The 144,179-nt window shown below is 39.2% G+C and overlaps 2 protein-coding genes, 1 non-coding gene and 1 pseudogene across 5 annotated transcripts; 2 read left to right on the forward strand and 2 right to left on the reverse strand.

Annotated features, from left to right (window-relative positions):
* The first annotated feature begins 1,452 nt into the window (after positions 1–1,452).
* Positions 1,453–110,190, forward strand: LOC123820762 (N-acetyllactosaminide beta-1,6-N-acetylglucosaminyl-transferase). 3 transcript variants are annotated; one of them, XM_045841696.1, is made up of 3 exons: positions 1,453–2,785; positions 102,867–102,959; positions 107,988–110,190. In XM_045841696.1, the coding sequence occupies exons 1-3, from the start codon at positions 1,864–1,866 to the stop codon at positions 108,176–108,178; spliced, it is 1,206 nt and encodes a 401-aa protein (XP_045697652.1). In that variant the 5' UTR covers positions 1,453–1,863; the 3' UTR covers positions 108,179–110,190. The 3 variants fall into 3 exon arrangements, with proteins under 3 accessions (XP_045697652.1, XP_045697653.1, XP_045697654.1); XM_045841697.1 differs by lacking the exon at positions 1,453–2,785 and adding an exon at positions 62,252–63,605; XM_045841698.1 differs by lacking the exons at positions 1,453–2,785; positions 102,867–102,959; positions 107,988–110,190 and adding exons at positions 62,252–63,605; positions 64,999–65,245.
* On the forward strand, positions 35,689–102,954 carry LOC123820763 (N-acetyllactosaminide beta-1,6-N-acetylglucosaminyl-transferase-like). The gene is made up of 4 exons (XM_045841699.1): positions 35,689–36,663; positions 92,290–92,396; positions 99,211–99,328; positions 102,867–102,954. Exons 1-2 carry the CDS (start codon positions 35,745–35,747, stop codon positions 92,325–92,327), a joined length of 957 nt encoding a protein of 318 aa, XP_045697655.1. The 5' UTR covers positions 35,689–35,744; the 3' UTR covers positions 92,328–92,396; positions 99,211–99,328; positions 102,867–102,954.
* Positions 87,687–89,351, reverse strand: LOC123820711 (annotated as a pseudogene).
* A 21,262-nt stretch (positions 110,191–131,452) lies between the features above and the next one.
* On the reverse strand, positions 131,453–131,615 carry LOC123820822. Its single transcript, XR_006786026.1, has one exon. It is a non-coding gene; the product is annotated as a U1 spliceosomal RNA (small nuclear RNA).
* Positions 131,616–144,179: the final 12,564 nt, after the last annotated feature.

The following is a 144,179-nucleotide window of genomic DNA, read 5'->3' on the forward strand; positions in this document are numbered from 1 at the left end:
ACCATTTCATCAATGCATTAGCTTATAGCTGGGGTGGGGAAAAGCAACAAATAATAGTCATATGTTCCAAAGTATTGATTGTGAAGACAATGCCCAGTGAAGATTAAGTAACACTATGAAAAATTTATACTGGGATATGACTTGCAAAATGAATGATGGAAACTTGCATGTCCTCTGTCTTCTCAGTAAAACAAAATGTGTATATATCTGGGCAGGATGTAAATGAGAGTACAGGACATGAAAACATTGTGTTTAAAACTCTAATATTATGTTGTCTTCATAATTAATATGTACTGGGGAAAATAGGTAGTTGAATGCACCCATATCTACATGTATAAATATAGGTTACAAATTGTTAATACTTGGAAACTCACACTAAATATGAGCAGGGAAACAGAAATGAAAACTTGAACCCTCAACCAATAAATATTTAATTGTCTAGTGTGTACAGTCAATTGTGGGAGCAAGAAATAGATCAAGAATAGTGAGTGCAAAGCTAACACACCCATTCTTCAGGCGTGCACAGCACACTTTCACTCCACTTCGCTGGTAACCACCAAATAAACACACTGATCCGTGCTGCTTTAGATGTAGGATCTCATCTGCAGGGGCTCACAGAGGAAGAAGTAAGGGATGATAAGAAGATTTCAAAGAAGTGGAAATTGTGTCATTTTCTTGACATGCAGGTGTGGGGAAAAGGCTCTTGTTTACTCTTCTCTGGCTTCCCCGTTGATTGCTGGGCATAGCTATGAACTCTTTATACATGTGATCACATTTGTATTGTCATGACTGACCTATGAAGGGGGTAAAATTGCATATTCTAATTTTTTTCTTAAATTAAGGAAACTTCTTTGAAGGGGTTTATAAATCTGAATCTAAGGACCTTCTCTCCTTAATTCTGGATGGTGCCAAACTAAGATGGATGCTCTCTCCTACCTCTGCAAGCATGAGGCTGCTTCCCTCATATCCTCTTTGGGCCAAGCTGAAATAAACTTGACATTCAGCTTTGACCTCTACACAATTTTTGGATGATAACAGACTGTTAATTTTTTGGCTTTTTTTAAAAAAATAGTCTTTATTCATCAGAGTGCCCCAGTCACTTTGTGGAGTATGTTAGGTGTGTGTTGTAAAAGACCTTATCTAACAGCAGAGAAAATTAAGTCCTGGAAAGAATTTGGCTCAACAGCCATTCATATGCTTTGCTTTATAGCATACCCAGCCAATATGGAGATGGGGGCAGGGCAGGGGCAGGGGTTGTGTGGAAAAAGACAGGGTTAAGCATTTTATTTTTAAGTACTAAATATTTATTGACAGAATATCTCTCCAGGCTGTGTTCACATGCTTAGAACTGACGCTTTTAACTTGGCAGTGCTGTTTAAGCAAACAAACTCAGTCAGCTGAGCACAATGATTAACAGGAAGTTGGGGAGCTGACAGAGTTGACAACCTTTGGCCAAGAGAAGAGGCTAGGTTTGAAATCTCTCAGTCATGATTTGCAGAATGGTCACCTCACCCCTTAACGATTTTACTGTGGGGATAGGTGGACACATTAGAATCACAACCTCCCTGATGGAACTTATTTTTGTGTAGTAACAGGTTGCAGTTTAGTGGGAGACTGAGCAAAGCAACTCCAAAGAAATTACTTCAGAAATGTGTCAAAGAAACTTGGAAATGCAACACAGCAGTAAATGAGGAGGGAAGGAAGAAAGAAAAAAGACAAAAATGGTCAACTGGAAGGGAATGAAAACAGCCTTTTGCATGTACCACAAGGATGATTGTGGATTCTGGAGAAAATGTAAGTTAACTATATCTCCACTCTGATCAGATCTCAAGAGACATTTTACTGATTTCCTGGTTTTGGATAATGGGCTCCTGGAAGCACTGTCTTTTTAGTGTGTCTCTTATCACTGCCCTGATTTTTGTAGTTGTTTACAATAACAAATTATGGGATAAGAAACATTTTCTGAGGGCATCTCTTTCCAATGCTTCACTCTTAACAGAAACCTGTCATCAGATTTTCAAGGGGAAGGTCTTTTACTCAACAGAGAATGCATTGAAAACTACCCTTGGTGAATCTGCCTGTTTTGAATACATGACTCAAAGTCACTATATAACAGAAACACTGTCCAAAGAAGAGTCTGGCTTTCCTTTGGCTTACACAGTCACCATCCACAAAGACTTTGGCACATTTGAGAGACTCTTCAGAGCTATTTACATGCCACAGAATGTCTACTGCGTTCATGTGGATGAAAAGGCGACAGTTGAATTTAAAGATGCAGTGGAGCAATTACTGAACTGCTTCCCAAATGCTTTTCTGGCTTCCAAGATGGAGCCAGTTGTCTATGGTGGGATTTCCAGGCTCCAGGCTGACCTGAACTGCATCAAAGATCTTGTGGCCTCGGAGATCCCATGGAAGTACGCCATCAACACCTGTGGGCAAGATTTCCCCCTGAAAACCAACAAGGAAATAGTTCAGTATCTGAAAGGATTTAAAGGGAAAAACATTACCCCTGGGGTGCTGCCTCCCAATCATGCTATTGGCCGGACTAAATATGTCCACCAAGAAATATTACACAAAAAAAATTCCTATGTGCTTAAAACAACAAAATTGAAAACTTCGCCTCCTCACAACATGACCATCTACTTTGGCACTGCCTATGTGGCCCTCACAAGGGAATTCGCTAACTTTGTCCTCCAAGACCAGCAAGCACTTGACTTACTGTCCTGGTCCAAGGACACGTATAGTCCTGATGAACATTTCTGGGTGACGCTCAATAGGATTCCTGGTAAGTATGTCTCTTAACTTTTGTTTTTATGAACACACATTGCATGTTCAATATTGAATAAAATGCTTAAAATACAGAAAATTTTAATATTTCAAAGACTTTTAAAGTTAAAAAAATTGATAGCAGCTCTGCTCACAGAGCATGTTGAGATAACTCATGCCCATTTTACAGATGAGGAAACAAGGCATACTGATTAGCAGGGCAGTGGCAGAGCTCTACTGTCTGGCTTCATTTTGCTGATATCCCAGGCTGCCTTTCTGTACCCAGATACCCACTTCAAATGTGTGCTGCCACCTTGAGAAATGGCAGGGGACTGAGGGAACACTGGCTATGCAAACGAGATGAAACCCAGTCCTCCTTTAAGTGTGATGGCACTCATAATCAGGAATAAATATTATAAATTAAGTTTGAATGGCAATTTGGACATTTTAATTATATTTTTGCCCCCATTGAAGCTCCTATGGCTAAATTCAGATCCTTTCAAAATAGAACAGGGTGCAACTTTAAATTGTTCATTTGCAAATTCTTTCCTGAAATTAAAACAGAATTCAGAGCACCTTAAAGATTTCTAGACCAGTACCATCATTTTATAGAAAAAGAACTTCAGTGTGGTTACATGATGTGCTCAAATTACCCAGCTAGTTAGTGAACATGCCAATTATAAACCAGGTTTCCTAAGCCTCATGTTCTTTTTAACTTGATTTTCAATTAGGTCTCAGTTGTTACTAAATTAACTCTTTTTTCCCCTTTGGCGCAAGTTTCAACTGATTTGAATGATCTCAAGTTGTTCACAGTGAACCAGTTCAGTTTGGCTAGTTCCATTTAAAATAAAAATTCAGTCACAATTCAAGGGAAAAGTAACTTGAATCAATATGAGGATCAGGTTTATGGTTTCTTGAGATTAATGATTTAACCCTGGATGCATGCTATAATCAACTGGAGCTTTTAAAAATACACGAGGCCAGGCCCCGTTTCCCAGGGGGCCTGACTTCCTAGGTGAATTAGCCTTCTGTATTTGATCAGTCTCTGGGAGACTCTCAGGAACAGCCAGGGCAATGAACCATTCATTATAGCTGTTAGTTTTAGATATTAGTATACAAAGCTTTAGTCTCACAATGCTTTCCTTCCCCAACCATTGGAAAACGAGAGTTTCTCTTCCTTTTTCCTTCCTTCCTTCCTTCCTTCCTTCCTTCCTTCCTTCCTTCCTTCCTTCCTTCCTTCCTTCCTTCCTTCCTTCTTTCCTCCTTCCTTCTTTCTTTCTTTCCTTTCTTTTCTTTCTTTTGACATAACATTATATTAATTTCAAGTGTACAACATAATGATTTGATATTTGTACACATTACAGAATGATCACCACAGTAAATCTAGTTAACATGCATCACCATACAGGTTTAGAATTTTTTTGTCTTGTGATAAGAACCTTTAAGAACTGCCTTGGCTGCCCTGACCTGTGTGGCTCAGTTGGTGGGTGTCGTCCTACAAATCGAAAGGTTGCTGGTTCAATTCCTGGTCAAGGTAAGTGCCTGGGTTGCTGTTTCTGTCCCTGGACAGGATACTGATTGATGTGTCTCTCTCACATTCATGTTTCTTTCCCTCTCTTTCTCCCTCCATTTATCTAAAATAAATAAAAACCTTAAAAAAAAAGAACTGCCCTGGCTAGGTAGCTCAGTTGGTTGGAGTGTCAGCCCCCATACACAAGGTTATGCAGAGATACAGAGAACATATTAGTGGTTGCCAGCGCGGGAGTGAAGAGGTGGGGTGTTATATAGCAAGGGTGGGTGGGAGAAATGGGTGATTCCTGGTTAGATTCCTGGTTAGGACACATACAAGAATCAATCAACCACTGCATGAATAAGTGGATGACAAATCGATGTTTGTCTCCCCATTCCTCTCTCTTTAAAATCAGTAAATTTAAAAATAAAACTTTTAAGAACGATTCTCTTAGCAAGTTTTAGATATACAAGATAGTCTTATTAACTAGTCACCAAGACTGTACCTTACATCCCCAGGATTTATTTATTTAAAACTGGAAGTTTGTATCTTTTGACCATCTTCACCCATTTCTCCCACCCACCCTTGCTATATAACACCCCACCTCTTCACCCCTGCACTGGCAACCACTAATATGTTCTCTGTATCTATGAGTTAAGTTTTGCTTCTTTTTATTCACTCCCAGATTCCACATATAAGTGTGATCATATGGTATTTGTTTTTCTCTAACTTACATCATGTAACATAATACCCTCAATGTCAATCCATGTTATTGTAAATGGCAATAATTCTTTTTTATGGCTGAATAATATTCCAGTATATATAGACACCACATCTTTTATCTATTCATCCAGCAATGGACATATAGGTAGTCTCCCTATATTGGCTGTTTTAAATAATGCTGCAGTGAACATGGGGTGCAGATATCATTTTGAGTTAATGTTTTCATTTTCTTTTAAATCTGGGAGGGGTAAAGCCACAGTGATAGAAGAAATCAGAGCTCAGGAAAGGAGGTGGGGAAGGTTTAACCATACAGCTGTTCATGTGGAATAGTAGCATACAGAATAAGGAAAGTAAAAGCCTCAGTTCTCTTTCCTGTGTTGCTTGGACCACATCTGATAGATACAGGTCTGGGAGCCATACTTTAAGGGGAGACATTTACAAAGCAGGTTCTAAAGAGAGCAGCCAGGAAGGACAAAAAGCCAAACTCTATTTTTTAAAATTATCAATAACAAACAAAAAGGATATTTAATCTGAAAAAGGTTTGAAGTGATATCACTGCTTTCACATAAAGATTTGCTGGTGAACAAGAAATTAAACCAACTCTAGTTTTGAAAGAAGAATAGTCTAGGGTCAGTGATAGGAGAAGAAAGAACCCATGCACCTAGAATTAGAAGGGATAGCTTGCTCAGTGCTGAACAAGCAAGCCCAAGGAATATGTGGAAGAAGAAACTGGAGAAAGGCTGTGAAAGAAACTCATTTCTCTAGTGTTGGACAAAATGGATTGTGAGTCTCTTTGACTCTGAGTATCCATGACCCTGAATGAAACTAGTTTACTGAACAAAACTTAAGAGTAACACCCAACTTATCAACATTATTTATCTATTGGAACTGGATTTTTATACCTCTCTTTAGCAGTTACAGTTCAGCAGAGCAATGGAAAATAAATGCACTGCTCTATTTCAAAACGTATATGAAGGGTACTTGCTGGAGGCTGTGGCCCATCACTAGTGCAGCTGACTCTTGCAGGACCTGGGGTGGCCAGAGTGTAGGTGGCCATCTTATTTAACTGTTATCCTGCTGTGTGGAAATCTGGGTCCTTTCTCTTTTGAGGGCCCTTCTAGTTGATGTTTGAGTTGTTTGCTTTTGGCCATTTTAAAGATTGTTCTAATCAACTGCAATGATTGGGGGCTAATTAGGATTCCCAAAGCAGCAACAGGTCAGGGGGGAAAAAGCACCTCATAATGAAATGGCCTCACGAGGACCTAGAACAGTACCACTCAATAGAAATATAATGTCAGCCACATAATGTAATTTTAGATGTTCTAGTAGCTACATTAAAAGAAACAAAGGTAAGTAGGCAAAATTAATTTAAATAATGTATTTTATTTAACTCAGTATAAAATCACATTTGTACTCATAGCTGGTGACTATTGTAATGGACAGGAAACAGGGCAGGTGGGCCATGAGTCCTCCCTGCTCTGGTCAGAAAGTTCAGGCAGCAGATGTGCTGTCCCAGCAGACTGAGAAGCCAGCCAGGCTCATGGCTCAGCATCTTCATCTCTGCTGATTTTTCCTTCTTTGAAATTTCTGCTCCTGCCTCAGGGCTTCCACGTACTTATTGGCCCACAGTTCTGTGGCTTCTACTTTTCTACATTTTCCCCTGTGTTGCCAGATTTTGTGCTACTCTGCTCACAGCCATTCCTTTCTGTACCCCCTTCAGACAGTCTTACTTTGGGTCATGTAGTCACTGTGCAATGAGTATTCCTGTCATTTCATAGGCTGCTGCTGACCTCTCTGTAGATAACTGTCTTTCATTTAGGCTCCATGTTGTTCCTGTAGCTGTGGCCAGGGTGGCAGAATCATGTGCTTTAAAGTGCAAATCAGCCAATGTAGCTCAGTTGGTTGGGCTTCATCCTGCAAAGTGAAAGGTCACTGGTTGGATTCCTGGTCAGGGCACATGCCTGGGTTGCAGTACTGGTCCCCTGTAGGGGTGCGGATGAGAGGCAACCAATTGATATTTTTCTCAGACATTGATGTTCTCTCCTTCTCTTTCTCCCTCCCTTCCCCTGTCTCTAAGAGTAAATAAGTAAAATCTTTAAAAAATAAAGTGCAAAACAAAATATGGCCACCTACACACAGTAAGTCTCTTAAAAAGTGGCAGGTCCTCAGGAAGCCTTTCAAAAGATAAGAATTCCTGTGTGGTCTACTCCAGCAAAGTTTCCCATGAGGACAAGCATGTTACAGAAAGGGACTTCATGTATGGCTTTAAAGAGGACAGCCAGTGAATTTTACTAGCTGTCCTCCTTTCTTCACCCCACCCATGTTTTCCCCCATTGCCTTCCCAACTTCTCCCACTTCCTTTCCCTAATCCAGTCTGAAGCAAAGTGGCAACCTTTTAGTTTATCCTCTGACACAGCCCCGGATGATGTCCAGTTAGAGAGAAGATTGACCTATAGGCCTAAGGTTCTACTGCTACTTTCCTCCTGAGTTATTGATCATGTGCTTTTCTGGTTTTTGCCTGTGATAGGGACTTTCAGTGGCTTTGTTTCATTTATCTGTATCTCTTGGATTTAAAGATTAAAAAACTGACCAATGGCCCTGGCCAGGTAGATCAACTGGTTGGAGAGTTGTCCCAATATGCCAAAGTATTGGGTTTGATCTCTAGTCAGGACACAGACAAGAAGCAACCAATGAGTATGTAAATTAAGTGGAACACCAAATTGATGTTTTTTTTTTCTCTCTCTCTCTTAAAATATGTTAAAAGTAAATAAATAAATAATAAAAACTGACCAATGGTCCTGGCGAGGTAGCTCAGTTGGTTGGAGCATTGTCCCAATACACCAATACTGCTGGTTCAATCCCTGGTCAGGGGACACACAAGATCAACCAAGGAATGCATAAATACATGGAACAGCAAATCAGTGTTTCTCTCTCCCGCCCCCTCCTTCTTTTCTCTCTAAAAATAAAATAAATAAAAAACAACCAATGATTTCTGCTTCACTTGCTACAATGGAATATTTTTAATATGATTCTGTAGGAGTTTCTTTCAAATTCTTATTAAAATGTGAATAATTATGAAAACAGCCTTCTTTCCTAAGAGCAGGTTTGGTTGCAGATAGGAGGAAAGAGGAATTTCAAGGTGCCTGAAGGGGAAGGATTAAAGAAAAGAACAGTAGTGGAGATCTTGGGTCTGGAACCAGACTCTACCTGCTTCTAATTTTCTCCCCTAGGAGCCAGCCTCTGGACAAGCTCTGCTGGTATTCTTGTGCCCTTGGTAGGAGAAACTTGTTGAATTTCCATTTGCTATAGAGTCCATACTGGCCTGACCTTTTGTTGTTATTTGAGACAGGCTGTAGTCCCTATATCTGTAAAAATACAAACTGAGGTGCCGAGTGCTGAAATCTTGAGAGAAGTGACTGCAGGAGGCAGGGAAGATAGATCTGAATCAATGTGGTGCTGAGAACTCATACTCAGGGCCCCAGTGATTTGACTGGGTTCTTAATATGAAGAGGGAATTTATGTTCCTCAAACACCTCCTCACAAAGCTTCCAAGATCACTAAGTATGTGGGTAGACTTTCAGGGGAGAAAAAATTAGAGGGTAAGATTTACTATTAGCTTGAACAATTTCCATTTTATATCTGCTAGAAATACTGATTTTTGTCAACTCAGGAAAAGTAATTGGTGAGTTGGGATACCTGTGAGTTCTTACCAAGGAAATATAGTCACTTGAGAAGGTGATAAATGGCATGACAAACATTACCTTTTATACTGGTACATTATCAAGGCAGCAGTTTTACAGCTTGTCCAGAAGAAATGGCTGGAGATTAACTCATGGATGATCTCATCTTTGCTATACTTTTGACAGCCCTTCTTCACTGGTCACTGGCTTTGTTCTTTGGGCATTCTAAGGCTCATACTATATCCATACTTTCCTCTTTTTCCTTCCTCAGCTAACTTAGACTATTTTTTTCCTGGTTTCTTTTCTCTCAAGAGGATAATTCCTACCCGTGTTGTCTTGGAAGTTAAACCCCTGATAGGACGCAGGGCACTTAGAAATTCAATATCTTGTAGGGAAGAATGAGCTTAATTTCTTAGTAATAAGGTGACTCAGCAGAAAAGAAGACCATTGGAGATTTCGATATTTTTTTGAGTTTTAAAAAAGATTACAATTTTTACAAATCAGAAATTGCCCTAAAATGTAGTTTAGTTGGTTTATATGCTTCTTTGATGTGGATGCCGGCTCGTGGGGTCCTTGACATTATGGATGAGATATGAGACAAATTCACACGGACTACTGAGTCCAGTGGAGGAAAAGGGACAGCGTGGCTTCTCTCTCAAGAGGAGAAAAAACCTTGGGGTGCCTTGGCCACTTTCTCAAGAGGAGAGCGCCCTGACCCTTGCCTTGACAGACTTTTATTGGGTTCAATTTGCACAGGAATAAAGCTCATCAATCATTGTCAGGCAGAAATGATTAAACAATAGATAACATTCAAAGAACTCTGAGGGCTTATTCTGAGTCAGGATTAGATAGCTAAAGGGCCATAAAACTTTGGGGAACAAACTCACTTCCTGATTGGTCCCTTATTATTTAAATTGAGGGTATTAGCAAAGTAGGCTTCATATGATTTTATGCATTCTTTCTTAGGCCTGATCACCCTAGGGAACCTACCCTTTCTAGAACAGGGCAGCACCACCTCCAGCATTGTTTCAGGCTTAAGGCATTGTTTCAAGCAGGAAAAGTAAGGCAGCCAAGAGATTAAGGGACTTCTTGCAGACAGAATCAGGACTCAGGCTATGTCAAAGCTGAGGGGTGAGGGTCCATCACCCCCTTTTTCTGTAGTCCCCCAAGTCCTTCCCTGGGGGCCCCCATAATCATGCCTGTCTTAGGTCATCCCTCCCTTGATGAATATTACCTGTCATTGGCTAACCAATCAAGCATTGGGAGCCAGGCAGGGTGAAGTAAAAGGAGCAGAGGCCCCTGCCAGGGAAATAAGCTTTGTCTCCTTAGTGGCTTATGGTCCCAAGGTCTCTCACTCAGCTTTAGCCATGGGAGGGTTACAGCTCCTGAAACCACTCAGGGCAATTCCCAATATTTCTTAAATATCGACATATATTATCATCAAAAATAGTTTGCATAGTAATGATGATGCACATGGACATGTTTGCTTTGTTAATTATACCATCTCCTGGAATTTCTGAGGAATAATCAGAGCAGTGACCCTGTTTTAATATTAATATGAAGATGAATAAATTAACATATAGTTAATCATTTAATTAATTTAATTAATTAAATTATTCCATTTAATTAATTGAATTAGTTGATGAAAGTATTATTAATGTTATTAAGAACAATATTTCTTGTTGGCAAGGATATGGAGAAAAGGGAACCCTCATGCACTGTTGGTGGGATTGCAAAATGGTGCAGCCACTGTAGAAAACAAGTTCCTCAAAAAATTAAAAATAGAACTAACTTATGACCCAGTAATTTGACTTCTAGGTATTTACCCCCAAAATTTCAAAGCTCTGATTTGAAAAGATATATGCATCCCTATGTTCATTGCAGTGATATTTACAATAGCCCAGATATGGAAGCAACCCAAGTACCCATCAACAGTTTATTGGCCAAACAAGAGGTGGTACATACATAGAATAGAATATTACTTGGCCATAAAAAGAATTAAATATTACCATTTGCAACAACATGGATGGACCTAGACAGTATTGTGCTGAGTGAAATATGTCAGACAGAGAAAGACAAATGCCATGGGATTTCATGTATGTGTGGAATCTAAAATAAAAAATAAATAAACAATCAAAACAGAAACAGAGTCTGGATACAGACAGCAGATTGGTGGTTGCTGGATGTGGGGAAGTGGGGCTGAGCGGGAGAGGTGGAGGGGTCAGGAGGTACAGTCTGGCAGTTGCAGAGTTGTCATGGGATATAAAAATAAGGGTTAGGTCCAACTGGACTGAAGTCAGTGGTCATCAAGCAGGGTGCATTTCAGACTTTTGCAGATTGTACAGTATGTTGAACAAATGATCTAAAGATGTGATTACACTGTAGAGTAGATGGGTGCTCTCAATTACTGATGGGATTTAACACCAGACAGCCCTGGCTCTGCTACATACATCTGTGTAACTTTGGGCAAGATGCCAAATGTCTCAGCCAGATTCTCCAATAATATCTTGAGGATAAACTATCTCCTTGTCAGACTGGTAGAAGGATTGGAGTATACAAATAGTACCTGGTACATTGAAGGAACTCCTTAAATGTTCAGAGGAGGAACTGACTAGCTTCTTAGATAAGTTTTGAGGTTTTAATGTTACTAATTTGAAACTTGTGTGTTAAACCAAAATACACACACACACACACACACACACACACACACACACGCACACACAAACCCTTGAACATGTGGCTTTGAAGTTGCAAAAATAGTTTGTTTGCTAGAATAAGGTACGTGACCCACACAGGATATCCCTGAGCTGTAGCTTTACTTAGCAATGTGACACATACAGAGTTTTAAGTAGTTGGTTTCTCTTTCCTCTTATTAAAAAGCAGTATTTTTGGACTAGCTGAAAGCCTCACTGTCACTTGTAGACTGGTCTGAAAACAAATGGTCTCCCATCCTTGCTCATGTTGTCCCCTTTTTGTGAAATGCTCTTTATTCTTGCTGCTCATTCTAGTAATTTCTCAAGATCCACTGGAAATGTCAATTCCTCAGAGAAGCCTTCCCTGCCCCTTTTCCTTCCCAGAGAAGCAGCCACTCTCGTCCACACTTTACTCCTACTTGGGTAACAGCATCTCTTCCATTGCATCTTTTTTTAAAATTGTTGTTCAAGTACAGTTGTCTCCAATTTCCTGCCACCACTTTCTGCCACCCTACCCACCCCACCTCCCACCTCCCACCTTCCCCCACCTCCTACCTCTAATCGTTCTTTCCTTTGACTTTGTCCATGTGTCCTTTATACATGTTCCTTGATGACTCTTTCCCTTCTTTCCGTTATTACCCTCCCCCTTCCCTTCTGGTTACTGTCAGTTTCTTCTTTATTTCAATATCTCTGGTTACATGTTGTTTGCTTGTTTGTTTTGTTGATTAGGTTCCACTTATAGGTGAGATCATGTGGTATTTGTCTTTCACCCCCCGGCTTATTCACTTAGCATTTGCAGTTCCATCCATGCTGTTGAGAAGGGTAGGAGCTCCTTCTTTCTTTCTGCTGCATAGTATTCCATTGTGTAAATGCACCAGTTTTTTGATTCACTCATTTACTGATGGGCACCTGTGCTGCTTCCAGCACTTGGCTATTGTAAATTGTGCTGCTGAACATTGAGGGTGCATAGGTTCTTTTGAATTGCTGTTTCAGGGTTCTTAGAGTATAGCCCCAGGAGTGAAATTGCTGGGTCAAAAGGCAGATTCATTTTTAGTTTTCTGAGGAAATTCCATATTGTTTTCTGCAGTGGCTGCACCAGTCTGCATTCCCACCAACAGTGTACTAGGGTTCTCTTTTCTCCAAAGCCTTGTCAGCACTCATTCTTTGCTGATTTGTTTATGATGGTCATTCTGACCAGTGTGAAGTGGTATCTCATTGTGGTTTTAATTTGCATCTCTGTGATAGCTAGTGATGCTGAGGAGCCTTTCATATGCCCCTGGGCCCTCTGTATGTCCTCCTTGGAGAAAAGGTCCTTTGCTCACTTTTTAATTGGACTTTTTGTCTTCCTGGAGTGGAGTCATGTGAGTTCTTTATATATCTTGGAGATTGATTGAACCCTTGTCCGAGGTATCATTGGCAAATATGTTTTCCCATGTGGTTGGTTCCCTTTTTATTTTGCTGATATTTTCTTTAGCCATGTAGAAGCATTTTATTCTGATGAAGTTCCATTCATTTATTCTTTCCTTTATGTCCTTTGTTCTAGGGGACATATCAGTGAAGATATTGCTGCGTGGGATGTCTGAGATTTTCCTGCTAATGTTTTCCTCTAGGACTGTTATAGTGTTATGACATATTTAAGTCTTTTATCCACCTTGAATTTATTTTTGTGTATGGTGTAAGTTGGTGATCGAGTTTCATTTTTTTTGCATGTAGCTGTTCAGATCTTCCAACACCATTTGTTGAAGAGGCTATTTTTACTTCATTTTATGTTTCTTCCCCCTTTGTCAAATATTAATTGACCGTAGAGGCTTGGGTTTATTTCTGGGCTCTTTGTTCTGTTCCATTGGTCTATGTGTCTGTTTTTATGCCAGTGCCAGGCTGTTTTGATTCCAGTGGCCTCGTGTTACAGTTTGATATCAGGTATTGTGATCCCTTCTGCTTTGTTCTTCTTTCTCAAAATTGCTGCAGTGATTCAGGGTCATTTATGGTTCCATATAAATTTGTGAAATGTTTGTTCTATATCTGTGAAATGTGTCATGGGTACTTTAATAGGGATTGCATTGAATCTATAACTTGCTTTGGGTAGTATGGCCATTTTGATGATGTTCATTCTTCCAATCCATGAACACAATACATGCTTCCATTTGTTTGTGTCTTCCCTAATTTCTTTCTTCAGAGTTACATAGTTTTCTGAGCACAGGTCTTTTATTTCCTTGGTTAGGTTTATTCCTAGGTATTTTATTTTTCTTGTTGCTACAGCAGATGGGATTTTTTTCCCCTGATTTCTGTTTCTGATATTTCATTGTTGGTATACAAAAGTGCCTTCAATTTCTGAATATTGACTTTGTATCCCACCATTTTGCCAAATTCACTTATTAGGTTGAGTAGTTTCTTGGTGGTGGCTATGGGGATTTTCTGTGAACACTATCATGTCATCTGAAAACAATGACAGTTTTGTTTCCTCCTTTCTAATTTGGATGCCTTTTATTTCTTTTTCTTGTCTGATCCCTCTGGCTAGGACTTCCAATACCATGTTGAAAAGAAGTGATGAAAGCAGACATCCTTGTCTTGTTCCTTATCGTAGTGGGAAAGATTTTAGTTTATGCCCATTGAGTGTGATGTTGGCTGTAGGTTTCTTGTATATGGCCTGTAATATGTTGAGGAATGCTCCCTCTACTCCCACTTTGCTGAGCTTTTTTATCAGAAATGGGTGCTGTACCTTATCAAATGCTTTTTCTGCATCTATTGATATGATCATGTGATCTTGGTCCTTCCTTTTGTTTATGTGATGTATTACGTTTATTGATTTGCAAATATTGTACTATCCTTGCATCCCTGGGATGAATTCCACTTGATCATGAGGTATGATCTTTTTAATGTACTTCTGGATGCAGTTTGTCAATATTTGGTTGAGGATTTTAACATATATGTTCATCAGTGATATTAGCCTATAGTTTTCTTTCTTTGTTATGTCTTTATCTGATTTTGGGATTGGGATGATGCTAGCCTTATGAAGAGTTTGGAAGTCTTTCCTCTTCTTGGAGTTTTTGAAGTAGTCTGTGAAGGATAAGGGTTAGCTCTTCCTTGAATGTTTTGTAATATTCTCCTGTGAAACCATCCCATCTAGGGCTTTTGTGTGCCAGGATTTTTTTTATTACTGCTTTGATGTCACCAGCTGTTATTGATGTGTCTAGGCTTTGTGATTCTTCTTCATTCAGTTCTGAAAGATTATATTTTTCTAGAAATTTGTCCATTTCACCCAGGTTTTCATACTTTTGGCATATAGTTGTTTGTAGGAATTTCTTACTGTCTTTTGTATTTCTGTGGTATCAGTTGTAATCTTTCCTCTTTCATTTCTGACTGTGTTTATTTGAGTCCTCTCCGATTTTTTTTTCTTGATGAGTCTGGTTAAAGGCTTGTTGATTTTGTTGATCTTTCCAAAGAACCAGCTCCTGAATTTATCAATCTTTTGAATTGTTCTTTTAGTTTCTATGTCATTTAATTCTGCTCTGATCTTGATTATTTCCTTCCTACTACTCGTTCTGGGCTGTTTGTTGTTGTTTCTCCAGGTCTTGTAAATGTAGGGTTAGGTTGTTTATTTGAAATGTTTCTGTCTTTTTTAGGTAGGCTTGTATTGCTATAAACTTCCCTTTCAGGACTACCTTTACTGTGTCCTACAGGTTTTGGACTATTGCATGTTAATTTTCACTTCTTCCCAGAAACTTTTTGATTACTTCTTTGATCTCATTATTAACCCATTCATTGTTTAATAGCATGCTATTCAATCTCCATGAGTTTGAATGTTTTGGGGTTTTTTCCTTGAGGTTGGTTTCTAGATTCAAGCCCTTGTGGTCCGAGGAAATGCTTGATATGATTTACATTTTCTTGAATTTTTTGAAGCTTATTTCGTGTCCTATCATGTGGTCTGTCTTTGAAAATGTTCTATGTTCATTTGAAAAGAATGTGTATTTTGCTTCTTTGGGATGAAAGGTTCTATATATACAGCTAAGTCCATTTCATCTAGGACATTGTTCAATGCCACAATATCCTTGTTGATATTTTGTTTGGAAGATCTATCCATTCTTGACAGGGGGTGTTAAAATCCCCTACTGTAATTGTGTTGCTGTCTATATCTTTTTTAAAGTCCTCCTAGAATTTCTTTATATATTTGGGTGCCCATATGTTGGGTCCATATATGTTTCTTGATGGATTTTTCCCTTGAGTATTATGAAGTGTCCTTTTGGGTCTCTTTTTATGGCCTTTCTTTGAAGTCTAGTTTGTCAGATATAAGTGTTGCTACCCCATCTTTTCTTTCCTGCCCATTTGCTTGGAATATTTGTTTCCAACCATTGCCTTTCAGTCTGCATAAGTCTTTTGTTCTGAGGTGGGTCTTTTGTAGGCAGCATATATGTGGGCCATGTTTTCTTATCCATTCAGCTACCCTGTGTCTTTTGATTGGAACATTTAATCCATTTACATTTAAGGTTATTATTGTTAGGTACTTATTCATTGCCATTTTATTCCCTTTGTGCCTGTGTCCCTCTCTCTCTCACTCTTTTTCTTTATCTTCTTAAAGCAGTCCTTTTAGCATATCTTGCAGTGCTGGTTTGGTGGAGGTATATTCTTTTAGCCTTCTTTTGTCTGGGAACCTTTATTTTGAATTCCATTTTAATTAAGAACCTTGCAGGGTAAAGTAGACTTGGTTGTAAGCCTTTGCTTTTCATTACTTGGAATACTTCTTGCCATTCCCTTCTGGCTGCAGTGTTTCTGTTGAGAAGTCAGCTGCTAGCCATATCAGGGCTCCTTGTATGTTTGTTCTTGTTTTTCCTTTGCTGTCTTTAGGATTCTTTGTCTTTGAATTTCGCCATGTTAATTATGATGTGTCTTGAAGTGGGCCTCTTTTGGGTTCCTCTTGATTGGGACCCTCTGTGCTTCCTGGATTTGTGTGACTTTTTCTCTCATCAAATTAGGGAAATTTTCCATCATTACTTTTTCAAACAGGTTTTTTATCCTTTGGTCCTCTTCTTCTCCTTCTGGTATCCTTATTATACAGATATTATTACATTTCATGATGTCCTTCAGTTCCCTTAGGACTCCTCATTCTTTTTTAATCTTTTTTCCTTTTCTTGCTTTTTTGGGGAACTTTTTTCTACCTTGTCCTCTACCTCACTAATTTGATCCTATGCTTCATCTAGTCTGCTTTGGATTTCTTCTACTGTGTTCTTCAATTCAGAAATTATATTTTCATTTCCTCTTGGCTGCTGTTGATAGTTTCTATGTCCTTTTTCATGCTAATATATTTTGCAGTGAGTTCATTATAGCTTCTGTATAGTTTTTGATAATTCTCACTGATATCATTGAGCTTCCTTATAACCATTGTTTTGACCTGAATATCTGATAGTTGTCTTGCTTCTATTTCATTTAGCACTCTTTCTAAGGACTCATCCTTTCCTTTTGATTAGGCATTATTTCTTTGTTTTTCCATTATTTGCAAGGCTCTTCTTCTTTGCTTCTGCTTTTTCAATTGGTCTATTTGGCTCCCTGAGTTTGTGGTGCTGAACTTCCATGGTAGGAGACCTGTGAAATTCAGTGGTGCAGTCCTCTTCATCTCCTGAACTTGATGCTCTTGGGATTCCCTTTATGCTGTTTATGTTGGCTCTCTGGATGTAGTTGGGTTTTGATTGCTGTTGGCTCATTCTTTGGTGGGTCCTTCCCTTTAGTTGGTTGATTGAAGGTCAATCTGCCCACCATGTCTTGTGTGCTGTTGTGCAGGTGCCCTGTTTTTTTCTTTCTGGATTTGCTTCTGGTAATGTCAGATGTTGACCCTGTTTGACCTTAGGCAGCCAGTTTGAGATTTCCAGGGATCTACTGTCTGTGACTGTCTCCTTCCATTTTTAATCTCTCCTCCATTGAATCTTAACTGTTTGTGTGGATCTTGGTCCCTGCATCTCTGCTTCTCCCCCACTGCATGTACTCTCTGATGGTGAGAATGTGAGCTAGACATTTGCCTAGCCTCATCATTCTGTGGGGTTCTAATATAATGTTGAATGAGGAGCACATGAATGGGAGAGAAAAGATCATTACTCTGCTTATCTAATACAATATTTTCTATAAATGAAGAAAATTCTGCTGCAACTTTGCTGAAAATTAATTTTCTTCCTTCTCAGTTCTGGTTCAGCTTTTACACTGTCTACAAGACCCCTACTTTTCTAAAGGGCAGACATCCTTTGCCACCTCTGCTGAATGCATTAGAAAATACTTTGGTGTTGGCCTGTGAGAGTTATTAGTTTTCTGGTTGCTATAAGGTCTGTATAACCTCTTTATTGAAATTATATGTTTTAGTTCAGGTCTAAAAAAGTAGTCAATGGTTATTGAAATTTGCCAGAGTCGCTTTAGCCATGGGAGGCTTTGATTGATGATATCCAAAAAATGTAGTTAAAGTGCTTTATTTACCTAAAACTTGAATTCCCTGCATAATTGCTAAGCTCCAAACAGACCTTTTTATGCTAGTTTTCCCCATAGGCCCTTCTTTGCCTGGAGAAATCCTGATTATATTTGAGAACCCCCTCACCATGTTGTTGGGTCAGCCCCCCTTGCCCAGGCAAAATTGACCTTTGTTCTCCATGCCCCAAGAGCTCTGTTTTTACCTCATAGATAGTCCTTATGTTCTTGTTAGGGTCTGCAATTTGGGCATCTGTGGGGACTGACAGAATGCGGAAGCCTGGGTGGTCTCATAAGCTTTATAACTTCTGAAACCTCAACCAACACTCTGCTTGGCTTCAGATTGAATTTGATACACCTTATGTTTGCTAGTATAAAAAAATAGGGTGTTGCTTTCATGCAAATCTGGATGTTTTCTACTGTCCAAGTCACTGATAACTTACAACAGACAATTACCAGCTGCTTTTTGAGGCCCTAGTGGTGTCATGTAAGCCATCATCATCATGAATCCTTAACAGTGTCCAACACTGGATGAATTACCTTTTTACCCCCCTAAGTTAATAGATTTATTATTTACATATCAAAAAACCCAAGGTATATAATTCAGATATATCATTCATACATTCTAAAATTCACCAAATTTTCCCATTTCAAGTGTACAATTCAATGATTTTTATTATATTTACAGTCATGGAACTAAGATCCCAATCTAGAATATTTTTATCACCTCCAAAGAAACCTCATGTTCATTTATAGCTACTTTACATTTCTATACCCAACCCTTGCTTTTCTGTATGGATTTGCCCTTTCTGGACATTTCATATAAACTGAATCATATATGTTTTTTCACATTTACTCCTTCCAATTAGTGTAATATTTTTGAGGTTCACCAGCATTGTAGCATGAATCAGTACATGACTCCTTTATGTGGATGACTACTATTCTATTATGTGGATAAACATTTTCTTTAGCCATCCATTCCTTGATAGATACTTGGGTTGTTTCCACTTTTTGGCCATTATGAATAATGCTGCAATGAACATTCCCAAACAAATCTTTGTAAGGACACATTTTCATTTCTTCTGGATAGATCCCAAGAGTAAAATTGCTGGTTCATATGATTTTTCTATGTTTAACATTTTAAGGAAGTGCCAAGCTGGTTTCCAAAGTGAATGCACCATGTTACATTTCCTCCAGCAGTCCATGGACTCCTTACCCTCACCAACACTTGATATTGCCTGTCTTTTTACTCAAGCCACTCTAGTGGGTGTGAAATAACATATCACTATGATTTTGATTTGCATTTCACTAAAGAACAATGATGTTGAATAACCTTTCATGTGCTTGTTGGTCTTTGGTATATCTTCTTAGGAGAAGATTAAGTACCTTTTAGAGGATTAAGACATGAAATCATCCAACATTGAATTAAGGACACACTGCATGGCCAAAATGTTAATTTAGGTTTCTATCTTCCAAATCTTCTAAACCATTAGCTAAGCCTCATTCAAAAAGATAAATAAAGCAACCCATGCTGGCTGCTGTAACTCAGTAGGTTGAGTGCTGGCCTGCCAACCAAAAGGTCACTGGTTCGATTCCCAGTAAGGGCACATGCCTAGGTTATGGGCCCTGGGAGCATGGGAGAGGCAACCAATGGATGTTTCTCCCACACATTGATGTTTTTCTTCCTCCCTTCCTCTCTTTCTCTCTCTAGAAATGAATATATAAAATCTTTTTTAAAATAAAGCAACCCTTTATTTTAGGTGAGATATTGCCCTAAAATGTTTACTATATTTTGACCCCTTTTCTGTCATTTTATGCAAACTGTAAGTCATCCTCATTTTAAGACTCAAATGGCTACAATTCCCTCTTTTTCAATAAAACCACATTGACTATCATTAACTTATATCCAGTCAACATAAGAAATGTTTAAACCTGTAGAGGATTTTTATGAGTTTATTTGAGCAAACTGATGACAATTGCTGGGAAGCAAGATATCAAATGCTCTGGAGAATGATGACCTGCAATTTCTTTTTCTTTTTTTCCTTTAAACTGACACTTGGAGTAGATTTCAAAATCTGAGCAGCAATGAGAATCATGTTTCTTGAAAAAAAAAGGGAAGAGAACAAACAGATAGCTGGCGTGCAATTTCTTTTATGCATCTGGATTTAAGGTAGGAACGGAAAGAAGATTACATGAAAGTGGGAGAAATCAAGGCAAGGACTGGATTACAGGATAATCAATAAGATTATATGATCTCTCAGGGTAGTTAAGGTGTCTAGCAAAGAGGAATTTTAAAGGTGTGTTAACCTAGAGGCACAGAAACAATGCACAGGACTTGCTTAAAGCAAAAATAAACTTTTACTAAAGAAATTATGTGCCTGGGGAGTGACTACCCCCACCAAGACCGGCCCAGTTAGGAATTTGTGATCAGATCACCCTGAGAAGTTACTTTTGGTGAATTTTATTGCAGAGCCCTGCCCCTCCTTTTTTGTCCACAGGTCTTATTCTCCCAGCTCTTTAGCAGTGAGATGAAGGGTTTGCGCTGGAGTCCTAGTTAGTATTTTTGTGGCTTTTACTTTTTGTTTCTTTCATTGCATGAGATTTGCTCCTTGGCCATGGTCACCATTTGGGTGTATGCATTGATTAGTCTGTGCTACCTACATGTGACCACCTAGAAACTTAGGAGAAGCTTGTTTAAATCCATATTAGTTGGTTGCTTCAAATACTATTTCCTGTGTTACTGAGCTTGACAGATTTAGGCAGTGTCTGACAGGGTTTCACAATCATTTGTTTTTCCTCAGAAGATTCATAAATGTGTCTATTTTTCTCCTTATTAGAAATGAAGTGGACAAATTTTTATCGTTTTTGCAATTCTAATTAACCTCTGTCTAGCTTTAGTGAAAAACCATAACATTTTTGTGGAAGTTAAATCAGCCACCCTTGTAGAATTTTTCATCTAAATTCTGAGGCATGTGCAGCTGTTTTTAGCTGCTTTTGAGACTTTGCAGACCTCAGTTCTGCTCTGAGCCTCCAGCATCTTCCATCTCACAGGCCAGGCAAAAGCTAGACAAGGGACAGTGTTTAAGGCTCTTCTTGCTTTCCAGATTCAAAGCCATAAAAGGGAAGGTTAAGATAGGAGGGCAAGTGAAATCAAGGACAAGTCAGGCCCTGACTGGTCTGGCTCAGTTAGTTGAGCATTGTCCTACAAAGCAAAAGGTTACTGGTTCAATTCTGGTCAGGGTACATGCCTGGGTTGTGCGCCAGTCCCTGCTTGGGGCACAAGCAAGAGGCAACCAATTGATGTTTCTTTCTAATATCAATGTTTCTCACCTTCTCTCTCCCTTCCTTCCCCTCGCTCTGAAAGTAAATAAATAAAATCTTTAAAAAAAAAAAAAGAACAAAGCAGGATCGAGAGTGAAGTTAATTGCAATGGTAAGTCACTGTTGATAAGATGTGGAGCCTGAGAATACAAACCTGAGCTTGTCTGGAAGGTCATACACCTCAGCACATTCTTATTCATAGTGCAACTAGAAATAGCTCTATCTTTTGCCAAAGTGTGTGATGTGCTTTAGCTTATTACCCATCTGTGTCCTGTAATGGCAGACTCTTTCTTTGTTACACTGTGTGCTCATTGCTGTCCTTCTGGCTGTGCATGCTATGTGCTGTGCTGGCAGTGTTTGTAGAATGGCTGCCTGTTGACCCCAGAAGTATGTGTGGCACAGAAGGCCCAGGGCAGTTGGAATCCCTTGCACAAGCACCTCTGATTGAAAGAACTTTGTCCTTTTTTTAAAAAAATAGGTATTTTCTTATATTGCTTAAAAGATTTTATATTTTTATTTTTAAAGAGAGGGGAAGGAAGGGACATAGAGAGGGAGAGAAACACCAGTGTGCAAGAGATACATCAATTGGTTGCCTCTTGAGTGCCCCCAATGGGGACCTGGCCCACAGCCCCAGCACCTGCCCTGACTGGGTATTGATCTGGCAACCTTTCAGCTCGCAGGCCAGCACTCAGTCCACTTAGCCCCACCAGCCAGCACTGTTCATTTTTTTTATAGGTGCCAGACAAATGATTGTATTCAATATGTGCCTTGGTGGGAAAATTGTTGAAGTTTTCTTTAATATACCTTCCCAAATTGAAACTAGATTTCAAAATCTCAGAGGGGCAGAGTTTCCATTTGGCCATAAAAGGTAGAGAAGAGCTGAATCTGGTAGTTAATGAAGCATCTGTCTTTAGGTAGAATCATATTTCAATGAATGGCCTATGTTAATTCTATAGAATGGGGCTATTTCCACATCCTAGAAGACTCCAATACTGGCACTGTTAAAGAAATCCTACAGCACAAGTGTTTTCTCAAGGAGAGAGCAGGAAAACTTAACATCATGCTTCATTTAAGTTATTTGAACTTCACAGAAATCCTTGAGAGAGGTAGATATTATCATCTCCAATTTACAGATAAGTAAACTGGAGTTCCAGAAAGATAAGTAAGTCTGGGGCTCCAGACTTAATCTATGTTTGCTTGACCCCTAGTTTATGATCAGGCATTATGCCTTTCAGAAGGTCCTGTGGCTGAAGCAATGTATTTAATAAAAATACTACTCTTCGAATATGTAGAAAATGTTTAAAGATCTTAATGAGTTTTCAGCCTTTTATTTTAAACTAATTTCAAATTTACTATGCTTATAAGAGTATAAAGAGCTCTTCTATAGCCTTCACCCACATTTCCCAACCCGTAACACTCTAACAATTTATCACATTTGCCTTATCTTATTCCTCTCTCTCTTCTCACTCTCTCTTATACATTTTTCCTAAGCCATTTGCCAGTTGCTCCTTACTATTTCACAGTATATTTCTAACACCAGCAGGAGAGATGCTTTGTTACATAACTATAGTACAATCATCAAGGGGTACAGCATTTCTCTTCAATCCACACACCCTATTCCAGAAACACTGGTTGTACTTACTAATAATGTCTTTCATAAAATTAGGATCTTATTAAGGATTTCAAGCTACATTTAGATATCATAACTTTTTAGTCTCCTCTAATTTGGAACAATTTCTTAGTCTATTGGTTCTTTTCAAGGTCTCATCATTTTTGAAGAATGGAAGTCTGATGTTTCTTCATGATCAGATTCAAGTTATGGTTTTTGGGCAAAGATACCAGAGAAGTAATGGTTGGGAGCATGCCATGTTGACTTGTTCTGATAGTGGCAATGTTAACTTTTGTTACTTGGTTAAGATCTACCTGACAGATTTGTATTTCATATTTACTACTAAGTATTTTATGGGGAGACAGTTTGAGACTATTTAGATATCCTGTTCTTCATCAAATGTTCACTCTCCAGTTCTGCAGTCCACTGATGGTTCTTCCCTGACCTAATGATTACTGTGTGGCTGCCAAACTGTGATTTTTTTTCTGAATCCATCCTTCTGTGTTCATTAGTTGACTTTCACCTATAAGGTAGAGCCTTCTCTTCTCCCATGTGCTCACTTGTTTTTTTGTTTGTTTGTTTACGGATGTGGGTTCCCATTTTACTCAATGGATTATAACCCATTACTATTTATACTTATTTGCTGTTCAAATGTTCCAGACTTAGCCAGTGGGTGCCCTTCAAGCTGATTCCTATGTCTTTTCAATATGTTCCCATATTTTTTGAGTATTTCCTTACTTTCTGGCATGAGACATTCCATTAATTTTGCATTATACTTAACCTACCCAGGTCTTGGAGTCAGCCATTTTCTTTAAGGAATTCTCATTGCATTTAGTAAAGAATAATATTTAGAAACCAGGATCTGAGCACTCAAAGGCATTATTACAACTATGACCTTTCAGGGATCAGAGCTAGAAAAAAATATGTATTGTACACATAATGTCTGTATACACAATGACACACACTCACATATGAACTCTCTCTTTTTTAATATTTATTTTATTTTATTTTTAAAGTATATTTTATTAATTATGTTATTACAGGTTTCCCAATTTTTCCCCCTTTATCTCCCCTCTGCCCTGTATATCCCAACCCTCCATCTTTCTGCGCCCTGCCACCTTAGTTCATATCTGTGGGTTGTACATATAAGTTCTTTGACTTCTCTGTTTGCTATACCATTCTTAACCCCTCCCCATTTATTTTATGCCTACCAATTATGCTTCTGATTCCTTGTACTTTTGACCCCATTCTCCTCTCCACCTCTCCACTGAAAACCCTCCATGTGATCTCCATATCTGTGATTCCGTTACTTTTCTAGTTGTTTGCTTAATTTTTGTTTTCATTTTTAGGTTCAGTTGTTGATAGTCATGGATTTGCTGTCATTTTACTATTCATAGTTTTTGATCTTCTATTTGTTAGATAAGTCCCTTTAACATTTCATATAATAAGGGCTTGGTGATGGTGGACTCCTTTAACTTGGCCTTATCTAGGAAGCACTTTATCTGCCCTTCCATTCTAAATGATAGCTTTGCTGCATAGAGTAATCTTGGATGTAGGTCCTTGCCTTTCATGACTTGGAATACGTCTTTCCAGCCCCTTCTTGCCTTTAAGATTTCTTTTGAGAGATCAGCTGATCGTCTTATGGGAACTCCTTTGTAGGTAACTGTCTCCTTTTCTCTTGCTGCTTTTAAGATTCTCTCCTCATCTTTAATCTTGAGTAGTTTAATGATGATGTGTCTTGGTGTGTTCTTCTTTGGGTCCAAATTTTTGGGGACTCTCTGGGCTTCCTGGACTTCCTGGCAGTCTATTTCCTTTGCCAGATTGGGGAAGTTTTCCTTCATTATTTGTTCAAATATGTTTTCAACTTCCTGCTCTTGTTCTTCTTTTCCTGGCACCCCTATAATCTTGATACTAGAACATTTAAAGTTGTCCCAGAGTTTCCTAAGCCTCTCCTCATTTTTTTAAAATTCTTATTCCTTCATTCTGTTCCAATTGGATGTTTATTCCTTCCTTTTGTTCCAAATTGTTGAGTTGAGTCCTGGTTTCCTTCCCTTGACTATTGGTTCCCTGTATATTTTCCTTTATTTCACTTTGGGTAGCCTTAATTTGTTCCTTCATTTTGCAACTGAGCTAATCAGTTCTATGAGTGTCCTGATAATCAGTGTTTTGAACTGTGCATTTGATAGGTTGGCTATCTCCTTGTCACTTAGCTCTTTTTCTGGTGTTTTGATTTGTTCTTTCATTTGGGCCATATTTCTTTGTCTTGGTGCACCTGATATGTTGTAAGGAGGCAGGGCCATAGGTATTCACCTGGGTAGGTCAACCCTCTTTGCTGCGTTGTGGTGCTGTCTGTAGGGGAGGGGTCAGAGATGGAACAATTCTTTTCACTTGCTCTGCTCTAGCCCCACTTTCTATCGAACTCTCCATCTCTCATGTGAGACTGGGAGTTTCTCCCACTGTGGCAACCCTTGCAATAGTTTACAGCTATCTTTGAGTCTTTAGTTTCCTGTTCAGCCAACCCTGCTTGGCCCAAATTGCCTCCCACATCCTTTCCACTCGGCTGCCCACCTACTGGTCTCGGTGAATGTTGTTTTTAGCTCCTTGGTTGTCAGAATTTCATGCAGTTTGATTTTCTGGCACTTCTGGTTGTTTATTGTTTTTAGATTGGTTGTTACCCTTCTTTGGGTTGTATGAGGAAATGAAGCATTTCTACCTACACCACTATCTTGGCTGAAACTTCCACAGGTGCATTCTCAAACACATACTCCAATTTATACATAGTTTCAGCTCACTCACACACTTATCTATATTTTAATTTTTTAAATATATATTAAAAATGCAATTTCACAGTATCTCTAATTCTAATCCAACAACACAGGGTTTATTCTCTCCACTTCTTTCTGTGGCGGTGAGAATCCTGGCTCCTGTTAACCTCAGTACATTCACTCATTGTCTCAGTCCCACTCTATAACCAACCTGTCTTCTCATGGTGCTTAGCTGAAGTCCTGGACCCAGGACATACACATCTACCCCTTACCAGCTGTAGCCTTGGTCCCTGGGAAGAAATAAGGAGCTCTGAATGGATTTTGATACCTTTATAAGTTTATTTGTATTAGGAAGCAGATAAGCATATAAATAATAAATTCAAAGTCCTGCTTTAATGCCACCTGAATTCATGACCTTGGGTAATGAAGTCTCACTTGCTTATCTGTAAAATGGGGATAACAAGGTGCTTATTACTTGTACAGGGTTGTTGTGAGCATTAAGTGGTAATCTACAAGAAATGTTGACTAAATATCTGGCACCTGATAAGTATTAACTCAATGTTATCCTTTATTATTGTATCAGTTAGGACCCTAGCAAGAAAACAGATTAAGCTAGTCAAGAAAGGCTTAGAAAAAGTACTGTGGATAGGGCCCCTTTGCAAATAACTTCAGTCACAGGAGACTGCTGTCCAGCTGTAAGTGGCAAGATAGGAGCTGGGGTGTAAATGCCTTGATCGTCTCCCTGTCACTGGAAAACCCACCAGAGACAGAGCCTATTGACACATTCTATACAGGTCAGCTCTCCTGCAGGGGGAGGGGTGGGGGAGGGACATAAAGGGCCAAGTGGAAACAATAAGCTTAATTATTCAACTTTTTTGGTGGTATATTTTTGTAAAACTGGTAACTTATTCTGATGGAATTCTTGTGGTAGTGTGTCAGACCCCCTGTCAATACAATCATTGGGGTAGTTTCAGACCTAGTCCTCTCAAAAAGAAAAGCTTAAAAACAAACTTGGCAAAAGTGATCTGGAGAGTGGGTGTTCTGAGAATTACAGAAGGCTGGGAGTCTAGGAAGCAGGAGAGCAGGATCTGAGTGCCTGGAGTCTAAGTCAGGACAGAGGAGGCACTTTGAATTTGGTGAATTGTTCTCTGCAGGCAGAAAGAGATATGTGTGATTCACAGGAGCTCTGTTCTGGAGATTATTACCACATCTGGTTAATTAGTTCCAAGGCCAGCTGTCTAAAACCCAGTTCTGCATGGGCCAGATATTCCCTGGATCATGTCTTCTACTTGAGACTAATCAAACCATGCAGAATGTGATCACCTGAAGAGTTGGCTAGAGAGATGGAACTTGGAAGTCAATCATGATATGAGCCAGAAGAAAAAGATTTGTCTAGATAGTTTTCTGAATTAAAAAAAAATGATGTTGGGAGAAAAGGAAAAGAAATGTCCCAGTGTTTCAGGCTTAGGTGTCTTCTCAGTACATGCTGATTGATTGAATGTGAGAGAAAGAAAAGGAGTGTTGGAAAAAAGAATGCGTGGGTCTTACTGGAAGTGAACACAGCTCCCCTTATTTCCTCATGATTTCTCCATGAAGCGGATCTGGGTGGGGAGGCTAAGACCTTTCTGGGCCTGCCTGAAAGGGGACAGATGGCAACTGCACTGGAGTAAAGCTGCTCACATTCAAGTCCCATGCCAGCCCCTCCCAGCCAAGTGACCCCCCAACTAGGAGGCTCCCTGGGAGAACAGTGAGCTTCTGAATCTCAGTTTCCATTGGACAAGTGGGGGTGATAGTCCCTAATGCCAGCTATCAGCTTTGTCATTCATATTTCCTTGTACCTTGTTATAACAGATGTTCTGTTTTCAGTGCAGGTGCCTCTTCCATCCTTATCTGATCTAGATGACAAGTCCCTTAAGGGCTGGAACTCGGTTCAGTGTTGGTGAACACAAGGGGTTTTTAAATTATATTTTAATGCTCTGTTCTGTTTTCTTTTGGCTCCTTTTCTTCTGGACATTACTTACTGGTAGGAAGCAGTGGTTGTTTGGTCGTGGCTAAGGGTGGCAAGTGTCAGGAACCAGAGTAGAAACACCCTTACCAGTCAGTCTGCTTAAAGAAGACATGATGTGGGCTGTCCAGGCCAGTGTGGCTCAGTTGGTTGGGTGTCATCCTGCAAAGCAAAAGGTAGCTGGTTCAATTCCTAGTCAGGGCACATGCCTGGGATGCGGTTCGGTCCCCAGTCAGGGTGCATATGAGAGACAGCTGATAGATGTTTGTCCCTCACATTGGTGTTTCTCTTCCTCTCTCTCACCCTTCTCCTCTCTCTAAAAATAAATAAATCAAATCTTTAAAAAAAGAGGTGATGTGGGTTCTAGTGTATGGTACAGCAGAGTATCTGGTCATAAGTAATACCCATAAATATCAGTTATTTAAGAATGATTCCTGATTTCCACTCACCTTGAAGAGTTCCCTGCAAAAGTTTTCCTAGGAGGCCTATGACTAAATCTTTCATTTATTTTTGGTAAAACACTGTATAACATAGAAAAGTGCACACATCTATCATTAGTATTCAGCTTGACACATTGTCATAAACAAACATACCCATGTAACTCACATCAAGACATAGAACACTACCAGCATCCCAGGCACAACACTGATGCCAAACTACATAGGTCACAGGTGGCAAACACAAGGCCTAGGGGTCGAATCCAGTCCTCTACCTTGTTTAATCCTGCCTGGTGCCTCGTTTCTACCTGGTGGCAGCGCTGAACTCTCACTTAACTGTTAAGGAGTAGTTACATTTATACAGTCCTAAAATTACATTTGGCCCTTTGAAGGCAACCACGAGGCTGATGTGGCCCCTGGTGAAAATGGGTTTGACACCCCTCGCTTAGGTTACTTTGATCTACTGTTGTCCTTTATATACATAGAAATATACAGCCTGTACTCTTTTTCTGCCTGGCACTTTTTGCTCCATGTTATGTTTGTGATATTTACTTTTTGTTATTATAGGCATTGATATTTATTCATTATCATTGCAGTTAGAAGAAGGTGGGTGAGGTGAGGAGGGATGAGTTTGCCCCCCAGGGAACATTGGCAATATCTGCAGATATTTTTGCTTGTCACAACTTGGGCTGGGCTGGCAATGGGTGCTACTGGCATTTAGCCAGGGCTTCCACTAAACCTTCTGAAATGCACCCAAAAAAGCACCCACAACAAGCTTATTTTGCCTCATATGCCAGTGGTGCCAAGGTTGAGATACCCTGATGTATAACTGTGAGTGTTTGGGTCTGTTATAAGTATGGCTGCAGTATACATTGAGCTATATGTCCTTTTATAAACATGTACACATTTCTGTTGAATAAACACCTAGGAATGGAATTTCTGGGTCACAGGATATGCCTATGCTCAGCCTCTGTAGAGATTGCCAGTTTTTTACAGTTGTACCAGTTCACACTCCCACCAGCAGTACATGAGCATTTAGGTTGTTCCCCATCTGCACCGATATTTGGTATTTTCTGCCCTTTTCTTATTTATTTATTTATTTATTTTTATTAATCTACATCTACCCCTCATTTAGCATATGGCACACTATATACTCGGAACATCAGTTTTGTCAGTAAATAATCCTATCTACATTTTGTGAAAGACTGGGATTATGCACAGATGTGCTTGCTGTGTATAGTAAATTAGAGACTGCATTTGGGTCAGGATGCCTTGCACCTAGGGTTTCTCTCATTTAAATAAAAGCACTAGCCCCTTTTCTGTATATTGATTTCCTTTCATTCTTTCTAGGAGTTACAATTACTTTCCATAGTAAATTTTACAAGGGATCAGATAATCCACTATTTGAGTTTATGTTTATTAAGTATTTCCAAATTGTACAATATTGTTTATCCTGAAACATTGGTTGTTTTGTTTTTAAGTATATTTTATTGATTATGCTATTACAGTTGTCCCATTTTTTTCTCCCCTTTATTCCCCTCTGCCCTGTGCAACCCCCACTAGCATTCCCCACTTAGTTCATGTCCAAGGGTCATACATGTAAGTTCTTTGGCTTCTCCATTTCCTCTACTATTCTTAACCTTCCACTATCTCTTTGTATCTACCATTTATGCTTCTTATTCCCTGTCCCTTTCCCCCCATTCTCTCCCTCCCTCTCCCCTTCCCCACTGATAGCTCTCCATGTGTTTTGTTGTATTTCAGAGTAAATTGCCTAGTCTTTGCCAAATAGATCAGATGTGGTCACTGAGGAAAAAAATTAAGAATTTTGGTATCTGATCCATTAGTTCTCAATCATCAGCCCCGATACCTTGTTAGGAACACAAATTATTAAGTTGCATCTGAAACTTACTGACCTCTTGGGGTCAGGGCCCTGTAACCCATATTTTTAATAACCCCTTCTGGTGATGAAACGTTAAAAAGAAGTTTGCAAACTGTGGATCTAAACTATCCTTATCCCCAAGCCATAGACACTGCTAGTTTGACTGAATGCTTTTGAAAACAAATGTTTCAGTAAAACAATTGAGTCAGTTATTCTGCTAGGGTTAAGTAATTAACTTCCACATGTAAATTTAGTGGTAAATTTCATCTTGAGATGTTAATTGGCTGTGACTTATTTTGGGTAATTTACTTTTCATTTTCTAAGCCTCTAAATTTCAGACTTTTCATATTTCTAATTGCTATATTTATGCTACCAGACGATTGCTGCCTATCAGTACATGCTTTGAATTTGCCTATTTGAATCTGTGTATACTGTCTTTTGCAAGTATTTGCTTAACATCTTTTAGCTTTCAGGAAGTGTTTCCATGATACCTTTGCTGCATCAAAATTGGATGCAGATCACTTCAATGCACACTACCATGATATCGGAGCATGACCTCCTTCTGGTCCTGCCACCTTAGCCTTTAAAATTCTGTACATTAAATTTCTTCTCCTTCTCTAAGATGAGAGTTTGAAATAATGCTTTTGGTTTCATGATTTAGGCAACAGCTTCTTCTGTTGCTAATTAGGTGAATGGTGTAGAAAGTAAAATGGTTGGATCCCAGGAGAAGGTGGATTTTCCCCAGAGAACTGCACTGGAGGACTCTCAGTTATGAGAGAATTGTTATTTTAGTTAAAGATGTGCTTGAAAGTGTCTCCTTTCTCCTTCTCTTTAGGATCATTATCATTATCATTAAAAAAATAAAGGCTCCATTTACAAGCCCTCTGGTCACCCAGAACAGAATTACTCATTTGGCTATCCAAAGTGAATTGGACTGTCACCACTCTCTTTCTTCTGGTGAATTATTCTTAGTTCAAGGGGAAAAAGAAATTAATCTTCATATTTTACAATTAAGATTGATTCCCTGAGTCACTTGACATGCTGTAACAACAAAGCAAACACACAGAAATGACCTTTCAGGGAATAGCTATCCATGAGCCCAAGCAATGATGAAATCTCACCTCATTTACCTAACCTTTCTGCAAATATAACCTACCCTCTCAATGCTACTTCAATAAACTTTATCAGCCCCAGTCCTTTAAGTGCCCTTTTTGCTATTATTTAACATTATAAAGCTAGTGTTTCTGCTCAAGCCTCTGTCCCCTCAAGTTCATTCCCAACTGAAGAATAGCAGTTAATTGAGAATGGAAAAACAAGTCCCAGAACAATTATGAAGGTATAATGAAGTTTGAATTAGTACATGCAATTAAACAAAGGTAGGATACATGAAATGTTGAGAATGGAGTTCACTGCTGATATGCGTTTATGGTTAGGTCTCTGCAGCCCTATGCTGAAAAAAGAGAGGAATAAGTACTACTTGTACAGTCAAACCATACCTCCAGGTAACTAGAAATCAGTTTAAAGAAAAAAATCATGGAGGGCTATCCTAGTCCATGTTATTCTAACACATAAATTAAAACATTGTGTAAACATAGGTTTCAACACTCCTTTGATTCGTAGTTGAAAATTACACTTTTCAGATGCCCAGATGGTTCTGGACACATTCAGCAGTACTGAATGCAGTGTGTGCCAGGCCCTCATCCAGTTGCTGGGCTACCAGAGGAACAGGAAGTGAAAGTCCGGACACTCCTGGAGTTCGCCTGCTCCCCTGATGGGTACTTTGAGATAATGCTTTACTGAGTTGAATGTTTATCTCTGCTGCCATTCCAGAGAAGTTCTAGATTCACAATTTTTCCTGGGAAAGTTCTCTACACTGGTTTTCCTGGTTTTGTGTTCTTGCCCTCTCTTACGATTTCTCCAACTAGAGTGTCTCCTCCATGCTCTGAGTGTCAAATCTAACCATTGGAAGCTTTTTCTAACCATTCAGACTCCAAGGGAAACTTTCATCCTCTGAACTTCCATGATATTTAGTAGAAAACCTCTTGTATGGAACTTAACCATAATCTTTTCTGTTTGGTTGGCTATATTTTTGGTTGTATATGTTTTGAATCCTAGAAAAGATATAATTTCCTGCAGTACAGGGGTCATAGTCACACTTGAATTTGGTCACTGCTTGGCAGATTCGCCTCATACATACTGTATTATAGCTCATTTAAGCTGGAAGGGATCATAGGGAACATCCTATTTAAAGAAAAAGCAAGTGGGGATCTAAGATCACATGCTCAGTAAAAGGTGGGAGAGCGGTGTGCACCACGCCCTATGAGTGATATTGTGGGACTTAGTGGATAGCCCTTCCTTGACACACAAGAAGAAACACATTTTTCATGGTTTCCCCCTAAAATGTGATTGAAAGTAGTTTTTTAATCATTTGATCTACCTGGTTAGTCTGGTCAGAGTTTTTGTTTGTCAAAATGAAAGTACCAGTTGCTCTGTTGCCAATTCTAATTAAGAGCTCATTTACCCATGGGCACCTGGAACCATGGGGGATGTAGACTGCATTTACTCATTCAACACATATATGTGGGTAAAAAAAATTAGTATAAATAAGGTAATGTACATACTTCTACATTACAAGATGGAAGGGATGGAAAAATAACTCTAGACTTTCCTCCAATTCCCAATTGTGAGTTCCTTAGTGACCCTGGACATTAAATCCTTCCCCTATCTTCATTTCTTTATTTAAGAAAAACCTCAAACAATATGTAGGATCTGAAGTTCTGTGAAAATCTACAAGCTTAAAGCCTCCTTAGAGTCTTGAAATTGTTTCCAGGACACATTATTAATTAAGGAGTAGTTAACACCTCTACCTCATAGTTTAAGAGGCTTTATTCACATCTAATATTTTCATTATCTTTAATGTGTGCAGTATGCACATGTGGGCTGATGTGTACTTTCACACCATGATTTATTTTGTCCCTGTTCTTCCTCCACAAGCTGCCTGGGATCACCACTCCACCTAAAGTCTTTGGTGGTGCTCCTTTGGCAGCAGGATGAAGTTCGAGTTTTTCAACACAACAGGCAAGGTCTTTTACAACCACCTGCCATGTCCCTCAGAGGTCTGTCTTACTTAGCCTGGCAAGCAGCAAACCCTTGTGGTGCAGCTCCCCTCAGATCCTTCTTCCTGGGCCGTGCAGCCTCAGCAAGTGCTCCCTGTACCCCTTCACATGCAAAGTCTGGAAGTGCAACGTTGTCAGAGGATATTCTTTCTCCCCTTTGATTGTCTCCTTATTTCACTGAATCTCCGAGTCTCCCCTCATTTCAAAGTAAGGATACCCTCTTCATTTTGGAGCTGTGTTCTAGGCAGTATCACAAATGGAAAAATTTTTTTAAATGTAAAAAAAGTAAAGACTTCTAAATGGAATGAAGAGTAAGCTTTTAAGGTGGCCCTAGGGGAGAATAAATATGTCTAGCCAGAAAAATTGCTTTGTTCAGGAATAATTGCTTACAAAGAAAAAGACAGGCATGGTTGCTAGGGCTACAAGAGTCAACCTTGTCCTTGCCTGAAGTCAAAGGCAGGTTGGGAAGGCTGAGCTGTTCAGTCTCAGTAGCAAAAAAAAGAAAGAGAAAAAAAAATGCATGGTGTCTGCTCTGAATAAGCAGGCCGGATGCCTATGAGGATGGAACAGTAAACAGCCTTTCACTATTACAATAAGAGGGCTGTTTTTCAAAAAAGTCTTCCCATAGGGATTTCTTAAAGACGAAACCTGAGGGTGGGAAAGTTTGTCCAAGGATGACCAAAAGGGGAGAGAGAGAGAAGAAACAGCTATATTTTCAGCACACAAGCAACACCACTTGAAACAATGGATTGAATACAGAAGTATCATGAAAGTTCTTAATTTGGCTAGTTGTCTGTATTTCTTAATATAAAGACATTATTAATGTCTGTCCCCTAAGCCTTGTATATTGAACCACTGTGTTATTAGCCAGTAGGAAATAATAATGTAAACAATAGCTGTATACTGACCAGTTGGCCAATCTCCAAATCTTTTAACATACATTCTAAGACAACAGGCTTTCCCAAACTAAATACTGAAATTACTCTCTGTTGTTTTGAAATAGAATATGCAACAACTTAATATTTAAAGGTATTATTTAGAAAATGATAAGCTTGGGATCGAATTTTCCATTATCACAAACTTTCAGTTACTTGCTTTACTCCAGAGAAACACTAAGAATGCGACTGATCTCTTCGCCCACGTGATGGCTGCGTTTTGTTTTTCTACTCTGCCTACAAATCCAAAGGGCGATTCTATGTGGAGTTTATTTATGATGGGTCTTCAACCATGAGGAGAATTTAGTAAGGCAGAGAGGAAAATAATGTCCAGGCTGGAAGAATGAGCAATGTGAACAACAAAAATGAGAAGAATAAAAAATTATAGTGTGCTCAGGAAGTCATGTGTCATTCACAGGGAGTGGAGTGCCTTGCATCCTGGAGGACAGCACTGCCTTTCCTGCCCATACTGAAAGCAAGTAATCAGCAGACCTGTATTGTTCTATTCTTTTAATAGCAGGGTAGAGACTTCTCAAAAGGAAGGAGAGAAAGTGTATTAAAGGACATTATTTCTTCATGGGGTGGGGTGGGGCTCAGTCTCCACTGTGAGACTGTAGGGTAGAGGGAGGTAATAAGTTCAGATAAATAGTGAGGAGAAATTAGGAAGGCATCCAGCCATTGAACTGGTGTTTCAGAGTCATTTTAAATAAAATATACTAATCCTTATTTAAAAATAACTGGTGGAAAAGTGAAAGGTTGGAGAAACTTTTGAGTGGAAGAGCTTGATATTCCTTAACCAAAACACTATTATTTATAAATAGGGAAAACAACTTTCATTTCCTAGGTGGTCAATAAACTTAACTGGGCAGGCATAAAGCACTTCCCTAGTATTAGATGATGTACTTTGGGTCGTTAAAACCTAAATATTCCCTAGGTCCCATAATCTGAACATCACTGTGGCCAGATTGAAGTTCTTCACAGTGAAGCTTTAAGGACTCATCTAAATCAGGGGATGTAGCTTGAAACTTGTTCCTTTGACCCCATCTTTCTATGACAGGCCCCACAGTGGGTGCTGGAATTGGGAGGAGAGGGGCTATCATCTAATCTCAAAGTCACAGGACCAGGATCCCTGCCATTTCAGATCCCCTAGGACTGGACCTCCTGCAATCTCTTGTTTTAGAACACAGTAGGGGAGGGCAGGAAAGCTTTATGAAAGAGCCAGGACAGATGAGGTTTATTTTACTTGTCACCTCAGTCATTTTTTTTCATTAAAGCAGCATTTTTAAGAGTGGGGACTATGTTCTATTCCATGGATCATACTGGGAGCATGGATCATTGCCATTGAACAAGAGGGGTTGAGTGCCGCGCAGCCTGTCGGATGACTAGCAGGAAATGCGTGCCTGCCAGAACACATCATTTCAATTTTGGCTTTCACTGTGCTAATTCCCTGAATGGCAATAACAAGGGGTGGGGGTGGGGCAGGAGGAATGGGAAATAAAAGAGATCTAAGGAACTGAATCTGCAGAGAGAGCAGTTACTAACCAGAGTTTTGTGAAACAGCTCACAGATGCAAGCTGGGAGGCAGAGGGAGGGAACAAGGCTGGGCTTAACAACCTGCTACTGGGATTTAGACAAAGGCGGTTTGAGAGAGGCAGAGAGAATGAGGAGGGATCAGTTGCTAATATCAGCATGGGGACAGAGCCAGCAGCTGGACTCCCGGCATGAAACCGAATAAATTCACAGCGTCTCCTTCAGGGTAGAAATTGCTGGAGTATGTACCAAAACAAGAACTCAGAGAAAAAAGTAAGTTTTGGAAAGGACTTACACATTTTCACCATCTTTGAAATCTCTCTCATCTTTGAGGCATGTCTTCTTCGATGCGGTACTTCTTTATAGTCTCTGTCTCTTGTGTGATCATTTTTATCGTGCTGTATGTGTTCAGTTTTGGGGGAGAGCAGAGTTTCCAGAGGCTGAATAATTCAGACACTCTACTGCTGACTCAAGTTTGCACATCCTTTTTCAAAGGCAAAACCCCTTTCCTGTGGAGAAACAAACTAATGATATATGAGAAGTCTTCTTGCAAAGAATACCTGACCCAGAGCCACTATATCACAGCCCCTTTATCCAAAGAAGAGGCTGAGTTTCCTTTGGCATATATAATGGTCATCCATCACAATTTTAATACCTTTGCAAGGCTCTTCAGAGCTATTTACATGCCACAGAATGTCTACTGTGTTCATGTGGATGAAAAGGCGACAGTTGAATTTAAAGATGCAGTGGAGCAATTACTGAACTGCTTCCCAAATGCTTTTCTGGCTTCCAAGATGGAGCCAGTTGTCTATGGTGGGATTTCCAGGCTCCAGGCTGACCTGAACTGCATCAAAGATCTTGTGGCCTCGGAGATCCCATGGAAGTACGCCATCAACACCTGTGGGCAAGATTTCCCCCTGAAAACCAACAAGGAAATAGTTCAGTATCTGAAAGGATTTAAAGGGAAAAACATTACCCCTGGGGTGTTGCCTCCAGCTCATGCAATTGGCCGGACTAAATATGTCCACCGAGAGCACCTGGGCAAAGAGCTGTCCTATGTGATAAGAACCACAGCTCTGAAACCACCTCCTCCCCATAATCTCACCGTTTACTTTGGCTCTGCCTATGTTGCTCTATCAAGAGAATTTTCCAACTTTGTTCTCCATGACCCACGGGCTGTTGATTTGCTCCAGTGGTCCAAAGACACTTTCAGTCCTGATGAACATTTCTGGGTGACGCTCAATAGGATTCCAGGTATGTGAGAGACCCTATTTCATATGATAGCAGTGTGCCACACTTGAAAGGGGTTTTCAAAGAGCCTGCTTCTTTTTACATGAGTAGAAGATGAAAACTGAAACATACAGTCCTCATCCTAACCTTTTCTAAATGCAGGGTGGTATTTTTTATTTGTTTGTTTATTTGTTTTAAAAGATTTTATTTATTTATTTTTACAGAAAAGGGGAGGAAGGGAGAAAGGGAGAGAAACATCAATCAGTTGCCTCCTGTACACATACCCTGACCTGGGACCAATCCTGCAACCCAGGCATGTGCTCTGATCTGGAATTGAACTAATGACCTGCTTTGCAGGATGATGCTCAACTGAGCCACACGGGTCAGGCCAGGATGGTTTTAATGTGCTAATACAATATTCTAGTGTGGCCAAGTAATACTTTTCAGTTGTTTGCTTTGCAGTTCATGCTCTTTTGCATTTATCATCTTACTGGATTTTTACCACAATAGATATTATTGTTCTCAGTCCTCATTGGAGTTCTTTCTTTCTCCCAAATTTGTCAAACTTGTTCTTACCCCAGGGCCTTTGCCTGGGCCATTCTCCTGCCTACCCCTCTGGTGGCACAGGCTCTTTCTTATCATCCAGATGTCATCTGAGCTGATCACCTCACCCTGTTTTCCTTCAAAGAGTTTATCACCACCTGGAATTATCACATTAACTTATTTGCATGGGTTTGTTCTTGGCCTCTCCTGCATTAACTCCATGAAGTCAGGCCATTTTCTATCTTGTTAACTGCTGTATCCTCAATGCTTAGAACATGTAGTAAATGTTCAATAAGTATGTATTAGATGAGAGAATGAATGAATTGCAAAGTATGCGGCTGTACTATGACACCACAGCTGCCTCCCTAAGACTCAATAAACTGTGAAATATGTGGACCCATGCATGTACCATATTATAGGTGTACCATATTTTAGGCTTAAAAAATAATATATATATATATATATATATATATATATATATATATATATATAATTTTTCTTGAGATAAATAATGTGATTCTAGGAGAAGCTCTTTTCATCAAAATATTTCTACCTTTACTAATGGAGCAGATCAACTATTTTAAAACTATATAAACACATGATAGGATTTCTTCTGAAGGAAACAGCATGCTTTGGACTCAATGAAAAATACAAAATGGATCTCTGATGAACTCGACAGCATTATTATAGCAAGAGAAAAGCAATCATTGTTCTTGTTCTTGGGGGGCTGCCAAGTTGGAAACTCTGGTAGGTGCTCTCAGGCTGCAGGGCAGGGCCTGCTGGGCGATAAACACACCAGCATTCTCTGGAAAATACTGTGTTTGGGCTCTGAATCCCAGGGTAACTGGCCTGGGGAGCAGGGCTGGCTCTCATCCTGTGCATTCCCTCTTTCCTGACCTCCCTCTCCCTATAGCCACCATCCCTTCAACTTTTATCTGTTATTTCCTTCGCTGACATATAATTTGAGACTGTTAGGTACTTAGAAGCTGATTTTCATGGTTAAATATTTATTCCCTTTCCATTTTCACTTTCCCATTAAGATTTACAGTGGTTTGGTTCTAACCATGTGGTTCCTTAGATATCATACTGAGATGAAGGCATTTCATAACTTAGAAAAAGCCTGAACTGTTGCCTTTTAAGAAAAGAAAAACATGGGCTTTGATTATTGTTTTCTGTTGGTTACTTTGACAGAAGGATGGTCAGTCTTATCAATGTCAAATCAGCATACAAAAATCAAGGAAAAAGGAAACTCCCCTCCTAGCCCCAGATTTTTCCTTTCCCAGCCATAATCAAATAAACAAGGTGGGAAACCAAGACTGATACCTAGAAAGATGCAGGAGAGAAAACTGTGTTTGCTATAGGTCTTTGGTGTGGCATGCTAGCTTCTGCCCTGTCACAGTGACAATATAAGCCCATGTAAATCACCTAATGTCTTGGAACTTCAAATCTCCCAGATACAAAATTAGGGCACAGGTAGGGAGACCCTTTTTTGTTTCTGCACCTATCCTTTTTTTCCCCCCAAAAGACACAATGCCCAGAACCACCTAAACACCCACCATACAACTATTGGGAATTTTTAAGAAAGTGAAAATTCTGGGGAGTCTGGACTCCAAATTGCCCATTAGCTCTGGCGAATGCAGTCCACTTCCATTGCAGGAAATTGGGGGTGAGAGCTCTGCCAAGAGAGCATCTCTTCCAGGAGGCAGGTGAGCACAGGCCAGCCAGTGGGCAGTCAGGTCTGATCCTGCAAGGCAAGCTGTTCAGGATAATGTGACATTTCCTGGGGCTTTGCCTCCTTCCTTTCTTAGAGTCTGGATGGCATCCTGGTTCAGGGACACAGCAAAAGAATATTCTGCTTGTAGGTGGAGCCTTCCCAAATTACAAGTGATTAAAGAAAAAAATTCTCAGACACTCTAGCCTCTGTGCTGCTTCTCTCTCATCTTCAAAGGCAATGTACAATTCAGTCTCATGCTCCAGTATTCCTGTCCATTTTCATGCTTGTGCATTCCTTGTGATTTAAGATTTCCTGTATGAATCTGCTTCTTTATTATTAGACAAGCTTTAACCATATCAGCTCTTCTTTCTATTTTCAATGTCATGTTTTAAAGGTAAAGTTCTTCAGTAAATACAGCATAAGCATCCCTTCTGCAAATGTACAAGTCAGAGAGTGCTGTTCCTCCCTACCTCAACATTTCCTTCTCTCTTTTTCCTAAATACCCTAAATTAAAGTGTTTGTGTTAGAAACACCCTGTATAGGCACATCAGATTCCCCCAAACACCCACTAGAGTACTATTCCTAAGAAAATGATTAGTACTCCACAGTGAGATATCAGAAAACAAAGTGAAAATAGTTTAAAATCAGTGGGCCTCAATAAAAAGGTGATTTATAGAGGTAGCACTAAATTGCATATCTTCACACTGCTCTTTTTTATGTTGTCCCTCTATTGAGAAAATGACTTCCTTCTTAGTTTTTAACCCTAGGCTTTTCCTGTAGTGCATTAGAAAAAGAAATGGTGGGGCCAGAGAGAGTCCTTGAGAGCCAAAGTCTCACATCCTTCTTCAGGGGAGGCCTGACAGAGTGGCTGTCATCCATCCTCTGTGGCTCATGGTCAGACACATGGTCCCTCCCTCTGGCCATGTTCTCATAGGAAACCTCCCAGGGGCACACATTTCTTTGACTCACACTAAAACATCCAGCTCTGCTAGCAGTACCTAACCCCAAATTCTGGTGCATGCTTATATTTTCTAACTTCTCAGATTTTTTTAATCATTGCTACTGTGTCACCTTAAGACAAGCCTCTTTTCTCTACCTTTTCTGGTTATTCCTCTAACCAGAGGTTAGACACAGGGGTGTCAAACTCATTTTCACCGGGGGCCACATCAGCCTTGCGGTTGCCTTCAAAGGGCTGAATGTAACTTTAGGATGTATAAATGTAACTACTCCTTACCCAGGGGCAAGGAGCTGCAGCCTGGTAGAAGCAAGGTGCCAGGCCAGATAAAACAAGGTAGAGGGCCAGACTCGGCTCGTGGGCCTTGTGTTTGCCATCTGTGCTCTAACATGTTTTTTTGCCTACCTGCCCCAGGGCAGAGTGTCAAAGCCATCTAGATTTTTTGTGTGTATCATTTTTTTTTATTATTGTTCAAGTACAATTGTCTCCACTTTCACCCCCTCCCCTGCCTCATCTCTATCTGGACTTTTGATCAAGTCTTGTCAAATTGTTCGGTATGGGCAGAAGCTTGTAGTAGTCTAGTTTTTTGTTGCCTTCCTATGGTTAAATTGTCCTCCTGTCCACTTCAGAGAGGGTCCATTTCTACCAAAAAGGCAAAGCTGCTACAGGATTTGGCTTCAGCCACTTTTTTCTCTCACTGCATAAGTTTGTTCTTGTGAAGTTTTGCTCATGCATTACTCTGACCTTTCTCATGCCATGATGTTTTTCTTCCATAAGAATGTTTTCATTTGCTTCTCTTCCTTTTTCTACTTTGTGTATATTTTTTTCAGAACTCCTTTGTCAAATAAATTATCTCAACCTCAGAAGTGGCCACATGATCACATTTCCTCATTTTTCAATTCTAAAAATAGCGTATTTCCTACTTTGATTCACTTTGCTTTTTAAACTTTGAGTTTTATTTATATGTGCACGTTCTTTGGGAATGTGGTATGACTTTTTGAGTTACAAGTGACAGAAATGCAACTCAACGTTGCTTAAACAGACATCAGAACTTACTGAGTCACAGAATTAAGATGTTCAAGGGTAAGGGCTCCAAATAAAACTGGATCCAAAGTTCAAACAATGTATTCAGGACTCTTTCTTGCCAGGTCACCTCTCTGTTTTCCCAGGTCTGAGGGTGGGTCCTGGGAATGGGTCTTTCAGTGCAAAAACCAGGAATGTCCCAGACAAACTGGGATGGGTTGGTCACCTTACCTCTCTGCCTCTGTCCCTTTAGGTCTCACTGAGGCAGGTCCTCCCCCCATGGTGTCAGATGGTCAGACATAGCTCCAGGTGTTTGGTTCTGACAGCTGGCACTTCTAGGGGAAAAGAAAGTTGTTTGCCTGCTAGTTCTAGCAACAGTCAGGGGAGTCCTCAGACTGGGTCTGCTTGTTCCAAATCCCTATCCCTAAATAAATCAGGGGCATGAGGAATGCTGCCAGCCTTTCTTGGGTTGTTCTCTCACACCAGAGCTAGGGGTTGGGGTGGGCTCTGGTGGAGGACAGTTACCTAGCATGACGCTGGGCAGGTGGAAGCACAGGCCACTGCAGGATGGTTCCTTGTCCTAGAGGCAGTGTTGTTGGACCATCTGCACACATCAGAGGGGCAAGATTTAATGCAGCGATTTTCAACCTTTTTCATCTCATGGCACACATAGAGTAATTACTAAAATTCTGCAGCACACTGAAAAATGTGTTATTATGTTTTTTGCCGATCTGACAAAAAATAGGTGTAATTTTGATTCATTCACTCTGGCGGCAATTGTTGTGTAGGCTGTTGTCGTTTTTTTATTTGACAATCTAAGGGAAAAGAGGTCAGTGCCTCTGACTAAATAGTCAGGTACAGTGTGTTTTAAAAATTCTTGTGGTACATTGGTTGAAAATCACTGATTTGATAAAATCTGTAAGCAGTTGAGCTATTTAACTTGGAGAATACTAATTTTATTACTTTTGTAGAAGGGGCATGAGCTCAGTAAGCATATTACTTTTCCTTCATAAACACATTTAAAAAAAATTTTTTTATTTACTTTTAGAGAGAGGGGAAGGAAGGGAGAAAGAGAGGGAGAGAAACATCAATGTGCAGTTGCTTGTTGTGTGCCCCCTACTGGGGATCTGGCTGGCAACCCAGGCATATGCCCGGACTGGGAATCAAACCAGCAACCCTTTGATTTGCAGGCCCACGATCAATCCACTGAGCTACACCAGCTGGAGTATAAACACATTTTTAATAATGTTCCTTTATTATATTTGAATAGTTTGCAAAAGTATTTCTTGTACATTAGCTCCTTTATTTTAATAAGAGCTTTGTAAGAGAACTACTGTTTCTATTTTGCAGCTGGGAAAATTTAAGATTAAAATATGTGACTTGGTCAAAGACAAATATTACATATACCTAGCAAGAAATGAGAATAAAAGGAAACATCTAGGGGAAGGAGAAGTAACACCAATGATATATGTTTACTTTAAATTAAACCTCATTTTATAAATTCTTCATTTAATTATTGCAGTACAAGCATTCAGAAGATGAAACTTAGCTAAATGTAAGTCTTATTAAGTTTATGGAATGATTATATAATTGGACCCACCCAAGAATACCTTCTTGTTCCTCATGTCTTCTTGGTGTTTAGCCCACTTCCCCAGAACTTTAGGTTTTTCATGACCAGAAGGTATAGAAAGATGAGGGAACTAATGTTTACTGAACATCTGCCTGTGTACCTGAATTACCTGTTTAATCTTCCCAAGAATTTTGTCTGGTTGGAGGTAATTACAGCCACATTTTACAAATGTGAAGATGGGCTCAGGGGGCTTGAGTATGTGCCCTGCTGCAAAAACAGGAAGCACACCTCAAATTCACCAGGCTCAGAACTCAGCTCTTACACTCACCCTTGTGTTCCCCTGAATTCAGCACCATCGCCCGTTAGCTCAGACCTACTAGCTGGCTTCTGTCTCTCTACATCTCATCACCCCGCTCCCTGTCAATTTGCCTTTCCCTGGAGCTTTGGTGCCAGAGACAGATAGAACGAGTTGGAATCCTAGCTCCTCCATCACCACTATGTGACCTGACATTTGGAAATCGGTCTGAGAGTAGCAGTATAGCGGAGATGTTGAAAGCACATACTCTGGAGCCAGTCTGCCTGAATCTGAATCCTGCTTAGCCATTTACAAGCTGTGGACCTTGGATAAGTTACCTACATTTGGGGGCCTCAGTTTCCCATCTATAAAATAGAGGAATTAATATTTATATCAAATATGTGAGGCATAAATGAGTTGGACCAGTGCCTGGCATGTGTTTTACGTGTTCATTTTTATAATTGTCATTGTTAATGAGCATTAGGCTGCACTAGGTACTGGGATATGGTCATGAATATGACAAATAAGTTCCCTACTTTCATGGAGTATATGTTTAGAAGTAGGAAGTGGATAATAAAAAGTAGACAGATAAGATAATTAGAAATTATGGTAAGTACTATAAAGAAAATGGAGGCTGATGATGCAGGAAGGGACTTACTTTAAATAAGGTAGGTCAGGAAAGGCTTCTTGGTGAAAATATCATATGAACTGCACTTCTATATGAGGATGAGCCAACCATGCACTTGGGAAAGAGGCTCCAGGCAGAGGGTGGAGGGGTTGCAAAGGTCCTGCGGGGAGCAAGAGCTCCTTGTGTTCAGCAGTGGAAAAGCAGCCCTGTGGCTGTGACTGAGGCTGAGTGAGCAAAGGTGAGGGCTGCACCAGGCGTGAGGTTGGCAAGACCACAGAGATGGCATGGCCCAGCAGTGCCCCATTCATAGGGTTATTGGCAGAAGCAGCTAGACAATGTGTGCAAGTGTTTGGCATGGTACCTGCTACAGAGTCAACAGCCAATAAACTGGACCTGCTATCGGCCTCCTCTCCATTTCTGGTGCCGCCATCCATCTCTCTCCATCTCTCTCGTACAGTGATCTAATTTCTTTCTAAGTACTTTCCCTGACTCCGTCCTCAGCCTGCTTAAACCCATTCTTCACAGGATGACCTTCATAAAAATGCACCTTGACCACGTGATCACACCTCTCTTCTTCTTAGAAGCTTTCTGTGGGTCCTTGTCACCTCCAGTGTGACATTGTAGCCCCTTCACTAGGCACATGATGCTCATTGCAATCTGACCCTTGGCCTTCCAGTGCCTTCTCTCACTAAGTGCCCCACCCCATACTGCACTCCAGCTCTACTAGATGGCTTGTGGGTCCCAAATGTGCCACCTCTATCTTCTGCCTTGACCCATGCTAGTCCTTTTGCCAGGATGCTCTGGAATGCTCTTCCACCCTCCTCCCTCATCTGATTGATGTGCTTTTCTTTTGCAGTTCAGCTTAGACTCATATTCTCTCAAAAGCCTTTCTTAATTCTTGCTCCTGTGGACTTGCTCCTCCTGTATCACACTGTACTAATTTTAGTCTCACAATGCTGTTCGTGTTCCTGTGGCCTTCCAGACTGGGCTTCAAGGGCGGCACCTACACAGTTCCTGGCACATGAGCAATGCTCAGTACAATGGAGTCTCACTTTGTAATCATTTACCTTGAACAAATTCAATTGTATTCTCACACACACACACACGCATGTGTGCATATGCACACACACTGTATGTAACACACACTGGGGTTTCAGCCACCCGACCCTGCCCTCCATTCCATCCAATGAGTCTGGGATCCAGAGTGAGCATGAAGCAATTTCTGCTCATTCACATGCTGAGTCTTGGCTCCCATGGCTGACTAATGTGAAGATTCAGTATACATCTCATAGCTCCTCAGCTTGAGCCAACTGCTTCATCTGGTGCTCATTGTAAGAAACCACTCTGAACCAAGATTAAGGAGAAAATTGGCCGTGTTGGAAACTGGGGACTCTGTGTCATTTTAATGTGACACATTCCCAAGGGATTCCTCCAAAGGAATTTTGACTGTATGTTGTTTTCCTTTACACATTGACTTTGCAATCTAGTCTCTAAATATGTGTTGAATTTCTAGAACACTTAGTAATTAGCAAAGTCAGAACACAAGGTCAGATAGTTTTACTTCTTATTTCTGTATTCTGTCCCCAATCCACAAGGTAATATTTAGAATTGCTGTTTTCTAAAAGTCATTTTCACTAGCCAGGCAGATGGGGCCCAAGTGCTATGAAGAGATAATTATAGAAGACCAAAGCCTTTGAACAAGTTATCAGAATTTTGATTTTCTCATGGAACTTCTGGCTAGACTTTCAGCATTTTTAGAAGGTTAATATGTTGCCAAATGCACTAAAGGGCATAGCTTTTATAATCCCTCTTTGAAAAACTTGTATTTAAATGGATAATTTTGTTCTCATACTCCCAGGCCACCCCCCCCCCACCCCCACCCCCCAGCCATTTCTCCCTGTATTTGGATCTCTCTCCCTGCGGCTCCCTTTGGAACCTGCCAATGGGTCCCTGGCTCCTCCTCCCTACTCTCCGGTAACACTCTTCTCCAGAATCCCCGTGACTGGCACCAGCATTCTCCAAGTCAGCCAGCCCTCCTCTTGCAGGCTCCCATATCTAATCAGCACATTCTGCACATTCTGTCTGTGATAGGTTTCTAATGAGTATCACCCTCCCTATTCCCATCACTACCACTCTAACCCCAGCCTGTGGTGCTTCTCAAGTGGGTTGTTCAACCCTTCCAAGTGTTCTCTCTGGCCCAGGTCTCCCTTTTCAGACCATCCTAACACTCTCAACATATTTTTCTTCTTAAGGCATAGCTCTAAGAACAAGTTCTCAATCCCAAAAGCTTCAGTGAGTTTCAACAGCTTCTTGAATTATTCAGTACAAACATCTCAACATGGCATGTTGAGTATCAGTATATCTGTATTGAATTTCACCTCAGTATCACAAACATTGCCCTACCATCAATTCCTACTGCTGTTTTCCCCAAAAGGGACACTCCAGCAAAACCACCATGCCTTTGGTGCTTTTCTGCATGTCATTCCCTTTACTGGGGCCAATGTCCTCTACCCTCCCATTTAAATAATGACCTTAATAGGCCTGCAATCAGTGGCTTGTCATTTAGGAAGCTCTCCCTGATTTTTTTTTAGTTGTAGACCCTTGTAAACCTTTGTAGTAACTCTTTTATGTCATTTTATAACCTTGGTATTATAATTATGAATGTAAATATATATCCTTGACTGGGCTATACTCTCTTTGGAGTCTTTTATTTTTAGCAGTCCAATAGCTAGCAGCCAGGGAGATAAAAAAAAATAAATATTTACTGAATATTGAATTAAGTCACATGAAAATAATTTAAAAACGTTTTTTATTGATAATGCTATCACAGTTGTTTCAGTATTTCCCCCTTTGCCTCCCTTTACACAACACCACCCACTCCATCAGGCTGTCCCCTTGCCCCTCCGCCTTAGTTCATTCCCGTGGGTCATGCATATAAGTTCTTTGGCTACTCCACTTCCTATACTTGCTCTTAACCTGCCTATCCACCTGCTTATTCTATAACTACCAATTTGTACTCCTTAATCCCTTCACCTTTTCCCCGATTCCCCCACCCTTGCCCCTTCCAACTGGCCACACTTCCAATGTTCTCCATGTCTATGATTCTGTTTCTGCCCTGCCTGTTTGCTTAGTTTGTTTTTTAGATTCAGTTGTTGATAGTTGTGCATTTGTTGCCCTTCCAATGTCCATAGTTTTGATCTTCTTTTTCTTAGATAAGTCCCTTTAACACTTCATATAATAGTGGCTTGGAGATGATGAACCCCTTTAGTTTTACCATGTCTGGGAAGCAGTTTATCTGCCCTTCCATTCTAAATGATAGCTTGCTGGATAGAGTAATCTTGGATGTAGGTCCTTGCCTTTCATGACTTGGAATACTTCTTTCTAGCCCCTTCTTGTCTGCAAGATTTCTTTTGAGAAGTCAGTTAACAGTCTTAGAGGAACTCTTTTGTAGGTAATTATCTACTTTTCTCTTGATGCTTTTAAGATTCTCTTTCTATCTTTAACCTTTGGCATTTTTTAAGGTTTTTATTTATTTGTTTTTAGAGAGAGGGGAAGGGAAGGAGAAAGAGAGGGAGAGAAACACGAATGTGTGATTGCCTCTCACCTGCTCTCTACTGGGGACCTGACCTGCAACCAAGGCATGTGCCTTGACTAGGAATCAAACTGGCGACCCTTTGGTTTGCAGGCATGCACTCAGTCCACTGAGTCACACCAGCCAGGGCTAACCTTTGACATTTTAATTATGATATGTCTTGGAGTAGGCCTGTTTGCATCCATCTTGTTTGGGACTCTGTGCTTTCTGAACTTGCATGTCTATTTCCTTCACCAAATTAGGGAAGTTTTCTTTCATTATTTTTTCAAATAGATTTGCAATTCCTTGCTCTTTCTCTTCTTCTGGCATCCCTATGATGCTTGAAGTTTTCCCAGAGGCTGCTTACACTACCCTCATCTTTTTGGATTCTTTTTTCTTCTTGTTGTTCTGATTGCTTGTTTTTTACTTCCTTATGTTCCATATAATTGATTTGATTCTTGGCTTCATTCACTCTACTGTTGTTTCCCTGTAAATTGTTCTTTATTTCAGCTAGTGTATCCTTCTGCCTGGATCTTTTTTTGTGCTTTTGAGGTCCTCACTGAGTTCCTTGAGCATCCTTATAAACAGTGCTTTGAACTCTGCATTGGATAGATTGTTTATCTCCTTTTGTGTAGTTCTTTTTCAGGAGTTTTGATCTGTTCCTTCATTTAGACCAGGTTTCTTTATCTCCTCATTTTGGCAAGCTCCCTGTGTTTGTTTCTATGTATTAGGTAGAGCTGCTGTGACTCCCTTTCTTGGTAGCATGGCCTAATATAGTAGGTGTCCTATAGGGTCCAGTGGCACAACCTCCCCTATCACCCAAGCTCGGTACTTGAGGTATGCCCTTTATGTGGGCTGAGTACACCCTCCTCTTGTAGTTGAGCCTTGGTTGCTGTTGGCAGGTCAATGGGAGGGATTTACCCAGGACAGTCAACTACAAGGATTTGCTGTGACCACTGACCACCAACATCTGCCCTCCATATAGGACCAGCTGTGCAGAGGCAGGATGGTGGTGCACCACTGTGGTCTGCAGCTGTCCACTGGATATGCAGGCCCTGGGGTTTTCTGTGTGGTGCAGACCAAGGTCAGCCCCCATCTGTGTTTTGCCCAGGGCCACCCTGCCTGGGCTATAAAGCAGTCTGAGATGGCTGCTACTTGTGCCGGGCTTGGAGATTCTCAGGCAAAGTCAAGCTGTGGATCTAGGCTGGCTGCTGCTAGTGCCAGGCTTAGGACCACTTAGCCACAGATAACGAGGGCTGGGGGCTCACTGAGGCTGGCTGTTGCTTGTTTGATAGGATTTAGGAAGTTGTAAAGCATGATCCAAGACCAGCCATTCACATAGAAAAGTCATGGTTAACAGTTTGGGTGAGTCCATAAGCTGGGTGGGACAGAGTTCAGGGTATCTCCAGGGTAAACAGTGTTAGCCAGGTTGATTGATTCTTAGGTATGGAATCCACCAACTAGCTCTGTGGCTCTTTGTGGGGAGGGTTCAAAAAAGGGACAATGGCCTCTGCCTGCCTTTCTGTCTAGGAGTCCCCTGGCTCTCACCTTGATGCCAGACACTTCAGTTCCTCCTTGTATGCCACTGGTGCCTTTCAAGCTGCTACCCCATTGCTGGAGATCAGAAAAAGTGAATCTGATTAAGTCTGTGTGTGGGTTCTTTAAGAGGAACCGCTTGGGACTGTAGAATTTTCTTCAACCCACTAAATCACTGCAGGTTTCTGCAGCCAGAAGTTGTGAGGAGTTACTTTCCTGGCACTGGAACCCTGGGCTGGGGAGCCTGGTTGGGGCTGGGACTCCTTACTCCCAAGATGTCCTTCCCAAATTTTTATCCACCACACATGGATGTAGAACCTGTTCCACGTTTCCATCCCTTCCACCAGTCTGGATGGATGTGGTTTCTTTAATTCCATAGTTGTCAGACTTCCATTCAATTTGATTTCTGATGGTTCTGAGTGATGGCTATTCTATAATTTAGCTGTAATTTTGATGTAGTTGTGTGAGGAGGTGAACCATGTTTACTTATGCCTCCATCTTGACCAGAAGTGAAAATAATTTTTAATATCTCCTTCAGCACTGCTACCCAGTCAGCTGCAAATCACCATCCACTCCGTACCACCCCCATCACCACAGAGAGAAAGAGAGAGAGAGAGAGAGACTAGATTACCCTGTCAAATCCTCAGGTGTCAGCATCAGATAGCGTCTGCTAGTCATGTTCAATTAATTTTTCTGGGACATTTCCTGAAGTCCTTTCTGCTTCTGTTCTCTCTCCCTCTGTTTTCCAGAGCATCTGGCTCATCTCGGGAATACTTCTCAAAGCCAAGTTTATTTTGGGGGCAGCACTGGCTCAAGCTGGACTGTGCTTCACTCTGAGGCCCACCCTCTGTGCATTTCTCGAACTGGGGTTTTACTCTGCACCAAAGACTAAAAAGAACAGTGCAACAGCGGAGGCCCTTGTTTTAAAGGCCAATCTGGGCTTTTTAAAGGCTGCTTCTTTGATACAATTAACCTATCATTTGGTGAAGCAAATGACCCTGCTTCATGATTTTTGGTGATATTTTTTTTTCTGAGTCTCAGAGTGGACCATTTGCAATCTTAGAGAGCTAAATCTAAAGTAGCAAGTAATATTAATTACTCTCCTCACTAACCATTTCTTAATATGATTTCTTAATGCTAGAGACACTTACAAGCCAATCTTTTTCTCATCTTCTGACCCACACAGTATGTGGTATTCTTTTTGGAGATGCTTTTGAACAAAACCATGAGTGGCAGATGGTTTTCCCCAAATATATTTACCCTGTATCCATTTTAGGTCCACATTTTCAGAAAATGGATAAATGATAGCCATTCCCCATAATCTTTCTCTTTGGCCAAATTTAAAACATCAAAACTTAACTGTGGACATATTCAAGGATAAATCTGTCATCTTTACAGCAAGCTCAAGATACTCAGATCATCCAAATGCAGCTAGCTTCCTGCCATGATCAGTTCCCTCTTCTAGTTATTTCTTCTTTAGCCCTAGTCCTTGAATAATTTCTCATCTATTGAAATTCCATAACTTTATCCTCAGTTCAAGTCAGAGCTCCTTCTTTGAGCTTCTTATGGTTCCACAGAATGAAGGCTGCCCTACCTAGGGCACCAAATGCCCTCCCATGTCCCATGGGAAAACTGCCTGCCCCAGCCCCTGAAGTCCTGGCTAGGTGTCGGGTGGTGGCTGGAGAGGTAGAACACCTCCTGTCTGGCTTCTGCTCTCCTAGGACTTCCATCTGTCCAAGCTAATTGCCCTCCACTTCACCTCCAAGCCTTCTTGATTGATCTCTGGGTCAATTATCCTGCCACATTTTGGACTTTCCCCTGCACTTACTCCATCTAAACATAACTCCCCAGGACAATTTTCCTGTAAAAATCAATCTCTTCTTTATTCTGTGCAGAAGCTATAGTGATCACAGCATTCAGAGCTGAAAGGAGCCCTGGGGAGCATCTAGTTCCAATCCTAAAGTTTTATAAATTTGGGAAATGGAGAGTCAAAGAGATCAAACAGCTGGTTGATTATGCTGTTCAGTGAAATCAGTTAACATTTTTCTGGCTTCATTGCCCATTTATTATAGATGTTAAAGCAAGCACTTCCATTCACAGGACCTCCTATTTTTCTATTAGACCCCAGTTTAAAGAAAGAAGATCTCTCAGGTCACATGCAATGTGAAGGGAGTAGATTTCAGATACGGTTAACATTGTAAAAACAGTTATTTTTCTTTTCGGTTTTCCCATCATTAGGTTGTTACTATGGCATTCTCGTATCCACTGCAGAACATCTGCGTAGTTAAAATGGTTTAAGTGCATTTGCTGTAGAGCTACCCACAAGTGTTAATCATTTTGTCCCCATGCCTCAGTGGCTTGCTCAGTGGTTTGCTCAGGGGAAGCATCATGAAGAGTTTCCATGCACTACAGTTTGCAGACTTTTGATGATCTGTATGTTCCTCCCACACAGATGAACAATTTAAACATTTCTTTTCCTTCCACATTGATTAGTTATTAAATCCCCTCTAGTGGGTACATCTCTCAGTAGGACTGATGGTATCTAGGGTGACCAATTCACCCTGGTTTGCCCAGGACTTTCCCAAGTTTAACACTGAAAATCCCATGGCCTGGGGAATCCCGCAGTCCAGGGTAAGCTGGAACAGTTGGTCACTCTGCGTCCTGCCGCCACCCATTGCTGCTCACCTTTCCAATGCCCTGGGCACCCCAGGATTGAGAATTAGTGCCCTAGATATTTATGTTCGACAGAATAGCACCAATCAATAAACTGGAATAATTATAATCAAAGCCATTCAGCTACATAGGTCAAAACACATTGAGGACACATAAAAGGGTAGTGAACCAAATTACACAATCAGCCATGAGGGCCCTAGCCAAACCAGGACTGAGCCTACTCTATTTATAACAATGTTTCCATTATTTTTGCAGAGAAAGGAAAGAGTTTAAGGATGTCATCTAAAAGGATGGATTGGTAAATATTAGAGTCTAAAGCCACTCTAAGCACTGGGGAATCAAATGTAAAGATTTTCTTCAACTAACTATAAACATAGGGTACATCTTGTTCTAGCTTTAATTTCTAGGAAAACAGAAGAAACATTTGTTCTGGGAGATTTATCCAGGCATTCTGCCCTAACAAACTGTGTAAACTCAAGTAAATGACAAGTTCTGTGGGAAAGAAGCTAGTAAGACAGTGGACTGAATAAACTGAAAATGAATCAAGAATGAAATAGAGCTATTAAAATTAGAAGTTTGAGGAAACCACTGCCTATCTCTATTTTAAGACTGTTTTGTTTTCATTTATTTGAAAATGTTCAGAAGATAGAGTATCTTCAAGATGAACATCTCTGGCAGCAGTTGAATTATAAAATACTATCTCCTTATAGAAATACTATACAATCCCCTTGCAACTTGAATTCAATATTCAAAGATATGGGGGTGGAGAGGTTTGGCGGCATTTGGTTTGAGAAGTATACCAGAAAAATATGGGGAGACCTTGAGCGTGCAAGGTGTTCTCATGACTTTGTGGTCTTTTTTTCTCAGCAGAGACATTTAGAAACAGAAAGTTGCACAGAAAGACAGAGTCACCTGTTCTTTTCCTGGAAATTTAGCAGGGTGTGGGCAAAAGTAAAATTTTTGTTTGTGGGGTTTTCTTGTATTGTTTTGGATAATTAGAGTTAAGTCTGGGCAATTAACCCCAGGAGGGAAAGAAACGTGCTACCCCAAGGAGGCTGCCAGGGAAGCAGAAAAAGCAGTGTGGCCCTGGAAGAATAAGATAAGCTGGTAGCATGTGGAATAGGAGCGGGAGAAGACTCAGAAAACTTCTTTGCTGGATTTACTTTCCTCCACTTGGGTAGGCTAAAAGCAACTACTGTGTGTGTGTGTGTGTGTGTGTATATGTGTATTTTTTAAATTTATAAATCATATTGATGAAACTACTCCTTTTTAAAAGTGGAGAATTCAGGCATAGTGATCCCAAGGAATGTTCTCAGGGTCAGATAGTGAACAGCAGAGCCAGATTTTATATCTTGCATCAAAGCCTTGGTTTTTGCCACCATGTTACAAACGTGTGTACCGCCAGCTTTCTACAGGGTGCACTGGCAGGCTGGTTTTCTGAACAGGGAACCAAACAGTGCAGTTTGAAAGAATAGGCTCCAGAGTCTGCAGATGGGAATGAAGGGCAGTTCCCTCCTGGCTGGGGGTGGGGGTGGGGGTGGGGGTGCACTGGAGGCAGAAGCAGACCTCAAGCACAGCTTTTCTTCACTAAATGTACTTCAGAGGGTGGACCAGCTGTTTGGAGTCTCAGGATAAGCTGAGTTGGGCAATAGAGAGAGATGCCTAAAGATTTGTTGAGTATTTTTTCATGTGCAAGACATTATTCTAAGCTCTTTTTATGTATTAACCTATAAGAAAACTGTGAGGTCACTGTTCTGAACATCTGCACTTTACAGAAGAAAAGAGACGCAGCCCTGGCTGGTGTGGCTCAGTGGTTTGAACCTGGCCTTCAAACCAAAAGGATCTCTGGTCCAATTCCCAGTTAGTGCACATGCCTGGGTTGTGGGTCAGGTCCCCAAATGGGGGCATGTGAGAGGCAACAAATTGATATATGTCTTGCACATTGATTTCTCTCCTTCTCTTTCTCCCTCCTTCCCCTCCTTCTAAAAATAAATAAATAAAATCTTTAAAAAAATAAGAGAAAAAGAAACCCAAGCTTACAGTCCAGTGCTCTGTACTACAAAACAGGCAGTTATATAGGGATATTTATTATTCCCTTTCATTTCTTCATTGGAAAAGATACAGAAATGATAGGTGATTGCAAGGTCTCTAATACTGCAAAATTTAGGCCTGGAAGAACGTGATTATAATCTAGAACAGAGATCAGCAAAAACCTTATAGCCCATTGGCTCAGTCTGGCCTGTTTTTATACCGCCCACAGCTAAGAATGATTTTACACTTTTAAATGGTTGGGAAAAATAAAAAGAAGACTATTTCATGGCATGAGAATGACAAGACATCGAGACACTGGTGTCCATAAACAGTTTCATATACTGTCATGGCTCCTTTCATGCTACAGGAGCAGACGAGTGGTTTCCTCAGAAAACAAATGGTCCACCAGCCTAAAGCTTTCACTACCTAGCCCTTTACAGCAGAAGTGCTGATGCCTGAGGGAATCATGTGGCACACATATTTGTCTAACATTTTTTAGGAAAAATTTTTGTCATAATTGTGAATTTCTATGTAAATGAAAGCCCACTATTTTGTGGGCAAAATGGTTAATTAAAGAAAAACTATTTTGAGTAAATACTTCAGAAATGCCTTTGAAAATGGAATGTGCAGAATATATGTAGAAGGTACCTATTTTGTTGTTGTTTAGAAATTCTTCCAAGATTTTAATTTTTGTTGTAGTGTTCAAATTTATATATGAATATATAATTTAATTATAAACATAATTCACACCTCCACTTTATTTTCTTGGTATTCACATTTTTAAGTATATTTTATTGATTATGATATTACAGTTGTCCCATTTTTTATTCCCCTCTGCCTTGAGTCACCCCCTCCCACCAGCATTCCCCGACCTTAGTTCATGTCCATGGGTCATACATATAAGTTCTTTGGCTTCTCCATTTCTTATATATTCTTAACTTTCCCGTCTATTTTGTGCCTACCAATTATGCTTCTTATTCTCTGTCCCTTTTCCCCCATTCTCCCCCCACTGCCTCCCTGCTTATAACCCTCCATATGATCTCCATTTCTGTGATTCTGTTCCTGTTCTAGTTGTTTGCTTAGTTTGTTTGGTTTTTGTTTGTTTTAGGTTCAGTTGTTGATAGTTGTAGGTTTGCTGTCATTTTACTGTTCATAGTTTTGATCTCCTTCTTTTTCTTAGATAAGTACTTTCAGTATTTTATATAACAAGGGCTTGGTAATGATGAACTCCATTAACTTGACCTCATCTGGGAAGCACTTTATCTGCCCTCCCATTCTAAATGATAGCTTTGCTGGATAGAGTAATCTTGGATGTAGGTCTTTGCCTTTCATGACTTTGAATACTTCTTTCCAGCCCCTTCTTGCCTGCAAGGTTTCTTTTCAGAAATCAGCTGAGAGTCTTATGGAAACTCCTTTGTAGGTAACTGTCTCCCTTTTTCTCTTGCTTCTTTTAAGATGCTCTCTTTATCTTTAATGTTGAGTAATGTAATTATGATGTGCCTTGGTGTATTCCTCCTTGGATCCAACTTGTTTGGAACTCTCTGAGCTTCCTGAGCTTATATGTCTATTTCCTTCACCAGATTGGGAAAGTTTCCTTTCATTATTTTTTTCAAATAAGTTTTCAATTTCTTGCTTTTCCTTTTCTCCTTCTGGCACCCATATGATTCGAATGCTGGAATGTTTAAGGTAGTCCTGGGTGTTCCTAAGCCTCTCCTCATTTTTTAAAATTCTTGTTTCTCCATTCTGTTCCTGTTGAATGTTTATTTCTTCCTTTTGTTCCAAATCATTGTTTTGAGTACCCGTTTTCTTCCCTTGACTGTTGGTTCCCTGTACATTTCCTTTATTTCTCTTTGTATAGCCTTCACTTCTTCCTTTATTTTTCAGCCATACTCAGTCATTTCTGTGAGCATCCTGATTATCAGTGTTTTGAACTCAGCATCTGATAGGTTAACTATCTCCTTTTCACTTAGTTCTTTCTCTGGAGTTTTGATCTGTTCTTTCATTTGGGCCATTTTTCTTTGTCTCAGGGTACCTGTTATGTTGTAAGGAGTAGAGACTTAGGTATTCTCCAGGATGGGGCAACCCACTTGGCTAGGTTGTGGTGCTGTATGTTGGGGAGGGGTCAGTGAGGGAAAAATGCCATTTTCTCAGCTCTCGCCCCATTTTCAGATACTTCCCTTGTTACCCACAAGCGAATTTTGCCCTTTTGGTGCTGATTTCTGGGTGGGTGGGCTTGTGTACATTCTAGGCTCCATGGGCCACTCCAATGGACTCTCGTGTGACACTGGCAGTTTCTCCTTCAGCTGCAACCACGTAGATTTTTATAGCCAGAGGTTTTGAGACTTTCTTTTCCTGGAGTTGGAAGCCTGGGTGCACATTCTATCTTGCTCCCCAGTTGTTCCTCCTTGTTTATCCACTAGTGAATGTGGGACTGCTCTGTATGCCAGCCTCCACCTTGCCACACATCCTCTTTGCCCCGGCTGCCCATCTTCACCTCTCCTACCAGTCTGGATGAATGTTTCTTCTTTAACTCATACAGTTTGATTTTCTGGCAGTTCTGGTTGCTTTCTGTTTTTAAATTGGTTGTTATCCTTCTTTGGTTGTGCAAGGAAGCCAACCATATCTGCCTATGCCTCCATCTTGGCCAGAAGAAGATATTGATTAATACATTTCTATTTCTATTTCACTAAATGTTAGGACTCTGTTTCTTGTCATAGAAGGTCTGGTTGGCCCAATGCTAGCACTGATTGTCAGAGTCTTCAAGCCCTTGCCCAGGTGTTAACTTATTTGATACTTATGAATCCTAGAGGTATTGATCAATACTAATAAAATGGTCAATTAGCTGTACAAATAATGTCCAGTCATCCTGTCTTTGAATGATCTTGCACTGATCTGCTCGTGGAGTTTTTCTTGAGCCTACTTCATTCTTACTTCATCACCTATTGTTGACATTAGGGTGCCCAAATCTGCCAGTTGTGCATCCCTCTTCTAATCTGTTACTTCTTACCTGCTTAGGTCTGAGAAATTTTAAGGTTGTGTCTAAACTAAGAATTAATAGACTAAACCTCAAAAAGGATTTAAGCCCTTGGTGCTTAAAGCAAAGATGATAAACTGGCATCCTGAGGATGAAATGGTGCATATGTATGCATGCACTTGTGTTTTGAAATTTTATTAATTACTTGATAACATTTAAATAATTTTTTATTTTTTAAAAAATAAAATTTAGATTTTTCACTTCACTTAAAATATCCAAAGAGCTGGCAGCTCTGGTGCCATGATCCAGCATGGATTAATTGCTAGCATTGAGAGGAACTGTTTGCTTTAGGTGGGACACATCTCATCGCCAATATCCCCACCTTCCCTCATGTCTATCACACCAGGGCCAAGTGTTAGCAGCCACTTGTGAACTCACTAGCTCTTTTTCCTTCCCTCCAACCAACTTCACTTTTTTAAGAATCTTACCTGCCTGTACACATTTGAATGTATGAATCCAGCCTACAACATGTGATCATTGTTTTGGTTGCTGGGAGGTCTTTTCTTATTTACTTTCTGTGTCTAGCTTATGGCCAGAATGTATGAGATTGCCAGATTGATGCAACTAGAGCCTTAGATGGGAAGCAGAATGGTGGTGTCAGGTCAATGGAAATGAGTGGACCAATCAAAAGCATTGCCTTTATTTAGTAGCCAATAATTATGCTGAGAGAAGCAACCTGAGGTAGAGAACTATGAGGACTTGGGAATAAGTCAAGCCCTAATACCAACCCTGCTCCCACAACACCAGCATTGGCATTTGCCTATGATAGCCCAGCAGGGGTAGATGCAAAGGTCATGTAAGGTTAATGAGAGCTAAGTGACTGTGAGGAGGAAAAAGATCCCACTAGGGTCCCAGAAAACCCCTGGACAGCCTAGCCTTTTGTTTTAATGTTGAGCTGAGCTGACTATGTGCTGTTACTGTCCTTGTCCTCGTTTGTGACAATAAAGGTTATCCTGGGTCAGAGCAAGGCGGAGAATGATACAAAATGTGCACTTGATGACAGTTTTAATATGTTAAGCAACTGAAGTGAAAGGGGCAGAAATAATGACCTGGCTAGAAGTTAATGGCTGAGCCCACCCAATTATTTGCTGGGAGACAATGCCTATTCAGTCACCACAGACACCAGGCAAAACAAACTTCCTGCCAGGCCAGCTGCTAGAAAGGCTTCACATTCTAACCTCAGGCTATTCACCTAAACCATTGTAAATAAGGCAGAACAAACTATACTTTTTTTTTTGGATACCACTGTTTTGAACTATAAGTTGTGTTACATTCCCACTAGCAATCTGCTTTGACTAAATCATGATTAAAGATTTGTTGAGTTTGCTTTGCATTGGCATTTCACCAGAGCTCCCTATTATAGGATCAAGGCTCAAAGCAAAGAGGGGAAAAAACAGATAGCTTGCATTGCAAGCTCTTTGCCTCACTTCCCCATTGCATGACTCCCTTCCCCTGCCACCTCATGCTCTCCACAAGTCCAGATGTATTTTGCAGAAAAGTATGTGGCTCTAGTAAGAATGAAGCAAGATGAAGACATCAAAATGGATTATTCAGTTCTTCCCTTTATCTAGCCACATTCCCATTATCTCCCTTGCTGGGGTGGGGGGTGGGGGGTGTGAAGGGGGATAGTGGAGAGGAAGAATGGCATTTAACCTTCATTCTTTTTGAGTGGGAGTACCTATTTCAACCCATTTGAAAGCCTTAAGAGGATAAGGTTTTCTTTTCCATTACTAAGAACAGAAATCAAAATATCCTTTCAAGCTTAAAGGGAAAGAGCCTTAAGAGAATAAGTGTTTTCCACTAGTAAGAACAGAACTCAAAATATCCTTTCAAGTTTAAAGGTTTCAAAAGTCACATTGAATTGAATCCAGTCCCATATGGAAAACCCTCCCATGTAGGTCACTTGTACATAACTGATTCCTTCCCCAAGAGCCCTTCGATGAGAGGCTGAGGGCCCACACTTGCAGTGTGGGATGTAGCACTTGGTGCCCAGCAGTCCTGGTGTGTCCCAGGAGGGAGCTGGGCACGAAAGCCATCGGGGCGGTATTCACTCTACAGAGCCCACAGCCTGACACTGTCCCTTAGGCAGGAACACCTTTCAAGGGAATGGCCTCTTCCAGAATGCCCCATGGTGGTGACTGCTGGACCCATGCTGAGTGCAACTACAAGAAAAATCAGTTCCTGGGAAATGCCTTGAACACATCCCTTCTTAAAAACCCAATCCTCCCAAGACTGGAACCTGCCACAACTGTCTTGGCCACAGCTGTCTCCAACCACCCTCCAAATGTGGGTTTGGTTCATTTTTGGTTTAGATAGCTTTACCAAAGAACTTTTTCTTGAAAAGATGATTAGAGAGGAGGAGGGGAAGTAAGAAGTTATGGTATATTATAAGGCTGTGAAAAATCTATCATGCAAACAAACCCTTTCTACATAGCACTAGATAAAGATTAAAGGCAATTGTAGTAGTATAAAAATAATTGTATATGTGTATGTCATTTAAGAAAAAAGAGCTACAGTATCTTTCTGTTAAATGTATCCAAGAGCCAACAGCAAGTAACTGTAGATGTCATGGTGCTGAGGTGCTCGTGGCTGTTTTCCAACACATCTTTAAATATCGCTATAGTTCCCTGGTCCCCCTACCCCATTTTCATGTGAGTATGTGAGGTACTGCAATGACACACCAGACACCACCTCTCCTGCAGAAGAAATGAAAGCAAAACCACCAACACCCCCACATGGTGCTCAGGTGACCTGTCAGACTAACAGATACATTTGCTACTTTGGAAGCTGAAAGAACACCTGACATTTGGGAAAGAATTCCCAGCCTAAGTGAATTACACTTGAGCAAAATATTCTCTCATAAATAGGCCTGTGCTTAAATGCTTCCCTACTCTTGGAGTAGGGAGTGAGACAGGGTGCCTCCTGCCCCTTGGCTTGGTGAGGACACAGAGGGCCTCATTCTGAAATTGACTCACTTGATTCAGGCTGGGAGTCTTCTTTCTGGTGGGTCCCAGTTGGTCAGATGTTGCAATTTGTTTTTATGTTTCTGCAGAGAAGTATTTTTTCTTTCATCTTCAGGATTTTTGCCACCAAAAGAGCACATTTAAACTCTGTGTCCCCTCTAGATTGTGACTTACCAATGTGGACAGTTAAGTCCTTAGTGTCATAGGCCCTGGCCCTCCAGTACTATCTCAAACACCGTTATGCACATAATGCAGCACTGTAATTTAATTTAAATAGTACCTGTTTATTATTTATACTTATAAAAAGTATACTTACACTTTTATTATTATAAAAATAATGTATTATTTATATATTTTATATATCATATACACCAACACTGTTGTCATGTAACCTAAGTGGATAACCCTCTCTTAGTTACCTGCCAAACTCAGGGCTTCAGTTTATACTGCAGTTAACACAGTTACAAAGTTGTATTGGAGTCCTTTTTCCCCTTTGTAATGGAGTGTGTAAATCAAAGACTGTGCATGGTGTGGTGTTCCTGTTTCTGGAGTTTCAGGAGGATTTAGGCATGGCATTCAGTGTTCTGTATAGACTTGCCTACCTTTGTGAATTCATCTGTTAACCCCTCTTCCTCTGAGAGAGCATTCCTGCTGGCAGGGAACTCCCTGTTTTCTCTCCCCCACTGGTCATTCTTGAGTTAAGCACAGACTCATCAGCTTGGTGGCTTTATGATGAAAAATGAGTGTGACCTTGCCATTCTTTCACAGTTCCCCAAAGAACTGTCAGCTTCACTGACCAAAATTTAAGGAAGGAAAATGTGGTTTTTAAAAAGAATCCATCTTTTAACATCCAAAAGCGATATGTCCATGGTGCTGTATCCTGCTGTATCTTGTACTTTTGAAATCTATCCAGGTGAAAGATCACTTCTGGCTTAACTGTGATGTGCTCACAAGTACCCTTTCTGTTTGTTTTGTTAGTACTGAAACCAAGACTATTTATCTGGGATACATACAATAGTTATTTCCACTGTGTTTCATTTGCAGACGTGGAGAACTATCTTCCCTGCTTTTTAATTAATATTCCATATTGGATTCTTGAAGACTTCAATATCTTGAATCTGTCAAACCTAGAAATTGTATTTCATCCTTTCATTACTGTGGCCTAAGACCACCCCCACACCCCCACATGCCCTTGTAGATGAAACTTAGCACCATTTCAGTTCTTAAACATCCAGCTTTTCCTTAGTATGTACGTTGAGGCCATGAAAGCTCATAGCTGATCCATACTTGCATTTTGCATTCTTCATATGTACTCATATTACCAAAGACAAATTTTTGTCATTTACTGTAAATAACACTTTTTCCCAGACTTACCATAAAGCTTCTGTGCTGTATTGTCTTCCAGCTGCAATAAAAATTACTGAGCTACATCGAAAAAAAGTCCTTTCATTAACAGGGCCAGAAATATTATATATTTTTCAAAATAAAAATGGCAACAACAAAAATTGCTAATGCTGACTGAACATATGTGACTGTATACATAAACCCTGAACAAGAGTTATCTCATTTAATATTCTAACCATGTGAAATAGCAACCGCTGTTATTTTCCATCTCACAGATGAAGAACATGGTGCTTAGAGAGGCTAAGTAACTTGACCCTGGTCACATAGCTAGCTGGTCAGTGACCAGCTGGGATCTGAAGCCAATTAGATGGGCTCTAGCATCTGGCCTAGGGATCTGCAGAATTAAGGTGCTGGCTTCTATCCAGTGGAATGACTTTAGAAAAAAAATATTTGTATTGGTCTTAGTTTTCTCATCTATAAAATAAAGGTTGGGTTAAGTGATTTTTAAGATCCTGTCAACACTTTGGGTTTATCTCCAAATCATTGTCTGTCACATCCGTGCTACTGTGGCCATTCATTCATTTGTCCAGGGCATTACAGGAAGTTAAGGGGTGGTGTTGGATAGGAGAGGGTAGGAAGATTGTTTCATTGTACACTAGCTGTTTTCTTAACAGGGGCAGCTGCTTCAGTTGTTACACCATGCCCAGACAGGTAGGATAGCTGGGTGACTGTGGGAGCGAGATGGGAGCAGACCCACTGTGACTGCCATGGCTAGTCTTTTAGTAGAACTTGTTACATTCCCCCAGAAGCATCCTTACAACCTGCATCAGTCTGCAGCTGCTCACTCCACATTTGCTGAGTGCTGGAAGCACCTGGCACACACATGAGCTTTGAGAACCCCTCTGTAATGTGACCAGACCTGTTGGGTTTCTCTTCCTGGCTTATCTGAATCTCACCAGCTGATACTTCCAGGAATTTTGCTATAGTCTGGGGAGTCTTAGTTCTTTCTTTAGAATAAGGAAGTGGGTGAGGGCATTGGGTGGGAGGTAAAATACTTTGATTTCTCTGAAATGCCCTCAAATCTCAGGATGTCAGGCTTATAAAGAGACCCAGTGGCTATTCTACATATTGTAGATAATACCATGTCAACAACATGAGTTATCTGAAGCTCTTTGTGAAATGAGAACCAGCTTTTGCTCTCTGGGAACAATGACTATCACCTTTCTCTCTGGCGGGCAAACTAAGGTGTGTTTATTTCATTCATGTCATCCACAGCAACACTTTAACGTTTCAAGTCACTCCTAGGTTCCTTCTGCCTTCATCCTATGCCCATGACATATATATATGCATGCTATGTAACACCATCAGAAACTGTCTCATTTAATCCAGCAAACACCTACCTCCCAATTTTTAGCTGCTGATAACTTGCTGTTGCAAGTGCATTTTTTCCTTATCTGTGTCGGTATGTGCTCAGAGGTAGAGATAACACCGAAATGAAAAGACAAGCCAGAAAGAGATAAAGCTTAGCAGAAAGAGATATAAAGCAGAGGAGTATTAGCCTGAAATGCAGTGGTTTTCAAGGCGTGCTAGCAGGCCACAGGGCTGACCCGAAAAAGGAGAACACTTATTCTAAAATGCCAGAGGAAAGTGTGAAAAGAGAAGGGAGATAAAATCGGAATAGATTAGATGGAAAGGGGTGGGGTGAAGCAAGAGAAGCTCAACCCCAGTGAAAAGGAGCGGTCAATCCTTTCCAGAACGTAATTTGCTGTGATCCACCACTTGCATTTCATATGCAAATGAGGAGGGCTTCCCGAAGGCTGGGCGGGCTGAGCCTCCGCTCTGCTCTCTCTGCTGTCTGCGCTCTGCTGTCTGCCCACTGCTGTTTGGTGTCTGCTCGCTCTCTCGTCCCAGCGCCTGGGGCCTGAGACCAGTGCCTGTTGGAGAAGCATGTCCTCTCCCACCACTGCCCAAGAAGATGGACGCGATACTAAAGTAGAGAATAAATGAGGATTAAAGGACTCCGGAAAGGAAGCCCGTTTGAGAAGCTGTTGACATTCAAGACTGGCAAAGGGAGTCCATTCAGCGTCTTCACACCTGTGATTTCAGGGACTGATTGATCATTTCCCAATCCCTGGAGAGAGATTCTTTCCTCAAACTATCGAAAATAATGAACTTTTGGAAGTATTACCTTTTTGCTTTCACTGTGCTCACTGTAGTTATTTTTGTGATAGTTTACAGTAGCCAATTAATCCTGCCAAAAAGGAGGTTGAATAGCTCCAGTGAAAGGTATTCTGTTATAAATGCCTGTAAGGATGCCTTAGAAGATAAGTCAACTTTTTTCTGGGAGAAGACGTTGACATCACCTTTGGGAAGTGTTCCTTGCAAGGACTACCTGATCCTGAATCACTACATCACTAGCCCCCTGTCAGAAGAAGAAGTGGCATTCCCTTTGGCATATGTCCTGGTCATCCATAAAGACTTTGATACTTTTGAAAGGCTTTTCAGGGCTATCTACATGCCCCAAAATGTTTACTGTGTTCACGTGGATGAGAAAGCCACAGCAGAGTTTAAGAAAACTGTGTGGCAGTTACTGAGCTGCTTTCAAAATGCTTTCATTGCTTCGAAGATTGAGCCTGTGGTCTATGCCGGCATTTCCAGGCTCCAGGCTGACCTGAACTGCCTTAAAGACCTGGTAGCCTCTGAGGTCCCATGGAAGTATGTCATCAACACCTGTGGACAAGATTTTCCCCTGAAAACCAACAAAGAAATAGTTCAGTATCTGAAAGGATTTAAAGGGAAAAACATTACCCCTGGGGTGCTGCCTCCAGCTCATGCAATTGGCCGGACTAAATATGTCCACCAAGAGCACATAGGCAAAGATGGCTCTTTTGTGAAAAATACTAACATTTTGAAAACCTCACCTCCACATCAGCTGACCATCTACTTTGGCACTGCCTACGTGGCCCTTACCAGAGACTTTGTCAACTTCATCTTCCATGACAAAAGGGCCATTGATCTACTGCACTGGTCAAAAGATACCTATAGTCCTGATGAACATTTCTGGGTGACACTTAATAGGATTCCAAGTAGGTACTAATTTCCATTACCGTTTTTTCTTTATTCATAGATTGAGTTTGCTACCACTATTCAGCTCCTCTAAAGATCTGACTCATTTGAAGTTATTTTTAAAAAATTGAAATGCTTAGGAAACTTAGCCTGGTTGCTTTTTAGTGACAGTTTAGTGCCAGATCTGTTGTCTTATAACTAACTATGTGTAATATAGTAATCTAAGAAATCTGTTGAGCTACAGCTCTGGCAAAGCCACCTTTGACCATGTATCATATAGTTAGTTGTCCATTTTAGCTCAGTTTTTGGAATGAATGCTTTTTGTAGTCCTCCATATGCACAGCTGTAGCATAATGAGATTGATGATTTCATAAGCATTCCAGAGCTTAGGAGCTGAAGTACATAGTATTTCTTTCAGGAGATGTTATAGAGCACTGCACGGATGCTCAAAGCCATTGCTCATAGTTCACGGGGCTCTTTTCAGAATCTTTGAATTCTCTTCGGACAATTCACAAGTTATCATTATGGTTTAAATGTCTCTAGTCTAAGACCTGGACAAATACCCAGGTCTCAACTGACTTGGTTCAATAAATCTAGTTTGATAGTTTATTGTATAGAAGAATGATATGAAACATACAGGGAAACATTCTAGCTGAAGTTGAGCCAAAGTAAATGCCTAATTTTTAAGGCACAGATTTTTATTAGAAATTCCAGTTTGCAACTTCTTGTGTTTATATGCTGTGAAGTCTTTTCTGTTGTTATTAATAATGTGGAAAGGAGTCTGATGTATGCCAGGCAACTGAATGCATAAGACAGCACCACACTCCCTCTTTGATTCAGGACTGTGTTTCTTTTCAAAATTCCGTTTCCCGTATATTACCAGAGATTACCTGTGGGTGTCAGCCCTGTATGAGGGTGGCTCTGTGCCCGCTGTGCTTGAAATAACTCCCTGTTCTTACAAGTACTATCATTATTGTTGAGGCATTTGAGTGCTGTTTGAAACTACCCTCATATCTGAAAGCACACTCACAGGAGTTATTAAGTGCCCAATAAATGCAGCATTCCTAAGAGCTAAACTGGAGTGGTGGTCACAGAAATCTTCCTAGAGAAAGTGCCAGAAAGAGGTTCAGCAAGGTAACTGGACACAGAGACATATGCTATTCTCTGAGCAATTTATTTCCAGATATATTAAATTGTCAGATCATAAAGACTTATGGGGGGGAGCGAACCAACATTTACCATAGTGTAGTAAGTGTTTATCATTATTTATAAGTAACTATTTAAAACTCATGTAAATATTATATATGCGGAATTTAATATTGTTTTTGTTGATATAGTTTGTGCCAAATATGTGATGTTCTATATCATTTCTTTTAATTATAAGAACAAAATCATTGTTACCCCCCCATATAGATGAAGAAAAAGAGGTTGGAGAGACTGAAGTGCTGTGCTCATCTCCACAGAGCTTGTTTAAGGCAAAGTGAGATCTGATCCTGGACTTGTGTGGCCTGAAGTTTGAACTGTTTCTCTTGTACCAGGAAGAGAAGGAATGATTACTTTTTCTTTCCTGTATGTTAAAGCAAAGTCCCCTGTGAATCACAGACAGGAGAAAAGATGAGGGTGGTGGAAGGAAGCTCCACTTCACCACTTTAAGCTGGAAATAAGGTTAGCAGGGTGTGTGTGTGTGAGTGTAGGAAGACAGCATGCTGAGGCTTCGTGGGCTGCTGTGCTAGTTTGAGTCATGCGAGGGTTGTCCTTGCTGGAACTGGTCACCACACCCCACACTGTCATCTATGCTAGCCTCCTGAGCCTCACCTGAACCAGGCTTTGGTCTGGCTCATGGAATGTGTTGAGGATTCTGTCTTCACACAGTACAGAAAAGAAGTCTTCAAAAAAGAATAGAATATTTTGACGTATTTTTGGCAGTCAACATGTATTTATTTAACTTTTTATGGTACTAAGCACCATTCTGTGTACTGAGGGTACCTCTGTAAGCAGGCGGACATGATTCATGGAATTTAAGTTTCAGGATTTGAATGGCTGAGCATTAAATTTAGTGACTGTTTAGTATGTTGGGCTAATTTCAGTATAATGTTAGAATATTAGGCTAATTTTCCCTACTCCAACTTCTCATAAAATGTTCCCCAGCCCCAAAATATCTATCCCTATTTTTAAAACAATTTTTAAAGTTAGCTTTTTTTAAAAAAGAGGAAATAGCTCTGCTGGTGCAGCTCAGTGGATTGGGTGCTAGCCTGTGAATCAAAAGGTCTCTGGTTCATTTCCCGGTCAGGTCACATGCTTGGGTTAAGGGACAGGTGGTGTGAAGGGCAACCAATGGATGTTTCTCTTGCACATTGATGTTTCTCTCCCTCTATTTCTCCCTCCCTCCTGCTTTATCTAAAAATAATAAATAAAATATTTTTTGTAAAAAAGGAAATATATTTACAAGATTTAAAATTTTTAAATTTTGCCCTCCACCAGCAACTAGTATTATTGCTTTCTTATATAAACTTGCAGAGATATTTTATTAAGTTTATAGATAATAAAACTAATTAAATGTGTAGAAAATAGTACATATACTTTTTTAAGTTCACCACAAAAATACACAGATAAAAGAAAAATTGTCCTTATTTTAAGTGCTCTGTTGTCTATAAGTGAGAAACAAAATACCACAAGATGTGTTTTTTATTTAACTAGATCATATACAGATACTTAGGGAGCTAATTTAAAACTCAACTTTCTTCTTATTTTGAAGAATTTTTTAATCCAGGTCCTAGGAATTTTGTGGGAAGAAGGCACCAGGGACTTTTGCTCCCCAGAGTCCAACAGTGGTGAACCCCCAGAAAGGCTGGTAGAGCACCTGTTGTTCCCTTGTTTAAAGCTGTACTGTGGCTCCTCACTATCTTGAGGGTCAGGGTGAAGCTCTTAATGTGGCAGGACCTCCACGACCTGATGCCCTCTCATTTCCCCACCCACCTCTCTACCCTTATTTCTTTTACTTGATGCCTCATATTTTATGTTCCACCAACCCACTGGCTCTACACACTTCGACAATTTTTACCTGATTTTTTATTGGTGGCTTTTTATGATGTCCTCTTTGGGATACCCTTCCTAGCATCTCTATGTAATTCCCATCCATCCTTTATAACCCACCCAGGATGTTACCTCCTCCAGAAGCCACCTCAGCTAACCCACCTCTCAGATGGCTGGTACTCCAACTCTGGGTTCTCTTTCACTCAATGCCACTGCTGCCAGCATTGAATTATAATAACTGCTAAGTGAATATTCTTCTCCTCCCTACCTCTTTAGTTTTTGGGTTTCTTAAGGGTAAGAAATGTGACATCCATCTTTGTCTTCCCCATCACTCACCACACTACCACCTATCATTGTGCCTGACTTGAGAATATGCAGAGTGCCAGATGGCTGTGGCTTGGATTTGTGGGATTGAATGGATAGCTATGAGAAGATTGGAAGAAAGGATAAAAGCATTCTGTACCTGGGTGGTTGGGGTGGGGGGAATTTTTTATAGAAAGGATTAGAGAAACAGTGAGTAAGATACTGCTTGGAGATATAATTCCACAATAGCTAGGCCAACAAGTAATATCAGTAAAGAGAAAGATAGAAGAAAAATATTGTAGAGTTAGTAAGCTCTAGAGTTCCAGTTCAAATGTTAATAGAGCAGTCCTTCCTTAGGAAATCTGTTTCCCAGTTAGCCAACCTGGGCCCATCATGCAGTCGCATCTGATGCCAAGGGAAAGTGCTGGCATTCTATGTGGACGCCTCTAATTGCCACCTTCTTGCACCTGGTTTGTGTTTCTCCCACAACTTGGCACCCTTCCAGCCCTGCTAGTCAGTACTATTCAGAACCTACTCCCAGTTTATGCAGTAGGCTTCTTCTGTTTTCATTTGATCTAGACTATTCCTCAACTACTACTGGCTTAGAAAGAAACATGAATATAAGGAAATGAAAGGTTAAGATAATACAACAATAGAAAGAAATTTGAAACATTCCCCAGCTATAGCTGTAAGCAAACATAAACACTGAGCTATTTAGAAGGTATTGTATGTGTTCTCTGCAGAAAGGTTACTAGGGACTTAAATCTGGGTGTGGCTGGATCAGCCCCAGTCCTTAAAAAAATTTTTTTTAATTGATTTTAAAGAGACAGAGAGAAAAAAACATCAGTTTGTTGGTCCACTTATTCATGCATTCATTGGTTGATTCTTGTATGTACCCTGACTGGGGGCTGAACCCACAACCTCAGTGTATTGTGATGACATGCTAACAAACTGGGCTACCTGGCCAAGGCCAGTCCCAGTCTTTTTTAAGGGACAGTCATTAACTACTGGAATATATTTTAGAAAAACATGTCATTAGGCAATTTCATAGTTTTGTGAACACCACAGAGTGTAACACAAACCTAGATGGTACAGCCTACCACATACCTAGGCTCTGTGGTATAATCTATTGCTCTGAGCCCAAAAGCCTTTGCTACATGTAATTGTACTGAATACCAGAGGCAACTGTGACACAATGGTAGGTATTTGTGTAGTTAAACATATCTGAACAGAAAAGATGTGGTAAGAATATGGTACAATAGATAGAAAGTGGTAGGCCTGTACAGGGCATTTACCATGAATGGAGCTGGCAGGACTGGCAGTTGCTCTGGGTGAGTCATTGAGGGAGTGGTGAGTGAATGTGACGGTCTAAGCCATTACTGGGCACTATGGTAGACTTCATAAACACTGTAGTCTTAGGCTGCACTAAATTTATAAAAATATTTTTCTTCAATAATAAATTAATCTTGGCTTACTGTAACTTTTTTCTTTATAAACTTTAAAATTCTTTTTTAATTTTACTCTTTTGTGATGACATTTATTTAAAACACAAGCATATTGTACAGCTGTTCAATTTTTTTCTTTGTATCCTCTATAAGCTCCATTCTATTTTTAAATATTTTTTAAACTTTTTGTTAAAAACTAAGACACAAACACACACATTAGCCTAGCCCCACACAGGGTCAGGGTCAGCACTATCCCCGTCTTCCACCTCCACATCTTGTTGTAACAGGGTGCAGCCAAGAGGGGGAACCCCAAATAGGAATTTGGAATGAGCTCCAGAACTCAAGGTGTCCAGGAGATTTTAGGATGTCTTCACCACCCGGCCCCCACCCAGGTGTGGGTTGGGGGAAGGGATAAATGGAGCTGGGCCATTGAGAGCTGTTTCACATAGCAACAGCCTTGCAGCTAATATCAGGCATGGTCATTTAACATATCTATAACCTTTAACCAGTTTCATGGATATGTTAAATGACTGTGGCCATGCTCTGAGCCAGGGGAATGGAAGTAACTTCCCCACCAAGACATAACTGGGGGGCAGGTCCCCTGAGTTACAGCACCTGCGTGGGAGCTTGGAGATGATTGGCTCCATGACATGGGGCCACACCTGCCCAGACTCATGATGGCAGTCCAGTGAAGCTGGAAGGATATGAGTGCTGGCATGTGTAGTCGATTGTAGGAGGAGTTGGAAATGGGGCTGCAGAGGAAGATTGGTGCGGGGATTTAAACCCAGATGCGGCAGCCATTGGAGGGAGAACCATGAGGCTGTGGCAGTGCAGAGAGGATCTCAGCTATTGAGAAGGGAGAACCACGCAGCTTTGGCAGAGCGGGAACTCCCACAGCCCTGAGAGAATCACCATGCAGCTTTAGCAGAGAACCGCTACTCAGCTTTGGCAGAGTGGCAACCCCCCCTCCTTGCAGCCATTGTACAGGGAGAGAAGCATGCAGTTTTGGCTGAGTGGGGACTCCCATGGCCCTGGGAGAGAGGACCACGTGCCTTTGCCAGAGTGGGGACCCCCACAGCTTTAGAAGGGGGGACCACCACCCAGTTTTAGCAGAGATCCTGGCGACACAGCTGAAGGTGCCAGGAACCCAGGGAGGTCTCCCAGTCAAAACAGAGTACTAACTGGGAATAACCAGAGGACTGCCTGAGCCATGGACTTCTATTTCCTTTCCTGAGATACGGTACTCTGGACTGGGCAAAGGGGGAAGGAAGGACTGAGGAAGGACTGTGTGTTTGTGGGTGTTTTAAGGGACTTTAGGATTTTTGATGAAGACATTAGGCCACTGCCTTAAGTTTGTATAGCATTAAATAAACATTTCCTTTTCACGAATCTCTGGCATTGAGAGATGTCTTTCCTCTGGCGGCATACATAACGGACCTGGGGGCTTCTTTCAGTAATACTATATTGTCCCAGGATCCCCCTTGTTGTGCTCTGTAACATTGTTCCACTGGAAGGTCTCCAGGGACAATAACACACATGGAGCTGTCATCTTGTGTGATGACAATGCCTTCTGTAACCCTTCCTCAAGGACCTGCCTGAGGCTCTTCTTGAGGAAGAATCATTCTTTTCAGAAGTATGTAAATGGTAGTTTGCTTAATTTGTTCCTTTTTGTCATCATAGATTTGCTTGTAAGAAGATGATATACCATCAACTTTCTTCTATATCAATGAAAACCTTTCAGTGTTGGGGGGTCTGTGTTTTCAAACCTTCCTTTTTTTTTGGACAAGTAAATAAAAGTATATGTTTATTATTTTTTGTTTATTTTTTAATCTTTACTATATATTTTTTCCATTATCATTTAGTCTCCTTATACCCTCCTCCCTGTAGACTTTTTAAGAAGCTTTCTGAGGTCTGCAAAAGCTTCTGCTAAACCCTTCACAGTGAATTTTCTTGGAGGTTCTTTTTTTCTTCTGCACATTTTTTTCTTATTGCCTCCTGTTTCAGTCCTAACACTAACTACTCATTAGCCCAGCAATTTTCAACATTTTTCATCTCAGCATACATAAACTAATTATTGAAATTCTGCAGCACACCAAAAAATATGAGTATTTTGCTGATCTGACAAAAAAATAGGTATAATTTTGATTAATTCACACCAGATGGCTATTGTTGTGTTAACTGTTGTCATTTTTTAATTTGACAGTCTAAGGGAAAAGAGACCAATGTCTTTGACTAAATAGCCAGGTACAGCATGTTTTAAATATTCTTGTGGTGCACTGGTTGCAAATCACTGCATTAGTCAATTCTTCAGAAACCACACCTAGGAGCTCCTCAATGACATCCTCATCCAGGCCCAAATTAAAATGGTTTGCCATCTCAGGCACAGCCTTCTTAATTTTTTACAACCTTTGCACTATGACATCAGGACAGCTACAATGTCACTAGGTGTCATTGACCAGAACATTATTATGGGCACATGACCTCATGCATTGTGTTCTCTGTACATTGGCCCAAATTTAGAATTTAGTTTGTAAGACCACAAAGGATGCATTTAATCACACTGATTATACTGACAACCTAGAATGATAAACATTGATGGACTATAGAATCAGGTCTTAATAAATGTTTAGAACATTCAGGTCTACAATAATGCTATTTTTTGTGGCCATATGACAGTTCACACTGATACTTATTTTTGTCAACATGGAAATAACAGTTGAAAGAAAAATTACACAAAACAAATAATGTTCATGAGTTACCTATTTAACAGTTTTAAAAATTATATCCTTTTGTGTAGCCTAGCAACATTAAATACACATAGAAAATTTGGACATGACTTTCAAAACATAGTCTTAGTGATCTGGACCTGTGTGACCTGTTTTTCCTTGTTGGTAAAGGGGGCTCTAGGCTCTTTAAGGGCCAGTAATTTGAGGAAGATTTCTAATGTGCAATTTGTCCTGGCTCTTGAGTTAGTACTGAGGATCCTCAATCATAAAATACTGAGCTCTTGATAGAGAAGGCTTAGACATAATTAAACTATACTGGAGATATAGGCAGATGAGAGATCATTTATGATATTTCTAGCTATTGACTGTGATGTAATATTTGGATCATCATCATCTTTATTGGGGAATCTGTGCCCAATAAGTTTTTTTGCCTCCAGCTCTATTAAAGGAAATAATCAGGAAACCCTGCTCTTCACTAGCTTTTAATTTCTAATCTCTAGAACAACATTATGCAAGGTTTAAAATGGAATAAAGTATACATGAATATTTAATTAAGTATACATACCATTATGATTGGTAAACATCCACTAAGCTAAATTCATGTGAATTTAACTCTAGCAGAAAGGATTAATGTAGGTAGCTACCACTTCAGAACTGGCAAGACCATTTCTGGGATTTTTGTTCAGCCTCCCATCATTCTCTCCCAATTGCACAAGACAAATCTTTTCTAGAAGCAGCATTTTTTTTAACACAAACACAAATTTCATTTTAATGACTCTCAAAGCAAGAAAATAAGATTAGTTACATATCAAAACCTTAACAAATCTATAATCAATGTCTAAGTAATCTTTTTTTTTAAAGAAGACTTTTTTTTTAATATGTTTTTTTAAATATTTTATTTATTTATTTTTAGAGAGGGAAGGGAGGGAGATAGAGAGAGAGAGAGAAACATCAATGTGCTGTTGCTAGGGGTTATGGCCTGCAACCCAGGAATGTACCCTGGCTGGGAATCGAACCTGGGACACTTTGGTTCCCAGCCCGCGCTCAATCCACTGAGCTACGCCAGCCAGGGCTAAGTAATCTTTTTAATGTAAATATCTCTACTCTGTTTCTCTGGACCACTACAACAGCATCTCTGTCTACCCCATTTTGAGTCCACTTGCTTCTAGGAAAAGGGACCAGCCAAGCATGCTTTTTAAGTCCCGGGTCCCCTCATTCTCTAACTATGTGATACTGGCCTTAGTCTATGCTGCCTCCATTTACCTATCTGTGATGATGGGAATAATCAATAGTAGTTAGTTCCCAGAGAACTTATGAGTATTAAATAAGATAACATATCTAGTGTGGTAGTTCTCAGACAGAGCGTGGCTCAGAATCTGCTGTAGGGCCTATTAACATAGACTGCTGGGCCCTAACTCCACCGTTTCTGATGCAGCAGGTCTGGGGCATGGCCCAGAATCTGTATTTCTAACAAGTTCCCAGGTGACACTGCTGCTTCTGTTTAGAAAGCACACTTTGAGAACTACTAACATAGACTGTCTTTTACAGAGACTGGCATATTTATAGATGTGCAGCAAATATTGGTTCTGTTCATTTCCATCAGAGGCTCTCCTTGACTAAGAAAACAGGCAGCCACCAGTGAAAATGAAGGTGACTTTGTATAAGGAAAAGCTTTTTGGTGTTGATTGTATAAAGTGGATATTATAAAAGTAGTATACAAATGACTGACTTTTCAGAAGTACTCCTATTGAGGAAATATCCTGGGCTTTGGAGTGAGACAGACCTGATGATGAATTTTAGCTTTGTGACTTTCGCTACCCCTGAACCTTAGACTCCTCATCTGTAGAGTCACAATAAGGACGCTTACTTAGTAAGGTTGTTTTGAGAATTAAATGGAAAAAAAAAGGTTGTAGAGTCATAGGTTAGGTATTAATTCACTTATTAATATGAATATATATCAAGAAACCCTAAATGTAGAATAGTAGTCCTAATTTGTCCTAGGATCCTCAAGGTGTTAAATCAAATTATTTTAAATATCTTTTCACTATAAAAGGAGGCTGTCTATACCCTGGCTTCCCAACAATGTAAAGCTAGAGGTAGATATACCCAAAGAGGAATAGGAGGAAATATAAGAAAGTTCAAACTGTTTAACATTGTTGGGACAGGTATTTATTCTTTATAATTTTGATTTCCCTTAATATTATTGGTGTATTTTTGAAACTACTAAAAAGCCTCACTAAGTCCTGACAGTAATACTGTGAAGTATATATTCTATTAGAAGAGTGTTTCCTTTGGGGTCACATCATGTGAAAGGAAAAGGAGGTGGGATTAGTCGATTGTTTCATTTTCTTAAACCCTGCAGTATAATAGAAAGGACTAAAGATGTCTGCTCAGAACATAATATAACTTCTTGGAAAAGGAAATCAACATAGTTAAGATTGGAAAGGGAGGTGAGAGGTTTTGTGCTGTCATTCCATAGAGGTTTTTTGCTGGTCCTTCCATGTTCTTCCCATTTCACGTGTTCAGCTTCCTCAATATTAAAACAAATGTCCCTTCTAGCTACTGACACAGAGGTAATATTTTTAAAAATATATTTTACTGATTATGCTATTACAGTTGTCCCATTTTTTTCTACCTTTTATGCCCCTCTGCCCTGTAACCTTCGTCCCACCATCATTCTTCCACCTTAGTTCATGTGCATGGGTCATACATATAATTCTTTGGCTTCTCCACTTCCAATATTATTCTTAAACCCCACACACTGTCTATTTTGTACCTACCAATTATGCTTCATATTCCCTGTATCTTTTCCCCCATTATGCCCCTCCTCCCTGCTGATAACCCTCCATGTGATCTCCACTTCCGTGATTCTGTTCCTGTTCTAGTTGTTTGCTTAGTTCATTTTTGTTTTTGTTTTTTACATTCAGTTGTTAATAGTTGTGAGTCTGTTGTCATTTTACTGTTCATAGTTTTGATCTTCTTTTTCTTAGATAAGTCCCTTTAACCTTCCATATAATAAGGGATTGGTGATGATGAACTCCCTTAACTTGACCTTATCTGGGAAGTACTTTATCTGCCCTTCCATTCTAAATGATAGCTTTGCTGGATAGAGTAATCTTGGTTGTAAGTCCTTGCCTTTCCTGACTTGGAATATTTCTTTCCAGCCCCTTCTTGCCTGCAAGGTTCCTTTTGAGAAATCAGCTGAGAGTCTTATGGGAACTCCTTCATGGGTAACTGTTTCCTTTTCTCTTGCTGCTTTTAAGATGCTCTCCCTATCTTTAATGTTGAATAATGTAATTATGATGTGCCTTGGTGTGTGCTTCCTTGGATCCAACTTCTTTGGGACTCTCTGAGCTTCCTGGACTTCCTGGATGTCTACTTTTTTTGCTAGATTGGGGAAGTTTTCCTTGAGTATTTGTTCAAATACGTTTTCCACTTCTTGCTCTTCTTCTTCTCCTTCTGGCAGCCCTATGATTTGGAAGTTGGAACATTTAAAGTTGTCCTGGAGGTTCCTAAGCCTCTCCTCATTTTTGAATTCTTGTTTTCTCATTCTGTTCCGATTGAATGTTTATTTCTTCCTTCTGCTCCATACCATTGATTTGAGTCCTGGTTTTCTTTTGTCACTGTTGGTTCCCTGTACATTTTTCTTTATTTCACTTTGCATAGCCTTCACTTTTTCGTCTATTTTGTGACCATACTCAACCATTTCTGTGAGCATCCTAATTACCAGTGTTTTGAACTCTGCATTTGATAGGTTGGCTATCTCTTTATTGCTTAGTTTTATTTTTTCTAGAGTTTTGATCTGTTATTTCATTTGGGCCGCAATTTTTATTTTTATTTTTATTTTTTTACGTAGTAAGGAGCAGAGCCTTAAGTATTCACCAGGGTGGAGCAACCCACTTGGTTGTCTTGTGGTGCTGTATGTGGGGGAGGGGTCCAAGAGGGAACAATGCCTCTTGCTTAGCTCTCCACCAGCTTTCAGTCACTTCCCCCACTACCCACAGCAAATTGGGCCCTTCTGGTGTTGATTCCCTGGCGGGGGGGGCGGGGGGGGGTGGTGTGGGTTTATGTATATTCTAGGACCCTGTGGGTCTCTCCAATGGACTCTCCTGTGAGGGTAGGAGTTTCTACTGCTACCACCTCAACCCCCACAACTGTTTTCAGTCAGAGGTTTTGAGGCTTTATTTCCCAGCATTGGAACCCAGGGTTTGCACAGCCTGTCTCACTCCTCAGTTGTTCCTCCTGGTTTAGCTGCACGCAAATGTGGGACCACCCACTACACCTGCCGCCACCTCATCCAGTCCAGGACAGCTGTCGCCTTGCTGCAGTCCTCTCTTCCCCAGCTGCCCATCTCCACCCACCCTGCCAGTATGGATGAATGTTTCTTCTTTAACTTGTTTTTGTCAGACTTTCATAGAGTTTGATTTTCTGGCAGTTCTGGTTGTTTTTGTTTTTAAATTTGTTGTCCTTCTTTAGGTTGTGGGAGGAGGCAAAGTGTATCCAGCTATGCCCACATCTTGGCCAGAAGTCCCCACAGAGGCAATTTTTAAACTGTATTATGAAATTCACAAATATACAACAGCACTGAGAATAGTACAGTAATCTCTTGTGCCCATTAGTCAGCTTCAACAACCATCAACATACTAAACGAACTCAAAGCAAGAAAATTTAAAATTTATAACAAATCATTTAGCTAACTCTAATTTTCAGAAATTACTTCCTTTTTTCAAAGGAAGTATAAAAATACAAAATTCCAGACTAAGGCTTCGTATATCGTGTGATAATAACTTCCTGAAAAGTGAAGGTCCCTTCACTCAGCTTCAACTTTAGGATATATTACATCAACCAGAGTGAGACTTCTTGTTCCTCTTTTTCTTTTTAATGGACAAAGCTTTTTTTTTTAATGGACAAGCACTTGCTCTTTAGGCATTATAAGCACAAGTCAGAAATCTGCTTCATAGGATCTCCCTTCTCTTTGCCTCCCTCCTTCCTGTATGGAGAATGGGAGGTGTATGCTACTAAGAGCAGTAAATTGATTAGTGGGATATACTGTTCCATGTGCAGTGTTTAGAGGTACTTATTAAAATCTCTTCTTGCTACTGAATATTCTGCTTCCTCTATTTTAAAAAAAAAAGGACCAATTGGCAGTCTTACTGTTTTATGAGTCCCCTCTGAGTTTGACTTTGTAATTGAGATGAAGAAATTTTGCCTTCAGCCAAATCTTAATGTATTTTCCATTACTACATGTTCTCATAGAGCCTTCCTTGCTGGGTTCAATTATCTTGTTAATTTTTCACATATGTAATTTAATCTGAGAATGCCTGGGCATCAAGCTCTGTAGCTTTGCATGAGATTTTTCTGATCTTTCGGGGCATATGGAAGAATGTGGAAGCGAGCATCCCAGCCTTGTCACTTAACAGCTCATCTAACTCTGGACAAACTGCTTAACCAAGCTGAGCTCCAGTTAATTTGGTTTTAGAACACAACAGAAAGTTTGGAAGGTTTTTAAGAATTTATTAAAAAGTAAGAATTGTATTCTAGGCAGTTTTGGTTCAACTTCACCCCCTCCCCACCAAAAATATATATCTGGAGAATAATGTGTGTTATAGCAGTGACTATGACTTGCTAATATTTCTTTTCAAAGACATTTGTGGAAGGGCCAGAAGGATCTCTGGGTGGCTCTAATGATGTGAGTTTCAGATTATCCCAAAAGGCTCTCATGGATTGGAACAGTAGTTTATGGATTTGGATATTTTAGATGCTTCATGGCACACAGCTCAGAACAGTAGAATATTGAGCAAATAGGCAGTAAATATTATGAGGCATGTGTGAATGTTTTATTTTCCTTTTTATATGTGCTTCAAACTCCAGTCACTTGATCCTAGAAAAGGGGTCATTGACCTAGATGTGCTCAATGCAAAATTATTTTCTAGGTTCTAGCCCCTGTTTTTAACTAGGTGTTTCACCTTGGGCATGTCACTTAAATCTCTCTGGGCCTCAGTTCCCTTCCCTTGAAAATGAGGTAATTGGGTGAGGTGATCAAGAGGTTCCTGCTTTATTTTGCTTTAACTCTGGAGCATACAATGGAAGGAGCAAAAATTTTAGAGACAGACAGATTTCGGTTTCATCTACCTGCTGTGTGACCTTGAGCAGTTCTGCGTGGGCTTCAGTCTACTCATCTATAAAGTGGAGAGAATATTAACTTCCTGAGATTATTTTGAGTGTTGTAAGTTAATGAATGTATACTTCCCAGCTCAGCCATTGTTAATTCTATTACCTCGCCATCTCCTCTCCCTTTCTATGGTATATTAATGTCATGACTTTCCTATTTATATTTATTTCACTGTGACCAGTAGGATTAATGGAACTATAGTTTCTGGATAATGAATTTCTTTCTCTGTCATGATTACTATGTCTATGTCTGGATGCCTGCTGTCTCTGCTGCCATGATTTAAAACTCAGGCTGTCACCCTCAGCACTATATGGAGGTGATTTTTGTGCTCTGAAATTCTGGCCAAATGAGTAAGTTGGGTACTGAGAATTTGCACACTATCCCCATTTGCCTGCTTGTTTGAATATAGCACATTTGCCCTAGCTTCTGTAGAGTATTTTCTGGGTGTGCCCATAAGTGCTGAGCTAGATGGATCAGGGCTCACGTAGCGTATCTACTGTGGGGGAGGGAAGAGGGCCCACTGGAGTCAGACCACTTGGCTTCAAAGCCAACTTTGCAGATTTCTAGTATATATGATTTGAAGAAAACTATGTAATCTCTCTGAATTTCAGTTTCTGCATTTATAAAATGGAGATGGTAATAGTTCCTACAATTGTAAGCCAATTATGCATATTAATATATATCAGGTGCTTAGTATATACCATAACTGTTAGTTGTTTTTATTCCTCCTGCTTGCCCTCATTAAGGGACAACAGGGGCTGGGAAAATTCAATCTCCCAAGATGCAGAGGCCTCTGAGATTACTCCAAAGGGTCTGAAAGATTTTCCTAGAACTCAGACAAAATCAGCTTGATTTTATCCTCAACTTACAGTACTACTAGGGCTCACCCTGCTTGGGGAAATGAAAGGAGCAGAGTAACTGAGCATATGACACTGGTTAGTGGGATAGACTGTCCCATGTGCATGAACTCATGTACTTAAATAGTAGGAAACACAGATGGCCAACAACAATCTTACATCAGTATTGAGAGCTTGACTCTTGAGAATACCTGCATTTTCTGAATAACCTGAATCTCCTTTCTCTGCCCCAGTTTTAAAAAAAATGCAGTGTTGTTTCTACTAGAATGAGGAGGTACCTGAACCATGTTGAAACAAGGTGTCTCAGTAAGGGGCATCTTGCTCGTCTCCCTCTCAGCTTCCATTCATTGTGGCTCAGTAGGGACATGCACAGTGAGGGGTGTGCCCGGTGAAATAGAAATGGCTTCATTTATCTTCAGAGTTCCCCAGAGTCCACATGGAATGAAGAGTTGTTTTGGAATGAAGAGTTGTTTTAGAATGAAGAGCATGGGTCCCCAGAGGGGAGGAGGGAGGCAGACAAGGGAGGAAAGAAGGGGAAGGGCTTAGTTAAAGAGTAAGTATAAATGACCCATGGACATGGACAACATGGTGGTGATTGACTGTAGGAGTGCAGGTAGGAGGGGCAGGGGAGAGCAAATGGGGGAAAATTGGGACAACTGTAATAGAACAATAAAAAACAAAAATAAGTAAAATGATAAATAAAAAAAGAATGTGGGTCCCCCTCCTTCAAAGGGTGGGGGGCTCAGATCATAGCTTCTTCTGGGTTGTGATCATGGGTAGTTCCTTCAACTCTTCAAACTTAGTTTCCTCAGTCAAGGATTGGTAATCTCTTGTGGTGGTGATAGGGAGCACATGTTGTGAGAAGTGAATGATGTAATAACTCTATAACGATGCTATGACTAGAAACTCTAGAACCATAATTCTAAAGCCTGTGGTACCACTCCATACATACAGAAGATGTCCACTGAATATGGTAATGGTTTTTGGTCTGTGTGTGTGTGTGTGTGTGTTTTACATGGAAGTTACTGGAAGGATTAGAAACTTAGAATAGCTACCTGAAGAATAACAAAATGATTTTGTGAAGTGGAATGGGCAATTCATACTGGACTTGGAAGGGCTATTCTCATCATTTAATATTAAACAAAACACACCAAGTTGCATGATTTTGTAGATGAACTGGGTCACAAAGACGGGACTTCTAAGTCATAGTACAGCCATCTTTGTGTATTTAGTGTTTCTCATAATTTCTCTCTGAAATGCCCTAGATGTTGGAGCAAAAGGGCAACAACAGCATTTTGGTCTATATGTTGCCTAACACTGAAAAATGGGTTTTAATGATAGGCTCCTATAAAAGGTGTTCAGAATTCATATGTTAAAAGATAGTGAATATTAGTATTTCTCAAATGAAAATTCTATAAGTATACAACAAAATAGAGTTAAAATTTATCCATTTTTCATGAAGGTGATCCATTCTGTTGCACACTGTTGTTAAATTTGAAGCAGCTTTCTACTTTATTTTTAAATTTATTTGGAGTAGAATTTATTCTCTTTGTATCCAGTCCCCTGTGTTTTGACAATGCAGAGTCATGCATCCACCACCACAATCAAGATCAACTCTATCTCCTCCAAAAATCTTCTCATGCTAAGCCCAGTCCAAACCCTTGGAAAACCCTGACCTGTTCTCATTCTTCTGATTTTGCCTTTTCTAGAATGTCATAACATGAATTCATAGAATATGTAGCCTTTGGGGCTTGAAAAAGGAGCTTCCTATTCTGCTTTCCTTTTAATGAATGCATTTGTGTTTCCCAAGGTGTCTATAATAGTTTCATATAGATCCCCTGGCAGCTTTCATATCTGTGGAGTATTGGTTACATTTGGCTCACTTTTCTTTTCTTTATTTTATTGATTTTTTTAGAGATGGAGAGGAAGAGAGATAGAGAGAAAGAGAGAGAGAGAGAGAAAAACATCAATTTGTTGTTCCACATATTTATGCATTCATTGGTTCATTCTTTTATGTGCCTTGACCAGGGATAAAACCCACAACCTTGGTGTATCAGGACAATGCTCTAACCAACTGAGCTACCAGACTAGGGCAGTTCACTTTTCTTTTCCCATGTTATTTATGTATTATTCTCTATAATTAATAAATCAGCTGGACCCCTTGTTATTTTTAAAAAAGTAGGGTCAGCTTTAGCAATATTCATTTGGGGTAATAAACTCAAAGTCAATATAGCATATAATCATATCATGATTAACCTTGATATGGTATGCTTTTGTTACCTTGAATTTGACAATATCCATGATTTAGAATAAATAGTAGGAACACCATGAACTTAACTATAAGAATAAGAATAACCAAAACTGTGTTCCGCTTTTATTCTAGAACACACATGACAGACTCACAAAATTTCCCATAATGAGTGAGTCCTTTCAATCAATCATATTGTGTGAGAGCATCACGGTGAGCATGCCACAATACCTCAATAGGGTTTCTTATCAGAAGAGGATCTATCTACATTTGTAGATGGCTCAAGGCTTTTTCTTTTTCTATAAACTCAATATGTTACTCATTGGTTCTGGAACAAAAGATGCCCATAATGCAGAGTTTATGAAATATTGAAATAACTATTGCACAAATGAAAACACCAGTATTCAAGCACTTAAAAGTCAAGACCGCAAAGCCAGAAAACTGGTTCCTCAAAAGTGACACTGTGATTCCTAACATGAGCAAAGGGACAGGGAGCCAGGACAAGGAACTGAAGAGGCCAACATTTTTTGAAGTCTCATCTGTTACTTTATAAATTTATCTAAATATCACAGTCCTGTGCACTCTATAACTTTCTTAAATTTTTTGTTAAAATATAACATACATCCAGAAAACTGCATGTATCAGAACTGAAGGGATCACTGAATTTTCAGACTGATCCTTACCTGAGTAACCAGCACAAGAAACCATGTTACCACGGGTACTGCAGGAACCCCCTGTGTGCCCGTTCAGTTACTCCCAAAATGACAACCATCCCACCCCATAAATTAGTTTTGCCTCTTTTTGTGTAGTTACGTAACTTAAAAACATTTTGTATTTTTCAATTACAGTTGATATACAATACCATATTAGTTTCAGGTGCACAGCATAGTGATTAGACATTTATGTAACTTTTGAAATGATTGCCAGGATAAGTCTAGCACCCACCTGCCACCACACATAGTTACTATAGTATCTGTGGTTGTATTCCCTATTGATTACATCCCCATGACTATTCTGCAACTGCCAGTTTGCACTTCCTAATCCCTTCATGTTTTTCACCCAGCCCCGGCAACCTCCCTCCCATCTGGCAATCATCAATTTCTTCTTTGTATCTAAGAGTTTGTTTCTGCTTTATTTTGTTTTTTACATTCCACATATAAATGAAATCATATGGTACTTGTCTTTCTCTGACTTATGTCACTTAGCATAGTACCCTCTAGGCACATATATATTGTCACAAATGGCAGTGTTTCATTTTTTATGGCCAAGTAATATTCCAGTGAGTATACATATACCACACCTTCTTTATCTGATTGTCTGTTCATGGACACTTAAGTTGTTTACATAATGCTGCATTGAACATAAGGCTGCATATATCTTTTCAAATTGGTGTTTTTGTATTCTTTTGAAAAATACCCAGAAGTAGAATTGCTGAGTCATATAGTAGTTGTATTTTTATTTTTTTAAGGGACCTCCATATTGTTTTCCACAGTGGCTGTACCAGTCTGCATTCCCACCAGTAGTACGTAAGGGCTCCCTTTTCTCCACATCCTAGCCAACACTTGTTGATTTACTGATGATGACCATTCTGACAGGTGTGAGGTGATATCTCTTTGTGTTTTTAATTTGCATTTCCCTGATTAAGAATATTGAGCATCTTTTCATGTGTCTATGGCCATCTGTATGACCTCTTTGGAGAAATGTCTATTCAGGTCCTCTGCCCATTTTTTAAATTGGATTGTGTGTGTGTGTGTGTGTGTGTGTGTGTGTGTGTGTGTGTGTGTGTGTGTTTTGTCTGAGTTCCTTATATATTTTGGATATTAACCCCTTATCAGATATATTATTGGCAATTACTTTCTTTCATTCAGTAGGTTGTCTTTTTGATTTGTTCATGGCTTTCGTGAGGTAACTTCTAATTATAGCCCAGTGCTTTTCCTCTAAATGTTCAGGCTAAATAGATATTTCAGGAAGAAATGCTAGGCCTACCCTGTGGCTTCCTATATTTCTAAAAAACACTGTAAACGCCATGAGGTTAGGGGTGGACGGATGGCGGAGAGAGATATGCACATGTTTCATGCACAGTACAAGGCTTTTTCTCCCATGTCTCTTCTCTTTTTAAAGTTTATTTAGAGTTTATCATATTTGCTGAAGAGCTGTGTCTGCTGTTCTGTATAAAAGATTGGACTTGCTATAAATGATCCCTTAGTTCCTAGAATTAGCAATCTATATATACCCCAGTACATGCAGCAACAAACAGAATTTACCACTGACCTTCAACTCCTTTGGGCCTGTTTTGGGTTGGAAATAGGGGTTAAAATTAGATGAGTTCTAAGAAAACATGATTTTTATTTGGTTGTTTTTATATGGAATTGGACAGAATGTTTTACAACTTGCAAGTGAATTCTTGATTCATATTCAACTGGGTGTAGCCTGGAGCCTTATTTCGAAGATGAAGAAGGCACTGTGTGCAGAGCAAGATGAAAATTTGTATAATGGACTCATTAAGGACCTTTCCCCAGACAACAGACGAAGCAGTACAGGGTGTACTATGTTCTGTGGGTGCCAATAAGGAATGACCCAGCATGACCTTCACATGTACTTGAGTGAGAAGGCAAATCAATACTACAAGTACTTTTATTTGAAACAGTCACATCAAATCTAGGAAATGCTATTTGAAATGTAAATACCTAATTCAGCCTGAAAAAACACATCTGGACAAGTAGATCGCAGAGAAAACTTACTACTTGCTGTTCATGTGCTGCAAGTAACAGAATCTCCCAAGTTTCTGTGATCTAATAAAACTTAAATCATAAGGAAATAGATTTTTGAATTGATAAGCCCATCAAAGTGGTAAACATGTTCATAATCATTGTCCAAACTCTTAATTTAGGAAAACCCAGCCTATATATATCAATTGTATGTAAATGGTAAAGGCCACCTGCGAAAGGTTATTGCAATCTGCATTTAATATAGGTTAGTCAGTATGGATGGACCTGGAGAACATTATGCTCAGTGAAATAAGCCAGTTAGAGACAGACAAATACCATATGATTTCACCACTATGTGGAATCTAATGAACAAAGTGAACTAACAAGCAAAACAGAGACAGACTCATAGATGGAGAACAGATGACAGCCAGTGTGTTGGGGGGTGGGGAGGTTAGGGGGTGGACGGATTGAACAAAAAGGAAAAGGACTCATGAACATGGGCAACAGGGTGGTAATGGCTGGGGGGAGGGAGATATAAAAAGACTAAATGTTAATGGGAAAAATATAATAAAGATTAAATTAAGCCCTGGCTGGCATAGCTCAGTGGATTGGGCGTGGGCTGCAAACCGGAGTATCGCGGGTTTGATTCCCAGTCAGGACTCATGCCTGGGTTGCAGGCCACAGCCCCCAGTGGCCAGGCATTGATGTTTCTCTCTCTCTCTTTCTCCCTCCGTTCCCTCTCTAAAAATAAATAAATGAAATCTTTAAAAAAAAGATTAAAAAATAATACAGGTTAGTTCAACTAGTTAATAGCTATGTTGTGGTCTAATGGTAACATAGAAGTATTTATTTGTACAAAAAGATGCTTTGTGAAATTATGTTTTCTTAATGATTGTTACTTATGAGATTTTGTAGTGTTTTAGCTTTTTTAAGCTTTCATTTTGTTCTTTGTACTTTTATGTGTTATTTTAATCCATTCTAATAACATTGTTCAATTTTTCACAAATTATAGAATAATATTTTTAAGAGGAAAAGACTAAAGATTCACAAGGTAAATGTGCTAAGATGCTTAACACTAGGTAATATGGGAGAATTGAAAAATAACTAGTTTCTTCTTTAACTTTTTGTACTTTTAAAATCTCCAAAGCTTATGCCCTGGCTGGTATAGCTCAGTGGATTGAGTGCTGGCCTGTGAACCAAAGAGTTGCCAGTTTGATTCCCAGTCAGGGCACATGCCTGGGTTGAGGCCCTGGTCCCCAGTTGGCATGTGAGAGGCAACCACGTATCAATGTTTCTCTCCCTCTTTCTCTTTCCCCTCTCTCTAAAAATAAATAAACAAAATCTTTAAAAAATAAAATAAAATCTCCAAAGCTTAGAAATAATGTTGCTTTATTCACTGAAAAATAAAATCTGCCCTTACTGAGGTACAGTACTTCTTTTAGAAGCTTGAAAGCATTATCCCTATGAAGGGATGTTCAATAGAATATTCTGTGAAGAACAGGAGTTCTCAACCTTGGCTACACATTACCATTATCCAGAGCTTCATTTATTTTTTAAGTGATTTGAGAGAGAGAGACAGAGAGAGACAATGATTTTTGTTGTGCCACATATTTGTGCGTTCATTGCAATAATCTTGTATGTGTCCTGATGGGGGATGGAACCCGCAACCTTGATGCTGGAACCAACTGAGCTACTCATGTAGGGCATTTTTAAAAATATCAATTCCTGGGCCTCACCACTGACCCACTAAATTCAGAATATCTGGAAGATGATGAGCCACAGTTATTGGTAATAAATTCCACAGGTGTTTCTGACATGTAGCCTGAGTGGGGAACACTGATACAGATGAAGGCTTGAGCTGAAGATAAAAACTGAAGAATGGAATTGATTATCTCATTGACTTGGCCTTTGTATATTCCCTACAATTTGCATCAGAAAAAAAAATCAATTAAGGTTTTGCTGGGAGGAAAAGAATTTGCAAAACTTAGTGACTTCTGATTCTATGAGTTCTTCTAACCAAGACCACCAGCTCCACTAGGGGTGGGTGGGCTTGATGGCATCAGTTGCCAGACCCAGGCTTCTCCCCAAATGCCCCCCCCACCACACACACACATTTCCTAGTGAACCCTCCAGGGCTGCTTCTCTTGGCAGACTCCGTGAAGGACAAGCTCTATTATGTCCCATAGGCCAAAGGAAGTCACATAGCCAAAGCCAGACTCAAGGAGTAGAGAAACTTTCTTTACCTCTTGATGGGAAAGCTGCAGTCATATTGAATGAAGGTGTGCATATGACAGTGGGATGAATTCATGAGCATTTTTTTGCAACATATAAAACTATATTCTTCTTTTAGCAAAGACATTTGATAAAGCCAGATAGTTACTGGGACTTAAAAATTTTTTTTTCTAGTTAATTTTGGGAATGCACATTTAGCTTTCACTAGAAAAGAAATTTAACAGTAGTTAAGCCATTTCTAAAATAGCTACCTGCCTACAATGGTCACAGAAGCAACATTTAAAAAATAAGGAAAATATAGAAAATGACAAAGGCTAAAATGAAAAATCACTAGTAAACTCAATACTCAGATATTTTAGTATATTTCTTTCCCTCTCTGTTTTCATCTAAAAGCATATATTTTTATGTGTTTTTACTGCTTTTATGATTGGCTCTCTTTATGTAACAGCATGCCATGGTTTTTCAATGTCATGAAGAATTCTTCACCATAATTTATAATAGCTCTGTAGCATGCCATTATTTGAATGTGCTGTGATTTATTTAGCAAAGCCTCAAATTATGGGCATTTATAACATCTCACCAGTAATAATAGTTCATTGTTTTATGAATAAAACTGATAATGATATGATATTTAATGATAACTGATACTTTTAAAGCACTTGCTATGTACCCAAGCACCATGCAGAGTGTTTTAAGTACATTGTGCATTTTGCAACTCCATGAGGTACTGTTGTTATCCTCATTTACAGACAGGGAAACTGCATAACAGAGAGATTAGATTATCTGTCAGTAGTCTCGCTGTTAGTAATTGCAGGCACTTGAACCGGGCAATTGAGTATCAGAGTCTCTCCTCCTAACTGTTCTACTATACTGCCTCTTAAATAGTAATTTACAAATAGCTTCTTTGGGACAAATTCTAATATCTGGAACTGTTGAGTCAAATCATACACACATACATAAAAGTTTTGTTGCAGAGTGTCATATTGTCATTCTAAAAATTGCACCTGTTTATACTTGAACTGTCAGGTCTGACACCCACACTTTTCTCTCCCTTCTCCACCACTGGATACCAGCCTTTTCTAAGCCTTTGCCCGCTGACAGGTGTGAAAAGGGGAGTGGGCAGGGACTATATGGGAAATCTCTGTACCTCCTCAATTTTTTCTGTAAACCTGTAACAGCTCTAAACAAAAATATTATGAAGTATATTTTAAACCTTTTTTAAAAAGAGAGAGGCTATTTTAGGATTTAAACTTTAGTAATTATAATTCTTAAGAAGTTTGAGCTTGTTTTCTCTTTTCTTTTTGTAACATTCACATATGTAATTAAAGTTTACAAAGGTACAAAACTTTGGGCAATGAACACTTTACATTCATTTTTCAAACATTCACTCAGCCCATTATCCCCAAACTGACTACAAAGAAGTACAAAGGGTTACTAACTGTGGCAGAACATAAGAGGCAGGTCAGGGGAGGCAAGTGCAGATTGGATGACATAAGAATATCCAGCCTGTTTGTCAATATCATGAGGCAAAATTAAAAATCTTTTATAAAAGAAAATAAATTCATCCAATTAAATACTTAATAGGTGAAAGAACATTATAGGGTATATAACATTTTCTTTACATAAATTTTCATACATTAAATTTAATGCAGAATACCATGTTTCAATTCCCATTTGAGAATATCATAATATGTACTTCTTGGTGAATCTAGATGCAATAGGATGAATATTTAAATAGATTTTAATGATCATGTCAAGTTTGTATTTGGTCATTATTGTTTCAATTCTTTAATGTTTTTTTTCATTCACTGGACTAACCAAATTTTAGAAATAAAATCCACAATCAAGGCATATATAGTGCAGCTATTTCTGAGAAAACTAAATAGCATGGTCATGAGTGTGTCATTAAAAGAGTTGTGGTTAAATAAACAAGCAAACAAATGAATCAAATGACTGCAACTCATGTATGAGAAAGTTACAAAGGACAATGTTATGAGTTTTATATGGTGTGTTTGTATTAAAATAAAAGAAATGTGGATAATGTGAGTGAAGTGTGCTTGATTATAAAGAAATGAAATTCCCAATTAGCACTGAACTCTGTTTAGGAGCAGTGTATTTGTTCTCCTATTTTATATCAGGAACATATGTTCATAATGTACCAGCTGTGGTTTTGATTTACTAAGAAATGAAATTTATAATTCTCATTCATCCTCCCTTGTATTAAAATCTTCGCTTTAAGACCAGACACTTTGTGCCCAGGAATATGGCATTGCAAATTTACTAAAAATGTACCCATTGATAATAGGATAAATGTACTAAATTCATAAAAGAAGAGGATTTCTTCTTTAGAAATTAAAGCACTAAATTATAATTACATTCACACACAAGCCCCAGCTCTTCCTAGGCACAGCGGTGCAACCTGAGTCCACTGTGTTAAGATAAGTGTGTCCTTCATACCCTCCAATGGTATTTAATTTATCTCCGAGTAAACGAATCCCCACTGCCTCTCAGCTGATGCTCACAGGTGCCACTGCAGTCCTATACCTGTTTTGGGATCATATCTCTCCTTACTGTCTGAGAGTCTGGAAGTCAAGGTGGGTGCGGGAGCATGATGTCCTTCCATAGCACACAGCAATCTGTTCCAGGTAGTTACTCCTACTCTACCTCTCCTTTTTGACATTTGTGCACAGAGTGTCCATTTATTAGTATGAGGATCAAAACATTCTACTCACTTGAACAAGCACTTCTGTCATGACCACCAATTACATAAAGCTTTCTACTTAGTACTGCCACACCTCTGTGCTCCTAGGGGTGTACATAGTGGCAACAAAATTCCACTGGCAAGCCTGAGGGTTGCATCTTTGTGCTGTATTCAGATAGCTCCAGTCATCATGCCTTCCAACTGCATACACAGCATCTTCCAATGCTGCCACACCCAGGCCATGCCTATGTGTGGACATAGGGAGGCTTCACACTCCCAAGTTTTTATTTTTGGGTTTGTAGCATTCTACAGTATTCAAAACCTTAAGTCCATCTCTTCCTCCAAACACACAGTGTGTCATCTAACACTGCAACACTGCACTGCAGCCTCCTCCCATTGATATTTGCCACAGGAGTCCATGGATTTGTAGAGATCATACTTGTGAATGTTTGTCGCTCCTTTTGTTGAATACATTCCTCCAATGGCAAATGGTGTACCAACAGTTGACTTCCTAGGTTTTGTCCAAGGACTTTGTAACATGGGTCGTTTCTCTGGTAATAAATGACACTTCATTACTTCCACGAGGAGTTTCTGACATTCTACACCATCCCAGACAAGTACATTATTTTCCATGTCTACCAGGAACCTGTGGCATAAGAAGAGGTAGCCTATAAGCCAAACATCTACTGAGATCTTTCCATCTCTGTTCCAAATCATGAGGGATTCAAGTAAAAAGTGCATTCACTTCTCCTCATTGGGAATGTTGATGTCATCACTGACCAAGCCCTGCAAGTTCACTGGCTGGTAATAACACAAATTCCTGGTTTTGAATCACTCCATGAAATGTTCCATAGTATAATTGTGAGCCACTTTATGCAAACCTTGGGCATCAGCAAAAGAAGAGATTCCAAGACAGGTTGGTGGGTGAAGCTGCTTCATTAAAAACTTCCAGCAAGCTTCCGAAACCTGTGAAAGCTGAAGAAGGCAAACTGCAGATAATAGGGACTCACTATTTTTTTTAATTCAGAGCGGCCCGTATATGCATACTGAATCAGGGACCATGGTGAATTCGATTCTACACCTTCTGGTTTTATTCTTCTCTTGCTTCCGTGACATCATTGGTAAACATGGCAGCAAGATAATCTGAGACAGAGAAGAGCACCAATCTATGAGCTGAAATTCTTCTGCCATCACCAGCAATTAGAATTGTACCACATAACTGTTTATGTCTCAAGTAGTTTTCCTTCTCTTGTTATTTTTAAGTGTTTGCTCAGCATGATTAAGGGCTTGGAAAATTTCACCTGATGAACATGGTTCCATAGTATGGCAGGATGATAGTGTCTGACTGCAGAGGGCTCCTGAGGTGGCTGGGGTCACGCAGTGCAGGGACAGGGCGAAGGGGAAGGGGCAGAGGAGAAGGATGCTCCGCCCCTCGGGATCCCCTAACCCCTTCCTGACAGCCTCACCACTGGCTCTTGTCCGCCAGGGTTGGTCCACTCTGACTCTCAAGCTGCACCAGGTGAGGGAAACTCTTTCTGAAAACCAGAGGAGGCTGGGGGTGGTGAATGGGCGGGGGCACAGGCTCCTTCCTCTGTGGGGCACTGGCACCAGCAGCTCCCCGCCCCTCGGAGTTAGTGAGCATGCCTTAGAGACTGCAGCCACCTCCTACCTTCGGTTTGGTATTCAGGCTCACTCGCATCAGCAGGGGGTGGGATTCTGGGGAAGTGAAGGGAAAAACGAGGGACGTCGTGCGGTGCGGACTGAGGCTGTTTTTCTTTTTCTTAATTGAAGTATAATTGACATATAATACTAGTTTCAAGTATACAACGTAATCATTGGATATGTGTATGTATTGCAAAATGATCACCACAGTAAGTCTAGTTAACATCCATCACTACCTATGGTTACCAATATCTTTTCCTTGTGATGAGAACTTTTTAAGATTTACTCTCAGCAACTTCCAAATATACAATACACTGTTATTAACTGTAGTCACCATGCTGTACATTATATCCCCAGGATTTTTTTTAGTTTGTTTTATTATATTAGATCTTCGTATAAGCCAAAGTATGGGGAACTAGGTGAAAAATGACCTATTCAGGAAATTCCCAAGAGGGTGTCAGGACAGCTGGGTGTGTGTGGACAGTGATGAAAGATGTGGTGGGGAAACAGTGTCGCAAACTATAAGTCAACAGGGCCAGACAGACAACAGGGCGGCCGCAGAACCTCTGGCTCCCTCAAGCCCCAGTGAATTGCTGTGGACAGACACTAGCAATCCAGACTTGCATGAGAAATCTGTTTACCACTGTGTTCCATTCACCTTTCTTTGGTGGTCAAACCAAACACACCCATCAGGTGTGGTTTATGGGCTGCTTGTAGTCTGGGGACAAGACTGAAAAATGTCCTTATGTGCTTAGTGAGTGTTTTGGTATCTTCCTGGTTGGAATGTGATCTATAGCAGCAAACCAATGAACCCAGCCAGGCTTACAGTTCTGAGATGGCTGGGGCTTGATTAGTGACAATCTTTTTTTTTTCTTAATGTTTTTTACTTATTTATTTTTATAGAGAGGGGGAGGAAGGGAGAAAAAGAGGGAGCAAATCATCAATGTGTGAGAGATACATTGATCAGTTCCTTCTTGCGCACACTCAGCTGGGGGCCTGGCCTGCAACCCAGGTATGTGCCCTGACTGGGAATCAAACTGATGACTTTTCAGTTCACAGTCTGACACTCAATATACTGAACCACACCAGCTAGGGCAATTAGTGACAATTTTAAGCAAAAGAAAAAAAATGCCAGTTGAGGTTTTTTTTGGAAGGACATAAATGTAAAGCTGGGTCCAGAAGTGCAAAGGCAGCAATGTAAAATGAAAATGGGGGTGAGGAGTCCGAATTCGAGTAAGAGGTGGAATAGTACCAGCAGGAAAGGTCTGGGATGATGCAAACCTGCATTTGCTTTCATGTGGCATAGACTGAGTGACTGGTGGACACCTTAAAATGGCTTGAAGGAACAGACATTAGATGGATGGTTTGAAGTAATCCCACATCCCCCACATAAAAGAGCAACAGGGTTAACACTGATTATAGACTCAACCATCAGGTGGTACTGCCAGTGAAGTGGGCACTCTGGAGCAGAGACTGCTTTGTAGCTGATTAAAACAGTCTTGGTGAAAAATGTGGAGCACCTGAGCTAGGACAGTGCCCGCAGAGGAACGCAGCACTGTAGGCAGCCAGGGAAGGCCTGAAGAACTGAGCTGTCAGTCAAACAGAAGTCAGTTGAAGCTCAAAAGAAAATCAGTTGGATGTTTACTGGACTAACTGTGGTGATAATTTCACAATATACACAGACTTTAAATCATTATGTTCTGCACCTGAAACTAATGTTAAATGTCAATTGTATCTCAATTTAAAAAAAAAGAAAAAAAAACCTCTGGGTATAGGACCCAATAATTTTTATTTTAACAAGCTCTCTAAGAAGTTTTGATATATTCTTAAGTTTGAAAACAGTACTTCAAATTCCTTCCTTCCTTCCTTCCTTCCTTCCTTCCTTCCTTCCTTCCTTCCTTCCTTCCCTCCCTCCCTCCCTTCTTTTTGTTCAACAATTTGCAGTGTATTTGCTAGTTATTTGGCCACATGTATGAGAATGACTCTGTTTATACACCATGCACAGTGTTCTGATGTTTGTTTAGACATTATGGCATTCCTGAAACACCTGATAACAGTCTGATGTGAGACAACTTCCCTCCTAATTGTCCCAGGAATCAGCCTTGCCTGACAGAGCTCCCTCAAAGGGTCCTCTGCCACTCTCAGTGAATGGTTTGGGCAGACACTATAATGTGCATTTTTGCTGCTAAGTGCTTTTATTAATCTTTAAATAAAAGGCTCACTCCTTTTGTTTGAAAGGCTACTGGATCTCAAACTTTCATGAAACAACATGATCATAATGAATTTGCTAACTGCTTCATGCTTTACTCACAAAACTTCACTCTCAGGTAAGCAGGATAACTTAAGGAAAGTTACAAAGGGAAACTAATGACCATTTTCATCTGCTAGAGATGTGTGATGCCAGAGAGAGGACCCCTTAAACAGAACTAGTGGGAGGAAAGAGTGAGAAATAATAACAGAATAGTGCATATAATTATAAACCAGTTGTTCTTCATTTTAATATCTTTTCTGCATTGAATTAGCATAATTTTTCACTAAAGACAAGCAAACCAGATGAAAGGAAACTTATTTTGCTTCGACATATTAAAAACAAAAAGTACAACCTATGCTCACACAGGTCAGTCTTCTAAAGAATGTACAGAGGGAAGATGCTGACAAATTATTTATCCAAGTTCATCCTCAGAGCACTGGAGTTCAGAAACTTGCACTGTGCCACACTTTTGGGTAAGGAAATAGTTGTTAAAGGTTGACTATTTTTATTCCTTTCTTTCCTCATTAGCATAATTTTGATGCAGCCCTGAATGGGTCAAATTTGGTGTTCTCCTCTCACATGCTAGAACAATTGTTTGTTTGTTTTTTAATAAGCCAGGGAAGACTTGAAAAGCTGCCAGTAGATTGGAAATCAGTTGAGGGGTCCTGTACAACACAAAATTTCAATAGTCTTAGCTGGAAGGGATTAATTAGATTTGGATTAATTATGAAGGAGAAGGATTTTGAATAATATTACGGTGTAGTGGAATAAACAAGGGAAGGTTGTCAAGCTACAATTCTGGAAGCCGTGCAGCTGAAGACCTTCACTACCTTGGAAAAATTTGCCATAATTTAAGGGGTGTTTGAGAGTTAAAGATGATAAAAAAAAAAACAAAAAGAAATGTAGGCAGAGGGCTAATGGATCAGGGTCAGGATTGTAATGAAATGTGAGCTGTTCTGGGACAAGCATTGCCCAGTTTTCAAAATGTTCCATTGACCTTGTTCTTCACCAGAAGACTGTCCAGGAAAGACTCTTGAGTAGAGGTGTCTGGGCTGCTAGTAAAAATATTAATGAATATAAACCCAATGGATAGAGTAGGCTGAAAGTTCTCAGAACATCTCATTCATGGCTTTACCCTACCATCTATTTTAGAACATGGAAGGCATGCAAAAAAACCATTAAGGAGGTGGGGGAAGTGGGAGAGGGCAAGGGGAGGGTAAATGGTGATTGAAGGCTTGGGGTGATGAACACACAATACAATATACAGATGATACAGAATTGTATACCTGACACCTATATAATTTTATTAATCAATGTCACATCAATAGATTAAAAAAATAAAAAAGATGTAGGGCAAAAAAGAAACCATTGAAAAAATGAACAAATTATCTTCAAATAAAACCAAGAAGTTATTTAGCATGTCCACACTCCTGAGCAATTAAGTTTCCTAGGCTTTAGTTTACACAGCTTGGAAATAAGGGGGAAAAGATTAAAATACTAAAACATTAAAACTTCTAAAATCCCTTTGAGTTCAAAACTCTGGATTTTTCTTCCTTTCTCCATTACATCTTTTCTTTTTACAACCAAAGAAGAGTCAGTTTGTGGGTCATTATCAGAGGTGAATGGAGTGCTGTCACTTGAAGGATGTTAGGCCATTTATTATCTCAGGTACTACAGAACTCTAGAAAATACCCACATGAAACAAAGTACGATCTTATGTTTCACGTTTTAACAATCCCAAGTGATTAATGAACCTTTGGTAGGTGAAAACAACACTGTATCTTTTCATTTCTAAATACTCACAATGAGAAAAAGAGGTTATACGTTATTTAACACTGCATTTCTCAGTTATTAGCTAATTTCCATTTTATTGTGAAAGCTAATAACAATGAACATTGTATGTTTTTGCATTGTGTTGAATTATTCTTACACTACCACAAGCACAATTAGCAAATCAGTGAAGCAAGTAATCTTCAGATGTATGTAAAAAACTTTTACAGATATAAAGGCGGCCCTGGCTGGTGTGGCTCAGTGGATTGAGCTCCAGCCAGCAAACCAAAGGGTCACCAGTTTGATTCCCAGTCAGGGCACATGCCTGGGTTACCGACCAGGTCCCCAAAAAGGGGCACAGGAGAGACAGCCACACATTGGTGTTTCTCTCCCTCTGTTTCTCCCTCCCTTCCCCTCTTTAAAATAAATAAATGAAATCTTAAAAAAAGATATAAAAGTGCCCTGGCCAGGTGGCTCAGTTGATTGAAGCATTGCCCCATATACCAAAGGTTGCAGGCTTGATCCCTTGTTAGAGCACATACCTAGGTTATGGGTTTGATCCCCAGTCAAGGCATGTACAGGAGGCAACCAATGTTTCTCTCTCATGTTGATGTCTCTCTCTCTCTTTCCCCTTCTTCCCCTCTCTCAAAAGCAATAAAAACATATCCTCAGGTGAGGATTAAAATTTTTTAAGTAAAAATATAAGAGCAATACAATAATGGCATTAAAGAAAGTTTTATGAATTTAAAACATTTTCATTTCACATGTAAATATTTATACACAGTTTTATTAATAATGTAAGATTTCATGTTTTAACCAAGGGTGATTTTACCTCCCTGGGGACATTTGGCAATATCTGGAAACATTTTTGATGGTCACACCTGGGGATGGACTAGGGGGATGGGAGGCAGTGATACTGACATCTAGTAGGTAAAGGCCAGGGATGCTGCTGCCAAACATCTACAGTACACAGAGCAACCCCCACAGCAAAGAATTATCTGCAAAAAATTACCCAGCCCAACTGTCAGTAATGTCAAGGGTGAGAAACTTGCTTTACAGTAAAAAAGCAATGTCTTTTACAGCTATATGTCCCCATGATTTTAATACAGGGTTTATGTTTTCAACCATTTATTGAGTAGCTATGTATGCTAGACTGTATGCTAAGCACAATATGCACATTATCTTATTTAATGCTAACAAAATCCTGTGAGGTTTTGAAGGTTAATACATGATGTTTCAAAAAAATTACACAACTGTTGGTCACACAGCCAGTAATAGTAGATAGTGATTTGAAATGCCTTCTGTTTGACTTAAAAGCCTGTGCTGTTAGCATGTATAAATAATGTCATAATAAACATTTTCATATACAGATTTTAACACTTTAAGAATTATTTCCTGATTTTCCTTCATTTAATGTGGGGCAAGGTTGCTTCCTGCCTATTTTAAGTAAATGTTTCAAACAATGTATGATGAAAGCTTAGGGTGGTGTGGACCACTTATATTTAGAAGCTGAGGTGTTTTCTTTTTAATAAGTTGAAAACAGTTTAATTTAAAAGATGTTTTTGCTGGTTGGTAGAGACACACTGTGAGTCCAGCAGAGGTGCTGGGATCTTGGTAGGGCTCACTATGGAGCAGTTGTTGAGCTGTACTAAATCTTCACTGTGGACTACTTTGCAGGATTACAGTCAGAACTTCCAACAGGTTTTCCAATGCCCATGATGGCGGCAGAGTGGGTGGATACTACATTCACTTCCTCCCAGGACAAAATTGGAATTACTAAATTATAGAACAATCATCTTTTTTAAAAAAATTATTTTTGGAGAGAAGGGAAGGAAGGGGGAAGAGGGAGAGAAACATCAATGTGTGCTTGCCTCTTGTGTGCTCCCCACTGGGGACCTGGCCTGCAACCCAGGCATGTACACTGACTGGGAATTGAACTGGGGACCCTTTGGTTCACAGGCTGGTGCTCAATCCACTGAGCCACACCAGCCAGGGCCAGAAAAATCATCTTGAATAACCAGCTGAAGACTAGCTGAAAAGAAGTCTCATAACCAAGGATTTCCAGAAGGCTATGGCAAGAGACAAAGGACACTATGTAATGATGAAGGGAACAATCCAACAAGAAGACATAACCCTAATAAACATTTACACATCCACCATAGGAGCAACTAAATATGTAAAACAAATCTTGATGGACTAAAGGGAGAGATGAACAGAAATATAGTTGTAGTTGGGGATTTTAACTACTGATTTTGATGGATAGATCTTCCAGACAAAAAATCAACAGAGACAATGGCCTTAAATAACACACTCAATCAAATGGATTTAATTGATATCTTTGGAGCATTTCACCCCAAATCACAGAATATACATTCTTTTCAAGTGCACATGGAATATTTTCCAGGGTAGATCACATGTTAGGACATAAAACAAGTCTCAATATATTTAAGATGACTGAAATCATATCAAGCACCTTCTCTGACCAGATGGTATGAAACTAGTTATCAATCGAAGAAAAAAACTGAAAAACACCCGAACACATGGAGGCTAAACAACATGTTCCAAAACAATGAATGGGTAACAATGTGATCAAGGAAGAAATAAAAAGATACCTTGAAACAAATGAAAACTATAACACAACAACTCCAAATCTATGGGACACAGAAAAAGCAAGGCTAATAGGGAAACTCATAGCATTACAGGTCTGTCTCAAGAAACAAACAAAAAAAACTCATATAAATAATTGAAATTTACACTTGAAAGAGAACAAGAAAAGTTCAAAGGGTGTAGAAGGAAGGAAATCATAAAGATCAGAGCAGAAATAAATGATACAGAGTCTGAAAAATATATAAAGATGAATGAAACCAAGAGCTGGTTCTTTGAAAAGATAAACAAGATTGACAAACCTTTAACCACACTCATCAAGAAAAATAAGAGAGAAGACCTAAATAAATAAAATCAGGAGTGAAAGAGAAATAACAACTGACACCAAAGAAATACAAAGAATTGTAAGAAAATATTACAAACAACTGTATGCCAACAAATTGGACCTGGACAAAATGGATAATACCTAGAAACCCACAATCTTCCAAAACTGAATCAGGGAGCCTCAGAGAATCTGAATTGACAGATGACAACTACTGGAATTGAAGCAGTAATTTAAAAACTCCCAACAAATAAAAGTCCTGGATCAGTGGCTTACAGGTAAACTTTATCAAACATTCAAAGAACTAACACCAATTCTTCTCAAACTATTCTAAAAAATTCATGAGGATGGAATATATGCACCCCTCTGTTCATTAAAGTGTTATTTATAATCACCAAGATTTGGAAGCAGCCCAAGTGCCCATCAGTAGATGATAGTAGATGAGTGGATAAAAAAGCTGTGCTGCATCTACACAAGGGAATACTACTTGACTCTAAAAAAGAAGGAAATCTTATCTTTTGTGACAGCATGGAGAGCATTATGGTAAGTGAAATAAGCCAGTCAGAGAAAGACAAGTACCATATGATATCAGTCATGTGTGGGATCTAATGAATAAACTGAACAACCAAAATAGAGATAGACTCACAGATAGAGAGCAGGATGACAGCTGTCGGGGTTGGGCTGTGTCATATATTCTTTCAAGTTAGTGTTTCTGGTTTCTTCAGATAAACTCCCAGAAGTGGAATCACTGGGTCATAGGCAGTTCCATTTTTAATTTTTTGAGGTTACTCCATGCTGCTTTCCACAGTGGCTGCACCAACCTGCATTCCCACCAACAGTGTACAAATGATGTGTTATAGTATTGTACACATGCAACCTATATAACTTTATAAACCAGCATCACCCCAGTAAATGCAATAAAAAGTAGAAAAAAGAAATTATTTTCTTAGCATTTACAAAACTATTGGTTTAAAAGGTTAAAGGGAATTGGCAATTATGGTGGTTTTTCCTACCTTGTTTTCAAATTAACTCTCCAGAGTTGTACCATTTCACAACACTACCATTTAATTGTGAGAAAATCTCTCAATAAACTGACATCAGCATTGACTTTTGACATTTAAAAACAAAATTCTGTGTTTATTTAATAAGTCAAAAAGTACATATCTGAGCCTAAATAATTAGGAGTTGCTAGAATTTGTTACCAGATATATGTCTCCCCAAATGAGAGCCACACTGTGTAAGAAAAATAAGAAAGTCAAATCAATATAAATAAAGCTTATTTTTCAAAGAATCATCTTCATTTATTCAACAAATGAAGTTATTTGACTAATAAAGGCTGAGCCCCAAGAAAAACATTTCTGGTTACTCTGTAAACTTTATCTCAAATCTTTTGTTTAAATAAGCCTATGAAGAGAAAGTAGGAGAATTGGACTTTATAGTTTAAAATGTTGGTGTGTCCTTTTTGCCACATCCCAGGAAGAATAAAAAATAGATCTTTCCTAGGATACTTGTGAATTGAGGGTAGACTATTACCCATACACCTCACTAGAATCTACCTTCCTAGAATCTTGACGGTCAATAATTATAATCATAACAGCTATAATAATAATATAGTCATCTAGTCCAGGATTTTTAAAATAGTAGTTGCATCCCATTAGTGGATCCAGAAATCATTTTAGTAGGTTTTGTCTAGTGTTTTTAACATGAGGCTAGACCAGAAAATAATGTAAAATAAGCAAGTGCATTGCATGTAATAAGCCTAAGAATTATTTTGTAAAACTTTTGTTTGCACTTTGAGTGTATGATGGTGGTTTGCAGTCTGAAAGGTTGAAAAACCACTGATGTAATCTGCCTACTTCACTTGAAAGGTGAGCCTGAGTGACACTAAATGATATACAAGGATACAGAGCTGGTTAACGACAAAGCTGGGCTGAAAACTAAGTTCCTCAATTCCATGGCCAGTCTCTATCCCATCATGGGGTTTGCTGAAGGCAAATCTCTCAAAGAAAAACAAGAAACAGTTAGGCTTAGTAGATGCTGGTATGGAATAGAAGGAACAATTGATGTTGGCACAGGTGGTGGGATCAGTAGCTTTGGGTCTCCGAGTATCTTTTCATTCAAGCCAAATTAAATTACTTACGCAATGTATAATGGGTACACTTTACATTTAAGTCATTCAATCTTTTGCTTGCCATTATCTCTTCAAAATAACAACCAAGTGAGGCCCACACATTATCTGAACTGAGCTGTCACCAGAAATCTTCAGTGTTTTTCTCCCCACTGAGCTCATTGTACCAGGCAGGACAGATGTGGGGAATAAGATGACTGATGGCCACCTTGGCTATTGCCAGAGGGCAAGCTGGCACAGGTTGGCTCTCACTGAAAGAGTAGAAGAAATACATTTAGATACTGAGAAGTAGAACATTATTTCACCATAAATTATGGTGGCCTATTGGGAAGCCAAGGCAGCAACCAGGTCTGTCTGATCCACACATGAGCTGAGTGGTCCTCACCATCAGCACTAAAGACTGAGTTGATGGGACAACCCTTTGTGCCATACTCATCTATTCATTCCTCTAACATTGATCCAGTGTTTCCTGAGGGCCAAATGCTGTGACGTGAAAGGCACTGTGAGGACTGAACTTCTGCTCAACAAGACTTCTCCCCATAACAGCTGGGCCGATTGTCTTCAAAGAGCTGATTTGAGAGGTACATTAAAATGCACATATTTGATATATTCCTGCAGTTGGTCAAGTTTGTTACATTAATCAAAGGATGTAAAGGCATGTAGCACCAGATTTCTTCATATCAGTAGAATTTGATGGAGAATAAGAGAGTGAGTCTAACTCAGAAACTTGATGAAAGCTGAGAGGACTTCAAGGAGAGAAGGAAAAGGATCTGTGTCCTCTTCACAGCATTGATGATTGTCCAGAACTTTTGAGACTTGGTAATGCCTAGGAATCCTCTGGGGAGCTTATGGAGATGTTCATTCTGGTGCAGGAGGTCTGGATGGGACCTGAGATTCTGCATTTCTAACAGGTTCCCAGATGATGTGTCCTGGCAAAGAACCACTCTGGAAAAGCAAGGCTTCGTGTCCATTTCTGGAGACATTTCTGTGTCTCAGTATTATTTGTAAAAAGAGACAAACTGGAATTCAACTTAATGCTTCTGCTTTGAAAAATGTCATGTTTTATGCACAAACATGAATAATATTTAAACAGACAAATTTAAGATTTGTCATCAAAAAGAAAGTATAGAAGTTGAGGTTTGAAATTTTATTAGTAGGAGGTTAATAGGTATTATGTGTTTATTTTAAAAACACCAGTCATTAATTATGAATGTCACTATTTTATCTCCAGAATAATGGAATGTGATTCTGAGGAAGAATCAGTTTGTGTTGATCAATGTCAGTGAGAATGACAGAAGAAGAAAAATATCTTGTTCTTTTAAACGTGTAATCAGTGAAAAGAGTGTAAGGGACCTTTCGCCATGGCACTGTTTTATTCACACTTTTCTGCTGCAGGTATTTAATTGGGATATTAATCCAATCTTGCTGACATGAATAAATATACTAAGTTACCTTTTTGTTTTCCAGACTGCCCTCTCCCCACCCCATCTTAACCAAGGCAAGCTTTATTCCAAATTTTTTTTAAATATGTGCTGAGAACAAAACAAAGAAGCTACTTTGGGGATAGGCAAACACATAAATGAATTTTTAAGTATTGAATGTAAATCAAAACAGAGGGAAGAAATATTGCTTAATAAGTAGCATTTTTCCCAAATATTTCACATGCATGAGCAAAGTTTCCAAGTTTGGCAGCCAGAAGAGAATATTGACTTGTACAAAGTCCTTAGGGGTAAAGACTCATGCTATTTTACAGGAGTGTTGTGCAGAATTTAATTTTAGTTGGGAAACTTCCGTACAATTCTGGATTTATATCATTATATAATTATCATGAGGCATCAGGACAAAAGAACAGAGCCTTTTTTTCTTCTGAAAATACACGTTTTTGTTTATATTCTTAAAGAGGAAATACTTTTATATGCCTATCCAATTAAACTTTAAAAAATATTAGTCATGTCTAATTTTTTTCCTTGTTAAAAAACATCCATCATCTTGGGTCACTTTTTCTTATTAGCATGTATTTAGTTTTCTATTTGCCACCATAATAATTTCCCACAAATTTATCAGCTTAATGAACATAAATGTGTACGGTTTGGTAGGTCACAGGTCCGAGATGGGTCTCACCAGGCTAAGATCAAAGTGTTGATGGGGCTGTTTCTTTCTGTGGGTTCTGGACAGGATCTATTTCCTATGTCTTCCATCTTCTAGAGACCCCTGCATTCCTTAGCTCCTTCCTTAATTTTTAAATGGCAAAGACGAGTTGAGTCCTCATATCACACCAATGCAGTCAATTCTCCTGCCTCCTTCTTTTATTGTTAAAGACCCTGTGATTACATTGGACCCACCTGGATAAATCAGGCTACTCTCCCTATTGCCCAGTTTAAAGTCAGCTGAGTAGCAACCTTAGTTCCCCTTTGCCACGTAAAACACAGCATATTCTCAAGTTCCAGGAGTGAGGATGCAGAGTTCTTTACATGTATGAGTATGTTTGGGGAGGGGAGCCATTATTCTGCCTACTGCAGTATGTCTTATCAATATTTAAGGTCTAAAAAGAAAGGACTGTTGCAATTTGAATACAGATATCACTTGTGTAATGCCATTACATCAAAATTATGTTCAGATCAAACTTCTCACTGGTGAAAAGTGCTGTGGCTCTTTTGAAGTAAAAGATTCCTCCTCTAGTTGCATTTGCATTGATTCCCATATACTCCTTTTCCAGTAATGAAAATCTTGGGGTATAACTACCCCATATGATTAAATAAATGGACCCTTTTTTTCTGGGAACTATCCAAAATGTAATGAGATGAAGAGGGTTATTTGAGGTAGCTTAGCACAGTGTTTCTCAAACAGGGCAATTTTGCTCTCCCAGGGGATATTGGACAATGTCTGAACATTTTTTATTATTACAGTTAGAGGGTATGTATTATTGGCCTCTAGTGGGTGCAGGTCAGGAGTGCTGCTAAACATCATGCAATGCGCAGGACAGGACCTACAACAACGGATTATCCAGCTAAAAGTGTCAATCAATAATACCAAGTTAGAGAAATCTTCGCTTAGCAAGATGACAACCTAAAACTCCCTCCACCCCCTTTTTTTACTATTTTTAAAAAAGATTTTATTTATTTTTTTAGAGAGAGAAGAGAAGGGAAGGAGAAAGAGAGGGAGAGAAACATCAATGTGTGGTTGCTTCTCACGCATCCCCCAATGGGGACCTGGCCTGCAACCCAAGCATGTGCCCTGACTGGGAATTGAACCAGCAATCCTCTGGTTCACAGCCTGAGCTCAGTCGACTGAGCCACACCAGCCAGGCCTCCCTTCCCCTTTTTAAGGGTAATTGTTTATGTTTCAAAACAGGCCAGCAAAAGCATTTGGTCAAAGACCAACTGAAAGAAATAGAGATGAGTGGATCAGTGTACACCAATCTTATAGGAAAAACTCAAAGCTCAAAACCCATTGTTTGGGATAGACAATTCATCATTGTTATTGGGTAGTCAGGAATCGTGTCTGGTTTCTCTCTGTCCCCAGTTCTCAGCACAGTGCTTGTCAATACCAAATGCTCAAGAAGTACATAAAAAAGAAACTATAGTGTGTTAAAAGATTTGTTTATGAGTTCTAAACGTAGTGAATAAGATGTCTTCCTTCTGTATGCCTAATACTGCAACTCCGTATAAGAGCAACCATGAAATTGCTCTCTTATCAGCACTAAGAACCTAGAGTAGCCTGCTTCCTGGTCCTTCACTATAAGATAGAAGCAGCCTAGAAAGTCCTAAAAGAAATTTAACATTAGCATTTAAAGTAAGTTTAGTTAAAAGCCATTGAGACACCAAAACTCCCCAACTTTCTCTTCTACATCTTGGTTTTACACTACAATATCTCTTAAGTTCTGCTTTTCAGGCTTGATCACACACTATGAAAATCAGTAGACTGTTTTTACTGGTGGCAAGGCCAGGCTCATAACCACTGACCATTCATGTCATAAGCCTTTAGGGTCTTGCAACAATGATGAAAAATCTGATGTGAAAGATAACACTGAAAGAAAATGACTTGTGGGGTTAACTGATGAAATTGACACCCTTCTCTCTTGGTTCTTGTTTATGCTTTTCTTTTTTATCAATATTGCAGGTGTCCCTGGCTCCATGCCAAATGCATCATGGACTGGTAACCTCAGAGCCGTCAAGTGGATTGACATGGAAGATAAACACGGAGGTTGCCATGGTGAGGCATTTGTTTTACACTTTGAGGCTATGCCCCTTGTTGGTGCTGGCATGAAGACAGTTATGGAATACAGGGTTCTGACTGAGAAAACTGCTGGTATCTTTAGACCTATCAGTGGGTTATTAGAAGAGTAGCTAGAGGCTTTAAGACACAGTCCTTGAAAAGTAAATTTAAGCATTTCACTGACCTTGTCCAGATAGGTTCAAATTATAATGGTACTTTCCTCTTGCTAGTTTCTGCTCTCTTTTTATTGTTTATTTCTCTTTTTGTTCTTTTTGAGAGTGCAGCAGTCAGGAGAGGAAAGTGGTCAGGGTGCATAGTGATGGCATGCCATCACCATGGAGCAGGCTGGACTCCCACCCATCACGTCAGCCTCTGCTCTCTCCACAGGCAGGCTTCCAGTTGGGAGGTGTTTGCTGTAGCTCCAGCATGATGGCAGGTGACACCAATGAGAGATTTCTCTTCCAATGGATAAGAACTTGAAATTTTAAGTAGTTTCATTTCTGTAGAATCTTACGAAGAAGGGTTATTATCAGTCCTGATACATTTCATTCAAACTATTGCCGGTTGCATGGTAGGCATGTGTATTTGTCTGCTAGGGATAACAAAACAAATTCATTTTATACATTACCACAGACTGGGTGGCTTACACAAAGTAAATTTATTCCCTCGTTGTCCTGGAAGCTAGAAATCCAAGAGCAAGGTGTCCTCAGGTTTGGTTTCTTCGGAGGCCTTTCACCTTGGCTGATAGATGGCCATCTTCTCCCTGTCTCTTCACATGGTCATCCCTCTGTGTGTGTCTGTGTCCCAATCTCTTCCAGTAAGGACACCAGTCATACTGGACTAGGGCTTACTCATATGACCTCATTTTAATTTAATTACCTGTTTCAGTATCGCCACAGTCTGAGGTATTGGGGGTTAGGACTTCAACATATGAATTTGTGGGAGGGGACACAATTCAGTCCATAATAGCACACAATTAAGATGTATTCAGTGAGTGAGTGATTAAGTGAGTGAACCAATGAGAGAATATGGAAGTTTGACATTTTTTCACTGAAAAAATGAGGCTTTTCTTCCTCCACCCTTCTATTGAATCCATGGCTTCACTGACTAGTCCATCTTATCCACACCTAATTGTAGATTGCTGCTTTTCTACACCTCTCCATTACTCAACCTCATTCTTATGAGTCCCCTCCCACTGTGGATGGCGATGTCCTCACATCACTGTACAGAAATTTCAATCCATTCTTTAGCACATTCATACATTTACCTTAATTATCCTACATTTTCTCCAGGGGGCAGTTCTTGCCACCTGCCTTCATTCTCATCATGGCCTGCCTGTCTACTGGAAGGAGGAGAATGGGGAGGAGATTGCTTTGCTCTTAGAAAATGGACCATCACTGTCAGTCGGAGCCCCAATATTTGGGATATGTGTCTTCTCCACATCCTTCTATAACCCCTATTATCCTCCCTCTAGAACCACTGCAGTCATCCTCTGATCTGCTTTTCCATCTTCTCTCCAGTTGCAACCCCTGAGGACTTCTGCATCCACAATGGGGACCCATGTTGCATTCCTTTGCAGCTCTAGCCTGCCCCCACCATAGAAGCTCCCATTCCCACTGCACAGCAGCCATGCCCACCCCGCAAGTTGAGCCTTACCTCAATCTCCTTGTCACCACCTTTATCCAGGTCCTACCCCAGCATAGAGGGTATAGGCTAGTCACGTTTGCATTTTTGTAGGAACCTTTACTGATCATGTGGCAGGTGTGGCCATGAGCGTAGCCTCTGGCCAGGAACCTACACTGGGTACAAAGCTTGGGTAGTCTAAGCCCCTCTCAGACAAATATCTCGCTTTTCTTCTCTTGGTACCTGTTATGCCAGTGAACACCTGAAAGTCTTATCAGGTTCAGAGCATAGAAATTTTTTGTCCCCCAAACCTCCATAGAGGAAAAAGAAAGGAGCATAACCCAAAGGAAGTAGAATATTACATGTCAAATCAGCAAGTCAGTAATACAATCTGGACCTTTCCCCTTGGCAGCGAGTAATAGGATTTGTTCTAAACCCATGTGCATACATACTTTGTAAACCCTCTTAGCACTTAGAATCACAGGGTACCATTTAACTCTATGGTCTTGAACTTAGAGCTCTCATCTCTGATTGCAATCTCTTTGTTACCCTACTAATTTCCTTTACCAATTTACATACCATATGTATTTACTTTTTCCCAAGAACAGAATAGAAACTCCAAGAGGGCTAACATTTTTGACCAAAGTGTTCATTGCTATATCCCTATGTTAAATATGTTGGTTTTTGTTGTTGTTTTAAATGTGTTTGCTTTTTTAAAATTGGGATTTCCAGAGGTTCAACTTTTCCGCTTCTTCCTTTTACTAGTTTCCTTCCAAGGACTCCTTGTCCGGTTTGTGTACTCTGTCAGCCATCCCATGCTGTTTCCACTAACATTTTAGGTTCCCTTGCCACATGACCCTACAAGGCTGATTCCTGCCCTTAATTATTACCGTCACCCGCTTTTTGCCACTTGTGTTTCCCTAAACAGAACATTGCTGGCGAATGGTTAAGGGACCTGCCATCTAACCAGCTAGGTGCTCTTGGCTGCCTACTTATCCTTTTATTTACCTCATTATTTTCCTGGTGTCCTTCTTTCCTGCATACACTATTTTGGCTTTCCTGCTCACCTTTAAACTCTCAATTTTATGCTAAACCAACCTTTCCACTATCAAAAAATGAACATTTAAGCTCTAGGAAGAACTTTTAAGACATTTCATCAAAATGTCCTTATCAATTACTTTTTCGTATCATCCTTTTACTCCATCTTAGAGTATTTTGGGTACATTCTTTTATTGTTCTCTCCTGGTTCAAGAGGAAAAGTTACCCATCCTCACAACCGAGGTCACCATCTGTGGTCTCAGTTATGTGTGGGTCCCCTTAAATTATCTTCTTGATCTCTTGCATCCCCAGTGTCTTCCCCTCTGCTGATTCTTTTCCTTCTCTCTGGTAGTATGTACACTGCAAGTATCACCTCTATCCTGAAGACCGAGTTGTCTGTATACCCCCTGCTTGATACAAACGAAGTATTCTCTCCTGTTCACTTGCATTTTCTTAAGCATGGATATGTTGCCTATGTACTCAGTTCCTCTCACCACCAAATTATTCTTATACCTCTTACCCAGGTATTCTTTAACTTCTCACCACTCTGGCTGCTTTCCCCAGTGACTTCACTCTCTATTATACTTCCTCCCTGTCATGCTGAATTAATCATCAAGACCTGTCAGTCCTTATGTGTTCAGTCTCTAATATCCTTTCTTTCCCACTTACGGCAACCATCAGCTTTGAATGACCTTTCTGGTTTCCATTAAGTTGGTAGTATCTTGATCAATTTCTAATGTACCCTGCAAAGGTCTGCAATATTAATCTTACTAAAATGAATTTCATTATTTGGTTCTTCTGTTCAAAAATCTTTTGATTCTTCACAATTATTGGATAAAAAAGGCTCAAGCCTTTAGTCTGCTTTATGCCAGTCATCCATAGTAGTTCTATTATATGCCAAGAACCCTTGAAGAAAAATTCCAACTTCTTACCATTCTTGTTTCTAACCCATTCCCCCAATAAAACTCCCTATTTTAGCAGAAAATTCCTGCCTTGACACTTTTTTCAGAGGCATTTTTCTCCAACTGAAACCACCTGATGTTTGCTACTTCTACCCATCTGCTAATTCTCCACCCATCCTTTTATTAAAAAATTATGAACTTAACACCTAATATTTGTCAGGCTCTGTTCCAGATGCAGAGGACATAGAAGTGAACAACCTGAAATTCCAGCTCTTCTGGAGCTCATATTCTTACCTGGGGAGAAAGACAATCTTAACAGTTCTCTGTTAAGGAAGACAATAAAAAAAGTAGTATTTTTCTTCATGGCACTGCTTATACATAAAGTGAGAAAAGAAAAATTAATCAGGGAAGGAGAAAAGGAGATCAAAGACACCCTCACTGAGAAGATGGCCTGGAAGCAGAGATCTGGGGTGGTGAGAGCAGGAGCCTTGAGGATGTCTGGGGAAAGGGGGCAGTGCAGGGGAGGGAAAGCAAACAGGGATTCTCAAGTAGAGCATGCCTGGTGTGCTTGGGGCCAGTAAGGAGGCCATTGTGTCCATAAGGGTGAGCAGTGGTTATTAAGGGTTATAAGTGATTGAGCAAGTGGTGGAGGTAAGTCCAGATTACAAGGGGCTAGACTCTGAGAAGTCTTAAATGCCATTGCTAGGATTTTGGCTTTTATTCCACATGAGATGAGAAGCCATTGAAGCAGAAGAGACATGGCTGATATGCTGAGAATATACAAACTGGCAGAGGTGGAGGCAGTGGAAACCAGTTATTATTGCAACAACTCAAGACAGGAAGAGGGAGATGGCTTAGAACAGGATGGGAGTAGTAGAAAAGTAGTCAAATTTTATTAGTATTTTGAAAGTTGAGCTGACAGAATTGCTGACAGATTGAATGTGGGGTGTGAGAGAGGGGAGAAGTGCTCAAAGCACCAAACAATAGAATTGCTGTGGATCTTGACGAGGAAGACTTGGACAGGATTAAGGAATGCAGTCCTGACGTGTTGTATTGGCTGGGTTTATTACTCATCGAGGCATTTAGACAGACTAGGCCAGAGCTCCAGGAAGCAGCCTGACCAGGGCAGCCCATAAAGACATCTGTACACCTCTGGAACTTCTCATCCCTGTCTTAATTTGATAATACATGAATTGCCTCATGATGCCTAGTGTGTTATTGCTTTGTGTTGTTTAACTCTCATTGTCTTCAAATATGTATTTGTACCATTTGTTTTTCTATAAAGAATTGAACTTCTTTGTAGGCTGGACTGACACAATTATGTTTCATTAGAATCTCACAGCACTTGGCTCAGTTTTAGATACTCAGTAGTCAGGCACTAGCTCTTCCACTGTGCAAGTTCACTACCCCTGACTTTTGAAACTAAGCATGTTTTGACTGTGTCTTGTTCTCTCCTTTGCAGGCCACTATGTCCATGGCATTTGTATCTATGGAAATGGAGATTTAAAGTGGCTGATTAATTCACCAAGCCTTTTTGCTAACAAGTTTGAACTTACTACGTACCCCCTTACTATAGAATGCCTAGAATTGAGACTTCGAGAAAGAACCCTAAATCAGAGTGAAACTGCAATACAACCCAGCTGGTATTTTTGATCTACTGTAACTCATGACTAAAGGGAAATCGCAATTGGGAGGAAGAGCCTTTGTGAGAAGACTTTGCTTGGTTAACATTTTAAGGACTGAGGTTATGGCTTCAGAACCTGGCTACTCTAACACATGTTACAATATCCACTGGACACTGTGAAACACATTAACAGGAAGGCTGCATGGAGCGATCCTGGCACTTTGGCCACTCTGGCTGTTTCTAGATGCTCACCTCTTTGTTTGTTGTTCTGATCAAGGATCAGTGTAAGTGCTCTCATATCTTTACATCAGATAGTCATCATATATAAATGTTCTAATCAAAAGGAGGATTGTAGGTAATATAACTTAGGAAAATAAGGACTGGGTTTCTTTGAAGAAGCAATCATTTATAACAGATCTATAGTCACATATTAATGGACACCGTTCTTTGCTCAGCTGCACATAGACATATAAGCAGCTTTCAGGGTAACTCACCTATCTTCTCTAATACTTGAGCTACTAGAACTGAAAACTAGATCCTGTTCCTGACTTTTAAAACTAGCATTTTCAGTTTACTTGTCTGAAGTTCTGTATAGAATAGACAGTAATTAGGAGACAGAATGTGTTTTAAGACAGCAGTCCCTGCCAGGTGCTTCAGTAAAAGGACTTAGGAGAACAGAATATTTCTCAATTTTGTCAGAACGTGACCTGATACCTCAAAATTAATCACTTTCCTCTTCGTCACCACCCTCTCAACTCCCATCAAAGTTCTCTTACTTGCAAAATGGAAACCAAATTCTATCCATAGTGTTTTCTGAGCGGCTTACAATGCCTGGTGCTGATAAGAATGCCTAGGCGTTTAAGAGCTTTCATTTGTGGTTGAGCATCTGTCTCATTTATCCCTTGTCCATTCATTCATCCAATTCATTCAGCATACAGTCAATAAATATTTCTTGAGTGTCTAGTATATACTATACACGTGCAGAGACAAAGCAGGAAAATTAAGACAGAAGCTTTTTCACTCTAAAAATCTCGATAATAATGTTAACATTGGAAAGACTGCTGTAGAGAACCTTAAATAATTGTTGTATTTTAATACATTCATATGTAGGATTGTAGATTGTGATATCAGTAATTACAAATTGAGGCTTAAATCAGAGATTATTTGAAAGAACAGAAGGAGGAGACAGAAGCTAAAAAGCCTATTGTGTTCAAGGCATTCTGCTAGCTCACCGTTCAAACCTCACAACCCTCCTGTGAGATCCTCATTATTTATCCCCGTGTTGCAGATGAGGTCAGTGAGGCTTAGAGAGGCTGTTGCTAAGCACTAAGAAACACATTCCTGCCTGACAGTTGGGATTCTCCTACTAGTCTTAGTTCATTTCCTGAGGTAGAATATTAGAGAAGGTGAAATGTAGCCATATTTACTGTACCAGAGAAGGTAGGTTTTAGGAATGATCTCAGTGTTAAAATTGAGAAAAGTTCCCATCACCTCAGAACAATGTGAAGTCCATGTTTGTATTACACTGATCTATTGAGTTCCTCAATATTTATTCTGATGAAAAACATTTACTACAACTAATGATGCATTTAATTAATGTAATTTTCCCCTTTATTCTATAATTGTACCTGTTGAAAGTTAATCATATTTAAAGGGAGTGACTGAAATAAAGCTTTCTTTGCTCCTGCTGCTTAAAGGGATGGAACTATATTGGGAGATGAAGGGCTGAGTGGAGGGAATACAGCAAGAACTAATGACAGAGTCCTTTTTCAACTTATTCAAATGACACCACCTGAAAAGAAGAAATGTTTTACACTGGATCTTTCTCACATAGAATGAGAAATCTTTTGGAATAGATGTTTACATGTTCATTGCTGGTCATGCCTCCTGTGTCTTTAATACTTTAACATTGGAAGAGTGTAGTGTTGGGCTAGTGGGTTTCTCCTCCTCGTGGAGATGCCCCCAAACTACTGAATCTGTGTTTGATTTCAGTAATGTTCCACATTGTTTCCTTGGAAATAAATTAATATATTGTTTTCCACCTTTGGGGCTGTTGTGTATTTTTAGTTGACGGTTGGTTAATATCCACCACATAGCATGTTTTACAAGATAATTCTCCTAGCATTTAAAAATACATAAATAAACATATTTATACATACGCAAATACTTGTCTAAAAAATGTCCATCCACTGAAAAATAATTAAACTTTCCCTTTTTGGAGTGTTGGGGAGAGTTTTGAGAATGATAGGAAAGACCTGACTGGTGTGGCTGAGTTGCTTGGGTATTGTTCTGTAAAGTATAAGGTCACTGGTTCAATTCCCGGTCAGGGCACATGCCTGGGTTGCAAGCTCTGTCCCCAGTCTGGGTACGTACAAGAAGCAACTGATCAATGTTGTTTTCTCACATCAATGTTTTTCTACCTCACTTTCTCTTTCCCTCCCCCTCTCTCTAAAAATAAATAAAATATTTTTAAAATATGGACAAGAATATTAGGGAAGAGAGTATAATGGAAAATCAATTTTATTTAAGTTGGGTACAACTATTTTAAAATTTTAGGCAGGCATAAGTTATTTTTCTATATATACCTGCTTTATTAATTTTTTTTAAAGATTTTATTTATTTATTTTTAGAGAGGGAAGAGAGGGAGATTGAGAGAGAGAAAGAAACATCAATGTGTGGTTGCTGGGGGCTGTGGCCTGCAATCCAGGCATGTGGCCTGACTAGGAATCAAACCTGCAACACTTTGGTTTGCAGCCCACGCTCAACCCACTGACCTACACCAGCCAGGGTGCTTTATTCATTTTTTAAAAAATAAGATACAATTTAGGGAAAAGACTCATGTTACTATTATCATAATTACTTGATTATCAAATGCCAAAGTTTTTGAGAAGCCCTTTAGTGCTAAATATTGCTAAACAAATATTACATCTACTAGACAAATGGAAAATGATAGAAATACTAAGAAAAATAACTCAGAGGACATCTTGTGCATCAATTTTTAAAACAAATATTTTAAAACTAAAATGAAAAGGTACAGAGAATAAGTAGCATAGATTGTAGGTTGAAAATAGATAGGGGGAGGGTAAGAATAGTATGAGAAATGTAGAAGCTAAAGAACTTATAAGTATGAAACATGGACATGAACTAAAGGGGGGGATGTGGGTGGGAGGAGTTATACAGGGTGGAGGGGTGTCAATGGGGGAAATGGGACAACTGTAATAGCATAATCAATAAAATATATTTAAAAAACAAAAATGAAAAACATTTCAAACTATAAAAATATTTAAAATATATACATATATGCTCATCCTTGGCTGGTAGGGCTCAGTTGGAGCATTGCCCTATAAACTGAAGGGTTGTAGGTTTGATCCCTGGTCAAGGCACATAGGTAGGTTTCAGGTTCAATCCCCAGTCTATGCTCAGTAGGGGCAGATACAAAGGCTACCAATCGATGTTTCTCTCTCACATAAGCGCTTCTTTCTCTCTCCTCCCTCTCTCTTTTTTAAAAGTATATTTTATTGATTATGATATTACAGTTTCCCAATTTATCCCTTTTATCACCCCTCTATCCTACAATGCCCAAATCTCTAGGATCCTCCTCCACCACCCTGCTTACTCCAGGTCCATGAGTTGTACATATAAGTTCTTTGACTTCTCTGTTTCCCATATTATTCTTTACCTCTACCCATCTATTTTATGCCTACCAATTATGCTTCTTATTCCCTGTACCTTACCCCCATTCTTCCCCTCTGCCTCCCCACTGAAAACCCTCCATATGATGTCCATTTCTGTGATTCTGTTCCTGTTCTAGTTATTTGCTTAGTTTTTCTTTCTGGTTTTTTTTTTTTGTTTTTAGGTTCAGTTGTTGATAGTAGCAAGTTTGTTGTCATTTTACTGTTTATAGTTTTTGATCTTCTATTTCTTAGATAAGTCCCTTTAACCTTCCATATAATAAGGGCTTGGTAATGATGAACTCTTTTAACTTGACCCTATCTGGGAAGCACTTTATCTCCCCTTCCATTGTAAATGAAAGCTTTGCTGGATAGAGTAATCTTGGCTATAGGTCCTTGCCTCTCATGACTTGGAATACTTCTTTCCAGCCCTTTCTTGCCTACAAGGTTCAGCTGGGAGTCTCATAGGTACTCCTTTGTAGGTGACTCTCTCCTCTTGCTGCTTTTAAGACTTTTTATATTTAATCTTAGGTAATTTAATGATGATGTGTCTTGGTGTGTTCCTCTTTGGGTTCAACTTCTTTGGGACTGTCTGAGCTTTCTGGACTTCCTAGAAGTCTATTTCCTTTGCCAGATTGGAGAAGTTTTCCTTTATTATTTGTTCAAATAAGTTTTCAACTTCTATCTAGCTCTTCCTCTTCTCCTTCTGGCACCCCTATAATTCTGATGTTGGAATGTTTAAAGTTGTCCCAGAGGTTCCCAAGCCTCTCTTCATTTTTTGAATTCTTATTTCTTCATTCTGTTCCAGTTGGATGTTTATTTCTTCCTTGTGTTCCAAATCATTGATTTGAGTCCCGGTTTCCTTCCCTTCACTGTTGGTTCCCTGTATAATTTGCTTTATTTCACTTCATTTGTTCCTTCATTTTGTTACTAAACTCAGTCACTTCTGTGAGCATCCTGATAACCAGTGTTTTGAACTCTGCATTTGATAGGTTGGCTATCTCCTTGTTGCTTAGTTCTTTTTCTGGAGTTTTGATCTGTTCTTTCATTTGAGCCATATTTCTTTGTCTCAGTGCAGCTGTTATGTTGTAAGAATACCTTAGATATTCTTCAGGGCAGGGCAACCAATTTGGCTGCATTGTGGCACTGTATGTGGGAGAGGGTTCAGAGAGGGAACAATGCCACTTGCTAGCTTGCTCTGCTCTCACCCTACTTTTCTTCACTTCCCTCACTTCCCACAAGTGAATTTTCCCCTTTCAGGTGCTAATTTCTAGGTGGGTGGACTTGTGTACATTCTAGAATTCTGTGAGCCTCTTCAAAAGACTCTCCTGTGAGGCCATTTCTCTCACAACTGCAACAACCATGGGTTTTTAGAGCCAGAGGTTTGAGACTTATTTTCCTGCGCTGGAACCTTGTGTTGCATGGTCTGTCTTGCTCCCCAGTTGTTTCTCCCAGATTAACTACATGCAAATGTGGGACTCCCTGGTCCATCTTCTGCTGCCTTGTTGCATGTCCTCTCCACCCTGGCTTCCTGTCTTCACCCCTCCTACCAGTCTGGATGAATGTTTCTTCTTTAACTCATCAGTTGTCAGACTTCCATACAGTTTGATTTTCTGGCATTTCTTTGTTTTCAATTGGTTGTTATCCTTCTTTTGGTTGTGTGAGGAAGCATATCTACCTATGCCTCCATCTTGGCTCTGGCAAAGGAAATAGACTTCTATGAAGTCCAGGAAGCTCAGACAGCCCCAAAGAAGTTGTACCCAAAGAGGAACATACCAAGACACATTATCATTAAACTACCTAAGATTAAATATAAAGAATCTTAAAAGCAGCAAGAGGAAAGGAGAGAGTCACCTACAAAGGAGTGCCTATGAGACTTCTAGCTGATTTCTCAAAAGAAAACTTGTAGGCAAGAAGGGGCTGGAAAGAAGTATTTGAAGTTATGAAAAGCAAGGACCTACATCCAAGATTACTCTATCCAGCAAAGCTTTCATTTACAATTGAAGGGGAGATAAAGTGCTTCCCAGATAAGATCAAGTTAAAAGAGTTCATCATCACCAATCCCCTATTATATGAAATGTTAAAGGGACTTATCTAAGAAAAAGAAGATCAAAACATTGAACAGTAAAATGACAACAAGCTGACAACTATCAACAACTGAACCAAAAAAAAATGAAAAGAAAAACTAAGCAAACAACTAGAACTGGAACAGAACCACAGAAATGGAGATCATATGGAGGGTTATCAGTGGGAAGGGGGTGAGAAAGAATGGGGTAAAAAGGTATAGGGAATAAGAAGCATAATTGGTAAGCACAAAATAGACAGGGAGAGGTTAAGAACAGTATAGAAAATGGAGCATGCAAAGAACTTATGGACATGAACTAAGAGGAGGGTAATGCTGAAGGGAGGGGGAGTGAGGGGTAGAGGAAGATAAAGGGAAGAAAAATGGGAAAACTGTAATAGCATAATCAATAAAATATACTTAATAAAAACATATACATTAAAAAATAGAATGCAGAAGATTATAGAATAAAAATGAACTACTTTCTCTAGAGGTAAGCACTTTTTGGTATATATTGATATCTAAGTCCCTTTTCCAAGCAGTGATATGTAGACACACACACATATATATATATACCTTACAGCATTGCTGTCCAATAGAATTTCTTCAAGAATGAAAATGTTCTGTATCTGTTCTGTCCAAAATAGTAACCATTCACATTAGCTACCGAGCACTTGTAATGTGACTAGTATGACTGAGAAAATGTTACTCATTTTTAATTTTATTTACTGGTAGCTCTAATGAGATAAATTTAAATAGACATGTGTGAGTGGCTATTTTACAGCACAGTGCTACAGATATATGAAGTCTGTACGGAAAAAGTACAGCCATTGTTAATATAACAAGAATGGTTTATGCAACATCAATGTACCCCGGCAGCCAAGGAGAGTGGACTGAAATGCGTATAATGTGTAAACAATAATGACTTCACTATACTAGTTAGTGGGGGCAGTGGACACCATTGAGTGAACCTGTGCACTGTGTGGCCATTGCATTTAAAATGACTGAGTAAGTAGAGCACCAAATCTGCATCAAATTTTTTGTTAAGTTTGAACATTCCTTCTCAGAAACTATTTGGATGATTCAGAGGCTGCAGCTATGGGCAACTGATGGTTGCCAGCTTCATCATGATGACGTGCCCACTCATGTATCATGTCTCCTGCACAGTTTTTTTGTGAAACATCAAATCACTCAGATATTTCAGCACCGCCATGGCCCCAATTTGGTGCCATGTTACTTCTGACTTTTCCTGAAACTAAAATCACCTTTCAAATGGAAGAGATTTCGGACCATCTGTGAGATTCAGGAAAATATAGCGGGGCAGCTGATGGTGATTGGGAGAACTATGTGAGGTGCCAAGGTACCCACTTTGAAGGGGACTGAAGCATCAATGTCCTGGGTTCAATGTTTCTTCTATCTTCTTTAATAAATATCTCTGTTTTTCATATTACATGGCTGCAAACCTGCATACCTCATATATAAGTTATGTATAGGTGCGTGGGTACGCAGTGGAAATACACACAAGGTACTGGCTTTTAAACAAATGAATTGATTATGTAGGTATATAATAGAAATTATATCTTTTTGCAACTTGCATTTTTGGGCCCTTTAAAAATAAACTTTTAGGGGTTCTGGTCAATATGGCAGTATAGGTAAATGCAGTACTCAAATCTTCCCACAGTCACATGAAAATTACAACTAAAGTACAGAACAACCATCATGCAGAATCACCTAAAATCTAGTTGAATGGAAGTATTACTACAATACTAGAGATTTAAAGAATAACCCACATCGAGACTGGTAGGAATGGTAGACAAGTGGAACAGACTTGTCCCACACCTACCTATGGCAAATAAAAACCAGGAGGGTTATTCTGGCTGTGGAGGTCTCACCTGAGGAGGGAGGCATCCCAGTCCCACACCAGGTCCTGTAGCCCAGAATTTCAGTGCCAGAAGAAGTCCCCATAACTTCTATGAAAGTCAGTGAGGATTGTAGCTGTGTGAGATGGAGAGCTTCTGGAGTCCCAGGCATTTTTCTTTCTTTTTTTCTCATCCGAGTATATTTTTCCATTGTCTTTGTTTGAGAGAGAGAGAGGAAGGGAGAGAGATGAATATTAATGTGAGAGAAATATCGATTGATTGCCTCGTTTACATGCCCAGAAGAGTGATTGCATGTACCCAGGCTGATGACTGAACCTGCAACCTATATATATGCCCTGACCTGGAATCAAATTAAACCTGCAACCTTCTGATTATGGGAGGATGCTCCAGCCAACTGAGCCACACTGGCCAGGGCCCAGGTATCCCTCTTAAAGGGCCCACACACAGACTTACTCATACTCACTCTCTCTGAGCTGCACACTGAGGCATTAGCTCAAAAGGCATAAGAGATAAGTAGGGAGGAACTGAATTGTCTGAAATCAGAGTGAGAGCTTGAGGGAAGCAGCTTTCTCCCAGATGAAAGTGCTGACAGAATATTCCTTTTCTGAGCCCTCCTCACACAGAGCTAGAAGGTGGCTTCCATATCTATGTCTCTATAAACCTGGCTAACACTGTTCACCTCACCTTGATAATTCTCTGAGACCCTGCCCACCCAACTTTTGAACCCACCCAAACCATTTGTATCTATACAAATGGCCTTTTGGCTCATGCTTCAGACTTTTCCTAAAATCTCTCAAGCAAGGAGCATCTGGCTTCAGTGTGCCCATACTTCTTGATAAATGGCCCCAGACCCTGCATTAATGGCAGGTAGGCTTGGTTCACAGCTTGGCCTCTCCTAGAAACCTCCAAGCCCAGAACAAGTATCAGCCATCTTTAGATCACTTTGTAGTTCATGCTGGGCAAAGTACAGTGCCTGACCTTGGCCTGCATCTCCCAGGAGGCCCCAGAGTCAGTGCACCAAGTGGACAGCATTAAACCACATCAAAGCACCACCCAACCAATTTCATAAGCAACACACTCAATGGGCAGACTCAGCAAGGACCAGAGCCTTGCTGATGTCAGTCCTGCTCTGTGTGGTCAGCTCCTGCAAAGCTGATCCTTCATGGCCATTGCAGCCTGTCCTTGCAGCCTATGGGCTTTGGGGTATGTCCCTCCCACTGAGGTCCCAACAGCAATCAAGGCTCAGTTACAAAAGGAGGGTGTACACAGTCCACACAGGGGGTGCACCTGGTACACCTGGCACACCTGGCTCAGGTGACTAGAGAGGCTGTACCACTTGGGCACTACAGGACACCTACTATACAAGGATACTCTACCAAGCTTTGGAGACATAACAGCTCTACCTAAATCATAGAAACTAATAGAGGGAAGTATGAGGAGATAAAGAAACATGGCCCAAATGAAAGAATAGAACATAACTAAAAAAAAAGAGAGAGAGAGAACTAAACAAAATGTAGACAAACAATCTACCAGATGCAGAGTTCAGGGATGCTCAATGAACTTAGGGAAAGAATAGATGAACTTAGTGAGAACTTCAACAAAGTGATAGAAAACATAAAAGCTGAGGTAAAAATAATCTATAAAAAATACAATGAAAAGTGAAGAATGCATTATAGGAAATCGCCAGTAGAATAAACGAGGCAGAGGATTAAAGCACAGATTTGGAAGATGTGGAAGCAGAAAACACCCAATTAGAATAGCAAAAAGAATTTAAAAATGAGGATAGTATAAGGAGCCTCTGTGACAACTTCAAACCCACCAACATTTGTATCATGGGGGTGCCAGAGGAAGAAGAGAGAGCAAGAAATTGAAAACCTATTTGAAAAAAATGACAGAAAACTTCCCTGACCTGGTGAAGGAAATAGACATACAAGTCCAGGAAGCTCAAAGAGTCCCAAACAAGATGAACCCAAAGAGGCCCTTGATTACAATGTACAGTCAAGATACATTGTAATTGAAATGCAATGGTTACAAACGAAGAATCTTAAAAGCAGCAAGACAAAGGCAGTTAGTTATCTACATGGGAGCTCCCATAAGACTGTCAGTTGGTTTCTCAACAGCAATTTTGTAGGCCAGAAGGGAATGGCAAGAAATATTCAAAGTGATGAAAAGCAAGTTCCTACAACCTAGGTAACTCTATTCAGCAAGTCTATCATTTAAAATCAAAGGACAGATGAAGAGCTTCCTAGACAGTAGAAAGCTAAAGGAGTTCATCACCACCAAACCAGTATTACAAAAAATGTTACAGGATCTTCTTTAAGATGAAGAAATAAAAAGATAAAAATATGAATAATAAATTGGAAATAAATACATATCTATCAAAAATTACTTTAAATATAAAATGGATTAAATGCTCCAACCAAAAATAATACAGTGGCTGAATGGATAACAAAACAAGACCCTTACATAGACTGTCTTCAAGAGATTTATTTGAGATCAAAAGATACACACAGACTGAAAGTAAAGGGATGGAAAAAGCTATTTTCATGAAAACAGAAACAAACAAAGGAAATCCTGGGGTAGCAATACTTGTACCAGACAAAATAGACTTTAAAACAAGGCTGAAACAAGAGAAAACAAAGGACCCAGCATTTCCACTTCTGGATATTTATCTGAAGAAATTCAAAACACTAAATTGAAAAGACTATATGTATGTCCATATAATCATTGTAGCATTATTTACAATAGCTAAGATACAGAAGCAACTTAAATGTTCATCAATAAGTGAATGGATAAAGAAGTAGTTCATATTCACAATGGAATGACTCAGACATGAAAAAGGATGAAATCTTGCCATTAGCAACAACATGGATGAACCTACAGCGTATTGTGCTGAGTGACATAAGCAGAGGAAGGCAAATGCCATATGATTTCACTTATATGTGGAATCTAAAAAACAATATAAATGAACAAGCCGAACAGAAACAGACTCATAGATACAGAGAATATTTTGACAGTGTCTAAATAGGAATGGATTGGGGGAATGGGTGAAAGGGAAGGGATTAAGAAATACAAATTGGTAGTTACACAATGGTCATGGGGATGTAAAGCATAGATATTGTAGTCAATGATATTATATAACCATATATGGTACCAGGTGGGTACTAGATTTATCAATGTTTTCTCTTAGTAAGTTATATAATGTCTAATCACAGGGTTATACATCTGAAACAAATATAATATTGTATGTCAATTGTGCTTGACAGGTGATCAAGGTCATCATCAATTGTGGTAAATCATGTTGACAGTATAGTATGTACTCTTGATATGATGTGATGAAAATGGCACTTTACCTCTATGGTTTTCCTTCTCCTTACCCAAAATCCAAACTAATCTTGAGGAAAAGATTATACAAAACCAATTAGGGGGCATTTTACAAAATACCCAACTAGTACTCTCAATATTGTCCAGATCACCAAAAACAAGGAAAGCCTGAGAAACACTCCACAAAAGCCTCTGGAGATACAATGACTAAATGTAATGTGGTGTCATGAATGGGTTCCTGGAGAGGTGGGTCCTGGTAGTACAGGCTTCCCCGGCTAGGTGAGTATTCTAGGAGCCCATCTGTATCAGTGCACCAGCTGGCTGGCATTGTTGTGAAAGGCTGTGTTCAACTTCAGTGAATTTTTTTTGAAGACTCAACATGTTTGTCCATTTCTTGATGGGTGATTTACGAGTGCACCTGCCCACACCACACTGAGTATTCGACAGTTTTTCACCAAGAATGACATGACCGCTTTGCATCACTCTCCCTATTAATGCAATATCATTCCAAGGGCTATTTTTATGTTTCACCCAAGGGAAACCCGGATGAAAAAAAATCTTAAAGGGAAATGTTTTGCTGATGTGAAAAAGGTGAAAAAAAAAACCTCCAGAAGAACTGAAAGCATCAAAATTAACAAGTTCAAAAACTATTTTGAGCCATGGAAAACACATCTTGATATGTGTATTGCATCAAATGAAGAGTACTTTGTAGGTGACTGAAGTTTGAAAATGTAAGGATAAATACACAATTTTGTATAAATCAATTTCAGTTTTAGGGTCTCCCCTTGCATTTTCTTCTTTGGTTTTCATAGTTTTTAGCATTCATGTCATATAGAATTTATTTTGTCATATGATTTCAGGTAGACATCTAAATGTCTAACTCTGTTAAGGAAAGACAATTATCCCAATACCATCTTTGCCTTACTGATTTTAAGTGCCAACACAATCATGTTATAAATTCACATAAACTTATGAGTCTTTTCTGGAGTATTCTGTACAATTGATCTTTTGATCTGTTAATGTGCCAAAACCATATTTTAAAAATTACTATAGATCTCTGACACATGACTAGATGAAGAATCTCCTACTGTTTTTTTTTCTTCAGTATTTTCTTGGCTATATTTTGCTCATTTGATTTTAGACAAATATTAGAAATAGCTTATTAAATTCTTTGAAAAATCATGGCGGGATGTTGATGGAATTTGCACAGAATTCATACTGATTAATTTTCTGGTAACTGAAACTTAGCAACAGTGAACTGTCAATGTATATACTCAGGTCCTCTTTTATGTCCTTCATTAATACAGTTTTTCCTATGTAAGTCTTGCACATGTCAAGTTATGTTTATTGTCATCTATTTTATAGAGTTCTTTGTACTTATTGGGAATGGTTTTTTTAAGGACTTTTTCCATTTTGCTATCGATAGTATAATGAAAAAAATTGATTTTGATCCTGTATGTGGATTTCATTAAACTTTCTCACACTTTCTAAATGTTACTCAGTGTGTTATATCTCACCATTTCTGGGAGTTACCTATAAAGAAGAGTTCTCTGATTTTTTGTTCTCAATATTGTTATCTTATTTTTTTTCTTGTCTTCTGGTAACAGGGTGCAGCCAAGGGGAAGGCCCCAAATAGAGATTTGTAATGGGGTCCAGGACTCGGGGTCCAAAAAATATTAGAAAAAATATATGTATATAGGATGTCCTCACCCTCACAAGTCTGAGCCGGGGGATGGGATGCATGGAGCAGGGCCATTGAGAGTTGTTTTTGAACGGCAACAGTTTTGCAGCTAACCTCTATAACAGTCATTTAACATATCTATAACCTTTAACTGGTTTCATGGATATGTTAAACAGCTGTGGCCATGCTTTGAGCCAGGGGGATGGGAGTGACTTCAACCCATGATGTAACTGGGAGGCAAGTCCCCCTGCTTACAGAGCCTGTGTAAGAGCTTGGAGATGATTGGCTCCACACCACAGTGCCAGACCTGCCTGGACTTACTATGGCAGCCAAGTGAAGCTGGAAAAAATACGGGAATTCTGGCAGCTGTGACCAATTGTGGGTGGAGTCGGAAATGGTGTGGCAGAGGAAGATTGGTGCTGGGATTTAAACCCAGGTGCAGCAGCCATGTGGGCTCTTTTTGGGACCACACTGTTTGGGCAGAGAAGAACCACTGACTTCTATTTCTTTTCCTTAGATACAGTACCCCAGACTGGGCAAAGGGGAAAGGAAGGACTGTGCATTTGTGGGTATTCTAAAGGACTTTGGGATCTCAATGAAGACATTAAGTTATTACTCTTAAGTTTATATAACTTTTAAAATAAGTAATCCCTTTCCTCTTTACCAATCTCTGGCATTGAGAGACATCCTTCCCTGGCAGCAGGCAAGGTAAACCTAGTATGGGATGGGGGTCCCCTGGAGCCCAAAGGATATCATTCACGACCACCCCTGGGTCTGTTCTGTAACATTCTTATATTGACATAGATTTGCAATACTATTTTATCATATTTTTTATTTTCATTTTATTTTATTTTTATTGTATGTCTTTCCATTACCATTCAGGCTCCTTATACCCCTCTTGTCCCCACAATCACTACACTGTTGTCCATGTCCATGAGTCCTTTTTCCTTTTTGATCAATTCTTCCACCCCTTCCCCACCACACCAATCTTAGCTGTCATCCTGCTCTCTGTCTACAAGTCTTTCTCTATTTTGCATGTTAGTTCACTTTGTTCATTAGATTCCACACATAAATGAAATTATATGGTATTCATCTTTCTCTGACTGCCTTATTTCACTTAGCATAATGTTCTCCAGGTCCATCCATATTGTCGCAAAGGTTAAAATTTATTTCTTTATTATGTCCAAGCAGTATTCCATTGTGTAAATGTCCCATAGCTGTTTTATCCACTCATTTACTGATGGGCACTCGAGCTGCTTCCATATCTTGGGGCAATTGTAAATAATGCTGCAATGAACATAGGGTTGCTTATGTTCTTTTGAGTTAGTATTTTGGATTCCTTCAGATATATTCCCAGAAGTGGGAACGCTATGTCAAAGGGCAGATCCAGTTTAAATTTTCTGAGTCATCTCCATACTGCTTTCCACAGTGACTGCACCAATCTGCATTCTTTGCAATAGTGCAAAAGTGTCGCCCTTTCTCCACATCCTCACAAGAACTTATTGTTTGTTGATTTATTGAAAACCATTCTGACAGGTGTGAGTCGTTATCTCATTGTGGTTTTAATTTGTATTTCTCCAATGATTAGTGATGTTAAGCATCTTTTAATATGTCTATCAGCCATTAGTCCTCCTTGGTGAAATATCTATTCAGAGCCTTTGCCCATTATTTATTTGTTTGTTTGTTTGTTTTTTGTTGTTTTTTTTGTTTTGGGTTGTGTTAAGTTTTTAATGAATTTTGGACTATTAACCCCTTATCAGATCTATTGGAAAGTGTTCTCCCATTCTGTGGGTTGTCTTATTATTTTGTTAATGATTTCTTTTGCTGTGCAAAGGAAAATCTAAACTTTTTAGTTTGATGGAGTTCCATTTGTTCATTTTGTCTTTTGTTTTCCTTGCCTGGGAGATATGTCTGACAAAATAGTGCTAAGAACTATGTCCAAAATTTTGCTATGTTTTCCTTTGGCATTTTTATGGTTTCAGATCTAACATTTAAGTCTTTGGTCCATTTTGAATTTATTCTTGTGTGTTGTGTAAGAAGTGGTCTAGTTTCATTTTTCTGCATGTATCTGTACAATTTCCCCAACAGTATTTATTGAATAAACTATCTTTAGCCCATTGTATGTGTTGGCTTCCTCTGTCAAATATTAATTGACAAAAAATGCATGGGTTTATTTCTGGGCTCTTTATTCTGTTCCATTGATCTATGTGTCTGTTTTTATGCCAGTAGCAGGCTGTTTTGGTTACTATGGCTTTTTAATATAGTTTCATATTAGGTAGCATGATTCCTCCAACTTTTTTCTTTCTCAGGATCGCTGTTACTATGTGGGCATTTTTTGAAGTTCCATCTAAAGTTTTGAAATATTTTTTCTAGTTCTGTGAAATATATCGTTGGAATCTTGATAGAAATTGCATTGAATCTATAGGTTGCTTTGGGTAGCATGGACATTTTAATAATGTTAATTCTTCCTATCCATGAACATGGTATGTGCTTCCACTTATTTATGTCTTCTTCAATCTCTTTCTTCAGTGTCATAATTTTCCAAGTGCAGGTCTTTTACATCCTTGATTAGGTTTATTCCTAGGTATTTTATTCTTGTTGAATCTATTGTGAATGGGATTGTTTTCTTAATTTCTCTTTTGGCGAGTTCATTATTGGCATATAAAAATGCAGCTGATTTCTGGATGTTAATTTTATATCCTGCTACTTTGATTAACTCATTTATCAGTTCTAGTAGTTTCTTGGTCAAATCTTTGGTGTTCTCTATGTGAAATATCATGTCATCTACAGATAAAAACAGTTTAACTTCTTCCTTTCCAACTTGGATGCCTTTTATTTCTTCTTCTTGTCTGATTGCTCTGGCTGGAATTTCCAGTTGAATAAGAGAGGTGAAAGTGATACCCATGTCTTGTTTCCTGATCTTAAGAAGAACGCTTGTTGGTTTTGCCTGTTGAGTATGATGCTGGTAGTGGATTTGCCATATGTGGCCTTAATTATGCAGAGATATGTTCCCTCTATTCCCACTTTGCTAAGACTTTTTATCATTAATGGGTGCTGGACTTTATCAAATTCTTTTTCTGCATGTATTGATATGATCATGTGGTTTTTATCCATCCCTTTGTTTATGTGGTGAATCACATTTATTGATTTGCAAATGTTGTACAGCCTTGTATTCCCAGAATAAGTCCCACTTGATCATGTTGTATGATCTTTTTGATGCATTGCTATAGTCAGTTTGCTAATATTTTATTGAGAATTTTAGCATCTATGTTCATCAGGGATATTGGCCTATAATTTTCTGTCTTTGCAGTGTCATTTATCTGGTTTTGGAGGACAAGGTTCGCCTCATAAAATGAATTTGGGAACCTTTCCTCCTCTTGAATTTTATGGAATAGTTTGAGAAGGAAAGGCACTAGTTCTTCCTGGAATGTTTGGTAAAATTCACCTGTGAAGGCATCCAGTCCAGGGTTTTTGCTTGTTGGGAGTTTTTTTTATTACTGCTTCAGTTTCACTGGGTGTAATCTGTCCATTCATATTCTGCTTCTTCCTGCTTTAGTTTTGGAAGGCTGTATGCTTCTAGGTATGTATTCAATTTCATCTAGGTTGTCCAGTTTGTTGACACATAATTGTTTATAATACTTTCCTAGAATCTTTTGTATTTCTTGGGTGTCGGTTGTTATTTCACCTCTTTCTTTGTGTTTGTATTTGGGTCCTCCATCTTTTTTCTTGATGAGTCTGGTTAAAGATTTGTCAATCATGTTATCTTTTCAAAGAACTAGCTCTTGGATACATCAGTCTTTTGTATCATTCTTCTTAGACTCTATTTCACTTATTTCAGCTCTGATCTTTGTTATTTACTTCCTTCTACTCAATTTGGGCTTTGTTTGGTTTTATTTTTCAAGTTCCTTTAAGTATAAAGTTAAATTTTTTATTTGGTCTTTTTCTTGCTTTTTGAGATAGGCCTGTAATGCTATGTATTTCCTCTTGGGATTGCTGTCCCAGTGTCCCACAGATTTTGGATAGTTGTGTTCTCATTTTCATTTGTTTCAAGGTAGCTTTTGATTTCTTCCTTGACCTCGTAGCTAACCCACTCACTGTTTAATAACATGTTATTTACCTTCCATGTCTTTGAGTATTTTTCAATGTTCCTCTTGTGGTTGATTTCTAGTTTCACAGCATTGTGGTCAGAGAAGATGTTTGAAATACTTCAGTCTTCTTGAATTTATTAAGACTTGTTTTGTGTCTTAACATGTGGTCTATACTAGAAAACATTCCTTGTGCACTTGAAAAGTGTGTATATTCTGCTGATTTGGGGAAAAACGCTTTAAAGATATCAATTAAATCAATTTGATTTAATGCATCATTTAAGGCCATTGTCTCTATTGATTTTCTGTCTGGAAGATCTATTCATTGAAATTAGTGGGCATTAAAATCCCCAATTACGACTATATTTTTGTTTATCTCTCCCTTTAGTCCATAAAGATTTGCTTTACGTATTTAGGTGCTCCTATGGTGGATGTGTAAATGTTTACTAGGGTTATGTCCTCTTGTTAGACTGTTTCTTTTTCCATTATATAGATTCCTCCTTTGTCTTTTACAATAGACTTTGTTTTAAAGTCTGTTTTTTCTATATAAGTATTACTATGCCAGTTTCTTTTTCCTTTCCATTTGCACAAAATATCTTTTCCATCCCTTTACTTTTAGCCTTTGAGTATCTTTCAATCTGAGTAGGGTCTCCTGGAGGCAGCATATACATGGGTCCTGTTTTCTTATCCATTCAGGTATACTATGTCTTTGGTTGGGGCATTTAAGCCATTTACATTTAAGGTGATTATTGATAAATACATATTTAGTGCCATTTTATTGTTAGACTATTTTCCTCTTTTTTTTCTTTCTCCTCCTCTGCTGCTGCTGCTGCTGCTGCTGCTGCTTCTTTTTCTTCTTCTTCTTCTTCAAGCAAGTCCTTTAACATTTGTTTCAGTACTCGTTTAGTGTTAACAAACTACTTTAGCTTTTTCTTGTCTGGGAACCTCCTATTTCTTCTTCGTTTTAAATTATAATCTTGTTGGGTAAAGTGTCCTTGGTTGTAAGTCCTTGTTTTTCATCACCTTGAATATTTCACATCACTTCTGGCCTGAAATGTTTCTGTTCAGAAATCAAATTGGTCCTCCCTTGTATGTAACTACCTGATTTTCTCTTGCAGTTTTCAGGATTACTCAGTATCTTTGAGCCTTGTCATTTTAATTGCAATGTGTCTTATTGTATGCCTCTTTGGGTTCAACTTGTTCAGGACTCTCTGAGCATGCTGGACTTTGGTGTCTTTTTTCCTTCATCATATTGGGAAAGTTTTCTGACATTTCTTCAAATAGGTTCTTGATCCTTTGCTCACTCTTTTCTCTTTCTGGTATTCCCATGATGCAGAGTTTGTTATGCTCCATATTGTTCCAAAGGTTTCTTAATCACTCCTCTTTTTTTAAGTTCTTTTTTTTTCTGCTCTGTTGGGTGGGTTTTTTTCTATCTTGTCTTCAACATCACTGATTCGGTCCTCTTCTTCATCTAATTTACTCTTTATTCCTTCCAGTGTATTATTTACTACAGGTATATGTTCTTTATTTCTGACTGGTCATTTTTATGGTTTATAATCATTAATCTAAACTTTCTATCTGATACATTGCCTGCCTCCATTTCATCGAGTTCTTCCTCTGGAAAATTCTGTTGTTTTTTCATTTGTAGCCTGTTTCTCCCCCACCCCATTTTAGCTGTTCCTTCACTATTAGCTGACCTTCACTATTTTTTCAAGTAAGTTTTCAATTTCTTGCTCTTCTTCTCCTTCTGGCACTGATGTGGATCAAGGCTTGTGGGGTCCTCGACATTGTAGATGAGATATGAGAAATTCACATGGACTACCAAGTCCTGTGGAGGAAAAGGAACAGCATGGCTTCTCTCTCAAGAGGAGAAAAAGCCTCAACTCTTGCCTTGACAAGCTTTTATTGCTTTTCTGGGCACATTACATGATGGTCCTCATTTGCTGTGCAGAGGTTCACTTTAGGTGGTTACCTTTTATAGAAAACAAAGGAGAGAATGCTGCTAATCACATTACAGAAGAAGGATATTTGCAAACACAAAGGAAAAAGTGATTGAATTGCTTACACTCATCCTTGGAAGGTTTAGCACAGACATTAGGAAGTTACAGTAAATACTTGCTGCATCAATTCAGGGTGAGGAAGTTTTAGCAAAAGCAATTCTCATAGCAGTCTAGGTACAATGAAGGCCTGATTCCCCATGAGAAAACCTATCATGGGCGTGGGTCCTGTCTGGGCCCTTGCCACACAAAACAGTCTCCTATATGGCACCCCTATGATTTGGATGCTGGAACACTTAAAGTTGTCCCAGAGGTTCCTGAGCCTCTCCTCATTTTTTTTTTTAATTCTTGTTTCTTCATTCTGTTCTGGTTGAATGTTTATTTATTCCTATTCCTTCATCCTGTTGATTTAAGTCCCAGTTTCCTTGCCCTCACTGTTGGTTCCTTGTATATTATTCTTTATTTCACTTTGCATAGCCTTCACTTTTTGTTCTTCTCTGACCATACTCAACCATTTCTGTGAGCATCCTGACTACCAGTGACTTGAACTCTAAAGCAGACAGGTTGGCTATGTCTTTGTCACTGAGTTCTGTTTTTGGAGTTTTGATCTGCTCTTTGGTTTGGGCTATATTTCTCTGTCTTGGTGCACCTGTTACATTCTAAGGGGCAGATCCTTAGGTATTCACCAGGGCAGGAGAACACATTGTTGCTGTGCTGTAGTGGTATATGTCAGGGAGAGGCTAGAGAGGGAACAATGCTGCTTGCTCGGCCCTTGGCCAGCTTTCCCTCATTTTCTCTGCTACCAACATGCAAATTAGGCCCTTCTGGTGCTGATTCCTGCATGGGTGGGTTTGTGTACATTCTAAGACCTTGTGGGTCTCTCAGACAAACTCTCCTGTGAGGCTGGGAGTTTCTCCTGCTGCTGCAACCCCCACAGGTTTTTATAGCTAGAGGTTTTGAGGCTTTCTTTTCCTACAATAGAACCCTGCGTTGCACAGTCTGCCTCACTCTCCAGTTGTTCCTCCTGGTTTATCCACACACAAATGTGGGATAGCCAGCTGCCTCCTTGCCCACGTGGTTCTCCAGCTGTCCCTTTGCTGTGCATCCTCTTTGCCCTGGCTGCCTTTCTGTCCCTCCTATCTGGATGAAGGTTTCTTCTTTAGTGCCTTGGTTGTGGGACTGCCATACAGTTTGATTTTCTGGCAGTTCTGCTTGTTTTTTTGTTGTTGTTGTTGTTGTTGTTGTTGTTGTTTTAAATTTGCTGTTGTCCATGTTTTGGTTGTGTGAGGAGGCAAAGTGTATCTACTTCCACCTCCATCTTGGCCAGAAGTCTCCTTGTTGATTCTTAAAGCTTTTGTTGTTTGTTTCAACCATAAAATTCTGACCATTGACTACTTTAACACCCTGATTGATATTCTTTTTTATTGTTGAACATTTTTATTGTGTTTAAAAAAGCACATAACTAAAAATTAACATATTAACCTTTTTCCAATGTATAGTTCAGTAGTGTTAAGTATATTCATATTGTTGTGAAATAGATATCCAGAACTTTTTTTATCCTACAAGTCTGAAACTCTGTGCCTGTTATATAACAACTAATTTCTTTTCCCTCCCCCAACCCCTGGTAGCTACAATTCTACTTTCTATCTCTATGAATTTGCCTACTTTAAATGTCTCATATATGTGGAATTACATAGTATTTAGGGTTTTTTGGTTACTGATTTATTTATCATAATACCCTTAAGTTTCATCTGTGTTGTAGAAAGTTACTGAATTTCCTTCCTTTTTAAGTCTGAATAATAGTCTATTCTGTGTGTGTGTGTGTGTGTGTGTGTGTGTGTGTGTGTGCGTTATTTTGTTTATCCAATTATCTACCAGTGGACACTTTGATTGCTTCCATGTGTTTGGCTGTTATGAATAGTGCTGCTATTAAAATGAGTGTGCACATATCTCTACTATAATTGATTTTGCATTACAATGGAAGAGTTGATGAGTTATGTCAGAAGATCCAGAGGCTTTATGTCCTTCAACCCTAAAATACTTACCTGGACTTTTAAGGAAAAGTTTTCAGAACCCTACCCTAGCCCAATCAGACTGTCAAAGCACTGATCAGCCTCTCGGCTGTTTTTCTCAGGATGGAAATATCTGGATTTCTGTTTCTCTATTATCCTGGCTTAGTAATTCCTCTCAGTCTTGCTAGATCTTTGATGCTGTTAAGAAGTACATTTTTATATTTCATTCAGCTTTCCTAGTTGTTTCCAGCATGAAAGTTGTTCTGAATTGTCAAAAGTAAAAATCAGGTCTAGTATCTTTTAAGAAATTCCTTTTTTATTTTAATCAGTCAGAATCTGATTATTGCTGTTAAGAAGCTTGCATAATAATTTTTTTCTACTTGAAGATAAGAAAATTATTCCACTGAGAAAATATCCAGATATATTGGATGTTTTATGTTTCTGGGAAAACCATTGAAAAGAAAGATCATGATTTTGGCTAGATTGATAAGTACTGGGTATGAAGGATGAATTAGGTTTGTCTGCACTCAGAGCAGAGAGAGGAGTATGGCTGGAACTTGGCTTCTGCTACTACCTTATCCAGGGTTACAGGTTAATAAGAGCTTGGTTCTACCTTACACTGCTGTGCCATGGAGGTGGGAGTTCCTTCAGGAATCATGACTTCATCATACTACCAGACGAAGATTAAACAACTGAGTTTTGAGGTATGTGTATTTGTTTGGTTAGCTGGTTGGTTTTTTGGTAACTTTTCATTTTGATGTATTATCATATTTACAGAAAAATTGAAACAATACTATAAGGAACTCCTTTATACCATTTACCCAGACCTGCTAATTGTTTGCAAAATCTCTTTTGCTTCATCATTCTGTGTGTATACCTTTTTTGAACCATTTGAGAATATGTTGCAGACATCACTAAACACTTTTGTACTTCCTAAGTACAAAGAAATCTTTTTATATAACCAGGAAATTTAACATTGATATAATACTGTTATCTGATCTGTGGTATATAGACTATTTTTCCCCTCTTGTTCCAGTAATGTCCTTTATAGTTTTTTGTTATACCTCCAGTTTAGAATCTAATCCAGGGTCATGTATGCATTGATTTTCATTAATCTCCTTTAATCTAGAACAATTCTGCAGTCTCTCTAGATTTTGGTATCTTTGAAGGGTTCAGGGCAGTTATTTTGTTGATGAGTTTTGCTTTGATGGTTTCTTGTGACTATAAATTCAGTTTATGCAGTTGTGATAGCAACATCACTAAAGTGATGTTATCTTCTCAGTGCTTCTCATCAGGAGGCATGTGAGTCAGTTTGTCCCAGGGATAGTGATGTAACTTTGATTACTTGATTAGGAGATATCACCATGTTTTTTTTTTTCACTGTAAAGTTACAACTTTGTTTGTAATTAATATGTCATCAATGGAAAAATGTTTTGAAACTATGTAAAAATCTTGTTCACCCACTAGTTTTAGCAAACATTAATGATTTCTTAACTCCATCATTCTTTCTGCATTTATCAGTTGATCTTTCACAGTAAGAGCTTTTTCTTCTCCTCCATATATATATGCATGACTTATCTTGTACATTTCCTTCCTGAGCTCCGAAATCAGTCTTGTCTTTATGGAGCCCTTGACTGGCTGAATTCTTAACAAAGTCCAGGAATACACTGGTAAAGGCAAGTCCTAATGTCTAACTACTGCCTTTCTGATCAGTAGCAGACAGAAAACTGCAGTATCAAACAGTCCCCTCTGCAGAGAGACTTTGCCTGCAGCATAATCTGAAGGAGCCCCACTGCCTCCACACCTGTTGACCTCTATCACTTAACCCTATGTTCTCTTCTTCACAGCATTAAATCACTATCTAAAATTATCTTCTTTGTTGGTATATTTTTGGAATTTTTCTATTTCCTCAACTAAATATAAAAGATCTACCAGTCCTAATTCATAGCTATATAACCAGAATATGAACATGGCACAGTTTATTTGTTAAATATATAAACGAATGAGTGAAACTTTTCTGCTCAAAAGTCCTTTGAAAACACAACATTTGTTTACACCATTTTATATTTGTGGAAGATTTTCAAATGGTATCTGCCCAGATTCCTACCATTCCTTAGAAAAGTTTCTTGATCCCATATCCAGGTAGGAAATTTCTGTGTATGGTAATGACTACATCAGTGTTTTAGTAAGTGTTTTACATTTTCAAATATTTCTCTACCAGCCTATAGTGGATTGAAGTCACTCTGTTGCTTTTTGTAACTGTTATCCAAAAAGAGTATCAAGCTATTACTGTGGTTACTCTTTAAACTATTCTTCTTTCATTAGGTCATCTCTGATACCATGGTGCAATTGGAAAACCTATTTCAAGCACTTCCTTCTCAGTCATCTGTGAAAGCCATCATGTGAATGCTAATCATGGAGTTACCATGCCTCACCTGCTCAGAGGTATGTGCAAGAGAATCCCCAAAGGTGTTAAGCAGTGGAGTTTTAATGTGTAGACATGGCAATAATCAGTGCTTTGCCTCCTTCATGACTCATCAAATCTATTTAGTAAATCTGAGAAAATTAACCTGTTTTTTTCCTCCCCGCCCCAGGGCAGAGCATGAACACAGAGTCCTCTTATTGCAAATTTTGTAGTTGAGCTTCCCAGTTTGGGGAAATTGCAGGAGTCAGCACATCCAAAATGCAATGGATAAACCTTGCCTTAGGAAAACAACCTTTTTGATCATGGTATCTCCCCTGCCAGGTAAGTGTGAGAAAATGAATCTTAATTAGAGTTTTTCCACCCAGTGATCTGTAAGGTGCAAGACACATTTTAATTGCCACACACCTGCTTTTCTTTCACAATTTCCTTGGGGATATGACTGTGAATCTGTTTTTCTCTCTCATCCCTTTCTTTTATCTCATTTCCATAGATGGGAATTGAGAATGTACAGAATTTTCCCTTCCATAGCACAGTTTTCATCAGGAAGTATCACTTGAGACCACTCCCTTTCTGTCATTCAGTCTCATACAATGGCACATGTTATTCGACTCTCCTTACCCATCTGGTCTGCCCTGTGCAAGGGCCAGAGACAGCTGGCTCCAATTCTCAACACATAGCTAGTACAGAGTTAAAAACAATATAAAACTGGTCTTGACCATTGAACTTTGGTTGTCTAAGATATTAACATTATGAGAAGCCAGGAGAAACATCTACAAGAACTCTCTGTACTGTTTTTGTAGTTTTTCTCTAAGTTGAAAGTTATTTCAAAATAAAATTCTATGCCCTGGCTGGTGTAGCTCAGTGGATTGAGCGCGGGCTGCGAACCAAAGTCTCGCAGGTTCGATTCCCAGCCAGGGTACATGCCTGGGTTGCAGGCCATAACCCCCAACAACCGCACATTGATGTTTCTCTCACTCTCTCTATCTCCCTCCCTTTCCTCTCTAGAAATAAATAAATAAAATCTTTAAAAAAATAAAAAAATAAAATTCTATTACAAAGCTCTCTAGAACTCTATATTTTTGCCTTGTATACAATTGATGGCCTGAGTTTCACTAATAATTCAATTTAACTGAAATAAACGGCCTGAAGTTCATGAATAATTCACTTTAATCTTGCACTAACCTTTTCAGCTATTCTTCCTGATATCCTCAGTTCCTGATTACATAATGCTCTAGATTCATTTCTATAGTTTGACATTTGATGTTGACCACCAGTTTCTGAACTTTGTCTTTTTTTATTAAGAACTCCTTAGTTTGCCCTATTCAGTCCTCCCATCTAATACAGCCACCAGGATTCTTCCCAACATGTAGGCTGGGCTTACCAGGCCTACAGCAGAACTAGGCAAAGTTTATATTCCAGACAACCACCACAGATCCCTACCACTTTCAAAGCTTGTTGGTATTCCTCATGGAAAAGTAAGCACGGTCACTTTCTCCTTTTACTCCTTTTATATCGGATACATCACTATTAGTCCTTTTCCCATGAACTTAGCCCTGAGAGAAGGTTGACCTCCAGTGTCTTTCCCATTGGCTTCACCACAAAATCCCTAAGTCATCCTTACCAGAAGTGAGAGTAGTTACAATAGGAATATTCCAGCTCAGGCATTAGTCTTCTAAATTCCCAACTGTTTACCTAGTAATTTCAATGGATACCTGTTTCAGTTTCCCACATGACATAGACTGCTATACTATATAGCAGTTTAAAAAGATTACTGTTTAAAAAGATTACTAGTGAGCTTTTCTTTTTCCTTCTGAAGTAACATGTGAAAAAGGAAAAAATTAAAAACTCAAATCACCCATAATTCCTTGCCACAACAAAAAAGAGATCACAACAGAGGTATATATATATATATATATATATATACACACACACACACATATATACATACACACATATATATATACACACACACATAATATTTATTTTCTGATCTTCTGATTCTTAATTCACTAAAGGTTATCAACCAGAAACCGACACCAAACTTCCATACCATGCACAAGAGTCAAACATTCCCTTAATGTTGGGAACAACTCAAGGATAGCTGCTTTTACCATTACCATTTAAAATACTATTGTAGACTCCTTGTCAAGATGGAGGTATATGTTGATACACTTTGCCTCCTCGCACAACCAAAAGAAGGACAACAACAAATTTAAAAACAGAAAACAAGAATTGCTAGAAAATCAAACTGTATAGAAGTCTGACAACTGAAGAGTAAAAGAACTGTTTATTTAGACTGGTTGGAGGGGATGAGATGGGAAGCCAGGATGGAGAGGACACATGGCAAGGCAGCAGCTGGAGGACTGGGCAGGCGAGGCAGGGGCTGGCAGGCCAGGGCAGGAAAGGTGGTGGCTGGGAGACTGGATGGTCCCACTTTTGCAAGCAGGTAAACTGGGAAGAACTGGAGAGTGAGACAGACTACACAACCCATGGTTCTATTGCAGGAAAAGAAAGCCTCAAAACCTCTAGCTATAAAAACCTGTGGGGGTTGCAGTAGAAGGAGAAACTCCCAGCCTCACAGGAGAGTTTGTCTGAGAGACCCACAAGGTCTTAGAATGTACACAAACCCACCCATGCAGGAATCAGCACCAGAAGGGCCCAATTTGCTTGTTGGTAGCAGAGAAAGTGAGAGAAAGCTGGCCAAGGGCCGAGCAAGCAGCATTGTTCCCTCTCTAGCCTCTCCCCGATATACACCACCACAGCACAGCAACAGTGTGTTGCCCTGCCCTGGTGAATACCTAAGAATCTGCCCCTTAGAATGTAACAGGTGCACCAAGACAGAGAAATATGGCCCAACCAAAGAACAGATCAAAGCTCCAGAAAAAAATACAATTAAGCAATGAAGACATAGCAGAGTTCAAAACACTGGTAGTCAGGATGCTCACAGAAATGGTTGAGTATGGTCAGAGAAGAGCAAAAAATGAAAGCTATGCAAACTGAAATAAAGAAAAATATACAAGGAACTAAGTGTGAGGGAAAGGAAACCAGACTTAAATTAATGATATGGAGCAGAAGGAAGAAATAAACATTCAACCAGAACAGAATGAAGAAATAAGAACTCAAAAAAAAAAAATGAGGAGAGGCTCAGGAACCTCTGGGACAACTTTAAATGTTCCAGCATCCAAATCATGGTGTGCCAGAAGGAGAAGATCAAGAAATTGAAAACTTATTTAACCAAAAATAAAGGAGAGCTTCCCCATTCTGGCAAAGGAAATAGACTTCCAGGAAGTCCAGGAAGCCCAGAGAGTCCCAAAGAAGTTGGACCCAAGGAAGCGCACACCAAAGCACATCATTATTACATTACCCAAGATTAAAGATAGGAAGAGAATCTTAAAAGCAGCAAGAGAAAAGGAGATAATTACCTATGAAGGAGTTCCCATGAGACTCTCTGCTGATTTCTCAGAGGAAAACTTGCAGGCAAGAAGGGGCTGGAAAAAGTATTCAGATGAGATCAGGTGCTTTCAGGGTGGTATGGCTGTAGACTGGAAGGAAATATTCAAAGTCATGAAAAGCAAAGACCTACATCTAAGATTACTCTACCCAGCAAAGTTATCATTTAGAATGGAAGGGCAGATAAACTGCTTCCCAGATAAGACAAGTTAAAGGAGTTCATCATCACGAAGCCTTTATTATATGAAATGTTAAAGGGACTATTCTAAGAAGAAGAAAATGATAAAAAATATGAACAGTAAAATGAAAACAAACTCACCACCATCAACAACTGAACCTAAAAACAAAAACAAACTAAGCAAACAACTAGACAGGAACAGAATCACAGAAGTGGAGATCACATGGAAAGTTATCAGCAGGGAGGGGGTGGAGGGAGAGTGGGGGAAAAGGTGCCGGGAATAAGAAGCATAAATGGTTCATACAAAATAGACAGGGGGAGGTTAAGAATAGTATAGGAAATGGAGAAGCCAAAGAACTTGTAAGTATGGCCCATGGGCATGAACTAAGGTGAGGGAATGCTGGTGGGAGGTGGGGTGCAGGGTGGAGGGGAATAGAGGAGAGAAAACAATGGGACATCTGTAACAGATAATTCATGAAATCTGCTTAAAAAAAGATTCAGTCAGAAATGAAGGATTCACTAAATGAAATAAAGAACAATTTACAGGGAAAGAATAATAGAGTAGATGAAAAGAGAATTAAATCAATGGTTTAGAACATAAGGAAGCAAAAAACAAGCAATCAGAACAAGAAGAGAAAAGAATCCCAAAAAATGAGGATAGCGTAAGCAGCCTCTGAGACAACTTGATAGGTTCAACAACATTTGCATCATAGGGCTGCCAGAAGTAAATAAAGAACAAGAAATTGGAAATCTGTTTGAAGGAATAATGAAAGAAAACTTCCCTAATTTGTTGGAAGAAATAGACATGCAAGTCCAGGAAGCACAGAGTCCCAAACAAGATGGATGGAAAGAGGCCCACTCTAAGATACATCATATTATAATTATCAATGGTTAAAGACAGAAAAGTGGCAAAAGAAAAGCAGTTACTTACAAGGAAGTCCCATTAGACTGCCATCTGATTTCTCAAAAGAAACTCTGCTAGCTAGGAGGGATTGGCAAGCAATATTCAATGAAAAGCAGATAACTACAGGCAAGATTACTCTACCCAGAAAAGATATCATTTAGAATTTAAGGGCAAATAAAGAGCTCCCCAGACAAACAAAACAAAACAAAACAAAATAAAACAAAACTTCATTATCACCAAACCATTATTATATGAAATATTAAAGTGACTTATCTGAGAAAAAGATCAGAACTGTGAACAATAAAAATGTCAATCAATACATATCTATCAACAATTGAATCTAAAAACAAACTAAGCAAACAAGAAGAACAGGGACAGAATCATGGATATGGAGAGTGTTTTGATGGTTCCCAGATGGGAGGGGGAACAGGGGAGTGGGTGAAGAGGTGATGGGATGGCAAAGTACAAATAGGTAGTTACAGAATAGCCATGGTGTCATAAAGTACAGTATAGGAAATGAGTATCCAATGAACTCATTGACCCATAGACATGAACAATGGTGTGGGGATTGCCTGAGTGAGTAGGGAGTGCTGGTTTGAGGGAGATAAAGGGATAGATATTTGGACAATTGTAATAGCATAATCAATAGAATATAATTTTAAAATAATGAATAAAATATTTAATTGAATTGTTTCGATTAAATTTTATGTACAAAATTGGCAGTCAGTCTGTGAGCCACAGTTTGCTAAATCCTCAGCTGAGGGACAAAAGTCAGAGTCCAAAGCAACTGGTATGGAAGCCCTGAAGTGACCCAGGCTTAACCATGACCTTGTTTGCCCATGTACAGTGTCTGGCTCACATGTACATTTTCTAGCTCCTAGAAATAACTCAGTGAATTTGATGTTGTTGTCATTTCCATAATCAATATCACAGGAGGATCAGGAAGCAAAGAAGGTAAAAATGGCTGCAAATTTAAAGGATAAGTAGAGAATACATCTTACAATAATATGATAAAAATAATATTTATGTGATTCTAGGGGGTCATCAAAAAGCATATATTAAATGTAGTTTACTGAAGGAGGCAGAGAGAATATGCTACTTTTTAGAAATAGTTTTAATAAAAGAGAATTGGAAATGTGCTTCAATTGTCTACAAAATTCACAAATGTATAATAAATAAAGATATATAAATCTACCTCAGTGTATGGATATTCAAGATTACTAATACACATGAGCAATGAATCATAATGTTAAAACTTAGTCCTTCTCACACTGAAAGATGTGGCTCAGATGGTTGGCTGTTATCCTACAAAGGGAAAGTTCGCTGGTTTGATTTCCAGTCAGGGCACATGCCTGGGCTGCTGGGTTGAGGGCCTGGTCCCTGGTCTGGGAATGGCAAAAGACAACCAATCGATGTTTCTCTCACATAGATGTTTCCTCCCTCTCTCTCTCTCTCTCTTTTTTTTTTTAAGATTTTATTTATTTATTTTTAGACAGAGGGGAAGGGAGGGAGAAAGAGAAAGAGAAACATCAGTGTGTGGTTGCCTCTCACATGCCCCCAACTGGGGACCTGGTCTACAACCCAGGCATGTGCCCTGACTGGGAATCAAACTGCTGACATTTGGTTCACGGGCCAGCTCTCAATCCACTGAGCCATAGCAGCTAGGGTTCTCTCCCTCTCTTTCTCCCTCCATTCCTCTTTCTCTAAGAATGTGTACTGTAAATAAAATCTAAAAACAAACAAACAAGTAAACCAAAAAAAATCCCACCTTAGTCCTCAATCCTCCAAAATCCACAGTACGTTATAGGGAGATTTTGTCCTCCAAAGTTGCCAGGGACCCTTCAAAGCTAAACAAATGAGGAGAATGAGTCAACCCATTCAGTTTTTCATTAGAAGAACTTACCGAGTACCCAAATGTGTCTCGTGTTATGCTGAGTATTTTAGGTAAAAATCCTTAAGACCAGGCCCTGCCTAATGGTGTACTCTGACTTGAAAGGCCAGAAACATGAAAGGATCCAGTCACTTAGATGGTTGGAAGTGATTAAGTAGATGGAAAATTTCTAGAATGTATCTAGATTGGCATACTTAGGAAGAAGTTAGCCAAGAAGTAGAGGAGGATACAGGAAAATATGTAACTGAACACAATTATGACACACTGGCTTATTCAGCAATAGAAACAGAAAATGAAAATGAATCTTCTGATGCATGGGTCACCGGCGAGCAGTGATCACGGAACGCAGTGGATGGCTCGTCGAAAACACCTGAGAAAAAACATGCACAGAGACAGACTAGTTTCTGTGGAGAAGTAGGGACGGAATGGCCACCCCCTCTAGTGGGGAGCGTGCTGATTTACCATCCATACCTGATTTTATTGGGCTCATTTTGCATAATAATTCAGGTAAAGTACAGTACTCATTAGGGGGAAGAAAGGAACCATAGAAAACAAGGAACTCTGCCGGTCTATTTTGAATCGGGGTCAAAGAGCTGTAAGACTTTGAGGAACAAACTAACTTCCTCCTTGGACCCCTCTCATTCAACTGAGAGCATTCTAAACAAAGAAGTTTTCACAGTAATTTACATATTCTTTCTTAGGCCTGATCACCCAGGGAATCCACCCTTTTCAGCACAGAGCTGCATCACCCTGTCATTGTTTCAGGCTTAGGTGGAGCAAGGGAACTAAGGCAACCAAGAGATAAGGAGTTTTTCCCCCAGACGATGAGAACTCAGGCTATGTCAAAGCTGATGAGCGAGGGTCCATCACCCCCTTTTGCTGCAGCCCCCCAAGTCCTTCTTTTGGGGGGCCTCCCAAAGTGATCGTGCCTGTCTTAGGTCATTCCCCCCCTTGGGGAATCTTACCCTTTTTTGGCTAACTCACCAAGCTTTTTGGGGTTCAGTTATGAATAAAGCATCAGAAGCAGCACTCCTGCCAGGGAGATAAGCTTTTGTCTCCTTGCTGGCTTACAGTTTCAAGGACGTTCCCTTAGCCTTAGCCTAGGCAGGGGTTTCAGTTTCTGATACCAGTCAGGGAGGTTCCCAACAATCCTCTATCTCCTCCAGTTAGAGCCAGATTGAGATAGAAAGGAAGGTGTATGACACTGTGTGACCTTGGTAATTCAGTCTGTATGAAGATATGTTGACCAAAGAGATCAGAATATGCACAGAGCAAGAAGTTGGAAATATCACAAAGTGATATTCAGCCAAGAAATGACCTAGAATGAAAATACAGGAGATGCAGGAGAGAAATAGGCAAATTGGTACTAGTAAAGTCAGTGTAACTGATAGAGGGGACAAATTTAGAGACTTCTAGAGAAGTGAAATGTTTTAGAAGTTAATTTTTTTAAAACTTCAGAAAAAAGATTCCATCACTCTACCTCCACCCCAAGGTGTCAAAACAAGTTTTGGATATATTATCTTTTATCATTACTGCTCAAAATATGGTCATAGTATAACTGTACAACATACTAGTATATCAACCAAACAGTGGTCAAAGGGAGGATGTAGATGGTGAAGATCAAGCTCTGTCCCTAAAACAAGCCTATAATGCAGCCTTTAATGAGAAGACAGTGCTAAGGTGTTGCTAAGTGCATTAGCCACAACATTTGGGATATATCCCTGCCCTCACTCAGTGTGGGAGGGCCACTAAATCACAATTTCTATGTCTAGAGAAGAAGCTGCTTTCCCTGTGGTATATGTAATGACCATTACTCATAATTTTAATGTGTGTGAATGGCTCTTCCAAGCTATTGTATTCACATAAGATGGCCACAGGTAAGCTTAAAATTGTCCTGGGGCATTTTTTAAAATTTATTTTTCAGTTACAGTTGACATACAATATTATATTAGTTTCACATATACAACATAGTAATTAGACATTTATATACCTTATGAAGTGATCACGCTAATAAGTCTAGTACCCATCTGACACTAACTGTGGGGCAATTACTGAACTGTATCCCAAATACTTTCATATCCTTAAAGTCTCAGTGTATTACTCATGGGGGAATATCTGGACTCTGGGCCGGCCTGGCCTGCATGAGAGATCTTCTGGATGTTTAGTGGAAATATGTCATTAACATGTGTGGTCATGATTTCCCCATGAAAATGAGATAGTGCAGTATTTGAAAACATTGGATGGGGAAAACATTACTTCTCGTTTAATGTCCACTTTGAAATCTGCTGAAAGGATCAAATATGCCCATAGACAATGGAGAAGCAAAACACACACTTCTGTCCTAAAAAGATGTAAAAAAAAAAGCACAACACCAGACAAACTCAAAATCCACTTTATTTCAGCTTATGTTGCCCTTACAGTGGAATTTGTCCACTTTGCTCTTTTTAAATAAAATAGCTATTGAGTTACCCCAGTGGCCCCAAGATATGTGCAGTCCTGTCAAACTTTTCTGGATTACATTTAAGATTCCAGGGCAGTAATAATATATAATTCCTTTATTATTTCTTTTATTATTAAGTTTTATTTTGAAGTCAAGGCAATATATCATTATGGTTTCAAAATCAAATATTATTAATATTATCAAAAGGCTTATTATAATGAAGAATTGAGTGTCATGCCTTTCCCCACATGCGGTCCCAGTTATCAAAAGCAACTATTTTCATATTTTTAGTTGTTTCTCTTTTGTTTACCTCTATGTAAATAACATTTATGTCCATACTACCATTTCTTGACATGTCAAATTTTAACATTAAATATCAATATCCCATTATAATAGTTGAGAATTAGGTTTTCGTCCTTTAACCACACACTTCACTCATCTTTTAATACCATGATTTTAAAGCAAAAGTCAACATTTATATTATTGTAACTATAAAGCTAAATTTACAGGTAACAAGTATTCTACTATAACAATTGCCTATATATTCTGAAAAAATATATAGATATGAACCCTCCCCAAAACTGGAATTATCTCCTGGAGGGCAGGCCCCTTATAATACAGGCTTCCCCCATTAGGTGAGTGTTCTAGGAACCCATCTGTATCAGTGCACCAGCTGGCATTGTTGTAAGAAGCTGTGCATGGCTTCAGAGGATGTTTTTGGAGGACTCTTTCAATGCATTTGCCCAATTCATGATGTGTGATTTACCAGTGCACCTGCCAACACCGCACCTCACAGACCGTTCGGCAGTTTTTGACCAAAAAACAGCCCGACCCCCATGCCCCATCCCCCCATTCACCCAGTCTCGCCCCAAGGGACAGACTTTTTTTGTGTCCCCAGAAGAAAAGAGTAATAGGGAAACGTTCTGCTGGTGTGGAACAGGTGAAACAAGAAATGCCAGAAGTGCTAAAAGGCATCAAAATTGACGAGTCCAAAAACTGTTTTGTGCAGTAGAAAAAATATCATGGTAAGTGTCTTGCATCAAATGGAGAATAATTTGAAGGTGACTGAAGTTTAAACATGGAAGAAACAATACACAGTTTTTATAAATAAACTCTGAGTTTTGGGGGGTTCCTCCTTGTGTGTGTATCTATTTTATATATATAAAATATATAAAAAATATATTTATATATATATTTAAAATATATATATAGAGAGAGAGAGAAGCATTTTGAAAACACTATATATACAACTTAAACTAATCTGTCAAATAAATATTGTTTTTCAAGTGTTGAACTCTTACTACCTCCTTTTTCCCTCTCAATCTAGATATTTCTCCCCTTAAGCCTGTCGTCAAGCTCTTATCCTAGGAATTCTCTTCCCACTCCTGTTATATCCTATATTCCATAGATTCCATGTTCTTACCTTTTAAAGATAATTCCTGAAATAGTTAAAAATTAAATAATATCACATCACACGTTTGCTTCAAGATAATCTTAGAGTAAGTGGGGAAGTGAATCATGATTGACTCTTCTTTTATGATTGTTGACCCTGGTTGATGGGTATATGAGGTTTCTATAGTTTATGTGTATTTTATGTGTTTGAAATTTTCTAAAGCAAAAAGATTTTAAACTTTAATCCCAGATATTCTACTGTTTATGCAGTTATTATAAATGAGTTCTACAGTTCTATTATTTATTTTACTTATGGAGTTTGTTAATTATTGTACTTTATTTTTTAATCTAGCCATATTAGTAAATTTCATCATTTATTTTTAACAGATTTTAGTTGATCCATTTGGAATTTTCCATTTATTCAATCATAATCTGCAAATAAATAACAAATTGACCAAACTTCCAATCATAATGTTAATTTCCTTATCTAATTTGTTAACAACTACCTCCAGAATAATATAAAATAATATTATTAATAACAGGAATGCTTATCTTGTTCCTAACTTTACTAAGAAATGTCCTAGGTATGTGTTTGGTGATTTTGTACTTGTTAGTGAAGGAAAGCTTTCTTACTCTCTTTTGTCCACAGTAATGTCTATTTAGATTTTTTGTTACTTCTGAAGTTAGTTTTGATAGATTATGTTGTCCTGAAAAATTTTCAATTCCATCCAAATTTTCAAATTCATTTGCTAAAAATTTAACAAAAGCATTTATTTCTTAAAAGTCTTTGAAATTCCCTATGTATCCATGATTATTTCCTACTGAATTCGTGTTTTGTGTACCTGTGCTTTTCTTCTTTTTTCTTTTTCTCTTGGATTTACTTAGAAGTTCTATCATTCTTTTCTTTTCCAATTAATTAAAAGTTATTATTAATCTTGTATTTTGCTCTAGGAAATTTGTTTTGATGTTCTTTCTCTGCTTTATTGAATTGGTTACTTTTCTAATTTATTTTTTTAAATTATAATTTCTTTTGGTTACTGCTTTGGCTACATCCATAGTTTCTGATAAGTAGGACTTTCATTATTATTACTTTCTGGATATTTTGCAATTATAATTATGTTTTTCTCCTTGAAGAGTTGTGTAATAAAAAGGTTTTTTTTAGAGTTCCAGTTATGTGTATGTGTTTAACATTAATATTTAATTTTACTATTTACTCTGTTTGCTCACATAATGTTATCTGTATTACCTCTACTTTGGGAAGTTGAAATTGTCCATTAGCATCTACCTTATTTCACTCAGCATAATGTCCTCAAGTTTCATCAATGTTGTAGCATGCAACAGGATCTCCTTTATTAAGGTGGAATAATATTTCATTATATATATGTATATATTTAAAATTAAATAATATTTAATTACATATACATATGAATTATCTTATTTGGGGTTTCTTAATACCTCTTGGCTATTATGAATAATTGTGCAATGAATATGAGTGTGAAAATATCTCTTTGAGATCCTGTTTCCAATTATTTTGTATATATAAATATATATGGAATTTCTGAATATTGTGGCAATTCCATTTTTAATTTTTTTGAGGGAACACCATATTGTTTTCCACAGTAATTACATCATTTTACATTGCCAAATATAGTTCTCAGTTTTATAAGGTTGTACACTCAATTGGTTATAAGGTTGTACATTATATTTATGGTTTTCTTCTCCTACTACCCATTCCCTGTTTCCTTTGCTCTCAGGCAGAACTTTAGCTGGTCAAGATTCTTTACCTGGTAGGGTGATCCAAACCTTCATTCTTGAATGATACAAGTCCTTAAAGCTCTTGCCTCTTTCTGGTAGCTGTAGTTTTCCATTAATGTTTACTATTGGGCATGGAAATACTAAGAAGGGCTCTCAGAATTCCTGGGTTCCAGAGAGAGTTCACTTCATCCCAACTGGGTAATCCTATGAAATCTCCCCCTGAAAACTGTAATCATCCCAGCCAATAAAGTAACACTTTTTATTAGGGTGACATTTTTCCCCCATTGGTTCTGTGGCATTGGAAGACTTGAATGGTGATGTGGAAATCTCATCTTTGAATTCAGTAGAACAATTGTGTTGTTTCCTGGAGGGAATATTTTTCTTTGGAAACCCAAACCTCCAAATCAGCAGAATTCAAAGTTGTTGGCATAGAAAGTAGAAATTCTGTGGGAATCAGTCCTTGATTCCTAGAGCCATGTAATTCCTAGAGTCCTTGATTCCATAGCCAAGTAATTTGGCTATGGAGAAGGCAGCACCACATGATGGTCTCTGATTCAAATATGGCATCCTGTACTAGAGGACTCCACTCTTTTAGGGTTTCATCTCTCAGCTACAGTGGGAACTGAGTTCAAAAAACTATGACAAATTGCAATTATGCCAGCTACTTCTACTTGATAAGCTATGTGGGAGGACCAGTTACTTCTATGGACAATTAGCCAATTGCTGAACTTCCTTTGCTAAGAAATGCATTCTTTAATCAGAAGGATCAAAATGAGATACCAATCTTGGTACAAAATGTCACAATGATGGATAAGTCCTCTTGTGAGTCCTTAGATTGTGATGCTAGCACAAGCATTATGGACAGAGAAGGCAGATCCATATT

This window comes from Phyllostomus hastatus, unplaced genomic scaffold, assembly GCF_019186645.2.
Source record: "Phyllostomus hastatus isolate PE091 unplaced genomic scaffold, TTU_PhHast_1.1 phas_contig_37, whole genome shotgun sequence".
NCBI classification, from domain to species: domain Eukaryota; kingdom Metazoa; phylum Chordata; class Mammalia; order Chiroptera; family Phyllostomidae; genus Phyllostomus; species Phyllostomus hastatus.

Excerpts from the sequence above, each read along its gene's own strand:
- LOC123820762 (XM_045841696.1), top strand. The coding sequence starts at position 1,864 with ATGGGCTCCTGGAAGCACTGTCTTTTTAGTGTGTCTCTTATCACTGCC. Across the intron at positions 2,786-102,866 it reads GACGCTCAATAGGATTCCTG|GTGTCCCTGGCTCCATGCCA; the intron begins GTAAGTATGTCT and ends TCAATATTGCAG. Across the intron at positions 102,960-107,987 it reads TAAACACGGAGGTTGCCATG|GCCACTATGTCCATGGCATT; the intron begins GTGAGGCATTTG and ends TCTCCTTTGCAG.
- LOC123820763 (XM_045841699.1), top strand. The coding sequence starts at position 35,745 with ATGTCTTCTTCGATGCGGTACTTCTTTATAGTCTCTGTCTCTTGTGTG. Across the intron at positions 36,664-92,289 it reads GACGCTCAATAGGATTCCAG|GTCAGTCTTCTAAAGAATGT; the intron begins GTATGTGAGAGA and ends ATGCTCACACAG.